This window comes from Pituophis catenifer, unplaced genomic scaffold (genome assembly GCF_029215685.1).
Source record: "Pituophis catenifer annectens isolate HBS135680 unplaced genomic scaffold, rPitCat1.0.hap2 SCAF_7, whole genome shotgun sequence".
Taxonomy (NCBI): Eukaryota; Metazoa; Chordata; class Lepidosauria; order Squamata; family Colubridae; genus Pituophis; species Pituophis catenifer.
This window is the reverse complement of record NW_027256887.1, coordinates 37,429,138-37,573,316: the sequence shown is the minus strand read 5'-3', so window position 1 is coordinate 37,573,316 and position 144,179 is coordinate 37,429,138. Positions and strand designations below refer to the sequence as shown.

General features: G+C 40.7%; 1 protein-coding gene across 1 annotated transcript; it reads left to right on the top strand.

Annotated features, from left to right (window-relative positions):
- Positions 1 to 29,687: 29,687 nt before the first annotated feature.
- On the top strand, positions 29,688 to 130,905 carry SLC38A1 (solute carrier family 38 member 1). The gene is made up of 17 exons (XM_070946825.1): positions 29,688 to 29,761; positions 48,596 to 48,787; positions 68,308 to 68,383; positions 70,217 to 70,332; positions 88,207 to 88,280; positions 90,143 to 90,235; positions 97,635 to 97,716; positions 99,889 to 99,971; positions 100,680 to 100,738; positions 100,841 to 100,966; positions 101,309 to 101,388; positions 111,274 to 111,374; positions 114,818 to 114,936; positions 119,017 to 119,158; positions 123,670 to 123,767; positions 124,750 to 124,788; positions 130,891 to 130,905. The coding sequence occupies exons 2-17, from the start codon at positions 48,669 to 48,671 to the stop codon at positions 130,903 to 130,905; spliced, it is 1,422 nt and encodes a 473-aa protein (XP_070802926.1). The 5' UTR covers positions 29,688 to 29,761; positions 48,596 to 48,668.
- Positions 130,906 to 144,179: the final 13,274 nt, after the last annotated feature.

Genomic DNA, 144,179 nt, shown 5'->3' with positions numbered 1-144,179 from the left:
AGATGGACCGGGCCTCCTTCTATTTACGATTTCAGAATGTTGTCGAGGACAAAGAGGAAGACCTAGGTGAAAAGATGGCGGAGCTGATAGCCGAGGCACTCCACCAAGACAAACAGGCGATAATCAGGGAGCTGGACGACGTATATAGAGTCCAGACTAACTATGCAAGAAGGAACAAGCTTCCTAGAGAAGTACATATCCGCTTCGCACGGAAAAAAGTTAGAGATATTCTTTACAACATGGCAAGGGATGAACAGATTACATACCGAGGAAAAGAAATAATAATTTTAAAACAGATACCAAGAAGAGTCCAGGAGATGAGGAAGGGATATAGATTTTTGGCCATACAGTTGAATAAAAGAAAGATACTATTTAGGTGGCTTCTCCCAGAAGGGATGCTAATAACCTGGCAAGGAAGAAAAATAAAAATAGAAAGCCTGAGTACAGCACAAGACTTCCTTGACCAGTTAAAAGGTGTGGAAGAAGAGCAGGGGAGCAAGGAAGAACTAGAAACAGCAGTAGTGGAGGAGGAAGCCCTACACCAACAGAACACAAACGAAGCAACTGTAGAGGAGAAGACAGAAGAAGAAGAAGAAGAAGCCAAAGAGAAGAAAGCAAGACCAGTAAGGGCCGTAAGAAACAAACAAGAACCAATAATCAGATAGGGGTATAGAGATGAATGACTTGAAGCTAATATCTGTAAATGTTAATGGACTAAATGAATACAAAAAGAGGAAAAGAATATTAACAAAACTAGGTAAACAAAATGTTGATATAATGTGTTTACAAGAGGTACACATAAAAAAAGAAGAAAGTAAATGTCTAGAATATAAAAAATTTGGTCAAACATTTGATTCGCTGGCAGAGAAAAAGAAGAGGGGGGTGGCTATTTACGTAAAAAAAGGAATTGAAGCAGAACTGAAATTTAAAGATACAAAGGGTAGAATCCTTATGGTTGAAATTAAGAGAGGGAATTCCAAGGTATTATTAGTGGGCATTTATGCCCCGAATAAAAAACAGGGAGAATTTTTTAAGAAACTTCACGAACAATTAGTGAAAATGGCATATAATGAAATCTGTATGATAGGGGATTTTAATGGCATTGTGGATCCGGAGAAGGACCACAAGAGCAATAAAGTAAAAAAAAATAAAAGGACAAATTTACCGAGAGCCTTTTTTGAGTTAGTTGATGAATTGGATCTAATTGACATCTGGCATACCTTGCACCCAAATGACAGACAATATACCTTCTTTTCAAACCCACAAAAGTCGTGGTCTAGAATTGACATGGCATGGGTCAGTAGGAGTTTGGGGTTAGAAATTGGAACAGCTGTAATTAACCCAAATGATTGGGCAGACCATAATCCATTGGAGATTAGATGGAAGTCTGTTCAGAGAAAATACCAACGGAGGTGGAGGTTCAATGCTAAATTACTGGGCGACAAGGACTGTATACAAAAATTCAAAGAAGAAATAAATTTCTTTTTCAAGGAAAATGAAAATAAAGGCACATCCCGTGCAATAGTTTGGGATACAATGAAGGCCTACCTGAGAGGAGTTGTGATTTCATACACTGCTCATAAAAATAAACAAGAAAGGAAGACCCTGGAAGACTATTTAAATCATATAGGAGAAGCAGAAAGAAAACTCCAAGATGATCCAGAAGATGAAGCAGCCAAAGAAAATTGGATGATGTGGAAGCATAAAGTAAATATCATGGAGCAAGAAGAATTAGCACAAAGAATGAAAAGAACGAAACAATATCTTTTTGAGAACACTAACAAATCGGGGAGGTGGCTGGCCTATAAATTAAAAAAGGAAAATGAAAGGGGAATAATCCATACCTTAGAGGACTCTAAGGGCAAATTATTGACTAACGAGGAAGAAAAACGAGATAGGGTGAGAGAATATTACGAATCTCTATATAAAGAAGGGGAGACATCAGATGACAAAATAGAAAAGTATTTGATAAAAGCAGAACTCCCACAAATAACTGATGAAGAGAAAGAAATGCTTAATAGAAAGATTACAATTGAAGAATTAAAAATAGCCCTCTCCAAATTGAAAAACAATAAAGCCCCAGGACCTGACGGATTTCCAGGGGAAATATATAAAAAATTAGAAGAAATACTCCAACCGAAATTAGTAGAAATTTTTAATGACGCACTGTTGGACCATAAAATTCCAGAGTCATGGAAAGAGGCGCATGTCACACTCGTGCCGAAAGAAGGTGCCGACCTAAAACAAATTCAAAATTACAGACCAATTTCGCTTCTAAATACGGACTACAAACTATTCATGGGCATAATTGCGGAAAGAATGAAAAAGATTTTAAATAATTGGATATATAAAGACCAGAACGGATTTTTACCGGGGAGACAAATTAGGGATAACATGAGAATTGTGCTAGATGCGCTAGAGTACTATGAGGAACACCCCGGAAAACAGATGGCTCTGATTTTTGTCGATGCTCAAAAGGCATTTGACAACCTAAATTGGAAATTTATGATTAAACAAATTGAGATTATGAAATTCGGAACAAATTTTGAAATGATGATCAAATCCATCTATAACAACCAAAAGGCGAGTATCCTGGTGAATGGGGATAGGACTAAAACATTCCAAATTAGTAAGGGAGTAAGGCAAGGCTGTCCCCTATCCCCTCTATTGTTCATTCTGGCCCTAGAAGTCCTTCTACGGAAAATTAGAGCTAACGATGAAATAAAAGGAATGAAGATTAGGAAGGAGACTTATAAGACACAAGCATTTGCAGATGACGTTGCCCTAATCCTTGAAGACCCTATAGAGTCGGGACCTAAAGTATTGGAGGAATTAAGTAAATATGGAGAGGTGGCAGGCTTCATATTGAACAAAACTAAAACTAAAGTATTGATTAAGAACATAACTGAGAGTCAGCAAAACGAGATAGAAGAAGTATTAGGACTACAGGTTGCTAAAAAAATTAAATACTTAGGAATTTGGATTACATCAAGATGTTCGACTCTGAAAGACGATAACTATATTCCCCTAATTAGAAAAATAAAACAAGACCTAGATAACTGGAAAAAAATAAGACTATCACTTTTGGGCAAGATAGCCACAATTAAGATGAACATCCTCCCCAGAATATTATTCCTATTCCAAAATATACCAATAAATTTAGATAAAAAATTCTTTCTAGAATTAGACAAAATCATTAGAGAATTTATATGGGAGGGGAAAAAACCGAGATTTTCCATTAAAATTTTAAGAGGCAAAAGAGATATAGGTGGATTTGGACTCCCGGATTGGGAAACATATTATAGGTCAGCCAAGCTAGTTTGGATAAGAGATTGGATCACCCTGGAAAATGCGAGAATTCTTACTCTAGAAGGCCATGACTTGCAAAAAGGCTGGCACGCCCACATTTGGGAAATGGAGAGGAAAAAGAAGACATATTTCTATAGACATAAAATTAGAGATTCCTTGATACAAACATGGACCCAGATCAGACAAAAACATTACAAGAAAATCCCAAATTGGCTCTCAACGATGGAGGCCCTGACTCACCCAAACAGGTGGGAGAGGGAGAAAATGGCCAGATATAAAGATATTCTAGACGAAGGAGGGAGGCTTAAACCAAATGATACCTTACGAGAGCAAGGAATAACCTTAGATTGGTGGACCTACTCACAAGTAAAATCCAGATATCAGAGGGACAAAGAACAATATGGTCTAGAACCGGGACCAAATGGATTGGATAAAGTTCTGATGGGAACAAATAAAAAGATTCTGGCAAAATTATACAATTATCTGTTAAGCGATGAGAAGTTTGAAGATGTTACAAAGAATCAAATAATTGCATGGGAGAAAAATATAGGGTGCAATATAAATTTCGGGGAATGGGAGGAGGCATGGAATAGAAATCTTAAATTGACCAGAGCGGTGGCATATAAGGAAAATCATTACAAAATGTTTCATAGGTGGTACCTAGCCCCGGCCAGACTAGCGAAGATATATCCTAATATACATCCCAATTGTTGGAAATGCGGCCATGGCCAAGGCACCTTCTTTCACATGTGGTGGACATGCCCGGAAGCGAAAGGATATTGGAGTAAGATCAGGAGATGGTTACACGAAATAATTGGGGAAGATATTGAACTAACACCAGAGATTTTCCTCCTGGGAATAATAAAGAAGCCATATAGAAAGGAAATGACACATTTAATGATCCACATAATCACAGCCGCTAGATTGGCATACGCACAGTTTTGGAAAGAGAAAATTCAACCACCAGAAGAGCTTACAATTAAGAAAATACTCGAGTGCGCAGAGATGACTAAATTAACTTATGAATTAAATGATGAAAAGTCAGTATACTATATGGTGTGGGAAAGGTGGTACAAGTGGTTGCATGACAAAATGGAAGAAAGATCAAAGGTGTGTTAAATATTGGTAAAAAGTGAGTCAAAATATCAACAAGTATTATTTATGTAAATAGTTTAAACACTGCATATCCGATACAAATTGAAAATGTTTATTATATTTATGTGTTCTATGTTATTGTTTGAATGATTGTTTTGTTTGTTTGTTTGTTTGTTTGTTTTTCTCATTTATTTTTGTTCTGTAAAAAATCTCAATAAAGTCTATTAAAAAAAAAAAAAGTGAGGAGAGAAATAAGAGCAACCAATAAGTAATAAGATGGAAGAAGAGGTGAATTTGTTTCCAGTTAACATAAATGGATTAAATTAAATAAAGATAAAAAGAAGTCAGACAATAACTAAGTTACAATATGGATATGGTTAAATATGGATATCATATGCCTTCAGGAAGTGCACATACAAAAGGGAAAAAGTCATATTTTGGAAGCCCCTAAACTAGGAAAATTATTTACATCATTAGCTGAATTGAAAAAACGGGGAATAGCAGCATATATAAAGGAATGGCTACAACCTAAACAATTATTTGCAGATAAAGAGAGAAAGACACTATTGATAGAAATTTATATAAAACAAAAAAGAGTGGTCATTGCAATTATATATGCACCAAACATAAGGCAGAAAAAATATTATAGCAAATTCATGTTAAAACTTTTTTTTTCTTCTCTTCATGTTTTGATTTTTATGTTTAAAAGATGTAATGGAAAATGGGAATGGAGCTTGTTAAAAGAATGTAAGCGTTGTACCTATCTATGACCGGATCGAGACTTTGTTCTTGAAAGTTATATTTTATGTTTATGATTGAGATAATAATAAAAAAAATTACAAAAAAAATATAGCAAATTATATAAACAATTAATAACACTAGAATTAGATAACATTTGTATATTAGGAGATTTTAATGGAGTCATAGATCTAAAAAAAGACTATAAAACAGGGACAAAAAAAAATTACGATAGGAAAAGCTTACCAACGATATTTTTTGACATGGCCCAAGAACTAAATTTAAAAGATACATGGAGAGAAAATAATCTACAAAAGGCTCAGTATACCTTCTTCTCCAATCCCCATCAAGCATGGTCCAGAATAGATATAGCGTAGATGGATCCAGAAACAGCAAAAGGAATATCAGAAATAGAAATTACGATGAAAATCGCAGTGGACCACAGTCCAATAATTAAATGGAAAGGAGAAGTAAAGAAGAAAGGGAGGTGGACCATAAACCAGAGGATGATAAAAGAAAAAAAAACTATATTCAATATGCAAAAAAAGAATTAGAATTATTTTTAAAAGAAAATTGGAATGAACAAATGACCATGAAAACCTATGGGATACACTAAGAGCATATGTGATGGTATATCCACTGCATACACAGCTCGAAGAAATAAAAGCAAAAAGAAACAATATATAGACCTGCAGGAAAAACTGGAAAAATTAGAACTTAAATTACAATAACAACCTTTAAATCAGGAAATTAAAGAACAGAAAGAAATAACCAAACACAAATTAAATTTAATTACACAGGAAGAAGTGGCACAAAAGATTAGAGCAGTCAGACAAAATTACTTCAAAAACACTAACAAACTGGGTAGATGGCTGGCTCATAAATTGAAAAAAGGAAAGGAAAAAAAATTAATACAAATTTTAGAAGATGAAGAAGGGACAGTACATTTCCAGAAAGACAAAATAAAAACCATAGCAATAAACTACTTCCAAGCCCTGTACAGACAAGAAAAGTAGAGGAGAGTGACATCAAGAGATATTTGAGAGAAAGGAGCCATCCAATCATATCAGATTTAACTAAAGAAATATTAAATTACTGTTGTGAGCCGCCCTGAGTCCGGCTGGAGATAGGGCGGCATATAAATCTCATAAATAAATAAATAAATAAATAAATAATAAATGGGAAGATAATGACATCTGAGTTGAAAAGGGCAATACAAAAACAAAAAAATAATAAAACGCCAGGCCCAGACGGAATCCCGGCTGAATTTTATAAGGAATTCCAACAATTATTAGATAATTTGTTATTGCAAACATACAATGAAGTATTAGAGAATGCGAAGATAGCAAAATCCTGGACAGAAGCTCTAATAACACTCATCCCCAAAAGCAACACCAAAAAACAGAAGATTCAGAACTATAGGCCAATCTCGTTAAATGCCAATTATAAGATATTTATGGCCATAATAGCAGAGAGGATTAAAATTATACTAAATGAAATTATTAAATCAGATCAAAATGGTTTCTTGCCCAACAGATTCATCAAAACAACATGAGTACTATAATAAACACACTTGAATATTATGAAGCCCACCCAGACAAGCAAATAGCTCTGATATTCTTAGACGTGCAGAAAGCTTCCGATAACCTGAATTGGGACTTTATGATTAACCAACTAATAGAAATGAATTGGGGGAAAAACTTTATAGAAATGATCAGAACGATTTATTCGACCCAGAGAGCAAAGATAATTATAAATGGTGAATATACGGAAAGCTTCAATATAGGGATGCCCTCTGTCCCCCCTATTATTCATTCTATCCACAGAAATATTAATGTCACAAATTAGAGAAAATTCAGACATAAAAGGATTAAAAATTAAATTACAGGAATATAAAGTCCAAGCATTTGCCGATGACCTGTATTCATTATTGAAGAACCCTTAGAATCTGGACAATTACTATTCGAAGATATAAACCAATTTGAGCAGGGCTCAAAATAAATAAGGACAAAACTAAAATGTTGACCAAAAACTTAACAAATAAACAAGAATGAGAAATTAGAGGAGAAACTGGGGATTTCAAGAGTTAAAAAAAATAAATATCTAGGAATACAGATTTTTTTTTTTTTAAATTTGATTTATATGCCGCCCTTCTCCGAAGACTCAGGGCGGCTTACAATGTGCTCAGCAATTGGCAAAATGCACCACGATAAAAAAAGATAATTATGATACATTGCTACAAAAAATCCAAAAGAGTCTAGAAATTTGGTCTAAATTGCAAATATTGTTGATTGGTAGAATTTCAACAATAAAGATGAATATACTACCCAAACTGCTATACTTGTTTCAAACTATACCGATCAAATTAGAGAAAAATTTCTTCGAACAATTAAATAAAATTATATCAAAATTCATCTGGTCAGAGAAGAAACTTCACATTAAATTTAAAATATTGCAAAATAGTAGAAGTAGAGGCAGCTTTAGTCTCCCAATTGGGAGCTCTATTATCAGGCCGCAGCACTAACATGGCTTAAAGAATGGATTCAGCTACAAAACAAACGAGTTCTAACGATAGAAGGTCATGTTCTCCAGATTGGCTGGCACAGTTTTCTCTGGGATGGGAAAAATAAATATTTATTTATTTTAAATAAATAAAAATTTCCAAAGACATTTATTAAGAAATGCCCTTTTACAAGTCTGGGAGCAAGTTAAGAAGGATCATTATACAAAAGTCCCAATCTGACTATCAACTATGGAAGCAATATTACACCCAAACACCACGGACTTGAGCAAAATGATAAGATATGCAGACCTACTTGATGAGAAAGGGGAATTAAAATCAATTCAAGATTTGAAACAACAAGAATTAAATATGGAATGGTGGCCTTATTTACAAAAAAAAAAACAGATTCAAAAAGGATCAGGAGCAATATGGAATATACAGAGAACAATTGGATATAGACAAAATTTTATTAGGATTGTGGGGAAAAATGATCACAAAAATCTACAATTTCTTTGTATTTTAATAATACAAAATGGAAGATGAAACAGTAAAAGAAACAATGATCTGTTGGGCAAAAAACCTTGGGCACAATATAGAATTAGAAAAGTGGGACAAATTGTGGGATAGAAACTATAAATTAACAATGGCAGTAGCCTATAAAGAAAATTTGTATAACATGTTCCATAGACGGCACTTGGCACCAGAAAGATTGGCCAAAATGTTCCCAAATCTATCACCTAATTGTTGGAGATGTGGTTACAAATTAGGCAAATATGTGGTGAGCCTAATTTGTGGTGGATGTGCCCCAAGATAAAAAAATTTTAGCGTAAAATTAAAAATTGGCTGGAGGAAATTACCAAATTAAAAATGGAATTTAAACCAGAACTCTATTTATTAGGAATAATTAACCCCAAAATAGACAAATCTTTACAATATCTAATACTTAATATATGCTGCCAACGGCAGCAAGGGATGGAAACAAAATAATGTACCGGAGAGGAAACAGTAATTCGAAAAATTCTACAATGTGCAGAAATGGATAAAATGATGCTGGAAATTAAGGAGAGGGAAGAGTCGGAATATTATAGAGTGTGGAATAAACTATATGATTAGTTAGAAAAAAGAAATCAAAATAACAATTCGGAATGTTAATTTAACCGGGTTAAAACCAGGAAGTGGAAATTGCTGAACAGTGTCAACCGGATAATGATGGTTTTGTAAATATATACTAATGTAAATATAAGTACGTAGATGAAAGATTGAATAAGAATAGAGAATACATATCCATGTCAATACAGTAAGCTGTAAAATAATATATGATATAATGCTATGTTTGTTATGTGTTTTTAATGTATTTTTTTTGTTGTATTTTTCTTTACTTTGTTTTTAAAACTTAAAAACTCAATAAAAATATTTTTTAAAAAAAGAATAGAATTCTTTATTGGCCAAGTGTGATTGGACACACAAGGAATTTTTCTTGGTGCATATGCTCTCAGTGTACATAAAAGAAAAGACACATTCATCAAGAATCATAAGGTACAACACTTAATGATAGTCATAGGAAACAAATAAGCAATCAAATCATATTAGGAAACAGTCAATATAAATCATAAGGATACCAGCAACAGCAAAAACTGACATATGATGTCACAGTATCTGTGAGTTCATCCGAGTCTGCAGAGGTATCTTCGAAAACATTCCTATCAGTGCAGTGAAGGCAAGCCTGTAGCTTTTGCTTTGCCTCCTCAGTCCAAGACCTCACTGATTTTTTTTTTTTAATTTGATTTATATGCCGCCCTTCTCCGGAGACTCAGGGCGGCTTACAATGCGTTAAGCAATAGCCTTCATACTTTTGTATATTTATACAAAGTCAGCTTATTGCCCCCACAAACTGGGTCCTCATTTAACCTACCTTTAATTGTTGGTTTCATGATTTTAAGTCTTTGTCTATAAGCAGGTACAAGGTGAATCATGCAATGATCAGTGTCCCACAGCTGCTTGTGGTAAAGACCAATAAGCATCTTTTAATGTTGCGTAGCAAAGGTGTAAAGTATTCTTGCTCTGGTGAGAATATTTTCAGCAATTGACATGCTGAAAATATTTTGATAGCTCTTTGCTTAAATTAGCACTGTTGAAATCTCCTAATGTAATGAGGAGTGAATATGGATATTTAAATTCGGCCCACATAATCTGGTCAGATAGAGTTTGTAATGCATTGTTTACCCAAGCTTGTGGAGAAACATACACAGTAATTAGGAGAAATGAGGAAATCTCTCGTGAAGAATAAAATTGTTTGCAATTGATAATTAATGTCTAAGTCCACGTCACAGAATTTCTTTAGTATAGTTATATTTTGGCACCAATGGCTGTTGATATAAAAACACAGTCCCTCTCCCTTCTTTTTACCTGATGTTTCTGCAAGTCTGTCTGTTCTTTGTATCTGAAACCCTGGGATATACAAGCTGCTATCATCAATTGACTCATTTAGCCAAGTTTAAGTGAAGCAGAGAGCTGCTGAGTTGTAAAAATCAGAGTTGCATCTATTTAAAAGAAGTATTTCATCCATCTTATTAGCGAGTGAATGTAAATTAGTCAGAAAGAGTGAAGGAAGAGGACTTTTTATTCCATGTTTCCTTAGTCTATTCAAAATCCCCGCTCATTTACTCCTTCTCCGCTTCTGAAAAATTTCTTTTATCTATGGGATTTATGAACCGAGATACTTAACACTTGGCTATTTTCTGGATACATTTTTATTACATGTGTTTGATTAGATTCAGTACACAAAAATCAATAAAGAGAAGTGGATGAAGGGAGACTTGTTATTATAGTCTAGAGCAGGGGTGTCAAACTCGATTTCATTGAGGGCCACATCAGGGTCGTGTTTGACCTCAGGAGGGGGGGCATGGCCAGGGTGGGCATGGCTAGCTCGATGTCACTTGTGTTCGAGGTACCTGTGATGGCCCAAGCATTCTGTCAGTGAGTGTTCTGTGATTGCTCTGCACACAGCCCTCCTGAGCTCCATTTTTGCTGGCAGGACCACAGGCTGGTCCTTCGCTGTTCCCAGGAGAGCCCTGCAAGCCAGATCTAAGCACCCTGTGAGCCTTGAGTTTGACACCCCATAGGCTTTGACATGGGCCTTAGATTCTTTCTTGAAAGAAAAGAAATAAGTCTTCATTTGCGGTTAATAGCTTATTAGAAGAATTCTGCTGAAAAAGCATAATCTCCAAATTTTGTTGAACACCAATTATGAAACTATATCCTCTGAAAAAATGACTCACATACGCTGTTTTAGTAACTGGTGTCTGAAGGAAAAGAGGAATGACAGGGGCAGAGACAGAAAACGAATAGTGTTGCTGGCCAGGAAGTGCCAAAAGGCATAATTGGTGGTTTGGATACTTGAGAAAGACAGACAGCGGTAATTACTTTTAACTAATGTTTAAAGCAGCAGAAACAAAGAGTAATTTAACTGAGACAAGCAAAGGTTGAGATCATACAAACAGATTATGCTAAGGTACAGTCAATTTGGTGTGGGAATCAGGTGGCCATAGTATATGTGTAGATCGGCCTAGCTGGTTGGACACGTGTATGGAGCTTGGCACCGAAATAATCTGAGTATAAAAGCGGATTCAGCTAGATGATTACTGAAGGGCCCTATTCGTTCTCTCTTTGTTCATAATATTGTAGAACATAAACTGTGTAGCGATCCCTTTGAACTAACATTCCTGACAACTGAGGTAACCTCTGATAATGGGGAGATGGGCCTCTCGGCTAGCAGAAGAATATGCTGGGAACGAAGCCAAATATGATAACATAGCAGAGTTAAGTTTTGTTTTTACCTTAGGTATCGCTTTCCTAGAAATCCACGTGATTTACTGTAATATTGTAGAATGTGAAACCTATATGGAGAATATATGGATGCTTTCCTTTTTCATGTAATATGAGATGTGTAGCCATAATAACGCCTTTTGATGACGCTGTACTTTGATTACTAATAAAAGAGAGGTCTGGAGTTAGCTCGAGGCTCTCTCATCCCGAGAAACATTTGTGCCTGTGTTTTCTCTAATCTGGACTACTCATGAGGAGCCCGCCAAGATGATCGCAACAATTTGGATTTCATAATCACACTCCATTAGGAGCCGAGACTCTCTTGATTTCTTCATTAATATTTGCTGAAATGTCAGAAGCTTGTCATTTTGTACTACAAATACTGAAGTTGCAAAAACTTGTGAATGTTGCAATACAAAGACCTATAATCTTACTACACATGACATGAGCATGCTCTATGCACCATTTTTAAAAGAGATGTTTTCACAATGATGTCTTTGTTTTATTCCAAACCCACTGTTCCAATTTTACAACCGTGTTTCCTTCTTCTTCTGACATAAATTTCATAATTTCACTTTTATTCAGGCAACTAGTCTGGGGGTAAATTTACTTGCCTATGCTTATGCGGCCCCGTTCAACTACTTCTTAATAAGAATAATGGAAGTTTGCTTTTCATGCAGTACTGTAGACATAGTGACTAAATTAGTGTACCAGCGAAATACTGTGGACATAGTATACTTAGACTTCAGCAAGGCATTTGACAAAGTAACCACAAGCTACTTCTTGGTAAGCTAAAAAAAGTGGGATAGATAGCATCACCATGAGATGGATTTGTAAGTCATGTACTCAATGAGTAGTCCTTAATGGTACTACATCTACATGGAGGGAAGTAAGCAGTGGAGTCCCACAAGGCTCTGTCTTAGGCCCAGTACTCTTAAATATCTTCATAGATAACTTAGATGAGGGAATAGAAGGGGAACTTACCAAATTTGCAGATGATATTAAGCTGGCAAGAATAGTCAACACCCTAGATCAGTGATGGCTAACCTTTTTGCCATCACATGCCAGGAGAGGGGGGGTGGGGGAGGGTCAAGTGCACAGGTGCTCACACCGATAATTCTATGCGCCCTGCCCTGCACATGCGCGCACACACCCCTCCCCCCCGCTACTGGCACGCAATGACCTGGTAGGCCCATTTTTCTTTCTTACCTGGTTCCAGATCCTCTCTATTTATCTGGGAAGGGCGAAAACAGCCTTTCCCACTCCCTCCAAAGGCCCTCCAAAGATTTGAAATGGCCCATTTCCCAATTCAAAACTTGTACAACTTATAATATCCCTAAAACAATTTACATATTTCCATTTCTGCCATAACATTCTTTCTCTCTGCTTTTTTATTTTATTTTCTTTCTGCTTATCTAATATATAAACATTAACATTTGCCCTAACCCCAAACCTTACATTATTATCAATTTATTTTCTCTTATTCCCTTTTTCAATTTACAACCCTTTAATTTAAAAACAGTCCTTTCCAACCTTAATTCCTAATTTCCTATTATGATTTAATATATCAAATGGACCAAGTTACTTTTTTTTATTTCCTTATTTATCATTTTACCATTTTGTTGCAAAAAAAATCTTTCTTTAAATTTGTTTTTTAAATCTCCTTCAACAATCAAAATTAGTTATAATATCAAGTTTACAATCTCTCCTCTCTTCCATAAATTTCCCTTCTTAATAGATAATTCCAAATACTCTATTAATCAAAAACAAAATATTTTTTAAATTCATTTTTCGCAGCTCCTTTTTTCAAATACAAAACACTATCCAATTTATTATTCATCATCTTTTCCATTTACTTCAAAGACAAAATTCTTTAAATTTGTTTTTCACATCTCCTTTAAATATCATCTTAATTTCTTCCTAATAAATTATAATTCAAAAAACACTATCTTATCTCTTCGTAAGAAAAAATAATCAAGACCAATATTACACTCATCAATATTAGTCCTAATAGAAATCACTTATGCCTATAAGTATTACTTTCGCTAAAATCAATTATTACAATCATAAATATTGATATTCAATCATAATAAAATTCACATATAATTATCTTATTTCCCAACCTACTTTCCATTAATTTTTCCTTTTACCCATTTTCTTTTGGTCCCCCCTGCACTCCATCTCTTAAGATTTTTCTGTCTTCATCCCATTCTCTTATTTTCCTTTTTTCTTTTAAAATTGTTGTTTCTTCTGTTTCTTTTCTCTAAATTTTGAATCTCTTAGTTGACTAGTTTGCCCTTACTTCCTTTCTGATCTTTTCCCTTTTACCCTTTTCCTCTTTTTTATTTCCCCAGTGTTAATCCCAGTGTCATCATTTTATTCTTTTGTGCCTAGGCTCTTCCCCTTTTCCTCCCTTGTTTCTTTCCAACCTCTCTATTTTTCACCCGAATAGGTTGTAAAAAAATGCTTTTAAAAAGTAAAAAAAAAAAGGGGTCTGACGATCACAGCTGAGCTGCATGATCGTCAGAGCCTTTTTTTTACTTTTAAAAGCAATTTTTTTACAACCTATTCGCCCAAATAGTTTGTAAAAATTGCTTTTAAAAGTAAAAAAAAAGATCGTGCCCCACAGCTGATCACCCCCCCCCACGTGCGTGCTGTTCTACTTACCCCATGTATCCTTTTGATGTGCAGTGCACACGCGCACCTCACATTTGGTGTGTGGTGCACACTGTACATGCACGCGCACAGCACGTGTTTGTATGTGTTCAAATTTCACCACTGGATTGTATGGCAATTTGTCAGTGGAGGAATGGTTTCCAGCAATGGGAAGGGTTGAGTCAGATGATCTCCAAGTTCCTTTCCAATTCTATGAAATAAAGTAGTGTCTGAAGAAAGTACATATAAAGAAAACAGGGCAGAGAAAGTAGACAGAGCATGATTTCTGAACTCTTTCTAACATCTTTACCAATAATGATCATGGGAAGCATCTTCTCTAACCTTCTTTATAACAAAATAACATGCTGTCTAGATGCCTAGGTGTATGTGAGTACTGAGTAGATGTGGATCACATGACCAGGAGAGAGAAGAAAGGGGCTTAAAGGGGGAACAATTAGAAACATTCAGAGCTACTGCCCATAACGATGCACTGGGATAATTTTTCAGAACTCCCCTCACCCCCCACCCCATAAATAAGCTCATATTTAAAGTTTGATCTTTATGGTCTAACAAACTGTAGCCACCATGAATAACTCAGGAAAGATAACAAAGTTGTGCAAGGCAGTGCTTTGGAAAAAAATCTAATCAACCCAGATCCACTGGCTTCCTCCATGCACTTGTGACATGGTAAATTGCTGTTCCTTCAACCCACTTTCTCAACCAACTTTAAAACATGTGAACTTCACCTCTCAGAATTTCCCAGCCAGCATCTTCTTTTGTTGTGATTTTATAATAGATATTTATGTCCCTGACTCAGGAGACATATGATATAGAAACTACTGCATTGGCAAGGACATATAATTTCCATAGTCTTAATGTTATATCGTACCCAGTTTGCATTTTAAAAAGCAACTTGCTCTTCAGCACATTTCTATATTCACATACACAAAAAGATAGAAACTGTTCTATTCTTATAGAATTTGACACAGTATTGGAATCTGTTAAAGAACCTTCTCCCCCTTTTAAAGATGTTGTTGTACCAGCTCTGTCCCCTATTTCTTAGAGTGATATGCCTTTAGGACAGCAGTCCTCAAACTATGGCCCGCAGGCCAGATACGGCCCGCCAACACAATATATCCAGTTTGCGCAGTGGTGGGATTAAGCCCCGTCTCACGCATTCCAGCCACTCCTTGTATGGCTGGCTTTTCCCACCACCCTCATTGCCCCTCCTCCAGTTGTTGGCCTTATATATACCTTGCAGAATCTAGCTAACCACACTTCTGCATACTTCTGCTCATTGCTGCTTGCAAAGATAAGGTTGAAGGGCATGGGCTGGCGGGTAAGTCGGGGAGGGTGAGCTGGCAGAGGGGTGATACTGGCGGCAGGTGAACTGATGTGCACGGAGAGGGAGGAGAGTATGCGGGAGACCATGGCATCAGAGCCTTCCCGGATGTTTCCCAAAGCCAGCCTGGCCTGCAAGGGGAGTGTGCAGGAGATCACAACATCGTAGCCCTTCCCAGCTGATTCCCTAAGCTGGTGTGGCCTGCAAGGGGAGCACATGGAAGATTGCAGCATTGGAGTCCTTCCCAGGTGTTTCCAAAAGTCAGCATGGCCTACGAGGGGAGCATGCGGGAGATTGCCGGCAGGACTAGTCCGGAAGTGGTGCGTCCCCTGGTTATGGGCTGGATGTGGGGCCCAAGGTGGAGAGGAGGGTGGCCTGGCCTGCAAGGAGAGCACATGGGAGATCGGGGCATCGGAGCCCTTCCTGTCTGCTTTCCAAAGCCGGTCTGGTTTATGAGGGGAGCTTGCGGGAGATGGCGGCATCGGAGCCCTTCCCGGGTGTTTCCCAAAGCCGGCCTGGCCTGCAACTGGAGTGTGCAGGACATCACAACATCGTAGCTCTTCTCGGCTGATTCCCGAAGCTGGTGTGGCCTGCGAGGGGAGCACACGGAAGATTGCAGCATTGGAGCCCTTCCCAGGTGTTTCCAGAAGACAGCATGGCCTACGAGGGGAGCATGTGGGAGATCGCTGGCAGGACTAGTCCGGAAGTGGTGCATCCCCTGGTTATGGGCTGGATGTGGGGCCCAAGGTGGAGGGGAGAGTGGCAGGCCCTCAGGAGAACGCTGCACTCGGGCGCTGTGTGCGTTCAGGCCTCCCACCCATCTCTGTTTCTGGAAGGCAGAAAGAAAGTCTTATCCCACGCCCTCCTGGGGCCCTGGTCTCAGTGCTGATTCAAGGGCATCCCCCACGGATCACTAAGAACCTGAGGCTGGTGGTGCCAAGGCAGCGCGCACCTCCCTCTGCTTTGAGCTCGGAGCTGTAAGCCACATCAATTCATAGCTCCACTTTACTCCTGAGCACCGTTGGCCAGGAGAGGTGGGGAGAAAGGCGAGGGGGCAGCATGGTCGATGGCACTTGGAGCTGGGTGCGAGCAAGCAGATTAGAGGCAGCCAGTAGATCACTGGCTTGCTCACTCAGTTGCTCGCCCCCTGGAGGGCGCAGGCAGCAAACAAAACCTGTGTTGTGGCCACCACTGCTGCCACCTGCCTCCACACATCGAGGAGGCTGAGCAGCAGTGGGGAGAGCGCAGACCTCTTTAGCCACTGGAAGCGGCTTCACCTCAGGTGAAGATGTTGTAAGCAGGGAGGCTTGACCGCCTTCTGGAGCTGCAAAGCATACGCCAACCCTCTGACACCCGCTGAGCCTCCTCCCACCATGAGCGCCTCTCTTCCTCCTCCTCGGCATAAGCGCTTGCACACCCAGCAGGAAGGGGGAGGCTGGTGACTGGCTGGGCCTGCTTTAATGAAGAGGCGTCCTCGCTAATCCGGCGTGGCAGGGAGGTCCAGTTGGTTGATTCCTAGCTGCAAATGGACAGAAAAGCTAGGGCTGATCCCAGCTGCTTCGCTCCATCACAATGATTTCTGGATGTGGCTTACAGCTGCGAGCCTGAGTGATGGCTGCCTTGAGTCTTCAAATTTCAAGTGACAAGAGATGTGTTACTTTTGGGTAGACTGCAGAATTGCCCCGCCTGCCCTCTGGCCAGCTGGTCTTCAGCGCGCGGTTCGTTGGCCTTTGGACATCAGATTCCCACCACTCAGCACCAGTTCAGGAGGTCCTTCCCCCACAGGGGACAGAGAGAGGGAGGGAGGAGGGAAAGATAGAGAGACGAGAGAGGAGGGAAGGGGGAGGGGGGGAGAGAGAGACACAGAGAGAGAGAGACTTGTTAATTGTAAGCTCCTTGTGGCTGAGAATTGCTGCAAAACAGAATTACCTGAAGTGAACCACTAGATTCCTAAACAACTTAAAAAATGATCTACCATGTTTCCTCGAAAATAAGGCCATCTTATATTTTTTTGAACCCTGAAATAAGAGTTTGGCCTTATTGCCATGCGCTCAAAAGCCCAATTGGGGATGTCTTATTTTGGGGAAAACATGGTACTAAAAAGAAAAGTCATCCAAAATAGCAACATGCCAGTAAAAGCAAATAAAACACACCCAGGAGCAAAGCAAATTAAAGTTTAATTTGTGTGTATTGCTTATTGGACTGCAATGCCCACCCAGTCACATGACCACCTAGCCACGCCCACCCAGCTGATACAGTCTCCCCAACAGTCTGAGGGATCGTGAATTGGCCCATTTAAAAAGTTTGAGGACCTCTGACATAGACAAAGGCATTCTTTAATCATCCAATCCAATTCTTCTTTATCTCTTACATCATTGTTTGATCCCTTAGATTAATTATAGCTGCACTGAGAGAAATATTCTTTTTCACATAAATTAATCATTCTTTTTCTTAAAAGTGCAATGTGTTCTTATGGGATTTTTGCTCAAAAAAAAAGAGAAAAATGAACTTTTTAGATTTGAAACTTAGAAAGATGATTCAAGATTGCAAAAATTACAACAGGTTTATTCCATTCTTTAAATTGTCTCAGTTCCATTTAGATACCGCATGCTTCACAGACTTCAGGAGGTAAATGTTCATGCCACCATTTCCTACCAGATGAAAGTCTGAAAGTTTTGTCTGGTAACATACAGCTGTGGCCACAGTCATTGCTACAATTTTAAGAAAACTGTAGGAGGTTAGCACCCACCCCTTTCCTAGAAGAATGGAATATTTTGGGAAATATTAAAAAGGCAGAATATTATGTTTCCCAAGATGAGAAATGGAGAAGTATGTTTTAAAGCAGCTCCCACCTTCCTGCCCCCACCCTTTTGTTAATGGGCCAGAGGCAGAAACTCAATCTTTGTCAATGGACCTCATCTGCAAGACAATGAGACCCATCTAGGACGAAACTCACCACATGGCACCTGGGAAGATTACATCAGCCAGCAAGGCTAGCTAAGACCCCCACCCCCACCCCCTGGAAGTCTGACAATCAGGATACTCTTTCTGGGCCCCAGGAAGTTCAAAGCCAGAGAGAGCATAAAACCAGAAAACTCACTGTATCTGCCCCTTTTCTGTTCAGGAACTCAAGCCATGTGATCCTGTCCACCATTAAACCATCTTTCCAAGCAGTCTCCATATTTCCAGTGTCTTTTTCCCCACTTGGAGCAGAACCCAGAAGGATGTTTCTTCCTACAATTTGGCAACCCAGATGGGACTCCAAGCTAACCTAACCAATGGACCAGGCCCAGGTAAGCCTCCCTTGCTAGCATCAGACCCATTGAGTCTGTGGGTAAGTTTTCCTGGACCTTGGCCATTTGGAACTAGGTTTTAAAGGGGTTTTGAGTGTTGAGTTCAAAGGCTGCTTGGAAAGAAGGTGAGTACCTCTAAATTTTAATTTTAAAGCATGGAAAAAAGCATGGGAAATGTGTGTATGCTTGCATGTATGTGTGTGAGGATCATTCTCCCAATCACAGCTGGATCTTGCTTGCTCTGTACATTTTCTAACCGCAGAAAGACCAACAGTCTGGAGAGCATGGGGGTTTTGCCAGAGTGCAGGACCTTCTGTTAGGGAAGCAGGAAGTGTGTGTGGGGGATTCCATCCGGAAAACAGTCTGATTTCACCTCTTTGAGTGACCTCTAGCCGTACCTCTGCCTACTGCTAGCTCCATCGAGCTGTGACTGATAGGTTAGAGAAAGCAAGGTGGGGTCACCGAACGTGGAACTTTGTGTTTAAAGGGAACGGAAGCCGAGTGAATGTCAAGTGAAAGTGAAAAGGGTAATAAAAATGTAGAAGGGAATCCCGGTGTGTCTAGCCCAGATGCGGAGATAGTGTGAGGAGGTGCCAGTACTCACTGCTGGGGGCAGCAGGTCCTCCTGGATCCCCTTTTTGGATCTGAAAATCTATGGCGAGTTCCCTAAGGAAGGGTCCCATACTTCGTAAGGGAATTGAAGTCCTTCCCAGAGCCTTTTCTCTGAAAATTGATGGCGGGCCATCCGGCTAAGTCGAAGTGATCCTTCTACCAAAAGGATCATGGATAGCAGTAGTTCGCGGGTGGCAGGAACCCCATGGGAGAATTGCTCGAGGCCTGGGACACCAGGTGGATGCCCATTTTGAGTGGCATGAATAGGAAACGAGTGGGAAGATTGTGTCAAAAATGGGCTTTGCTAAGAGATAACACCGGGAGACAAATTTGGCTAAATAAAGGTACTTAAAAGAAAAGGGAAATATATAAATAGGAATGTTGGGGGTTTTGTTTGGTTTGTTTGTTTGTCTCTCTATCTTCTATGTAACCACGTGGTATGTTTGTTAAGATTTGTGCCTTCCGTAATTTAACTGAGATTTATGGCGGGAATGATCAGTGTGTGTGTAGATCTCAGAGTTCTGCTTTCTTCTCTTTATCTTCCTTGTTTTATGTGTGTGTGTCTAAGTCTTTGTGCGCCCTCGAGGTAATTGTAATTGTAAAATGTATCTGATCTCTAGAGACAAGAACTTTAAATTGTTAGAAAAGAAAAAAAAAGGTTGAAGCAATGAAAAATGGGAGAGAGAGAGAAAAAAAGAAAGAGCCTTTGCCCTGTATTTGTCTGGCCAACAAGAACAGAGTAAGGAGACATTTTATTTCTGATTTTTTTCCCTCCTTCCCTCTCTGTATCTTAAAGTAACAACTCAAGTTTATGAGGAAACGTTTTAAATTCATTTACAAGAAAAGAAAAAAAATCCAGTCTTGCATTTACTGTATGTGTTTAAATGGTTTTACCTGTTCATCTCTTTCCCGAAGTATGTGAATCCAGTTTTTTTCTTTCTCATCTGTTGTGTCTCCATTTTGTTGAAACTGCATTATCTGTTTAGTAACTGCAATACTGTTGTGTTGTTTCTTTTCAAACTCTGCCTGCAAGCTATCTACCCCCCCATCTCTAATCCTGCCTTTCCTGTGAAGATTACCCACAAAAGAGGGAAGGAGGCCCTGTTCTAATGTCTTTCAGCCCTGCACAAAGGACTCTGCAACCTGTGGAAGCAGAGCACATGGATCCAGATGCTGCCTCCAGAGGAGACCTTCCATCTGTTTGAATCAGGAATTGGGTTTGAATCCAGTCTTTACTGAAAGTCATCACAGCAACCAGAGTGGAACAGATCTTCCCAAGCCTGACTGACCAAGCCTTACCACCAAGCATGCTACCCAGCAGACATGAAAGAAAAGATCCTGAGATGGATAAGTAAAGACTAAAAGACTCTTTTCAATCCTCAGAAGACAGCTGGAAAGACTATGGGGAAGGTGGAAATTCATTGTAAGATTTTCTTTCTTGTCTCATTTATATTGTAATCAGTTTATTGTAAGAATTGTATTCGGGAGTGGTTGCGACAGCAAGTTATGTACACCTTAGATTTCTGCCTGGTGGGGAGGAGAAATATGTCCAAAATGTTTGTATTGCCTGTATTGTAAAAGTAGCTGCATACACATGCACACAGAGAGAGACACACCATTCAGAATTAGACTGAAACTATTCCCTTCACTTACCTCCACACAAAGCTTCTCCTAGGTTGATTTTGCTCTGTAGCACTAAAAGCCCAAGGAGTCATATCTACCTGCTAATTCCATGGGGGAGGGGACAATCCCCCTCAGGCAATTCCCTCACTTGAAGAGATAGCAGAAAAAGTGATATCCAAAACCCAAGCCCTGACTGTGACTTATAAATGATGCTGCCCAGTTGCCCAGTAAAGATAAATATGTTGTGCTGGTGATCTCATGAGTAGAAGTCCCAGGGCTCATTATGTGTAATAATACCCCCCCCCCAAAAAAAGCCTGGATTGTACACTGACTAACCTCAATTTGGACTCACAAATCCTGGATGCACTAAAGTAAAAACTAGGGCAGGTTCAGTAACCAACCCTTGGAAATGGGCAGCCTGTAATTTAAAGGAAAATCATGGCTGTGAAAAATTTTGGGACATGTGCTTGCTTGAAACCTGACTGGAAGCTCACAGAAAGTGATATCTGAAATCTGAAATTAATTGGCATAGAAATTAGATACTGTAAATTTCTTTTCAGAATTTTTGCCCTGACTGCTAGACCTTCATGGTTGAAAGCTTTTGGAAGCCCCTGAAGTAATCCTTTTCTGTTGCCCCTATCAATGCCTTCCCCTTTGCATTAGAACAATTAAAAGCACCTATTAAGTCTACCTGAACTGATCAATTTTAATCTTTTGCCAAGAACTTGTTTCAAAACTCATGTTTTGAAAAAAAAAGTAGGGATTGTAGGAGGTTAGCACCCACCCCTTTCCTAGAAGAATGGAATATTTTGGGAAATATTAAAAAGGCAGAATATTATGTTTCCCAAGATGAGAAATGGAGAAGCATGTTTTAAAGTAGTGGTTCTCAACCTTCCTAATGCTGGGACCCTTTAATACAGTTCCTCATGCTGTGGTGACCCTCAACAATAAAATTATTCCTAAAACCATTGAAAATATGTGTTTTCCAATGGTCTTAGGCGACCCCTGTGAAAGGGTCATTTGACCCCCAAAGGGGTCCCGACCCACAGGTTGACAACCACTGTTTTAAAGCAGCTCCCACCTTCCTGCCCCCACCCTTTTGTTAATGGGCCAGAGGCAGAAACTCAATCTTTGTCAATGGACCTCATCTGCAAGACAATGGGATCCATCTAGGATGAAACTCACCACATGGCACCTGGGAAGATTACATCAGTCAGCAAGGCTAGCTAAAACCCCCCACCCCCTGGAAGTCTGACAACCAATCAGGATACTCTTTCTGGGCCCCAGGAAGTTCAAAGCCAGAGAGAGCATAAAACCCGAAAACTCACTGTATCTGCCCCTTTTCTGTTCAGGAACTCAAGCCATGTGGTCCTGTCCACCATTAAACCATCTTTCCAAGCAGTCTCCATGTTTCCAGTGTCTTTTTCCCCACTTGGAGCAGACCCCAGAAGGATGTTTCTTCCTACAAAACCAAGGGACCTCCTTCCAGTAAATATACTTTAAAGCTGTTACCGAGAAAAATGTGAATAGTGTGTCATGGATACTATTTGGCAAATATTACACAACTAGTATACAAGGAAGTATCTCACCAAGATATACTGAAATGTCACATATTTATCTCAATGCTTTGCTTGGACTGGCATACAAAGCTTCAATTATGGCACAAAGAGGAAATGTTAACTCTCTTAAGTACTCCTTTATGTCATTCCTTTGCTCCTGCAAGGAAGACGTGTTTTAGCAAAAAGGCAAGTGCTGGAAGAAATATCCCTCTTGTTCAGTTCCAAGCCAAGAGAAAGACACTGGAAAGAGGGAGGCTGATTGGAAAGATAGTTTAATGATGAAGCAGAATCACATGAGTTCTGGTGCAGCTGACAAAATGGAGTTGAGAATGAGGGGTTTTTATACCTTCTTTGGGCTTTGCACTTGAACTTCCTGTTCCTGTGCAAGAATATTCTATTGGCTGTTGTCAGATTCCTATGGGGTCCTAGATGTTTGTCTGAACTTCAGGGTTTGGTTGAAGTTTGGACTGCTCTGAGATGTTGCAATGAAGAGGTTTATGTTCTGAAAGGGTGTTGGGCAATTCCTATTGTGGCTTAATGGCTTTCTCCTGTGTTGGATTTTGAATGAGGGCTAAACCTACCATTCTGCCTTTGTTTCAAAACATCCTGTCTTGAAAGGATTACCAAATCTGAATTTCTAAAAACTGGCCTTAGTATCTGCTGGGAGCAGGGAGATTGAGTCTGCTTTCTGTCTTTTAAGAGCATGTTTCTCCATTTCTCCTTTAGGGAAATATAATATCTTGCCATTTAATATTTCCCAAAATATTTCATTCTTCTAGAAGGGAGGATTCTCACACAAGGGAGCCATGGATTTTTACAGAGATCATCATGGATTCACTCAGAACAGCAAAATCTACAAACAGCCAATTCTTCAAGGCCTATAATTGCAGATTTCAGACAGGCATAGTTAAGATCAACCTAATAAGAAAAAGTTGCAGGTAACTAAACCCTGTAGTTGTGGTAAAGTAGGAAAAGCGGGTCCAGCTAAATGATCACTGAAGGACCCTCTTTGTTCATAGTATTGTAGAAGAGAAATTGTGCTTGCAAATGTATCCAGTTGAAATAAAAGGGAAATACATTCCTTTCAAGTAGGATTTGTACACCAAGGCCCCTCAGTTGTCACAGATAAAGACAGTCTGGTGATTTACATTTTGAAGGTCAGAGAAACGGAGATGTCCATATTATTGTTTCAACAAGAAGATAATTTGAATCTATGCTTCAGTAACTTCTAAGAAGAATTATAACTGTTTGGCAAAGACAGTAACAAACTCAGTAATTAAGGTATGTCATTTTGTGTAACATATGTCTGTGATAATAAGAAAATGCTGACTTCACAGAATCCTTTGTTTGAAACTGTATAAAGGCTTTGAGCTGAAAATCATAGATCATTCAGACTTCCTTTTTGGTAACGATACCAGGTCTGATCCTTTATTGCAATAAATAAATAAACTGATTCTGTCTGCCTTGAAGGGATGTTTCTGAATTCCTTCTTCCACAACAATTTTGGCACCCGGCAGATGGAACTTTGAGAAGCAGAGATTTTTTTCTTCCTAGGCGAACTGCCCCAGCAAGAGCGGCCTTTCCCACCAAGGATTCGACAGCCGGTACCAAGACTCCTTTGAAGTCAACAGAATCCTTTGTTGAGAGATTGCCGTATGCTCGCTGGCGAAGCAGCTTAAGCCAAGGACCCACAAGGGGGGCAGACAAGACCCAGTAACTCCGCGGACGGCCGAGGAAACGACGCTTGCCAGGCAAGTAAACGGGGAATAGAAAGGTCCTGTTCATTTTGGAACAGACGAGGAGATTTGATCAATCTCCTGAGAGGGGAAAATGGCATTTTTCAACCCTCTAGATTAATAAGTGGCCAGCCTTAGGCGTAAGGTGGCCAGAAAGGGAAAAAAAAGAGACCCCCCTTGGTTAATTAAGTATCAGGCAGAGTTTGCTAGGGTCTGTTTGATGAAATCTAAAGGAGAGAGGAGAAAGAAAATCTTTGTGCCAAAGATTTTTAATCAGGCTGAAAGAAGAAATTGTTTATTGTTCTTCCCACCCGGGGTTTAGCAGGTAATAAAAACATAAAGCCTGTCTAAATAGGAAGGCTCCGATGATTTGAATTGATCAACTTGATGTGATTTGTTTGACAATATTTTGTTGATGTGCATCTATAATGATAGTGTGTAGAATTGAATGTGATTGAATTAATTATGATATGTTTGGCTGGCCAGCAAATTGACTAGGCTTGGACTTGAAGCTGTGGAAAACGGGCAGTGGTTCGGGCCCAAAATCACCATTGTGATTAAAACTGCTGCCTGACTTTTCCGCTGCTTTGAGAGTAAGCTAGTTCATTGAAATAATTTTAATGACTGGTTTGTATGGAGGACGCATTAAATGAAATTTTTTTATGTGAAAGTGGGTTATACAAAAGGTCTGATTGCAGTACAAATGTGAAGCCTGTGTGTTAATAAGGTGAGAAATTAGAGAAATACTGAACGTGTTGCTTTGTTGTAAGAATGCTGAATGGAGGAGGGAAGGGCGGCTTGGTTGTGTGCTGTAAAACATTTTTTCCCTCCCCCCCCCCGTTCCTTTGGAGGGGAGAAACAGGAAAAGGGATGCTTTTTGTTCCTTTAAAAAATTTTTCTCCTTTCTCTCACCCCCACCCCTCCTCCTCTTTCTGCGAACCCTAAAGGAGTGAAAGGTGGAATCTCATCAAGAAGATCCATTGAAGTTGATGATCCAAAGGATCCAAGGGACTGGTAGGCAGTCACCAGTGGGAATAGCGTTCTTCATCATCTGGACTATTTTTGTATTTTTTCTTTCTTAGGATTCAGTGGTTGCCTATGCTGTTTCCCAACTGAAAAGGACTACAACTGCTCAGATTCTTTTGCGCACTCGCCCAGATGTATTGGTTTTGTAATTGTGCTTTTAAGATCTTAGGAGGATGATCCTGGATCCACTGGATGAGACTGATACCAGGTAACAAAAAACTGACAGGCCATTGGCGCGGAAGTTTAAGAAGAATACACCCTGCTGAGTCCTACCGGCAACGGACTCTCAACGCACGGTGGTGATCATCAGCTTTGCTGGGCCACACCGGAAGCTGGTCCCCTGCACACAGCGGAAGATTTGTAAAGAGGACAACTGCCTTCACATTGTACATATACATATTATTAGCTGTAATATAACATTTTCTTACACATACTAATGTTAGAGGGAGTTTGGGTGTGGGTTCTGTGGGTAGTTGCTTTTCTAGCCTTACTAATACTCTTGTTTTACATAGATAAGGAACAGTTTTGTGGTAGACCTAGGATTTTTATTGCTACTCCTGTTTCCCAAACCACACACACCACTAACCCTTTCCCTGACATAGTGAGCTTCACACCATAGTTGATTATGATTTGTTTATGGCTTTGGACATTATTCGCACTAGGACTCTCAAGTGAACATAACATGAACATTGATTCCCCAAGTAGAGACACTTTAGGTCAAGTTCGCTCCCGCCAAAAACGCATTGTCTATGTGCAGGATTGTTACTTTAGACCTAAGTCTTCCACCTAAGGTTGCACTATTGACATTCCCAGCTGAGGGGGGAATATATAAGGAAAATGAGCCTCTGCAACAATTACATAAAGGAAACTATATATCACGGATTTTGGAATAAAGTCAAGATCTTGTTAAACAGTATGACCCTACCCTAGGTCAGAAATGCTGCTTATGTTTATCTGCTAGCCCTGCATCTTATCATGCTGTTCCTGTCAAACCACAACTCTGGGTTAGAACAAAGGCTACCAGAAATAAACTTTAAGAAGGGAAAGTGGGGTGGATGGAATCTGTCCAAGACCATTTCAACCTCCAGGATTTCCGCTCTGGTTCAACTTAAAGTCCAAATCAGGTTTGTGTATCCTTTTTCCACCTGGAAATACTACCTCTCAATATGTTTTTGAAGGACCAATTCTCAGAGATAAACAGAAGGACCCCTCACTGGAAGTCCCATTGCAACCACTGGCAGGAATGTTTGTGGCAGGGACTTTGGGGTCTGGACTAATGCAAGGAACTACTGAGCGCATGCCTTTTCCATAAATCTTCTTATGTGGAAAGGATGCATATTTGTGTTTACCAACAAACTGGACAGGAACATGTAACAAATCAGGTGTGGTCAGAAAAATTGCCAAGGAATTGCAGGATAGGGCATCCAAAATAAGTCAGAGGTTATAAACAACTGACATGTGGTTTTCTTGGTTGCCTGGATCCGGGTGGATTAATATGGCTGTGGCAGGCCTAGCTTTTATTCCTTGTGCAATCCCTATGCTGAAACATCTATCAATAAAGGCAGTAAAGGAGATACAAATTGAAAAGGAACTAGCTTTGACAGAACATTTTCTTAATCAACTTGGTCCCTATCCTGTGGAAGAACATAAAGATTCTGAGGCAGACCCATATGAGGAAATGGAACCTGTAGAAAGAGGGAGAGAATCTCCCCAAGAATCAAGAGAGTAAAAAAACAATCAAGAACTATCTATCCTTTACTTTTATTAATTATATTTTGTTAGATCCTATATATTGTAGATTTGTTTATTGGAACTTTATATACTCAGTAGTTACACTTATAAGAAAGTAGTGAAAGTTTCTGCATTGAAAAACTTTCAGAGGGAGGAATAAAGTAGGAAAAGCGGGTCCAGCTAGATGATCACTGAAGAACCCTCTTTGTTCATAGTATTGTAGAAGAGAAATTGTGCTTGCAAATGTATCCAGTTGAAATAAAAGGGAATACATTCCTTTCAAGTAGGATTTGTACACCAAGGCCCCTCAGTTGTCACAGATAAAGACAGTCTGGTGATTTACATTTTGAAGGTCAGAGAAACGGAGATGTCCATATTATTGTTTCAACAAGAAGATAATTTGAATCTATGCTTCAGTAACTTCTAAGAAGAATTATAACTGTTTGGCAAAGACAGTAACAAACTCAGTAATTAAGGTATGTCATTTTGTGTAACATATGTCTGTGATAATAAGAAAATGCTGACTTCACAGAATCCTTTGTTTGAAACTGTATAAAGGCTTTGAGCTGAAAATCATAGATCATTCAGACTTCCTTTTTGGTAACGATACCAGGTCTGATCCTTTATTGCAATAAATAAATAAACTGATTCTGTCTGCCTTGAAGGGATGTTTCTGAATTCCTTCTTCCACAACAGTGGCAGTAAAATAATTAGTACTGCTTAAGTACATTTTCAAGTGAAGATGGGGAGATAGATGTATACCGTATTTTTCAGTCCTATAAAATAGCAGTCACATGTTGTTTTTCTGGGTTAATAAAATGGTACAGATGCAAGCAAACCTGTTCAGCAGAGTGCAATGCTATTGCTTCTTTTCCCCCTTTTCTTTAACAAAAAAAGGACAGCAAGTGTTACCACTTCAGCAGCATTTTTCATAGTGAGGTAGAAATGAGGTAAATATAGCAAATAAGGTGAATAAAAGAAATAATCATACCAAGTCAGATACATAAAGTCAGATCAAATATATGAACTCTGAATAACCTTCTCTATTGAACTTTGAGAGAACCTCTCTATTCACATTATTATAAGAGAAACGTCCTTATTAAAGGCAGCTGAACCCCATTATTGGTAAATATATCTTCTGATGAGGCCCAGCTGTCATCCATCAGGAGAGCTAAGAATGGCGTTCTGGTAAATGACTGACTCGGATAAAGAAAAGAAGCTAAGCAATTAGTTCATGGATTTCCTCATAATTACTTGACCTATGACACTGTGTCAAACACACTGATTCTATACATCTTCTTAATAGAATCAAAAACTACGGAAATTCAGATATATGTGAACATCTGAACGGATATACATGGGAGACAGAAAGTCACTTATTGTTTAAAGTATAGCCATAATTTCTGCATTTCAACATTACAGCACTTAAAGGAAAGTTGTAAACTATAAAGTGATGGGTTAAGTAAAGTTGTAATAGTTTAATAATTAGTAAATGATGGAGAGTAAAAATGTGTAGCCAAAATAATTTTATTAACTAGTATGTAATGGTTTTGTAATTAGTAAAGTGTAATGTAAGCATAATGTATTTTAATGTAACCATATATGGTAAAGTGTAATGTAAGTATAATGTATTTTTAATGTAACCATATATGGAAGCCGGAAGGGTTCATAGAACTCTTTGTCTTGAAAACATATATAAATCGTGAAATCATAACTCATCCTTGTTCAGTTTTGCAACAACCAAAAACTGCACTGAACCTTTGTGCAAATAAATGCATCTGTCTGACCCAGGAATGTGTTCCAGCCTTTCATTTCTATAACAATAGTCTTGCCATATGAAGCAGGATTACAACTAGCCAGCAGTTTTTAGGGTTGATACTCCCAACCCACCTGGAACAATAGACTCCTAGAGCAGTAAGTTACACTCTTGATTATAATAAACCCTTTTAAACTCTTGGGATTAAGCAATTAACCCGATCAGAAAATCCGTGAACTCTGCCTGGGATCAACACCACTCCTATATCCACCAAACGAGAGGAAGTAGCCCTTTAGCTGTTCTCAGCTGGATCAGAAGCGCCCATCGCGCCGACTGTTCACTCATGCCGGGGAAAAAGCAAAACCTCAGGTCAGTGTCCGAGTGCCTTTCTTCCTAACCGACCGGGCGGATGCGGCGGCTATACATGCCCGGAATCCGTCCTACCTATTTCGGGCAAATGTGTTCCACTCAAAACACCTAGGACTGTCCTCCTGGAGGAGGCGGGGAGGAAGCAGCCGCGAGGAAAAGCGACCGACCGAGCAAGCGCTCCCCAGCCTTAAACAAATGAAATCATAAATTCGGAACATCATGGCCACGCACGGCAGGCAGCGGGGCTCGCCAGGTGCAGTTGTCAGTGAATCGCTTTACTGGTTCTGCTGAGCCCCTACGTAGGTTGATGTCGAGAAGGGGGAGGAAGGGATGCTGATCGCTGTGCAGCCGCATGAAATTGCCGCCGACCATTCATTCATTTATTCATTTATTCATAGCGCGCTCTGCCACGTTTTTCCTGGAAGGATTTTAATGTAGCCGTGGACCTTTACATCAGCGTGTAGTGACGACTGAGAAAATATTTACACACGTTCCGGTAAAACCCAGCCTAATAGGAGCTCCCGGCGCCCGAGCGAGGTATTTTACAGGAGCTGCAAGAAAAAAAGCGCAAGGCGGAGATACAGCCGAGGTACCGTGGTTTGGATTCTTGCCTGAGAGAAAGGCGTCGCTCGCCTTTACAGGTAGACTGGGTGGGCAAGGGAAGGCCTCTTCCCCACCTCGCTCTAGACACGAGTCTAGACACAAGAAAGCTTGGGGGCTGCCGGGGCAGATGGCTCGAAAGGCGGCTTAGTGTGCCGGGCCTTTTTTCTCCAGCCACCTAGCAGGCGGACGTCAGAGAAGCAAAACTGGCGGTGATGCCTTGTCCCGGGCAACCTTGCTTGGAGGAGAAAGCCGCGTGGCGGGCGAGGAATATTCACGCTCCTAATGCGCAAGTTGGCCTAGTCTCCCCCAGCACTGTAGTGGTTTCACTAGACTTTCGGACGGGGCGAGCCACGTTTTTATTCCCACCCGCCTTGCTTCCTTCATTATTTAAAAGAAAAAGGCGCGGAACAGTATTGTGGGTGACTGACGACTCATTTCCGTTAGAGAGAGAGAAAGATATCCTATAGAAAAAATCGTGACATAATTAAGAGGAACAGTTTAGGATAGGACTCGAGCGGTGCTTCTATGCAGAGCTTTTAATGTATCTTGGAAAATAAATGAAACTCCCAGCCTTATAGCGTTTGGAGGCGGGGAGAAGAGGGATCGCAGGATGAAATTCTTTGTCCTCTTTTTACAAAAGATTTCTACTTGAAATGCCGCTGTCCTTCTGCGAACTCTCCTCTTCTTTTTTAGAAAATTGTGCCTTACTGTATTCTGGGCGCCTTTTAATGAAGTTAGTGCGGGATTTAATTAAAAGAAAAAAACAATCTATTGACTAAAAACCGCATGCATTTTGAATAAATTTCTTTATTCATTTAAGCTTTGTTTTAACCTTGGCCACATCCATTCCCATTGAAAGGAAGAAATCTGCTGAAATCTGAATTTAAAAAAAAATCATTAAACCCAATGCTGTTTTGTCTTTTTTAAGCCCTGCTGATAGTCTGTTGTCTATTGAAATATAACTGATGCTTTACAGATTCTGTAAAGTTTTTTTTTCCCAATTTAGGTATTGGTTAATAGATATAATTGACATTTATTCTTTGTTCTTTTCCCTCAAGTTACTTCACAGGGAGTGTGGTATGCTAGGAATGCAGGCCTAGCCCCAGCATGGATAAGATACTTGGCATCTTTTCTTATCTTTGTTTCAGAAAGAATCTATTCTTTTATTTCATGGTTTTTACAGACCACTGTATTTCAGAATATTTGTTTCATTTGTGTGCAAAGCAGAATTAGAACCTGTTGCTTTCATTTATTGTCATCAGATTACAAGGAAAAAGAAAATTGCAAGTGAAAATTTATTAATAGCACAATCATCATGACCTTTATAGCTAATGTATATATAGACTGTTTAATCAGGCCAGATATTATTAGAGTTTCCTCTACCTTTTTCATGTTTCAGCTTACTCTTTATTTTGTTTTGCCATTGCCTTTAATTGGACTGAAATGTAAATTACCTTTGTGGATGGTAATTACATTTTGCTTTTTGATAAAACATTTTGCTTCTTGATAAAGTGTTTTTGAAATACAAGAATATTTTGAGCCTCAACAAGTTTGCTTGTTGAAGTTATTTTTAAAGTACCGTGTTTCCCCGAAAATACGACATGTCCTGAAAATAAGGCCAAGCCTGATTTTTGGGGTGGGCGTAAATATATGCCCTCCCCCCAAAATAAGCCCTAGTGAATGGGTGAGCGTGGGCAGCACAGGAGGCAGCCCTTCCCTTCCCTGGTCACCTTATGGAAGTTTGGCACCTTAATTGCGGCCCACGGATCAGTTGGGCACCTGGAGGTGTTGCCAGCCCCAGCCCTGCCTGCAGCACGTTGGGATTGCCTTCTTCCCCCACTCCCCCACTTCTGCCCAGCTGTACCTATTGCTGCTGGCCTTGTGAGAGGGCTCTTGATCGGATTGCTGCCTTTGCCTGCTGCTGATGCCGTCCCAGCATGTTTTGAAAAGGAGAAGGCACAGCTGCTGTTGTCCATGCTGGGGTTTGCATGGTGGCAGCCAGAGACTGCAGGACTTTTTTTTATCTCCCTTCTAAAACATGCCAGAACAGTACTCTTCAGGCCTTGGCCCTGGTGGGCGCTAGCTCTCGTGCTGGCTGTGTGCTTATGCAGGCTGCTGCTACAAGGGAGAAAGCAGTGTGGCGCATTGGGATTGCCTGCTGCCTCCCCTGCTTCTGCCTGGCTGCACCCGCTGTTGTTGGCCTTGCAAGGGCTCTTTGCCCTCCTGGCCACGCTGCTCTTGGCCATCCTGCAGCTTCAGCTGGCAGGAGCTCTATGGTAGCCCTGCAGCGGGATGAAGGAGGGAGGGGGAAATCGCCCCTTCCTCCAGCTGTCTGCTCTTGTCTGGTGTGGGGCAATTTTTGGAGTGCAAAGATGAAGGGGTGATCTCCCTTCCCTCCTCCATCTGTCTATCCCGCTGCAGGGCTGCCAAGGAGCTGCTGTCTGCCGAAACAGTAGCTCACCCAACCCAATTCTGCCCCCCTGCCCCACCTTACTCATCTAAACCAGATCCCCCCGCTCATCAGGTCCGCCAACCCTGTACACACGTACATCCATGGTTTGGGCATAAATCATCCCCAAGGAAATGGGGGGAGGGTGGATTTTTCTGCCGATCCTCCTTTCCTTGGGGATGATTTATGCCGAAACCATGGATGTGCATGTGTACAGGGAACCCCAAGGAAAGGAGATTCCCTGCACACATGAAAGAGTTCCTACCATACCAAGTGAGCAAGCAACACCTCAATCAAAACAAAATGCTGTGAGTTCGGGCACCCTTCCTGTTTGTTACCTCCCTTTCAGGAAGCATTTCACTGCTGCCGGTGTTATTCAGATTATATCCTGGCATGTTTTGGAAGGAAGAAGGCGTAGCTGCTGTTGCCCGTGCTGGGGTTTGCATGGCTGCTGTGAGAGACTGCAGGATTTAGTTTTATCTCCCTTCCAAAACATGCTGGGAAGGAACCAGCAAAAGGCAGAAGCAGCGGGTGATCCGATCAAACCTCTCTGTGTGTGTTTGTGCATGTGCGACGTGTGCTTACGTGCATGTGCGAGAAGTCCTATCTAATGTCAGAGAGCAGGCGGAGGCCGGGGTGTGCCAACTTGGGGCATTGCAGCCGATTGAAGTAAGACTGTGTTTTTGAAGGGGGCGTGAGGCTTGTGGGGCCTTCTGCTTTTTTCAATCCCTAATCCCCACCCCCACCCCTCCCAAGGCAGCCACATCCCTCCACTAACCTGCTTTCCAGCTCCATTCTCCACTGCCACATGCACGGGAAGAAAAGTAGTCTGTGGGACTACAATAAAAAAAACCTTCCAACTTTGCGAGATTTTTTTTTTTTTTTTTTTTTGTGAGAAGTTGGAAGGTCTGAATTTCTGGCATTTTTTTTTCTACCATAGTCGCACAGACTACTTTGTCCTGCAGGTGCAGTAGAGAACGGAGCTGGAAAGCAGGTTAGTGAAGGGATGTGGCTGCCTTGGGAGGGGGGATGGGGGGTTTAGGGACCTGTGTGTGTGTGTGTGTGTGTGTGTGTGTGTGTGTGTGTGTGTGCATCCTTTCCTCCACAGCTAGGACAATGTGCAGAAAAATCTCCCCCCCCAAACACACACACCTGCAGATCGTTTTTTCAGAGATGTGTCCTGCACAGATGCACATCCAAAAACACTCCCTCCATGGCTTTGGGGCCTCCAGTCTTGCAATCCTGTGCAGGTGAATGCAGAGGTTTGCTCCAAAGCTGCAGCAGAGCATTGCACAGGGAGACCTCCTCAGCTATGGTAGTGTTTCTGAAATGTTAACTTTTAACACCATATTGGGCTATGTGGGTTGGGATGAAATAACAGTAAAAAAAATGTGGATACTGGTAGCTGCTCCTACAGTACCCGTTGGAAGGCCAGACAAAAGGTCTGTGGGGCACGTCACTTGGCCTCCTGCTGCTTTTGCGGCCGTAATCGGCTGCAAAAACAGCCACGCGTGCTGGAGGCTGCGGCCTGAGTGGCATCTGAAAATCAGCTGTTTCGTGGATGGTGGGATGGCCTGCTGCGACCCTTCAAAAGGCTGGCATGAGGGGCCACTTGCCCCACTCCCCTGCCTCATACCAGTAGATGGGGGGTGGGAAATAAGACCCCACCAAAAATAGACTCAATCTCCCTGCTCCCAGCAGATACTAAGGCCAGCTTTTAGAAATGCAGATTTGGTAATCCTTTCAAGGCAGGATGTTTTGAAACAAAGGCAAAGGTAGGATTAGCCCTCATTCAAAATCCAACACAGGACAAAGCCTTTAAGTCACAATAGGAATTGCCCAACACCCTTTCAGAACATAAACCTCTTCATTGCAACATCTCAGAGCAGTCCAAACTTCAACCAAACCCTGAAGTTCAGACAAACATCTAGGACCCGATAGGAATCTGACAACAGCCAATAGAATATTCTTGCACAGGAACAGGAAGTTCAAGTGCAAAGCCCAAAGAAGGTATAAAAACCCCTCATTCTCAACTCCATTTTGTCAGCTGCACCAGAACTCATGTGATTCTGCTTCATCATTAAACTATCTTTCCAATCAGCCTCCCTCTTTCCAGTGTCTTTCTCTTGGCTTGGAACTGAACAAGAGGGATATTTCTTCCAGCACTTGCCTTTTTGCTAAAACACGTCTTCCTTGCAGGAGCAAAGGAATGACATAAAGGAGTACTTAAGAGAGTTAAGTTTCCTCTTTGTGCCATAATTGAAGCTTTGTATGCCAGTCCAAGCAAAGCATTGAGATAAACCAGTGACATTTCATTATATCTTGGTGAGATACTTCCTTGTATACCAGTTGTGTAATATTTGCCAAATAGCATCCATGACACACTATTCACATTTTTCTCGGTAACAGCTTTAAAGTATATTTACTGGAAGGAGGTCCCTTGGTTTTCTTAAAATTGTAGCAAATTGTGGCCACAGTTGTATGTTACCAGACAAAACTTTCAGACTTTCATCTGGTAGGAAATGGTGGCATGAACATTTACCTCCTGAAGTCTGTGAAGTATGCAGTATCTAAACGGAACTGAGACAATTTAAAGTATGGAATAAATCTGTTGTAATTTTTGCAATCTTGAATCATCTTTCTAAGTTTCAAATCTAAAAAGTTCATTTTTCTCTTTTTTTTGAGCAAAAATCCCATAAGAACACCTTGCACTTTTAAGAAAAAGAATGATTAATTTATGTGAAAATGAATAGTTTCTCTCAGTGCAGCTATAATTAATCTAAGGGATCAAACAATGATGTAAGAGATAAAGAAGAATTGGATTGGATGATTAAAGAATGCCTTTGTCTATGTCAGAGGTCCTCAAACTTTTTAAATGGGCCAATTCACGATCCCTCAGACTGTTGGGGAGACTGTATCAGCTGGGTGGGCGTGGCTAGGTGGTCATGTGACTGGGTGGGCGTTGCAGTCCATTAAGCAATACACACAAATTAAACTTTAATTTGCTTTGCTCCTGGGTGTGTTATTTGCTTTTGCTGGCATGTTGCTGTTTTGGATGACTTTTCTTTTTACTACCCTGTTTTCCCCAAAATAAGACATCCCCAATTGGAGCGCATGGCAATAAGGCCAAACGCTTATTTCAGGGTTCAAAAAAATATAAGACGGCCTTATTTTTGGGGAAACACGGTAGATCATTTTTTTAAGTTGTTTAGGAGTCTACTGGTCCACTTCAGGAAACTCTGTTTTGCAGCAATTCTCAGCCACAAGGAGCTTACAATCAGTAAGTTTATCTCTCTCTCTCTCCCTCCCCCTCCCCCCCTCACGTCCCTCTAACTTTCCCTCCTCCCTCCCTCTCTCTGTCCCCTGTGGGGGAAGGACCTCCTGAACTGGTGCTGGGTGGTGGGAATCTGATGTCCAAAGGCCAACGAGCCGTGCGCTGAAGACCAGCTGGCCAGAGGGCAGGTGGGGCAATCCTGCAGTCTACCCAAAAGTAACACATCTCTTGTCACTTGAAATTTGAAGACTCAAGGCAGCCGCCACTCAGGCTCGCAGCTGTAAGCTGCATCCAGAAATCATTGTGATGGAGAGAAGCAGCTGGGGTCAACCCTAGCTTTGCTGTCCATTGGAGCTAGAAATTGGCCAGCTGGACCTCTCTGCCATTCTGGATGGTGAGGACGCCTCTCTGTTAAAGCAGGCCCAGCCAGTCGCCAGCCTCTCCCTTCCCGGTGGGCATGCAAGCACTTCTGGGAAGGAGGAAGAAGAGAGGTACTCGCAGTTGGAGGACACTTGGTGGGTGTCAGAGGGGTGGCAAGCGCTTTGCGGCTCCTGAGGTGGGTTGAGCCTCCCTGCTTGCAACATCTTCACCTGAGGGCATCACTGGCAGCCGCTTCCTGCGGCTCAGGAGGTCCGCGCTCTCCATGCTGCTGCTCGGCCTTGAAGCACAGAGGCAGCGGCAGCGGCCATGACACGGGTTTCGTTCGCTGCCTGCATGCTCTGGGGGGCGAGTAGTTGAGTGAGCAAGTCAGCAATCTACTGGCTGCCTCTAATCTGCCTGCCCATTCCTGGCTCCGGTGCCCTCAACGGTGCTGCCCCCTCGCCTTTCTCCCTACCACCTTTGGCCAACAGTGCTCGGGAGTAAAGTGCAGCTACCAATGGATGCGGCTTACAGCTCCGAGCTCAAAGCAGTGGGAGGCATGGCCTGCCTTGGCACCACCAACCTTGGGCTGTTAGCGGTCCATGGAGGAAGCCCTTGAATCAGCACCAAGACCAGGACCCTGGGAGGGCATGGGATAAGACTTTCTTTCTGCTTCGCAGAAGCAGAGATGGACAGGAGGCCTGAGAGCACACAGCATCTAAGCACAGTGCTCTCCCGAGGGTTGCCAACTCGCCCTCCCCTCTACCTTGGGCCCACATCCAGCCCATAACTGGGGGACACGCCGCTTCTGGGCTAGTCCGGCTGGTGACCTCCTGCACACTCCAGTCGTAGGCCAGGCTGGCTTCGGGAAATACCCGGGAAGGGCTCTGAAGCCGCAATCTCCCACACGCTCCCTTTGCAGGCCAGGCCGGCTTTGGGAAGCAGCTGGGAAGGGCTCTGATGCTGTGATCTCCTGTGCGATCCCCTCTTAGGCCAGGCCAGCTTTGAGAAGCAACCAGGAAGGGCTCCGATGCTGCAATCTCCCGCGTGATTCTCTCTCAGGCCAGGCTGGCTTTGGGAAGCAGCCGGGAAGGGCTCCGATGCTGCGATATCCTCCATGCTCCCCTTTCAGGCCAGACCGGTTTCGGGAAACACGCGGCAAGGTTAAGGTTAAGGTTAAGGTTTATTAAATTTGTATACCGCCCTTCTCCCGAAGGACTCAGGGCCGTGAACAGCCAAGATTAAAATACATACAATATAAAAATTAAAATAAATTAAAACAGAATTAAATCAAATTGGCTTCCCAAAATTTAAAACCCTTTACCCATAAAATAACCCATTAAAATTTTAAGCCAGCCCGGCTTGCTGAAATAGAAAGGTCTTCAAAGCTTGATGGAAAGTACGGAGGTCCGGGATCAGTCATATTTCTGGGGGTAGCTCGTTCCAGAGGGCGGGTGCCCCCACAAAGAAGGCTCTCCCCCGGGGGTCGTCAGTCGACATTGCTTGACCGACGGCACCCTGAGGAGACCCTCTCTGTGGGTCAAGGGCTCTACTGCCGCAATCTTATGCATGATCCCCTTGCACGGGTGCCATAGGTTCACCATCATGACCCTATATATTCATAGGAACTTTAGAGTGCATTCTGTTGTGGCATAGTACTCATAACTACTTTGTATTAAACGGCAAAACACTTCTATTGTGTTTCATTCAAAGGGTTTTTTCAGAGGAAAGAACATTTAATTGAATCTTTGAATAATTATGATTGGTCAATACATTTTCCCAAGCTTGGCTAAAGCAATTTTAAAGTAAAGTGCATTTAAATCAATTTACAATTTTTCCTGTGATGATTCCTGGGATTTGCCTAAAGCGAAGTTATAGTGAGTGAGAAAGGTCAGAAGAATTTAATGATTCCTAATAATATACTAAGTTAATTCAAGAAAACTAGAGTTTCCTAATATCTTCAGAGGAATTATTCCTCCTTCAAATTAAAGACATATTGTTTGGAGTAGGTTAGTAAACTTCTATGTTCTGTAATTTAATGGTAAAACAGCTACAACATAATGTACCAGTAGCCAAGCTAGATTTATTGAACATGTACAGGTGGAAGAACAAGATATTTGTAATAACAGACTTTGTTCCTGATTTCCATATGTTCATATATCTGGTCATGTGAACATGGTTTCATTCAAAAAGAAGACAATCAGATATATGAGCAAAGCAAGAAAGGAAATCCTTTTTGAAAATAACCTGATACAGTTATCAAGTATTCCTCAATTTACAACAGTTCATTTAGTGATGGCTCAAAGTTGCAATGGCACTGAAAAAGTGACTTATGATCATTTTTCACACTTGCAATTGGCTCATATTTATGATTGTTGCAGTGTCCTGAGATCATGTGATCATCTTTTGTGATCTTCTGACAAACAAAGTCAGTGGGGAATCCAGATTCACTTTAATAACCATGTTATTAACTATAGTGATTCACTTAACCAATGTGGCAAGACACGTCATAAAATGGAGCAAATTCATTTAACAAATGTCTTGGTTAGCAACATAAATTTTGGGTTCGCTGTTGTAACCCGAGGACTACCTGCATATGGTTTATAATGTAAACATGAAATTTTAATTTAGGGTAAACTTATTTTGGGTGACTTAATTACAAAGAAAAAAGATGGCAAAAGTAACAATCGGACACTTCCAATGATCTAGAAGCCCTTCCCATTATAATCCATATTCCTTCAGAACAATTTCATATGTTGATTGGATTCACATGATTTTAAGATACCTTGTTCTTGTTTAGATTAGTATAACATATGAAACATATACTGGTTTATAAACCATGATTTTGATTTATTGTCATTTGCATACAAACCATAGGTAAAAGGTGTTTGTAATATAGGCTTGTCATGTGTCCTTGTTTAGTTCCAACACTTTAAACAAATTTCAGGATTAAATACTGCAAATATCAATTTTACAACAAATTTCTTGATTTGAATGACTATTTTACAGAATTTTTTTAAAGAGGTGACAACTTGGCATAAAAAGATACCTGAGTACAAAGCCTATCATATCGTCTGTCCTAGTTCTATTTCTAGAGTTACCTTTAACTGTTACTTCAAAATTTTTAATTGCTCAGTAATTTCTTCTTTTTTCTATCTTCTAAAGTTTCACTACAGCCTATCAAGAAAGTGTTTTTCCTGTTGAAGTAAAAGCCTATCTGAAAAATGAAAACAATAACAAATGTATAGAGATATGATCAATGTACTTTTTAGTGAAACTCCCTTAAACTCAGCAATGAAAATATGGTCTTGCCCAGTTTAAACCAATTTATGCCATTATATAAAAGGAACAGATTAAGAAATATTCTGTGTTTGAAAACATCAAGAAGTATTTAACGAGCTATGAATGCAGAATTGATCCCAATTTCAGTCTCTCAACAAAATATTCTGAAGCAAAAGCTAGCAAAAACAGCTTGAAAGCAAGCCAAATTGTACTGAAAAAAGAGTGTCTATGTATATTTTAATGAAGTATACAAAACCCCAGTTAACGTTCCCAAGTTGTTTTGGCTGGGTTAACACATTGTATTGAACTATGGTTTGCATTAAATATGATTGATTGAACAAATCAGTGGGTGTATTTACATATTGTAGTAAGTTGTAATGTGATTAATTTGATTTTGGCTTAGTATATTATATGAATCCAGCTACTGTGTTTTATAAACAAAGGTTTATGGCTAGCTTATGGTAGGAACTTGACAGTTGTAGTTTATTTAAACAAAGATTAGTTGAACAATCCATAGCTTAATGCAATATGTAAATTCAGTGTTGCTTGAATTAATTATTCCTTAGATTTGCTTCCTAACACCCCTTGCCCTTTGGAATGGTTGAGTGCAATGCAATTGCATTGGGAATCAGGGTGTGCTACACAAACACCCTACACTTCTTGAAATTCCCTTCTCTCCAAACCCCACTCTGTGAGAGAAGTGGAGAGAAAAAAGCAAGTGATTTATGTAGGTAGTCTCTCCTTTGTATGAACCCCTCTTGCAGAGCAGAGATATTGAAGAGGAATTTCAAGAGAGTAAGCTGTTTGCTCTTCTACACGTCAAAATGAATGCATTGGCAGTAGGACAGAATAACAGAGTTGGAAGGGACTTTGTAGGTCATCTAGTCCAGTGGTCACCAACTGGTGGTCCATGGACCGCTGGTGGTCCGCGAGAAAATTTTGGTGGTCTGCAGAAAAATTATTTGCATTTTTTATATTGCAATAAATCGGCGTCCTCAAAATATGGCCCCTGGGCCGGATATGTGCAATGAACGTTTGTGTTATTGGGACTTTTTGTGTGGGTCGGGGGGGGGGGAGAAATTCTGACTTGGGATCTTTTTCAGTCTCCTTGTGCGGGGCTTTGAGCAAAGGCTGGAGGGAAGTGCTGCTGGTGGCAAAGAGCCGGAGGGCCTTGTTCCAGTGGGACTGCATCATGGCCTGGAACTGGCTGAGCATCTCAGCCCGCTGGTACCTGGCCTTGCACTCCCGCAGGTCTTCCCTCTGCTTGGAAAGCCTATGCTCCTAGTCCTCAGTGAAGTGCTTCTGCTGAGCCTCCTCGGTCAGATCCAATTTGAACTGAGCCAGCTGTTTTGCCAACTCTTTCTTGTGGTGGCTGCTTAGCTTCAACAACTGCTTCCTGTTGGGGCCCTAAGGAGCCCAGGTGGGGAGGCGAGGAGTGGCTGGGAGGGGAGGGGCGAGTAGAGGCTGGCAAGGTGCCCCTCGATGTGAGTGACAATGAATTGGCCATACCCACCCAGTCACATGGTCACCTATCTACACCCACCCAGCCAGTCATTAGGCAGATCATATTGGTCTGCGGGATTTAAAATTATGAATTTAGTGGTCCCTGAGGTCTGAAAGACTGGTGACCCCTGATCTAGTCCGCCCTCCTGCCCAAGCAGCAGACCTACACCATTTCTGACAGATAGCAGTAAGGGGTGAAATCTAAATTTTTTTGCTACTGGTTCTGTGGGCGTGGCTTAGTGGGCAGAGCTTGGTGGTAAGGTAACTGGGTCAGCGTGGACAAGTCAATGTCACTTCTTTGCCCTTTTTTAACCTACAAAACACAACACAACACAACTGGCTCACCCACAATGTAAAAGCAGATGTGCTAGACCCAAAATGGCCCCTGCAACAAACAGGAACCTGTCAGGTGTGCTTCCTTCAAAGTCCAGGAAAGAATGAGCCAAACTCCATATTTTATAGAGTAATGTACTTTTACTGGAAGATGAAATGAACGCAACCAAAGGAAAGCTGAAACTAAAGCAATAGGTGCGAAAGTTGCATATAGAAAGCATCCCCTCCCACTGTCCATCATCAATCACCCAATCCAAAGGTCTCCCAGAGGTCAGGTGGAAGCACGTCTGGCATCGTCATCAATCAGGAACACGATGACGGTTGACCCAATAGCCACTTCGGTGCTTAGGTTTCGTTTCTTCAAAATCCACCAGCTTGCTTCCCTCCCCCCACTCGTCCCTTCCCCGTTTCTTATGGCAGCCAAAGCAGAAAGTCGGAGGCTGACATTCGGCCCCTCCAGAGAAAAGACGTTAGTCCAAAATAGGGAAAAGAGAAGGAAGGGAAAAGAAAAAAAAAGATTGCAATATAGACATTAAGGCTTATCAGGATATTTGTTGTGAAACAACTGTACTTTCTTTGGCGCCCGGACATCACGTTTATTCACCCACTCAGCTTGAGACAAAGGGAAATGTTTCCAAGCCACCAAATATTGCACCCTACCATAGTGCTTCCTAGAGTCTAAAATTTCTTTGACTTCGAAATGTTGCTCCCCTTCTATCAGTATGGGAACAGGAGGAGAATCTTGGTTGGGTCGTAAAGGGGACAAGTGTTCTGGTTTCAACAAACTAACATGAAACACAGGGTGTATCCGTCTCAATGTTTTTGGCAATTCCAATTCAACTGTGACTGGATTAATAAGTCTAGTGACCAGGAAAGGACCCACATACTTGGGTCCAAGCTTTTTTGATTTCTGTGAAGTCTGTAAGTATTTGGTGGAAAGATAAACCCTGTCACCCACTTTATACACCTGTGCCGTGGACCGTTTTTTATCTGCTTGTGTCTTATGCGCTTGGTGTGCATCATCTAGGGCTTTTCGAGCTACAGCCCAAGTGCTCCGTAACTGTTCGATCCACTCAACCAAAGATGGGTTTTGTGGGGTATCTTGTGGTAACTCAGGAATTGGCACAAAATCCTGACCAGACGCTACCTTAAATAGAGTGAACCCGGTGCTGCTATGGATAGAATTGTTGTATGCCACCTCCGCAAATGGCAATAAGTCCACCCAGTTGTCTTGCTGGTAATTTACATAACATCTCAGATACTGTTCTAACACAGCATTGGTTCTCTCACAGGCCCCATTGGTCTGGGGGTGGTGGGCGGAGCTTAGTCCTTGGGCAGAGCCTATTAACTTTAAAAACTCCTTCCAAAATTTGGAAGTAAATTGTACACCCCTGTCTGAAATTATACGTTTTGGAGCTCCATGTAATCTGTAAATATGACGAATAAACAGTTTTGCAAGAGTTTTGCTGAAGGGATTTTAGAGCAGGGGATGAAATGTACTTGTTTGGAAAACAAATCCGTTACTGCCCAAATGACTGTGCACCCTTCACTTTCTGGTAGGTCAACAATAAAATCCATGGATATTTCCTTCCAAGGTGCATCCGGTCTTGCCACACTCTACAGCAACCCAGGTGGTTTCCCCGGAGGTCTTTTAGCTGAGGCACACACCAGACAACTAGCCACATATGCTTCTATGTCTTTTTTGAGGGCAGGCCACCAAAACTGCCTTTTAACAAAATGTAGAGTTTTAACAAATCCAAAGTGTCCGGCTGCCTTGGCATCATGAGCGTGTTGTAATACTGTTAGTCTAAATTCTCAGGGATATACAATTTAGCCCCTATCCAAGCTAGACCATCACGGAGGGTACATTCATTTGAATGGGTTTTAAACCATTCGTCAGTTTTTAAGGCTTCTTGTAATTTCTGTAGTAGGTCGCCTGAAAAAGCTGGATCGGCCCTCGCCTGCGCTCTGGTAGTCATGGGCACTGCCAGTTGTGTGGAAGGGATGATGGGTTGAACCACTTCTTTCTTGGTACTGTTGTATTGAGGCATTCTGGAGAGTGCATCCGCCATGAAATTCTTTCCACCAGGAATGTAGCGTAGGGTGAAATTAAAACGGTTGAAATGCTGGGCCCAACGAGCTTGCTTTGGTGACAGTTTACGTGGTGTTTTTAACGCCTCCAGATTTTTGTGATCAGTCCAAACTTCAAATGGGTGCTTTGCTCCTTCCAGAAATTGTCTCTACGTTAACAATGCCCATCGCACCACAAAAGCCTCTTTTTCCCATATGGCCCATCTCCTCTCGGTTTCTGATAATTTACGGGACGTGTAAGCACAGGGTTGTAATTCCCCTTCTGCGTTCTTTTGCAAAAGTACTGCTCCCACAGCCACGTCGCTCGCGTCTGCTTGTACTACAAAAGGCTCTTCCATGTCTGGATGTTTGAGGACCGGCTCAGCAGTAAACAGTCGTTTCAACTTTTCAAAAGCTGCTTGACAGTCCATAGTCCATTCAAGAGGTCGTGAGGGCCTTGGTTTTTCCTCACCCTTAGTTTTCAGAAGATTTGTTATAGGCAGAGCTATTTTGGCAAATGAAGGGATAAACTGTCTATAGAAATTCGCAAAACCGAATTTTGGGTGCGTGGGGCGGCCCATTCCAATACGGCCCGAACCTTCCCAGGGTTCATCTTTATCCCCTCATGTGATATGCGATATCCAAGATAGTCAATTTTACTTTGATGGAACTCGCACTTAGAAAGTTTGGCATATAGTTCAGCGGCCCTGAGTTTTTTCAGAACCGTTCGCACCAATTTCACATGATTGTCCATGTTCTCTGAGTAGATAAGAATGTCGTCCAAGTAGACCAGAACCCCCTTAAATAGCTGCTCATGCAGTACTTCGTTAATCAATTGCATGAATACAGCAGGGGCTCCCTGTAGTCCAAATGGGAGTACTTTAAACTGGAAACATCCAAGTGGGCAGCTAAATGCTGTTTTCCACTCATCTCCCTTTTTAATTCTCACTCGGTAATAAGCTTCCTGTAAGTCAAGTTTGGTGAAGATTTTTCCCTTTCCTAAGTGAGATAGCATGTCCTTCATGAGTGGTAGGGGGTAAACGTTCTCCACACAAATCTCATTTAGGTTCCTATAATCAACTACCAAGCGAAAGGAACCATCCTTCTTTTCTCGGAAAAACAGCTTAATGTCAGGTGTGCTTCCTTCAAAGTCCAGGAAAGAATGAGCCAAACTCCATATTTTATAGAGTAATGTATTTTTACTGGAAGATGAAATGAACACAACCAAAGGAAAGCTGAAACTAAAGCAATAGGTGTGAAAGTTGCATATAGAAAGCATCCCCTCCCACTGTCCATCATCAATCACCTAATCCAAAGGTCTCCCAGAGGTCAGGTGGAAGCACGTCTGGCATTGTCATCAATCAGGAACGCGATGACGGTTGACCCGATAGCCACTTCGGTGCTTAGGTTTCGTTTCTTCAAAATCCACCAGCTTGCTTCCCTCCCCCCGCTCTTCCCTCCCCCGTTTCTTATGGCAGCCAAAGCAGAAAGTTGGAGGCTGACAGAACCTCACACAGCCACAAAAAGCCTAAAAAATAAACTTTCACACTTTACACACACAAAATTCCACATACAGTTTTGTGAGATTTTGTGTGTTTGTGTAGTTAGAGTGAAACACTACAGAAACACACTAAATCTCAGAAAGCTACACAAATATCAAGCTACCAAGGAGCCTTGGTAGTACAGTGGTTTAATGCACCCTGTTATTAACACAGCTGCCTGCAATTTCTGCAGGTTCGAATCTTACCAGGCTCAAGGTTGACTCAGCCTTCCATCCTTTCTAAGGTAGGTTAAATGAGGACCCAGTTTGTGGGGGCAATAAGCTGACTTTGTATAAATATACAAAAGTATGAAGGCTATTGCTTAATGCACTGTAAGCAGCCCTGAGTCTCTGGAGAAGGGCGGCATATAAATCAAATTAAAAAAAAATATTTTATTTTTATTTTTATATAAAAGCAGCTAAATTTAAAACTTCTTAAACTTTAAATGGCTATGTCTAAAAAAAGAACAACTAAAAAAACCCCAATTAACTATTTCTTTTAAAGCTCCCAAAGGGGGAAAAAACTTACCCAATAGAACAGGGGTCTCCAACCTTGGCAACTTTAAGACTTGTGGACTTCAACTCCCAGAATTCCTCAGCCAGCTTTGCTGGGAGTTGAAGTCCACAAGTCTTAAAGTTGCAGACAGAGCTGCTCATCGATGAGCTTGATTCCAGGCAGGGAGATTCAGTTGCTTGCTGATGCAATGGATTGCAGGTATTACAGCAAGCGAAGCAAGGCAGGCGTTGCGACCAGCAGCTAAGTAAGGTAAGCAAGCTGGAGGCTGGGGGGGAGAAAAAAAAGAAACTTTTTTTCTTTAAAATGGGTCTGACAATCCAAGCTGAGTTGCCTGATTAGCAGGCAACTCAGCTGGGATCGTTAGAGCTTGGGTCGTCAGAGCCATTTAAAAGGAAAAAAAGGCTCTGATGATCACGCGGCTCAGCTGGGCATGGGGGGCAGGGGCAGGGATTTTTGCTACTGGTTCTCCGAATTGCCTGCTGCCATCGCTACCTACTCGCCCGAGCCGGTCCGAACCGGGAGCATTTCACCCCTGATAGCAGTCCAGTCTCTTCTTAAAACCTTTCAGTGGTGAAGCTCCTTCTGAAGGCAAGCTGTTCCATTGGTTGATTGTTCTCACTGTCAGAAAATTTCTCCTTATTTCTGAGTTGAATCTCTCTTTGATCAGTTTCCAACCATTATTCCTTGTCTGGCCTTCAGGTTCTTTGGAAAATAGGTTGACCCACTCCTCTCTGTGACAGCCCTTCAAATATTGGAACACTGCTATCATGTCTCCCTGGTCCTTCTCTTCACTGGACTTGCCATGCCCAGTTCCTATAACTTCTTCATATGTTTTAGCCTCCAGTCCCCTAATCATCTTTGTTGCTCTTCTCTGCTCTCTTTCTAGAATCTTAATATCTTTTTTTATAGTGTGGTGACCAAAACTGGATGCCGTATTCTAGGCATGGTCTTAATAAGGCATTATAGAGTGATATTAGTACGTCACTTGATCTTGGTTGAATCCCTCTGTTAATGCAATTTAGGATTGCATTGGATTTTTTGGCTGCCGCTGCACATTGTTGGCTCATAATTAATTGGTTGTCCACTAAGACTCTAAGATCTCTTCACAGTTATTGCTATTGAGCCTGGTTTCTCCTAATCTATATGTGTACTTTTGGTTGTTCTTATCTAAGTGTAAGAGTTTACTTTTCTCTACATTGAATTTCATTTTGTTCGTTAGGACCCAATGTTCAAATCTGTCAAGATCCATCTGGATCTTGAACCTATCATCTAGGGCAGTGATGGTGAACCTTTTAAGCACAGAGTGCCCAAACTGGAAGTTGTGCACGCGTGCGCCAGAGCACCGGAAACCCGACGACCAGCTGACTGATGCGCATGCGCGCCTTGGAAACCTGATGACGAGCTAGCTGAGCTGGGGCGACAGCACACATGCCTACAGAGAGGGCTCTGCGTGCCACCTCTGGCATGCGTGCCATAGGTTCGCCATCACAGATCTAGGGTGTTGACTATTCCTGCCAGCTTAGTATCATCTGCAAATTTGGTGAGTTCCTCTTCTATTCCCTCATCTTCTTTATGAAGATATTAAAGAGTACTGGGCACTATTGAGTATTACTGAGCCTGAGTGGCGCAGCAGACTAATGCTACTAAAGGTAGTATTTAGCTTCCAGCTGCCTGCAATTACTGCGAGTTCAATTCTTACCAGGCTCAAGGTTGACTCAGCCTTCCATCCTTTCTAAGGTAGGTAAAATGGAATCCGATTTGTGGGGGCAATAAACTGACTTTGTATAAAATATACAAAAGTATGAAGGCTATTGCTTAACGCCTTGTAAGCCGCCCTGAGTCTTCAGAGAAGGACGGCATATAAATAAAAAAAACAAAAACAAAAACAAAAAAAAACCCAGTACCATTAAGGACTACTCGTTGAGTATGGTTTGTCAGCCAGTTACAAATCCATCTGGTGGTGATGCTATCTATCTCACTTTTTGCTAGCTTACCAAGAAGTAGGTTGTGGTCTACTTTGTCGAATGCCTTGCTGAAGTCTAAGTATACTGTGCCCACACTATTTTGCTGGTACACTAATTTAGTCACTATGTCAAAGAATGAAATAAGATTGGTTTGGCATGCTCTGTTTTTAACAAACCCATGCTGACTTCTAGTTATTACTTTACTTGTTTCTAGATGTTTGCAGGTCTGTTTTTTTATTATTTTTTCCAGTATCTTCCCGGGTATTGATGTTAGGCTGATTGGTCTGTAGTTTCCTGGGTCTGTTTTTTTCCCTTTTTTGAAGATGAGAACTGCATCAGCTCTTTTCCAGTCTTCTGATAGTTCCCCTGTGCATCAGGATTTTTGAAAGATATGGTACAGTGGTTCTGAGATGACAACTGCCAGCTCCTTTAGAGCTCTGGAATGTAATCCGTCAGATTCCGGTGATTTATATTAATCAAGATCAGACAGGTGTTCTCTTACTATTTTTTTTTTTTTTTGCTTATTTTAACTTTCATTTCTAGTCTGTATTTTACAGTTATGTTTTTGGTAGGTTGGGCTATAGTTTCTTTTTGCATGAAGACTGATGCAAAGAATGAGTTAAGCAGTGCTGCTTTTTCCCTGCTGAAGAGTCAGGCAAAGGAAATATTTTCTACATAAATCACCTTTCTTTTCCTCCCTCTCTGCCCCACAAAGCTGAGAGATTGGAGAGGAAGAGATTTCAACAGAGTATTGTAAGTTATTTGTGTAGAGGCTCCCAGCCCTGGCTTCTGATATGATTGCATTGCCTTTGATGTATAGAAGAGCAAACAGCTTACTTTTTTGCAATCCCTATCTGTCCAATCTTTTTGCTTTGGGTGTGGGGAAGAGAAAAATGCAGATCAGGCACAGAACAAGGTGTAGAAGTGACTACAGTGGCGATTGATTGTATACCTGGGATGCTGCAAAGATTGTAAATGGGCCATAAAATTATTTTTTCAGCAGTGTTATAACTTCAAATGGTTGCTGAACAAATGGTTGCTACTGAGACCCTCATGTAAAATATGCTCAGGATTAGCAATAAGTATACAGAAAGTTAAAAAAAAATCCCATTTTCAGGTGTCATAGGAGACTTAATTCAGAAGTACCATTACGAGTTGGTTGGTATAACCAGAGTTGATTTTTTTCCAATACTGCAGGAAGTGTTGCCTGTGATATATTTCTATAACACTTTGGATAATATTTTAGGATTCTTGTTTATTAGTTTATGTAAATTACCTAAACATTTTAAATGCTTCTCTCCTTTACTCAGTTTTCCCCTTTCACCTAAACACAAAGGAAAAAGTCAATTTGTATCTTAAGCTGTTATCAAAGTTCTCAGATTGATGTATTTACAGAAAGCAGAGTTAAATGAGTGTCAATTCAGACAATAATTGTCTCAATTGAAAAATATTGCATAGTGTTTTGGGAGATAATTGCTGATCTTCTTATCAGTGGTCTTGCTATTTTTTAATTACTCCTTTTTTTCAGGTTGTCCAACGCATTGTGTAGCTGGTCACTTCGTTCCAAAATTCAAACTCCAGTATAAGTTCTCTAAATCAAGATGCCTTTCAGAATAACACTAGAATTAACGGAGATGCAAAATATGAAGGTTCCTGAGGATGACAACATAAGCAATGATTCTAATGATTTTACAGAAGTAGAAAACGGACAAATGAATAGGTGAGTAGTTTTCTGTTACCCTAAACTGACCATTTGAAAACATTTGTTAAAAATAGTATTTAAAAAAGTAACCCAACTTGAAATACAATTGATGAATGCTGAGTCACATCCTGTGCAAAGAGGCAGTTTGAACATTATCAATCCTTTATTGGTGTTCATGTTAAAACCAAGGGAAAAAAATCAGAATATAAATGTATTTGTTGTTGTTGTTGTTAGTTGCAAAGTCATGTCCGACCCATCGCGACCCCATGAACAAAGTTCCTCCAGGCCTTCCTGTCCTCTACCATCTTCTGGAGTCCATTTAAGTTCATGCCGACTGCTTCAGTGACTCCATCCAGCCACCTCATTCTCCATAGTGTAGAAATGGGAGGTGCCAGGCTGGGATATTCTATGCTCTAGCTCTATGTCCTGAGTTGAAACTTCTGAAGATCCACCTCCCTGGTGACGCCTCTTCAGTTTGTTTCAACTCAGCCTAACTCATGGTTGCAATTCTTTCAGCTCCTGAGCTGTGAGTTTAGCCTAGTAATATTTCCCTGGAATTTTTATTATTTTTCCTTTTATTTTACCATTTTTTTTTCTCTGTGAGTGTGTCTGTACCTTTAAGGCTCTGTGTTGAAAGAGGACTGCTTATCTATGAGGTACTGGCTGGGGACGGCTCTCTGCCTGCCGTTTTTGGATGTGGGGGATTGCTGAAGTTCCCCCCCCCTTTCTCCCCTGCCTGGATTGTGGCTGTGAGGCTTAGCTGGCTGGCTTTCACCCCGGTTTGCCTCAGACACCTCCGGAGCACACAGGATCTTCTGTGGAAGCCGCGGGAGCCGCGCAGCCATTTTAACGCTGCCGCAGCGTCCCTTTGATCACCGCCTCTCAGCTGTGAGGCGGAGCAGCTTTTTTTGTACTTTTAAAGCCTTCTGAAGCCACTGCAGCCGCGCCAGCGTTGTTTAGCCTGGGCGCGGGCTGCTTTGCCTCAATTCTTCGAGAGCAGCCTGGATTCGAGGAAAGGCTGCTCTAGCTGCCTGGCCACACTTGGATTTTGCCCTATAAGTCGCGGCGACCATTGTTCCCACACAATTTGGGGGCCTTTAAGTCCGGGCAGCTTTGCTCCCCCGGCATTTTCTGAGGCAAGCCATTTTTTTTTTTTGAGGCATAGACTGGTAGGCTCTCCGCGGCTGCGGATGGGAGCCTGGACTGCTGACCAGTCTCTTTGAGGTCTGCGGGCTTGCTTTGCAGCCTGAACGGACTTGGCAGAGCTCTCTATTTCCTGGGGCTGATTTGAATCCTGACAGTTGCGAGCGGCCATTTTGAAGAAGACAGCGGCCATTTTGTCTCCATTCAGGCCAGTATACCTACCTTTATTGACTCAGGCCTTTCATTTAAATTTGGACTCTTTCATTTAAATCAGGCCTCTCTCTTTAAATTTGGACTGGAAAGCTTATTTTCAATATGGGGGATGTGGATGGACGGGCCTCCTTTTCGGCTGAGGGCTCTTGGTCTCCTCCTCTGGACAGAGGTAGAGCTACTTCTAGGCCCCACACTGCAAGTATTGCAGCAGCCAACAAGATTAAGGCCAGGCCCAGGGCTCGCACTGGGCTTTCCAAGGCCGATGAAAAGACAGCTCAAGTCAGGCAAAGGGCCTTGGACAGAGAATTTACAAAGGCCCTTTGCAAATCTGCCACTAATGCACCTCCAGAATCCTCTTAGGTGCCTGTGACTGTACATCATCTACCTGTTCAGAATACAGAATCAGCAGTTCCACACCCTTTACCTGCTCCTGCTGTGGCTGGTCATGAGAGGCAATGGTCTCCGGAGATACAGGCCGAACCTCAGCCCCCCCCCCCCCAGGGCCTTCTGTGGCTCCCAGTAAGATTCCTGAGGCCACTTTTACTCCCACTGCAGCTGGCCTCCGTCAGGGCGAAGTGGGGGAGCAGGATGTCCCCAATTTTATGAAGTCCTGGGTGGAACAGGCAATTAGACGGGGCATTGCAGAGGGTATGCAGTTACAATCGCAGGCCTTTGCCCAAATGTATGCATTCAGACCAGAAGTGGAGCCTCAGGGATATGTTGCAGCTCCTGAGGACTACCAATATTCTCCTTCTCCTTCTGATTTGGGAGATTATGACGCAGACTATCAAGGGGAGGGGGAGTTTCTGATGTTGACCAGGACTGCCCCCCCCCCAGGCCTGCCTTTAAGGGCTTATTTAATCCGGCCCTGTTGAAGCCTTTATTGTCAAAAGCCAGGGCTACCGCTCGCTTGGGGCCTGATCCATCGCTCTCCGGTGATAACCTGGGTAGTGGAGAGCAGGATGATTATTTGTTCACAGAACAAGCAGTGGAGGCTGACACCGTTCCCATTCCGGGGATGTTTTTGGACATGATACGTAGGCAGTGGACGGCCCCTGCCGCAGGCCCCAGACCCTCGGGGTTGGATAATCAATTGTTTACAGTGGATTCTGCTATGATTAACCTGTTGGAGGTTCCCAAGGTAGATGCTCCAGTAGCAGCACTCACCTCTTCTTCCGTGTTGCCACCTGACACTGAGGATGCCTTGAAGGCTGAGGATCGCCGGGAGGAGATGGCACTTCGTCTTGCGCATCAGGCGGATGCGTGGGCCGTGAGAGCATCTTCTGCAGCTTCCTTCCTCACCAGGGCGTCGGTTCGATGGCTTCATCAGCTGCAGGGCCACTTGGCACCAGATGATGTTCGGGCCCATCAAAACCTTTCTAAAATCATAGCGGCTGCTGAGTATACGGCAGATGCAACCTTGGTGGCTGCCAGGTTCTCTGTCAGGGCCATGGCTTCATCAGTCACTGCTAGGCGCATGCTTTGGCTGCGTCATTGGCGCATGGATGGGAAGAACAAGTGGAAGCTAGCTTCTGCCCCATTTGAGGGAGGTTTCCTGTTTGGGCAGGCATTAGATCCCTTGCTTATAGCGACGAGAGATAAGAGGAAGGTACTCCCATCTCAGAGCAGGCGAACGGATTTCCGTTCCTCCCCTTACTTCAGGCGGCCCTCCTTTCGCCAGGGGGGAGCTGGGCCAAGCTTCCCCAGTCAACAGCGGCCCTTCCATTACTCTTGGCCTAGTTTCCAGGCCGATAGACCTTCCTACTCCCGGGGTAGACAGCAGCAGCCCACCAAGCCCTTCGGGGCGCTGGAGGCAGAGGGGCTAGAAGATCGAAATGACTGCCTGCCTGCCTCAGGCCCCTATTGGATGCAGGCTCGCCCTGTTTGCAGACCGCTGAGACGACCTGACAACGGACAATTGGGTGAGGGAGACTGTAAGAGCAGGGCTCTCCCTCAAATTCCTTTCACCTCCTCCGAGGCGTTTCCTCCGTTGCCCTGTTTCTGGAGACCCGTTCAGGCGGGGGCTCATGGAATCGGCCATTCAGCATTTGCTGGATATCCGGGCCATCCAGCCGGTTCCATTGGGGCAAAGGGGGCGCGGATTCTATTCTATCCTGTTTGTAATCCCAAAGGCCTCGGGGGGGTGGAGGGCAATTCTAAATTTGAAGGGACTCAATCAGTATTTAGTTTACAGGAGGTTCAAGATGCACTCCCTGCATTCCATCTTAGCGGGGATCAGGGAGGGAGATTTTCTAGCCTCGATAGATTTGACCGAAGCTTACCTCCACGTCCCTATTCGGCCGGAGCATCGTCAGTACCTGAGATTTTGTTATTCAGGCTGCCACTACCAATATCTTGCCCTGCCGTTCGAGCTGGCCTCGGCCCCCCGGACGTTTACCAAGATCCTCACTGTCTTGACGGTGTATCTCAGGTCTCTTCCCATCAGAATACAGTGCTACCTCGACGATCTGCTCCTACAGGCGTCCTCTCAGCAGCGGGCGGAACAGGACTTGGCCACGACAATAGGTGCGCTGAGGGACCATGGGTTCCCGGTGAATTTGGCAAAGTGCCAACTTGTTCCTTCAACAAGGTTAGTTCACTTAGGGGCCCTGATAGGCACGCAGACGGGGCAGGTTTTCTTGTCCCAGGACAGACAGGACAACATACGGGCGCTAATCCTACAGATTCAGAGGAGCCAGATTGTGCAGATAGACCACCTGTCCCAAATATTGGGGAAAATTATTTCTTGTCTGAATATCGTTCCCTGGGCCCGGTTCCATGCGAGGCCACTACAGTGGTTCTTGCTCCCATGTCAGAAGGCGGGCACGAGCTCGTCCAAGGTCAGGGTTCAGGTGCCCCCACGGGTCTGGCGCTCCTTGGCCTGGTGGACGTCAGAGGCCATACAGAGGGGCTGCTACCTCAGGGACCCCCACAAGGTGGTTGTGACATCAGATGCCAGTCTGTGGGGCTGGGGAGGTCATTGCGGCTCTCAGGTGGCCCAGGGCTGTTGGTCACACCTAGAACTCTCCCAGCAGATCAATTGGTTGGAGCTCCGAGCAGCCCGTCTGTCCCTGCAGGCCTTTCTTCCTCAGGTGAGGGAGCAGCATGTGCTCTTTCTCACAGACAATACAACAACAAAAGCCCATATAAACAGGCAGGGGGGGACTCGTTCCCGGCCTCTGATGAGGGAAGCAGAGACGCTTTGCGACTGGGCAGAGACTCACCTTTTGTCCCTGACAGTGGACCACATCGCCGGGACGGACAACGTTGAAGCTGACTGGCTGAGTCGGGCTACTGTGGACCCCTCGGAGTGGAGGTTACACCCCAGCCTGTTTGCGGACATTGTCAACCGGTTCAGTCGTCCGGTGATGGACCTCTTCACCTCGCCAACGAACACCCAGCTTCCCCGCTTTCTCTCCCGTTTCCCTGCCCCAGGAGCAGAGGGAGTGGACGCTCTACAGACTCCGTGGCCCAGGGGCCTCTTATACGCCTTCCCTCCCCTACCCCTGATCCCAGCTGTAATTCGGAAGGTGTTGTTGGAGGGGGCGGAGATAGTGTTAGTGGCCCCTCACTGGCCCCGACGGCCGTGGTTCGCCGACCTGGTCGACCTGTTGATTGCCAGGCCCTGGCGGATCCCCCCGGACCGAGTCTCCCTCAGTCAGGGCCCAGTGCAACACCCGGACCCTCAAAGAGTGCAGTTAGCCGCTTGGAGGTTTAGCGGGGGCTCTTGAGGGAGAACTTTCCGGCCAGGGTCATCTGGACTATGCAGGCAGCCAGGCGGCCCTCCACCACACACATTTACAAGGCCACGTGGAACAGGTTTGCAGTGTGGTATGCCTCGAGACATTTGAGTCCAACTTCGGCATCGGTGGTGGAGGTGCTGGAATTTTTACAGGAAGGGTTGGACATGGGACTTTCCACTAACACTTTGAGGCAACAGATTGCTGCGCTGAGGTCTGTATTGACAATTGGGGACGGGGGTTCCCTTGCTAACCATCCGAGGGTGAGGACCTTCCTACGAGGAGCAGCTAATTTAAAACCCCCTCCTCTTCACCTTTATCCCACATGGGACCTTTCCAAGGTCCTACAAGCTTTGACTAAGGCACTGTTTGAATAATTGAGGGAGGCTAGTCTGCGTCTCCTCTCGTGTAAAGTAGCTTTCCTTGTGGCCATCACGTCTGCCCGACGGATCTCGGAGTTGGCGGCATTATCGGTGCGGAAAGAGCTGTGTATTTTTCACTCCAACAGGGTGGTCCTACGGCTGGACCCTGCCTTTCTTCCTAAGGTCAACTCTTTGTTCCACCGAGCACAGGAGTTGGTCCTGCCAGACTTCTGTCCTCGGCCTAGGCACACCTTGGAGCAGACCTGGCACACCTTGGATGTGAGGAGGGCCCTCCGTATTTACATTTTTCGGACCTCTTCTTTCCGGAAGACGGAGGCTCTCTTTGTCTCCTTTCAGCCGTCGACTCTTGGCCACAGGGTGACCTCTTCCACGGTGGGGAGGTGGCTTCGTACGTGCATTTCATCCGCATATGAGCTTCAGGCTCTCCCGGTGCCTCAAGGGATAATGGCTCACTCCACCCGCAGTGCTGCCACAACTGCGGCCTGGGCTACTCAAGCGTCTGTCGAGGACATTTGTAGGGCAGCTACGTGGACTTCTCCCACTCCCTTCATCCGCCACTATAGACTGGATTCCTTTGCATTGGCAGAGGCTGGCTGCCTGGACCGGCTCCCTTCGTGGAGCGTGTTGTTTCTGTCTTTCAGACTGCGTACCATTCACCTGGACTGTGTACCATTCGCATTGGTTTCGTTGGCAAAACTGAAGAGACGTCACCAGGAGGCGGATCTTCAGAAGTTTCAACTCAGGACATAGAATTAGAGCATAGACTATCCCAGCCTGGCACCTCCCATTTTACACTACGAGAAGGAACGTATCATGGTAAGACCAACGTCCGTTCTCTGTGGTCCCCTTCTTCTTTTGCCCTCAATCTTTCCCAGCATTAGGCAGTTCTACAGTGAGTCCTTCCTTATCATTAGGTGGCCAAAGTATTTTGAGTTTCATCTTCAGGATCTGGCTTTCTAAAGAGCAGTCAGGGTTGATCTCCTCTAGGACTGACCGGTTTGTTCGCCTTGCAGTCCAAGGGACTCGGAGGAGTCTTCTCTAGCACCATAGTTCAAAGGCCTCAATTCTTTGGTGCTCAGCCTTTCTTATGGTCCAACTTTCACAGCCATAAATTGCAACTGAGAAAACCATAGCCTTGACTATATGCACTTTTGTTGGCAGGGTGATGTCTCTGCTTTTTAGTATGCTGTCTAGATTTCCCATAGCTTTCCTCCCCAAGAGCAAGCGTCTTTTAATTTATTGGCTGCAGTCCCCATCTGCGGTGATCTTGGAGCCCAGGAAAATAAAATACCATTAGAGTGGTATCATCTGCATATCTGAGGTTGTTGATATTTCTCCTGGCAATCTTAACTCCAACTTTTGATTCATCTAGCCCCGCCTTTCTCATGATGTGCTCTACATATAAGTTAAATAGGCAGGGTGATAGTATACAGCCTTGCCGGACTCCTTTCCCAATTTTGAACCAATCAGTGGTTCCGTGTCCAGTTCTCACTGTTGTTTCTTGACCCTCATATAGGTTTCTCAAGAGACAAATAAGATGGTCTGGTACTCCCATCTCTTTAAGAACTTGCCACAATTTGTTGTGATCCACACAATCAAAGGCTTTAGCATAGTCAATGAAGCAGTAGATGTTTTTCTGGAACTCCCTAGCTTTCGCCATGATCCAGCTTACATTGGCAATTTGATTTCTAGTTCCTCTGCCTCTTCGAAATCCTGCCTGTACTTCTGGTAGTTCTCGATCCACATACTGCTGGAGCCTAGCTTGTAGGATTTTAAGAATAACTTTACTAGCATGTGAAATGAGTGCAATGGTGTGGTAGTTTGAACATTCTTTGGCATTGCCTTTCTTTGGAATTGGAATGTAAACTGACCTTTTCCAATCCTGTGGCCACTGTTTGAGTTTTCCAGATTTGTTGGCAAATTGAGTGTAGCACTTCTACTGCATCGTCTTTTAAGATTTTGAGTAGCTCAGCTGGAATACTGTCACCTCCACTAACTTTGTTGTTGCTCAGATTTCCTATGGCTCATTTGACTTCACATTCTAGAATGTCTGTCTCAAGGTCAATGACCACTCTGTGAGAAGAGAAATATATCCATTGGAAAGTTGCAGGTAGTAAGGCCTAGGAGTGGGCTTGCAGGCCTCACTGAGCCAAAGTTTTAAACTAACATAATTGCAAAATGTACCAGACATATTTCAAATATGTTGACTTGTGTGCCGCATTTTCTGCAAAGTATGTAGTTTTGAAATATATTTGGAATCAGAGCAATGAAAGTCAATGGCTTATTCCTGTAGTCTAATTCCTGCGTTCTTTTTCTTGACACCATTGTTGTTGTTAGTCGTGAAGTCGTGTCCGACCCATCGCGACCCCATGGACAAAATTCCTCCAGGCCTTTCTGTCCTCTACCATCCCCCCCTGCTTCAGTGACTCCATCCAGCCACCTCTTTTTCTGCTGTCCTCTTCTTCTTGGAAATAGTGTACAACCTGTGTACTGTTCTTAAATGGCTAGTTGATGCAATATAGTTTGCCAAAGTGCCTTTTGAACAAGAGAAACTTAAAATTCAACAACACAGAGAAAGTTTAGGGTTCAAGGATATCAAGGGCATTTTTTGCCTTTGACTAAAGAACCATCAGTAGACATTTCTAACCTACTGACTTTGACTGTTGGGTATTGGGTGTTGAATTTTTCATGGCATAGGGTTTTGTTGTTGTTGTTGATTCTACTTTGTTGCTTTTCTTTTTATACTCAGTGACTTTAATTCTGAGATGCAGTTCATTTTAATATATCCATTCTTTTTCTCATGCAAGAAGACTGGGTAATTTCATGATAATTTTGTGAATTTGTGTGTTTTGATGCACACACACATGTTTTAGGCAAAGCTTGCCTTCTGCTTCTGCTTCTTAGAATATGGCTAGATTTTGGAAGATTTCATAAATGTTGATGAAAATGTATAAACCTCACTAGTACCATGCACTGTATTAGATGTAGATGTTTTCGGAGTTCTTAAGGTAAGTGTTAATTGTGGTGGCTTTCTGGCTAAATAGTTAATTAAATTCATTCTCATTTTTACTTTATGTTCAAGAGGGATTCCTATAGTTATTAGGATGCTTTTTAGAAATTATTTGGCAAAATAATTTACCATTGCTTTGTTATACTAAAAAAATATGTATGATTTTCTTAGCAGTTCTAGACTGCTGATTTGTTTTCTCTAACATAGAGGAACCTTCAAGTGCCAGGCAGCACCAGGAAGCATTTAGAAACTAAATATGCATCTTTGTTCCATTGTAATTCTCCTAATTACATGGTCCATTCAGGCATGTTTTCCACATCACACTAACAGTACAGAATTGAGTTAAACATTTTTCTCACATGAAAAAGAAAGAAGGAAAAATTTATATACCATCATAACATAATATTCTAAGTCAATGTAAGTGTCAGTGTCAGATGTAAATGCCTTATTCTCCAATGTGTAAATAGTATATGAACGGGGTATCAGGGGTTAATTTATTCTTCACTCCTTAATGTATTCATAATTCACCACTCCCACATCTAGCTCCTCCCATTGTATATATAAGGAGCTGTCTACATCTTTTTCATTGCTTCTATCTGAGAATATTCAGTGAATATAGAATGCCTGCTGTAAATAAAAGAAAATATATTCAAACCTCTAACTCTCACTAATCTTATTGAGTCTGATCCTGAAAATATTGCAACAAGCTGGTAGCAGAGGATGGTTAATTGACTCAATAAAAACTTAAAAATGTCTAAGAAAGATAGGCCCAACACCAGGGCATACAGCAAAGAAATGGAAACAGAACAAGAAATATTCAACGAATCCACAAACGCAATTTCGAGAGAATCCGAAGAATACACCACTGAAGACGAAGAAATTATAGATGAAAATGATGACCAGGAGGAAATCGAAATAGAGAATAACGAACTCAGGTCAGAAATATTAAAACTATTAAAGAGCCAGAAGAATGATGAAAGCCTCATCGCGAACCTCCAAGATATGCTGAAGAACAGCGGAGCAGCGAGAGAGAAAAACATCACTAATGAAAAGTCTAAAGACTCAAAAACAGTGAGTGATATGACTGAAGAAAAAAATATTGTGAAGAAGAAAAACGGTGATCCAGCGCGAAATTTTGAATGGCAGCCATCTTGGTTTCAACAGGCCTCCAAGGTGAGCGAAGCAGAGCCAATCAAAAAGCTCAATTCAAAATTTCTGGCGCGAAAAACGTTATCAGACAAAGAAAATGAAAAAGAAGATTCAAACTCCTCAGAAGAATCAGAATCAGAAAGTGAAGGTGATTCAACAAACTACCAAATAAAATCAGCAATGAAAACGCTTTTTGCTGCATTTGGGCCAAAACTAAAAATTACTAAAAAGCTAACGAAGAAACGAGCGAGCAAGCCAATGCCTCAAGACCTGCCCGCTCCCATCCTGACTACGAGAGCGCCGACGCCCGAACCCAGAGAGCCCTGCCGATACCGCCCCACGCCACAGACCGAAGCAAGCACCAACGCCATCAGAAGAAAAGGAAGAACAGCCGCCGCCGTCAGGACTCCCAAAATCGAACCAGAGACCGATTCATCTGAGGAGGAGCAGAACGAGCGAGCCGCGGTGAGGAGAACCTTTCACGACGACTTCAAGGAAGAAATGGACAACGCGCATGCGCAAGACTACGCAGACGGCCCGGGAAGACATGAACTGGCGAGGAGACCGTGCAGGCTCGTTGCGAGCATCCCCATGCCGTTTTGTAACTTTCTGCATTTACGAGACCACGGACTGCCTCAGGTTGTAAGTAATGGACCTAATAATGTCGGAAATTTACCCAGTGACTTCCCAAAGCTAAGGGTAGATGGCATTAATTTGCAAGAATGGTATCAACAGCTCCAGGTTGTCTTTATGAAGGAAAACTTACTATTTTTTATCACTAGTCCCCCAAAAAGACCTTGGACTCTAAAAATAGATTGTTTACACCATAGAGCATTTTTCTTATTAATATCTAGTGTGTCTCCTGCAATGTATCACAGCATTAAGCCAAATCTGACTGTTTCAGAAATTATTCAATGCATGTTTAATTTGTTTCACAGTGACAGTGTAGCTACCACCACAAGGATGTCTAAAGATTTCTTTTCATCTAGGATAAAACCAGGGGTTTCCATAAGTGAGCACTTAATATCTTTAAACAAAATAAGAGCTGAGCTGCATTTGAGGGGGGAGGTGATTTCAGACCAAACAATGAAAAGTGTTATTATCAACTCACTTGATCCATCATGGGACAATTATATAACACATTTAGACACAATCAATCTAGGATACTTATCCATAGAAAGTCTATCCAATAAATTAATAGCAGAAGACAATTCAAGAAGGAATCGTTCCAACAATCACATAGAACACAAACCATATAGGAAAGTAGCTTTCCAAGAAAAATATAATGAAACATTTAAATGTCATAACTGTGGATCCAGGGAACACAATAGGAGAGATTGCCCCAAAATTTCAAAGGAAAGACATAGGTCAGAATATAGAAACAAATACAATTATAGACAGTCTTCCATAGATAGACATAGATATAGAAGCCCACCAAATTACAAAGAGAATAGAGGGGGCAGAGATAATTCAAAGGATAGAAAATCTGGTTCACTAAATGGATTAAATAAACAAGACAACACTAACATACAGCAAAATGAGAACAATAATTGGCTTATTGATTCTGGAGCAACTAATCACACCACTAATAACAAAAATATATTGTCTTCATTTATAGAAGATAAATTTGTAATAAAGGTAGCTAACCAAGAAAAGGTTCAAGTATTAGGTAGAGGGAATGTAACCCTGCCTGGTCTAGGAAAAATAGAGGGGGTATTGTTAATACCTGAAATACCTCATAACATACTAAGTGCCATAAAACTAAGTAGAGATTCTGACATTAACATTGTTTTTTCTAAAGGAAAAGCGACTTTGGAGAAGAATAAAATAAATATAGGCACTGTGATGATTAAAGGAGGCCTACCTTATCTGATAACAAAGGAAAAATGGTTGCATAACATTGATTCAAATATGGAAGATTGTATTGAAGTAGATAATGAAAATATTAGCAACAGTGACAATGATGAATGTAAAATATCTCATGATCACGTAGATACACACAATGAAAAAAAACCAAAAATAGGTAAGCCAATTCATGATGAATGTGCTCACATCTTACATAGGAAGTTAGGACATGCCAGTTTTCCTGTAGTACAAAAAATGACTGAACACACAGAAGGTGTTAAAATAAAAAATTGTGAAAACTATTTGGAATGCTCAGTATGTAAATCTACAAAACTAAAAACTAGTCCCAGACCAAGAAAATCTACTAGATCAACCAACAAAATTTTTGATTTAGTACACATGGACTTAGTTGGTCCATTAACTCCATCAATCACCTATAGAAAACGTTACTTCTTGACAATAGTAGACGATTATAGCCGCTATGGATTTGTTTATACATTAAAACACAAAGATGAAACCTTTCAAAAATTTAAAGAATTTTATAAACGCATAGAAACACAACACAATATCAAAATAAAACAAATTATGACAGATAGGGGATGTGAATTCATGTCTAAAGAATTCTCCCAATGGTTAAAAGACAAAGGAATGTTACATTACACATCCAGCCCATTTTCTGCGTTCCAGAACGGGATTGCGGAGAGGAAGAACTCAACATTACAAACCATGATTAGATGCACATTGGAAGATGCTGGCTTAAGCAAACAATTCTGGTCAGAAGCCTTACATTATTCAAATTACACACAGAATAGAACCTGGTCCAGCATTGTAAATAAGACACCATATGAAGTGATGTATAATAGGAAACCAAAATTAGCACACATGCACATATTTGGAGTCACTGCAGACGTACACATACCTAAGCAATTAAGAAGAAAGGGAGAAAACGTATCCAGAAGACTCAGATTTATGGGTTACGAGACAGGCACTAAAGGATACAGATTCATTGATAATAATAACAAATTTATAGTCTCCAGAACAGCTGTGTTCCACGAACAGGCCAACTGGTCTAAAATACATCTTAATGAAATATTTCCAAATAACAACAAAGATACAAAATCTCATGAGAAAGAGACTATAGAAAAGCAAGATATCAGCAAATATAAAAACAAAACCAAAACATGGACAAATAGCCAACACAAAATAAAAACTGATACACTAACAAAAAAGGAAGCAAGATATTTGCATGATAACGATAGTAAACATAAAAGAACTATTAGAAACACCAGAAATCAAATACCAAATAAATACAAGGATTACATAATGCATATGGATGGTGAGCCAACAACACCTAATACATATGAGGAAGTGTTAAAACTCCCTAGTAAAGAAAAGGAAAAATGGGAATTAGCGATGAAAAAAGAGATGGAAAGTTTACAAGGACTAAATGTATTTACACCTGCAGTTGCACCTAAAGATAAAACAATTATTGGTACCAGGTGGATATATAAAATTAAGAACTTAGAGGGAGGTAATACCCTATACAAAGCTAGACTAGTTGCACAAGGTTATGCACAGAAATATCCAGAGGACTATACTGACACGTATTCCCCCACAGTAAGAACAGAGAGTGTCAAAACAGCTCTAGTGGTAGCATCAGCACTCAATCTTGATGTATTCCAATATGACATACAGACTGCGTATCTACACGCAAAACTAGATAAGGAAATATATGTAAGAGCACCTCACAGTCAATACACAAACAAAAATGAGATTTGGTTGTTAAACAAGAGTTTATACGGATTAAAACAATCTGGTAAACAATGGTATGATTGTTTAGTAAAAGTACTTAAAACCATGGACTTCAATGCTACCACTGCTGATAACTGTTTCTTTGTAAAAAAGGGTGATGATTACATAGAATTTGTATTGATTTATGTGGATGACATTTTATACATAGGAAAACATAAAGAGAGAAGAGAAACTTTTGTATCTAAGCTAAATGAACATTTCTCGTTAAAATCTCTAGGCAAAGTAAACAAATATCTTGGTGTTCAAATTAATAAGACTAAAAGAGGATTCAAACTTACTCAGAGAGATAAGATCATAGAACTTTTAAATAAATGCAATCTAAATAACGCCAAACCTTGTGATACTCCTATGCAAACTGACTTTCTAAGAAACACTGATGAATCTTCTCCCGAATTCAAAGATAACACATTTTATAGATCAATCATAGGTTCACTTCTTTATATATCTAATTGGACAAGACCAGATATCGCTTTACCACTCAATTTGTTATCCAGACATGTCAGCAAGCCAACAATGTATCACTGGGAAGCTGTTAAAAGAATTTTAAGATATCTGAAAAGTACACTAGACTTTTGTTTAATGTTAGAACCTAACAATAATAAAGAACCAAAGCTTACATGTTACGCAGATGCGGACTGGGCTGGAGACACCTCATGTAGAAAAAGCACATCTGGCTATATATTCCTCTTAAATGACTGTCCAGTTTACTGGTACACTGGTAAACAAGAACTAGTGGCCACTTCAACGACAGAAGCAGAATATGTTTGTTTATCCAAAGCTGCAAATAACCTTGTATGGTTTAATGATTTAATTTCAGATGTTTGGAAAAAACCTGCTTTGCCTTTTGTTATGCATGAAGACAACAAAGCAGCCATTGAAATATCTAGATCTGACGCCATTGGACAAAGGTCCAGACACATAGATATAAAATTTAAACATGTGAGACAATTATCTCAGGATGGATTTATTAAAGCAGTGCATTGTGATACTTCAGAACAATTAGCTGACATATTGACAAAACCTTTACCTTCTAAGCAGCACAAATATTTAACTTCTAAATTGTATGTTTTGTATTGTCCTGAATCTGAATGTAATTGGTGTTGCATAACGAATCGGCATTTAGAGGGGGATTTGTCAGATGTAAATGCCTTATTCTCCAATGTGTAAATAGTATATGAACGGGGTATCAGGGGTTAATTTATTCTTCACTCCTTAATGTATTCATAATTCACCACTCCCACATCTAGCTCCTCCCATTGTATATATAAGGAGCTGTCTACATCTTTTTCATTGCTTCTATCTGAGAATATTCAGTGAATATAGAATGCCTGCTGTAAATAAAAGAAAATATATTCAAACCTCTAACTCTCACTAATCTTATTGAGTCTGATCCTGAAAATATTGCAACAGTCAGGTTCCAGAACGGCGCAGAGGTAAAAAAACCTCCAAACCATAATGAGCTTTGATGTGAGAGTTCTTTATCCTGTGCTCCAGCATGCTCTGACAAACACCAGTGAAAAGTGAATCATTGTCAGTGGTGTTCGTGCTGTGCTCCCCACCACCTTTTGAAGTCTCCCGCTGTTGTGGCCCGCCAGCGGCCTGTGCGGCTTGTGGCTGATCCTGACAAGGAGGAGGCTGGTATGGTGTCGCGCCAGCAGCCTGTGTAGCCGGCGCTCACGTCGGACAGCTAGGAGGCTGAAGAGGATGTGGTGCCAGAGGCAGAGACTCCGCCAGGGCCTTGAGAACTTCCAGAGGCTCCTTCAAGTGCAGAGAGTGAAGTGGAGGAGCTCTCCTCAATGCTCGAGCACGCAGGGCTGCCAAAAAGGCAGGAGTGGCTACTCAGGAGGAGGAGGTCTCCTCGAGAGTAGGGCTTGGGGTTAATTGGCCACTTCCTTAGCCTATTTAAGTCGCACGCAGTTAGCAATTGTTGCTGGAAACAACATTTAATTATTACACAGAGCATTTTGGAGAGTGAGTTTCTTATCACATCTTGGTTTCTGGGCTGGTTGCCAACCTTTGTCGGACTTTGTTTATTCTTTGTACTTTATAGCAGGCTGATAAGGACATTTGTACTGAAAGCCTGCATTTTGAAAGGGGTCTGTTTGTAATAAACGGAGTTTTTGGAGCTTGGTGTGTGCCACACTCCTTGGGATCCGGAGCTGGGGCAGAACACCCACATCCCTCCCTGTCTTCACCCTGTGGCTCCACCCACAGCCCAACTTCTGCCTTCCACCCCCACTCCAGCCAACAATCAGTCCTGGTTTGTCCTGCAAGCGAAAGGCCCCAAACATCAGTTGGTCCCAAGGCCGCCTCTCAGCTGTGAGGCAGCAGCAAAAATGGTGGTGCCCATTGCAGTGGCCGCAGTGCCAGTCCCTGGAGGCTGCAGCGGCGAGGACGAGGATGGTGAGGGCAAACAGGAAGGTAACAGGGCCCCGGGGACTGCGGCGATTGCAACGGCCAGGACAGCAGCGGGTGTGATGGCGGTTGCCATGGTGGTGGGCTCCAAGTGGCTAGGCTGGCGGGCTGGTGGTCTCCCCCTTCTAGAATGGCAGCCCCGGTGCTTTGGGGCTGACAATAAGATGCCAATGCAATCTTTCTCAAAGTGGTTCCTGCAAATGTGTGGGACTACAATTCTCACAATTCCCTATACCTTCAATCTATTGTTCTGTAAATGATTTGTATTACAACCTCCATGATTCCCAGACACACTAATTGGAGATTACAATGTATTGCATCCAGAAGGTTTCAGGTTAAGTAAAGCTTGTGACTTATATATTCTCTTTTTACCTCTGCAAAAAGTCCCTAAGGAACGTGACATCTGAATGTCAATTAAAAGGGAAGTAGGGAGAAAGAATAATATCAGTGAGAATAGGGGCCGTGGTGGCTACGTGTTAAGATGCTAGGTCTGTGCGCCGCTAAGGTTGACAGCTCGGCGGCTTGATTCCCATGAGTGAATAAACTGCAGAGGGACAAGAAAGGAGCCTCCCGTGATTGCCTACCGGCATTCAGGCGTCCTGTAGGTAAAGATAATACTGCCTGAAAAAATTCCTTTCACAGAGGTAACTAGCCATCTCGGTGGTCCCTGGCTAACATGTGCCATATGCTAAATAAATAAGTGAGAACAAATATATGCCAAAAACTCTTACAGAGCTTTAGGTTCAAATTTAGAAGTAGACCAGACAACTTGTGAGCCATTATGTCATCATTTCATTTCATTTCATCTTTATCTAAAGAGAGAAACAGAATGACCGCAGGCAGACAGAGTGGGAGCAGGAGTACCAAAGTCAGTTTACCTATTGACTTTGCTTGGCAGAGAGCTCCAGAAATCACTCTTCCTCCTTCTCTTCAGTTGACCCACAGGACTGCCTGCAGGGAGAAGGAAACCATGGACTGCAAGAAAAACTGCACCTTCACTCTGCCATCCCAACATGTTCCTTAGGGCCCCAAAGAGGAAAGGGGCTCAGCCATCAATCAGTGATACCACCCAACTATCTTACCTCGCCAGCAGGCATCCAAGTCAAGCCCTCATCCTTCCCCCACTGCTTTCTTCTGTTAAGAGATTTCAAATTTCAGCCTCAATTCCAAATCAGCCAATTGCTGCTCACTGTTGGGCCTTGCCACCAGCCATTGGGTGCCAGGTTCAAAGGAGGTGGGGAAAAGGGTGGGGATATGCCTCTCCCATCTTCCCTTGAGTTGTGCAACCTATGGTTTCTGGAAAGTGCAGTCAGAAGGCATGGTAGCACTGAAGTGGCCCCAACTTCTCCAAATTTCAATCCCACAGAAGTAATAGGTCTGGGGTGTGAATGAATGGTAGCCCTACGGATGCACCATTTCACCCAATTGAATGTTACAAGCAGACACATGAGTTTCAGTAGTGTATGGGTATTAGAGCCGTTATGGATGAGATAACTTTTGGGGTTCTAGTCACATATCTCAAACTCATCCATTTCTCCAGAGAGAGGATATCGTATAAAATAAAGTCATGAGAACAGACAAGCCCAATCAACCCTTTTGCAGCAAGCAATTAAGAACAGAGAAATTAAACCAGGTGTGTTGAGTAAGTTGAAGGCTTAATGTATATATGCTATTTTTTGCTTTTGATGAAAGGAAAATAATGTATTAATACATGCATTAATTCAATTTGCTACTAGTTTTAGGCAGCATGAGTTTGGGATTGTATCCTGTTTCCTGTTGTTCTTTACAAGTCTTTATTTTGTGAAACTGAGCAGTAATTATGTATCTGCATATTTACTTTATTTCTTGTTCTTTTATACAATTTCTTTTTTGTCCTAAGGGCACCTGGGACAACTAAAACACAAAACTAAAACATAGACACATAGATAAAGTATTTAGTTGTTAGTCGTGAAGTTGTGTCTGACCCATCATGACCCCATGGACAACGTTCCTCCAGGCCTTCCTGTCCTCTACCATCCCCTGGAGTCCATTTAAGCTCACGCCGACTGCTTCAGTGACTCCATCCAGCCACCTCATTTTCTAAAATATAATTAAAACAATTAAAGTAAATTAATTTAACTAATTATATTTAAATTAAATACCTGATTAAATTAAAATGCCAGGTTAAAAAAAAGAATATTTCCTTTCCTAAAAGCTGGGGTGGGCTGGAGGTGGGAATTGAGCACAAACAAAACAGACCATACCCCACAGCTTGAATAGACCAAATAGAAGCCTTGGTCTCATCCACTGGATAGGATTATACTGAAATTGGGAATCTTTCAGACAATCAGGCCCCCTGCCATTTATTGGTCTGAAGTATTGTGTTTTCTGCTTAGAAAACAGTGATAACAAATGTATGTTCACGGTGATCTTAAGGTGCTTCAGATGTGCTGAACTGGTTAGCAGCCTAATTGCCTTGTTTTCCACCATCAGAACTCTCTGATATTTCTTCTTCCCATGTAGAATGTATTGCTGTAGTAAAATTGACAGTATGTATGTATGTAATATGTATGTATAATAAGTACACATACAATAAAGATTACAAATAAAGGAGAAAACTTAAATTTGATTTACTAATAAAGAATGGAGCAAAATACAATGGACATATTGAATGATATTTATGAATAATGGATCAGAAGTTACCTTTAAGATTGTTTGGCATTAAAAATACACTGTATTTGGAAGATGATTTGGAAGAGGAGCAATTTTTACCTCATAGGCCTTAATCTGATTTGAAAATGGATTTAAAAATGTCAGGCGAAAGGGGATGCTAAAGTGGATATAGAAATAAAACCAGCTGATGTCTTAACAAGTGACCTGAATTACTTTCTTACATTGGATTCACAAAAGAGACTTGTTTAACATTTTGAAGAGTTCTGTGAGAAATAATAAAACAAGTGAAAAGAAATCAATCTCTAGGACTTTATTTGAGAGCATCAAGATTGTGAAAGTAAAGGGAAGAAATATAAAAACAAGATTGTTAACAGCAAAAGGAAAGCACACGAAGTTGGTTTATTAGATATATTGTTTTTTCTGGTAAACCTTAATGGATATCAAGTCTGAAATGACAAAATTTTATGGATTTGTATATGGATAAGAGATGAGATTTTAGAAGAAGGAAACATTTGTTGTATTATAAGAGAAGGTGACTAAAATTGTTCCTAATTATTGTTATGAAGGGAGAAATCATTTCTTTATATATTTATTATTTTTTCTACATTTGTTTTTTTTTAATTTTTGAACTATTTTTTCCTTTCTATTTTTTTAAAAAATTATTTAGTTTAGTTTAATTACTGTTAAAATGCATTGGATTCTCTGCATTAACAAAGTCATTCCTGTCAAGAAATTTGTGAAAATGGAGCAATGTTGACTCTGCAGTCTTCAGCCCAATACTGGCAAATTCATACTCCTCCGACATTCTGGACTTGTTTTTTATTTCACGATTTGCATTTCCAAGTCATACTAAAGAAAAAAAAGACTAAGAAAACTACTTCTGTTGCAAAGTAGCCATGTCAGGGGATTATTTCTAAGCAGTGTATTAGAGAACAGAACCATACATGAATGTCTTTTCAGGTCTTTGATAGTCTCTTATTATATCCTCCATCTGTAATATTTGTTTACCTATGCCCTGTCTTCTCAAATGTCAGTGTACAATGTGGTTTAATGAAAAAAAATCAAAATCCACATTGAAATGTCACAGCATTCTACAGCAATAACAGGTGATAAAGTACATTCATGCCATGCCTCATGATTTTTTTAAAAAAATCCTGCTTTCTTGTGTCCTTTCAGCAAGTTCATCGCAGACCGTGAGAGCAGAAGAAGCCTAACTAACAGCCATTTGGAAAAGAAGAAGTGTGATGAATACGTAGGTTCCTCTCCTCACTTTATAGAGGTTTATTCTTCAACGTTGCAGGTGTACATAAACTGAAACTTACCAGGATGTCCTATGCAAGAAGAAGCTTTGCCATTAGCTACCCTTTCCAGGACTATTCATCTGTGTTTCATTTATGTTTCATTTATATTTATGTTCTTGCCTTCCTTCAATGAAAGTTGCATAATTCTCTGCAGCCCACGGTTAATCTTCCTAATGATCAGTGAATGCACTGTGGATAAGGTAGGAAGCAGGGGATTTTTCTTCCAGAATTCCAAATTTATCTACTGGAGACAAATGGTGAAGGCAGTTAAACAATTGTATTTGTTCAAACAGTTAAATTATAAGATTTTACTGTCTTAACATTTTCAAGGGCTTGAAAAGGAAATTAGTTATTAATAGGTAAGGTTCTCAATGGCTGCTAGATATGGTGGTCATATTTAAATTCCATTATTGCCTTCTAAAACTTATGATTACACTCTCCAATGAGTTGTAGTGAGAGCTTCTGGATTTAAATGACATGATGTACCCTAAACTAATAAAAGGCTTTGTGTGAGTCCTGCTGGTAGAATCAACATATTTGGTACAACTGAGCATGTTCCACTCTTAACAAGTCCAGGCAAGACATGGATGAACAGAAATAGGAAGCTGTGCCATCCTACTTTTAGTATTCCACCTCTTTTAACACTTTCACCATATTAATTTCTACCAATCCTTTTAGAGTCAATTACTATGATCCTACTTGTAAAAGACAGCTTCATAACCATGAAGCTTTGAGATGTGTTCTGTAAAAATAAAGAAATGCATGAATTTGGCTTTTAAACAATTGAGGTGAACCTTAATTGACAAAGGTTGAGGTGATAATGAAATTTAACAGGATACAATGGGACCCAGTTGATAAGTACTAAATAGCTATATATTACTAGGGATTGCATTAAAAATAATGAATATGTGGATATAGCACGTAGGAAAATGGATTGGCCACATGGATGTGGTCTCTTTGTTTTATTATGCAGTTAACATATACCGTGTTTCCCTGAAAATAAGACCCTGTCTTATTTTTTTTGAATCCTGAAATAAGCTCTTGGCCTTATTGCTATGCACTCAAAAGCCCAATTGGGCTTATTATCAGGGGATGTCTTATTTTGGGGGAAACAGGGTAGGTAGTCTTCAACTTACAATTGATAGTTTAACCACCACTCAAAGCTACAAAAAACCCCCAAAAGTTATTTTCTATTAGGTTCAAACTTTGAATAGATGTCTCACTCCCCCTCCTGAGGTCATGTGACCGCATTTCAAGTGTTCAGCAACTGGCTTGTGTTTACCTTTTTGCAGTCCTGTAGTCATATGACTATGATTTATGACATTTTTGTCCCAAATTGGCTTTTAGTTTCACTTTTTGGAAATAAAACACCTTAGCAAACAATGGGTTTGCTTCATGACCATGGCATTTGTTTAATGATTTGATTGACTTAATTATGGTGATTCATTTAATGACTGGTGCAAAAATCATAAAATCAGAAGGTTCACATGATGATCCACTTTATGACCAGTATGATATATGGCTGTAATGAATAGATGTATGTCAAGATCCACAGATAAAGATGACCCATAAAGATGTTATCCTTACTGATTTACTTGTCATTTTTTTTCTATTACTGAACACTGGGCAGATAACTGAATGTTAGATTCAGCATACAAGTGACTAATGTAATGTCGAAGTGACTTCTCAAAATGAACATTGAATAGAACGCTTACAGTTGCCAAGCTTTGAAATTAAGTTGCCTTCTTCCTTTATTTCCTTTCTTCCCTCATTCTCTCTTACAGAGTCCAGGCACAACATCTTTGGGAATGTCTGTCTTCAACCTTAGTAATGCTATCATGGGCAGTGGAATATTGGGTCTTGCCTTTGCTTTGGCCAACACAGGAATTGTACTCTTTATGTAAGTAATTCATATACCAAATTTCTTTAGCAGTTTGACACATTCAAGGATTGAATGAAAAATAACACCACTCATAGTTTCAGTTTAAATAGGGATGTTTTAATAGATGAAGTAAATTATCCTTAAAAGAATTATTTTATTGTTAGTATTGATGTCTCCAAGCAATCAACTCCATTTACTACATATGTCTGCCAATGCTGGACAACTTTTAAAGCTATCATGAAAGAACTCCACATTTTGTTTCTTCAATGAGGTCCTAACAGTTCTTTCCACTAATTTGAAAAAAAAAATCTTTTTTTTTAACATAGTTTATTTTCATTTTTAAAAATACAATACTTTACATATACATACATACAAGGTTATTGCAACTAATGTATACAAATCTGCGCCTATACCACTAATACAATCCATTTCATTTCCCTCTCTTTTCTTTCACCCAATTATACCATAAATTCCAACATTTGTAATAATCAGAATCTTTTTGATTCCTAAGTAATTTTGTTAACCGGTTTGCCTCTGCACATTTTGTAATTTTCCAAATCAATTTATTTTCTGTGGGTATTAATTCATTTTTCCATTCTTGCGCATATAGTATCCTAGCTGCAATAGTGATGTGGAGGATCAAGTACCATTTTTCCTTAGTTATTTTGTCTGGTTTCATTCCTAATAAAAAAATCTCTGGTTTCAGCTCTATATTATATCCTGTAATTTCCACTATCCAGTTCCGAACCTTGGACCAATATTTGCCTACTTTGGGGCACGTCCATCATTGGTGGTAGTACGTCCCACAACCATTCCCACACTTCCAGCATGCCGGAGAAACTCCCGGGAATATTCTTGCGATTCTTGCCGGGGGGATATGTCAACGATAGACCATTTTATAAATATTTTCCTTGTAGGAGGTTGACAAAGTAAGTTTCATATTCTATTCCATATCTCATCCCATTTATCCAAATTTGGAAAAAATCCGAAGTTCCTCCCCCAGGCAATCATAGTGTCCTTAATCACCTCCTCACCAATCCATCGTGATACCAAAAACTGGTAGCACCTTGAAAGTAATTTCTTTTCGATTCCCAATAAGATTTTATCTAACTCCTGTAATGACCTATATATTCCCTCCTTTCCTTTGTCCCTTCTGACTCTTGATTGTATTTGGGCATATGCCCACCAGTCTACCTTTTTGCCCTGTTTTGTAAGCTCCTCTCGGGTCTTCAATTCCCCTTGAGGGTCAAGCAAATCGTGATAAGTCAATGGTATTTCCTTATTGTATAGTGTCGCATGTGTTACTGCCTCTAATGGGGCAAACCAAATCGGAATCATTGAATAATGCCTGTTCCTAACCCCTTCCCAAGATTGTAATAATATTCTCCGAAGGTAGTGTCTCTTAAACTGTCCACATTTCTTGCCCCTCTCACTCCATAGAAAATGGTGCCAACCTTGACACAAATCATAACCCTCCAATGTAAGAGTCCTCTTCCTATTTAAAAGCATCCAGTCTCTGATCCAAGTTAAATTAGTTGCTTGGTAGTAAAACTCCCATTTCAGTAGACCAAATCCCCCTCTACATGGAGCCTCTTGGAGCATTTTAAGTTTTATCTGGTGCTTCTTCTTCTGCCACACAAATTTCCTCACATAACTATCTAGCAGTTTAAAAAAACCACTATCCAGTCTCGCGGGGGCAGTCTGAAATAAATAGTTCCATTTCAGAAGTACATGGGTTTTAATCGTAGCTATCCTACCAAGTAAGGAGAGTTGCAGGTGCTCCCACTTTTCTAGGTCTGTCTTTGTTTGGCCTAACAACTTTGTGTAATTATCTGCCATAATAGACGTATTTTTAGAAGACATCCAAATACCCAAGTATATTATTCTTTTAGTCACTTAAAGGCCCAATTATCTCTCCAATTCACTCCAACGATTTCGTGTCATATTCTTTATAATCTTCGTCTTGTCTTTGTTGATTCAGAGACCTGCAACTCTACCATACTTCTCTCTCTCCTGAAGCAAGTTTTACCTGATTCTAATGGATCCTCTACGATAAAAACCAAGTCATCCGTGAATGCCTGAGTTTTATATTCTTCAGATCTCACCTTCAGCCCCTTTATTCCCTGATTCTTCCTGATTTCCCGTAGCAGAGGTTCTAGTGTAAATATAAATAGAAGTGGGAACAGTGGGCATCCTTGTCTTGTGCCTTTTCCAATTTCAATCCTACCCGTTTCTTCCCCATTAATTAAAGCTCTAGCTATTTGAGTTGAGTAGATCGATCTTATCGCCCGTATATAATTATCTCCAAATTCCATCTTATCTAACAAGGCAAACATAAATTTCCACCTAACCCTATCGAAGGCCTTCTGAGCATCTACAAAAATAAATGCTACTTCCTTATCCGAAATGGTCTCATAGTACTCCATTGCATCTATTATCGTCCTCACATTATCCCTTATTTATCTATGTGGCAAGAACCCATTCTGGTCTCTATGTATGTAGTGGTTTAAAAAAATTTTCATTCTCCCTGCTAAAATTGAATTGAAGATCTTATAATCGGTATTCAAAAGGGATATAGACCTGTAATTGTGGATCACTGATGAATCTGTTTCTGCCTTGGGGATCAAGGAAATATATGCCTCCGTCCAGGAATTTGGGATCCGACCCTCCACGATGATTCCATTAAAGACTTCAGTCATATATTGTCCCACTATATCAAGAGTTTCCTTATAGAATTCCATAGGAATCCCATCTGTCCCTGGAGTTTTCCCTAATTTCTGCCTCCCAATTGTCTCTTCCAACTCCTTCTCTGAAATTTCCCTGTTAAGTATTTGTCTTACCTGTTCCGGCACTTTTGGAAGATCCAGCCCCTCTATATATTTCTCCATCTCTTGTTCTGACCCTTCCTCTCTCTTGTATAAATCCGTAAAGAACTTCTGTACGATTCCTTTCATACCTTCCCCGTCAGTTACCCATCTTTCATTCGCATCCTTCAAACCACCTACTTTACTTCTTTCCTTTAACTTTTTAATTCTATAGGTTAGCCATCTTCCCGGCTTGTTAGCGTTTTCAAAATAACCTTGTTTGACCCACCTGCATTTTTCAGCTACTTCTTCTTCGTCCATTAAATTTATTTTATGGCAAATTGAATTTTTTTCCTCTAATAATGCCTGATCCATCGGTTTGTTTCGTAATCCTTTTTCCACCTGTTCTAAACCATCCATTAAATTTGATTGTTCCTTCCTTTCCAGTCTTCGCTTCCTTATTGTATATTTTATTACCAATCCCCTAATTAGCTCCTTATACGTATCCCAATTATTTTGCAGGCTCATATCCTCTTTCTTATTCTCTTTAAAGAAATATTCTGTTTCTCTCTTAATCTAGGTCACAACTTCCTCATCCTTCAGCACCCTCACATCCATCTTCCATCTTTTCCTTTTCTGTTGGCCCCTCCGTGTTACAAGCAAGGGGCTGTGATCAGCCCAATCATTAACCCCAATTTCTGTCTCAGAAACTTATTCCCTTAATTGTAGTGTCATCCAGGCCATGTCAATCCACGACCATGACTTATGCCTGCAAGAGTGAAATGTATATTGTCTCGTCTCTGGGTGTCGCTCTCTCCATATATTCTTTTTGAGTATATCACCTTTACATTTTTTTGGACTAGCAATGTACAGTACTCACTTCAGCGTCATCATAAACAACCTGAATTTGATGTTGAATTTCAAGGATCCCTTGGCAATCAAAATTTAATCATGTCACATCACCTAAAATGCACTTACTGCAGGCTTTCACTTCACAAACAAGAGCAATAGAACCTTTTCTCATAGCAACTTCCTGCCAATTGAAGTCAAAGAACAGAGGCTAAGAAATACTACAGTAAGAGCTTCTAGCATATCAGTACGTCTACCTGTCAGTGACTTACAACTTTGGAAGCAACATTTTTCATTCAATCCTTGTAAATATTCAGCTGAAGGAAAGACACAGGTAAAATTCTGTTTTTTATACTTTAATGCAGAGGTTTACCTGATCTGTATTTTCCTAACCAGTGCATAAACAAAATACACAGGTGTATTCACTTGTAGTTTCTTAGGTTTTGCAGTGTAATTCATAAATAAAACGTATGCAGAATTATTAAGTAAAAATAAAGGAGTCCCTGCGGATTTTACTCTGCTAGTCATTACCAACTATAGGAGGCAATGCTCATCTCTGTTTCAAGGCCATTGAATCAGCACTGTCATGTGGCCAGCATAACTTCATGGAACGCTGTTATCTGGTACCTGTTTATCTACTTGCATTTGCATGCTTTCAAACTGTTAGGTTGGTAGGAGCTGGAGCGAGGACAGGAGCTCACCCCTTCACGTGGTGCTCAGGCCTCAAACCTGGGCTTCCAGCTGACAAACCGCTGAGCCACCACACTACTCCTTAAGTAAAGATACTAGATATAAATATGCACACATAAAAGAAAATAACAAACAACACATTTTACATTTGAAAAAAGTGTTTTGCAAAATTGCATTAGAAAACCACAGTGAGTGGTATAAATTTTCATGTAAATACTTTTTTAAAAAATACAACCTGAAATGAAGCTGGAAAAAATGATTTTTAAGGTGGGTAAGCTGAAAAAGTGGATGAAACTAGAATGGACAGATAAATTCATTCTTAATTTGAAATGTATGTTTAAATTCTATTCTGTTTAAAACAGAATGAGTATTTGTTTAGCATGAACTTCACACATATGTAGAAACTTTTTAATAGGTGGTCAAACATTGCTGCTTAGCTTCTTATTTAACTTCTAAAGAAATTTTAAGTTTGATTCTTAAGATATAATCTCATGCAAAATATTCTAAACAATGAGGTATGTGCTTTTTGGGGCTTCTTTCTAATCAAATAACTATTGTTAACAGTTTTGGTTTTTTTAATGTTGAATAAGCTATCCCAGCTGGGTGCCATGGATGCATTAGGACAAGTCACTTCCTGAACTTTAATCAACATTGCTGAATGGATTAAGTCAGCATGGAAAGGACAATATCACATTATTGTCTTAAACAATACAATGAAGGTGGTACCTAATCACCAATAAGGTTAAAAAAATATTGGTTTTTTAAGAGCAAAGATAGTATGAAATGCCATGCTATCTTTGCATGACATTTATCAGGTCTGGATTCTTGCTACTTATTACTAGAAAATAAAAATACTAGCAAATGTAGTATTGCTAATATAAATTATCACAGCTTTTTTTAAAAAAATTGTAAACATTTTGTTACCACTGGCTCTCCTGCATTTAACCAGGATAGTTCAGAGTGATAACAGCAAATGGTATTTCTTATCAGATTTCAACCCTCAGAAAAAAAAATTGGCATAAAAGGATGTTTAAAATAATATATTGGATTCATGATATAGACAACAAACAAAAAAGCTCAGGTTGGTATTAAATTTAAGGAAAAGGATTATGTTTCAAAGAAATATCAACAAAGATACAATAAGAAGGATTATATAATACACAGATAAGAATTCTGAGAAAAGCTATCTTGAAGGAAGTCATACAAAACTTCATTTGTGCTCTACCAAAGAAAAAATAGATGTTCTTTTTGCTAACCAACTAACAAATATATGTAGGAAACATACTACAATAGTAATGGGGGACTTCAATTACCCTGACATCAATTGGAAGACTAATTCCGCACTAAGTGAGAAATTGAATAGGTTCCTAACCAACCTAGCTGACAACCTTATTGTCCAAAAGGCAGAGAGGGAACTAGAGGGACAGCCATACTGGACTTAATTCTTACAAACAGAGAATAAGTGATAGAGGGAGTTGAAATCACAAGAACCTTGGGTGAGAGTGACCATGTCATACTAGAATTCAACATAACACAAACACAAGCAATTGCCTTCAGAAGTTGTGGGAGCTTCATCTCTGGAGGCTTTTAAGAAGAGTTTGGACTGCCATTTGTCAGAAGTGGTGTAGTACAGGGCTATCAGACTCTTGGCCCGGATGCATCACACGCTGGCCATGCCCATGCCCAGTTTAGTGAAGGGAGAAAAATTGCAATGTCACATGATGTCGCGAGTTTGACAACCCTGGTGTAGGGTCTCCTGCTTGAGCGAGGGGTTGGACTAGATGACCTACAGTACAAGGACTCTTCCAACTCTGTTAATCTGTTAAAGCTTTTAGCAACTGGCTCAAAATTTATAACCAATTGCAATATCTCAGGGTCACATGATTACAATTTGCTAGGGTTTTTGCTGGTTTCTGATAAACACGGCAAAAATGCCATTGGAAAAAGTTGATTCACATTTACAATCATGTGATTTTCTGATCATAATGAGTCACTTTATGGATATTGAAAAAAATGGATGTAAAATTGGGTTCAGTCATGTGCTTATTCAACTTAAAACCGTAACAACTTATGACCAAAATTCCCAGCCCAATTATGGTTGTAAACCAAGGACTACCTGGAAAAGTCATTCACTTTTTAAATATTTTTCCAATCTAATGCATCTTATAGCAATTACTAAGGAATAAGTGATCTTGAACTGCTACAATGTACTTCTCAAACATTTGTGAAACTGTATTGCAGGTTCATTTAAGCAGGCATTTATTCCTCTTCAAAAAAAAGAATATTAAGAAAGTATTAAAATAGAAAAGGGACAGCCTTACATGCTGTTATTATTTGGCATTGTTTTAGATTCAGTGTAGTGTTTATTAATCAGCTGAGTAACCAAACAAAGAAATGAAGTTAAATATTCAAATATAATGGGATTTGTCACCTTATTTAATTAGTTAGATGTCTTTGAGTCCTATTTGACTTCTACTGATAATTGTATGGCAAACACTCAATCACACCTATTTTAAGTAATAACTCAATTTTTTCAAAGACATTCCAGTAATCTCTTTGATCCTGTCTGTTTTATTTTTTCCGCTTCCCTCAAATCATTTTCCCTCTAATTCATCATTCATTTGCATCACACTTTCAAAGTGTGTGTGACTTTCTTTTACTGATCAAAAGGAGCAGTCAATTATTATATCATCCATGATTGATTGGTTTATTTGACCTTGGATTGGTTGATTTGTTCTTTCTTATGGTCCTTGAGCATAACTGTCCTCAAATCCATTGTCCCCAAATCCATTGTTCATAAATGTAGTACTTTCTTTAGCATTTCTTGAGGCTACCAGTTCTGCAAAAATTCATATCGCCACTGAATAGCACCAGAGAGTTTTCTGTAACATTTTCCTGTCATCTATTGATGATCTGGTTTTTTGTAGCTTAGATCTGATGCTCAATTCTTCTTGGCTTTCCAGCTTTTTACAGCCTTGTATTACCACTGGAAATAACAGTGCTTTTATCTATTTTTAATTTTATTTATTTATTTATTTATTTATTTATTTATTAAATTTTTATACCGCCCCCTCTCCCGAAGGACTCGGGGCGGTGAACAGCCAAAATTAAAAACACACAATACAAATATTAAAATACATTAAAACAAAATTAAATTATCTTAGGCTTCTCCAATTTAAAACCCCGTTACCCATAAAATTCACCAATTAAAAATTTTTTTTAACCCAGCCCGGCTTGCTGAAATAAAAAAGTCTTCAGGGCCTGGCGGAAGGTCCGGAGGTCCGGGATTAGTCGTATCCCTGGGGGCAGCTCATTCCAGAGGGCGGGTGCCCCCACAGAGAAGGCTCTTCCCCGGGGGGTCGCCAGCCGACATTGCCTGACAGACGGCACCCTGAGGAGACCCTCTCTGTGGGAGCGTGTTGGCCGGTGGGAGGTTATCGGAGGCAGAAGGTGGTCTCGTAAATAACTGGGTCCTAAGCCATGGAGCGCTTTGAAGATGAGAACCAACACCTTGAAGCGCACTCGGAAGACCACTGGAAGCCAATGCAGCTCGCGCAGGAGAGGTGTCACGTGGGAGCGCCATGCCGCCCCCATAAGTACCCGCGCGGCCGCATTCTGCACCAGTTGGAGCCTCCGAGTGCTCCTCAAGGGGAGCCCCATGTAGAGAGCATTACAGTAGTCAAGGCGGGAAGTAACGAGGGCATGAGTGACCGTGCATAGGGAGTCCCGATCCAGAAAGGGGCGCAACTGGCGTATCAGGCGAACCTGATAGAAAGCCCCCCTGGCCACGGCCGTCAAATGCTCTTCTAAGGACAGCCGTGCGTCCAGGAGGACACCCAAGTTACGCGCCCTCTCCGTGGGGGCCAATGTCTCGCCCCCAATAGTCAGCGATGGCACCAGCTGACTATATCGGGACGCCGGCAGCCACAGCCACTCAGTCTTGGAGGGATTGAGTCGGAGCCTCTTCCTCCCCATCCAGACCCGCACCGCCTCCAGGCACCGGGACATCACTTCAAGGGCATCGTTGGGGTGGTCTGGGGTGGAGATGTACAGCTGAGTGTCATCAGCGTACAGATGGCACTGCACCCCGAAACCACGGATGATCTCGCCCAGCGGCTTCACATAAATGTTGAACAGGAGAGGCGAGAGGACCGACCCTTGTGGCACCCCACAAACCAAGTGCCTTGAGGTCGACCTCTGCCCTCCAGCCAACACAGACTGCGACCTGTCGGAGAGATAGGAGGAGAACCACCGTAAAACAGTGCCTCCCACTCCCAACCCCTCCAACCGGCGCAGCATGATACCATGGTCGATGGTATCAAAAGCCGCTGAGAGGTCTAATAGGACCAGAACAGAGGAGCAACCTCTGTCCCGAGCCCTCCAGAGATCATCAACCAACGCGACCAATGCCGTTTCCGTGCTGTACCCGGGCCTGAAGCCGGACTGGAACGGATCTAGATAGACGGTTTCCTCCAGGTACTGCGGGAGCTGTCGCGCAACCACACTCTCAACAACCTTCGCCAGGAAGCGAAGGTTGGAAACTGGACGATAGTTTGCTAAAACAGCTGGGCCCAGAGAGGGCTTCTTGAGGAGGGGCCTCACCACCGCCTCTTTCAAGGCGGGAGGCAAGAACCCCTCACTCAAGGAAGCATTTATAATCCTCTGGAGCCAGCCTCGTGTAACCTCCCGGGTAGCCAGCACCAACCAGGAGGGACACGGGTCCAATAAACATGTGGTTGCGTTCAACCTCCCCAGCATCCTGTCCACGTCCTCGGGAGTCACAGGGTCAAACTCATCCCAGATAACCGTCTCAAGACAGACCTCGGACAACCCGCCTGTACCTACCCAGTCGGAGTCCAAGCCTTCCCGAATTTGAGCGACTTTATCGTGCAGATAATGCGCAAAATCCTCAGCACGACCTTGCAAGGGGTCTTCCCGCGCTCCCAGATGGAGAAGGGAGCGAGTCACCCTAAACAAGGCAGCTGGGCGATTTTCTGCCGACGCGATAAGAGCGGAAAAGTAATTACACTTTGCCGCCTTTATCGCCACTAAGTAGGTCTTGATATAAGACCTCACTAGTGTACGGTCAGATTCGGAGCGACTGGCCCTCCAACTACTCTCTAGGCGTCTTTTCCGGCGTTTCATCCCCCTCAGCTCCTCGGAGAACCAAGGAGCTGGGCAGATTCGGCGCCGGGTCAGAGGCCGCAAAGGCACGACCCGATCTAAAGCACCAGCGGCCGCCCTATCCCAGGCGGCCACCAGGTCCTCAGTCGAGTCGCGTGCCCGAGTCTCAGGAAATGGCCCAAGCTCCATTCGGAACCTATCAGGATCCATCAGGCGCCTGGGGCGGAACCACCTAATTGGTTCCGCCTCCCTGCGGTGGGGCATAGCGGTCAGGAAGTCAAGTCTAAGGAGAGAATGGTCTGACCATGACAAGGGTTCAATAACTATATCCCCTGTATCTAAGCCATTCAACCACTGACCAGAGACGAAAACCAAGTCCAGCGTGTTTCCTCCTATGTGAGTGGGGCCCTGAATTAACTGGGTCAGGTCCATGGCCGTCATGGAAGCCATGAACTCCCGAGCCACCTCAGATGCTTCACCGATGGACGGCAGGTTGAAATCCCCCATGACTAAAAGCCTGGGGGTATCAACCACCACCCCGGCTATAAATTTAGTTGTCATTGAAATATCCTTAGCCTTTTTTAGCGTATTATATCGACTGTAAGTTTTTCATTGCTCTTTTCTGTAAGATTTATTTCCTCTTTATTTCTCCAGCACATAGTGCATCTTTGTATATTCTTGAGCCCAAGAAAACAAATCTATCAGCCATTTTCACTTCTTCAGTTGTAAGTTCACTACGCTTGTAAGTTGACAGTAAATTTCTCATCTTAATGTTAAGGTGATTTACTAAGTATTAACTTATATTTCTCATTTTTCATCTTTACTTTTATAACACACTTTTATAATTTAGATAAAACTCCTATATGAGTCTGTGTTGTTTTATTGGCAACAGTACTGATGAAGTTAATTGCCATTTTCTTATTCCTGAATGGTTTTTTTAAAAAATTATTTATTTTACAGTCTTATTTTAAGCTTTGGGATTTCTTACTGGCCTTCTACTCAATTCTAAATTGCCTACCCAACTTAACTTTTAAAAAAAATCAACTGAAGTCTACTGAAGATAATTACTACTTGATGTATCTAGTCTTTTTTATGTACAGGTAACGTATGGTTTTCTGCACATCTCAAATAGTTAATTCTTGAACTTCTGCTGTTCCAGCTATCATCTCTTTAAATCTCACTTCTGACATTTTCATCATACATTTATTATCCAAATTAAACTGAAATGGAGAGTGTATGTATTATTGCTCATTCCCTTCTTTATTTTGAACTACTTTGTTTCTCCAGATTCAATCTTACAAGTCCCTTATTTGTTGAAAGAATTCTTTAGAAAAATAATCCAGTGTTTTGCCAATTAGTCTTAATATATTTTATATTTTGACAAGTCCTACACATTCAAAGACCTTGAATATAGTCAAGGTAAACCACCTTGTATTTTCTTATTCTCTTCATTAAATGTCATGTAGTTTTCTAATCCCTCTGACTTTTCTGAAACCTGCATATCCTGGTATGGTTCCGTGTATGCTTGTCAAAACTTAGTCAAGGAATTTGTTGAGTGGTCTGGCAATTTGCAAATGTTTCTTAAGTATAATTTAGGCACTAATATTTTCCAATCTCTAGACTACAGAGTCTTGTTCTATATTTGTAGATATGGAGTGAACAGCACTTTATCTGCTCCTCCTGCAATTAAACAGAAATAGAAGAAAGACCCCTTTATACATGAATTCATATTTTGTCATTCCCTTGACTTTTCTGACAGTACTTGAATGAGGGAAAAGAGAAGAGATTGAAGCAAGGGAAAAGGTGGAATTAGAGAAATGGGGTGAGGATTTCTTCTTTGTCTTGCACTTTGTTTGCTTATCCCTGGAATTCTAGGAATAAAGAGTTGGCACGAACTCTTACTAGTGCCTCTCATCAGGGTAGCCTACATAATCATTGACAAATGTACCCAAATGTTGCTGTAAACTATAGAACTGAGAAATCCAAATGACTCATATAACTGAGTAATGTTTTATTCTACAGGAAAAACATATTTGAGTGTTATAAACTAGAGTTGCAAGAAACTTCAGTACTGTAAATATTTCATCTAAATAAGTTTTTAAAAACCCACAAAACCCAATAACCCCAAACTCATTCTTAGTTCAGTATTCCCCATCTACAGTACCTACCTAAAACAATGCCAGGGGAATAAAATAACTGAACATTTTTTGTATTGAGAGTTTTCTCACATCACAGCCTTTGCCATCCATTGAGCTGTCTTTCAGCTAGCCTATGGATCTTCCATCAGAGGCAAAGGAAACATAAAAATTAGCCTCCAGCCTGCTCTCTGGAATAAAGAGAGAGAGGCAATAAAACAAGATTTACCACCAGTGAGAACCAATCCACTCTATAGTCAGGAATTAAATGCTTTAGAATCACTCCTACGGCATTTCTTGTTATAGCTGGGGTGGGTGTTAATTGATGATGATAGAATATGGAGCCTTTCCATTATCTTAGGGGCACTGGATACAGCACACAAGGATTCTGTGTAGTGCACAGGGTACAACTTTCAGTGCTATATTTGTCTCATTTTAAACAAAATAGTCAAATGTTGCCATCTTACTAACTTTTTATACTTTTCAGTAATATTATGAGTTGTACAACTTAATAGATATGCATGCATACTACATGGAGGTATTTATTATCTACTGATATCCATGCAACAAGCAGTAATAATAGCTAGCTAAAATATCTCCAGGTCTTATGAATGGGATTGTAAAATTTGTATAAATTTACAGACTTATGACCCATTCGCAAATACCTTGCAGAATGCCACCGAACTCTTTAACACCTCACAGGACAGAAGCAGTACCTTTGTACCTCTTGCAGAACATGACTTATTTGTCTGTAAACATGCAGCATCTTTCAAAAATATAGCAAGGAGCCACTTTTCCCTGTTCAATGCACTAATGCTGAAAATTTACACAAATTATGACTCAATTCAGTGGCCTTGTTTGCTCAGATTTATATTTATGAAGTTTAAAATTATCAACTACAGATAATGCTCTCTACATTCTTGGTACAAATATTTCTGCAGTTGTTTTGACATACATGCTGCCTTGATCTAGTTTAATATAAGAAATCTAAGGACTCTTGAGACACTGCAGAATTTTCTAGGTCTTGTACATATGTTTTGAATCTGTTGAAAGCCAGCACTGTTTGTACTTTCATGCCATTCCATGGGATGGTATTTGCAATAGTCTGTCTGTCTCAACCACATGCAATACAACAAACATCCTTTTCATGGTGTCTCCTGGGAAGACATGGAAAAAAACACAGACAACCTGTGAGAAAACCTGTAAGGACAGAAGAGCCAAATACAAGTTAGAACTCTTCCAGTTTAACAAGATCATCAGGATTTTAACACTAGGAACTTTGATTTTTTTTATTTTTGCTGAAAGTATTTGTGTTAGGCTTTTTAATAAACTACTATGAACAGTAGTTTATATGAACATTTCTTCTTCTTTGAGTCAAACAATGGAGCAAAATCAAGTTTAATAATACTTTTATTATTTTTATTATTTTTATTATTTATTACTTTTATTATATTATGTATCTTACCACTAGGTAATATAATGCAATGTAAATGTAATTTCTCTGAGGACATATTTCAGGCAGTTCCATTTCTGAGACTCACTTCTCACTGAACTGGTTAACATTTTATTTATACACACAAGTTTCAGGGCTTAGGCTTCCTTCATAAATCTACTCCTGTTACAGTCAGAGCCAATGATTATTATTTGCACTGTATGAATCTAGACTGTTGGGTTCAGCTATGCTATAAAGAAAGAAGCAAGTTCGAAAGCATTGGAACTTCTTAAGTGATAAAGATTAATTACATTTATTCTGTGAGAAAAAAGCAAATAATTTTAATAGAAAGTTGAAATGAACTAACCTTGAAGCTAGGATGGAACAGAGAAGGAAGAAAGAAATGTAGAAGCCAAAGGTTCACATGGGCAGGTAGAGATAAAATGTACCTTATAATTCAGATGCAAGTGATTTCACTATCACACAAATTATCTTTTAGCAATAGCAATAAGACTTATATACCGCTTCATAGTGTTTACTAAACAGTTTACAGAGTCAGCATAAAGCCCTCAACAATCTGGGTTCTTATTTTATTGACCTTGGAAGGATGGAAAGTTGAGTCAATCTTGAGCTGATCAACATTGAACTCCTGGCACCGGACAGAGTCAATACTGCATTCTAACCACTGTAATACTGCATTCTAACCACTGTGCCACCACAATGGTTCTCTTTTAGAAAAATAGAAAAGGACTTTTAAAGAAAAATATTGCAGGAATTATATTTCTTCAAAGTGACTTACAAAACAACAAACATTTATTCATTGAAAATAAGAGTAGTAAATATAGTGGAGATCATTAGAGGAATTATGCACACTAGTCATACTGTAATGCATTAAGGACAAAATATTGCCTTATAAAACTGCTTATGTTAACAATAAAAAGTTGCATTGTAATTGACTGTGTACTATATTAAATAATGATTTTAAGAGCTTGACTTCACTTGCCCCAGAGTGATGTGACTAATTCACATCACATCAAGTAAGCATATTTTGAAAGTCTGGCTCAGGGCATCTGGTATGGGCTCAACAGTTCTTGAGTAAATCTTATTCATACAAGCATTAACAGAGGATCTGAAACTTAAGATGTGCATAGCGTCATGCTATAATTGGTATGCTGTGTAGAAGGTGGCAAATGTTTACTGGTTGAAATTGTTTATATTCAGTCCACTCCATATAGATATTAATAAGATTTTTGCCTACCCCAAAATTGTTAGGGACATGAAACCACTACAGTTACCATGTTTGTTATTTAGAACTTCATGAACAATTCCCCTCCCCACAAATGCTAGTTGATGCAGTCTGATACCATTCAAGAAAGGTACACAAACTCCCATGCTATTTGATGGGGGAAAGAACACATAAATGTAATTTTTTGTATAAAAGTTGTGCTTGAGTTGATTTCTTACCAGGTAATACAAATACAGATTACTGTAGCAAAATGTAGGGTTTTTTTAAAGAATTAAACATCTTGGTTTAATCAATAAATATCTTGACCAAATCTGAATAATTAGGATAGAAAACAATTGGCAACAAAATTGAAATTACTGGCATGTAAAACATGGTTGTTGAAGAGCAGAATCTAGACATTTTGCTTGTTCGGATGTATTAGTAAATAATCTAAAGCAGGGGTGTCAAACTCAATTTCATTGAGGGCTGCATCAGGGTTGTGTTTGACCTGGGGAGCGGAGGGACAAGTTGTGTGACCAGCTCAATGTGAATCGTGTCTGGGGCGTCTGTGGGGGCCTGAGTGCTCTGCCAGCGAAAACGGAGCTTGGAAGGGCCGTGTGTGGCCCTCCCAAGCTCTATTTTTGCTGGTAGAGGGTTGCAGGAGGCTGTGGCAGTTGAAAACAGAACTTGAGTGTGCCATGTGCAGCCCTCCCAAGCTCCATTTTTGCTGGCAGAGGCACGGGCTGGTTCTTCGCTGTTTCCAGGGCAGCCCTGCAGGCCAGATCTAACCATCCCATGGGCCAGGGTGAGTTTGAGTTTGACACCTCTGATCTAAAGGCATCCTTATTAATTCTGCTGGTATATACTATTAAGCACGCCTGAATATTCAAGTCTCTGAAACACATCTTCAGTAAGATGGATATAAGGGTCTTTTTCCATTAGATCAACTATGGTAATTATTTTAATAAATCTATATATCTTGACTCATCTCATTTTAAAAAAAAGTTATTAAAGGAGAAGAAAAGTAACCACTTTATACTAAAATACCCAGAGAGGCAATTTCTAATCTTCCAATTCTAAAAAGTTAAAAAAAGCATATATTTGAGAAATAAATTGAAGTCTAACAGAACATTTTTAGATTTGCTGTGCTATCTTAGAAAAATAATTCATTTTCACTATTTAGTCTTTAGTCTTTCATATTTAGAAACTAAAAATGTTTTTGAAAGATTTTACTTTCAAATAAGTAGTAATGGAATAGAAGTTTCTGATAATAAATTTTCGTAGTTATATCTTATATAGTTTAGTCAGATTACGATTTATATTGGTATCGATTGTTTCCTGATTGCTTATTTGTACCCTATGATTATCATTAAGTGTTGTACCTTATGATTCTTGATGAACGTATCTTTTCTTTTATGTACACTGAGAGCATATACACCAAGACAAATTCCTTGAGTGTCCAATCTCACTTGGCCAATAAAAAATTCTATTCTATTCTATTCTATTCTATTCTATTCTATTCTATTCTATTCTATTCTATTCTATTCTATTCTATTCTATTCTATTCTATGATACTAAATGACAGAATATCTTGTCCATAGTTGTTGTGGGCATGATATTGGATACTTCCTAATCCAGAAATCGTTGGTCTCTGGTATCAATATTTTACAGAAAAATACCGGTAATATGAAGCTGAATTAAAGAAAAAGACATTTGTGACATTCTATACTAAATCACTCCAGATTTAGTCAGGTAATTTAATCTATGTAGGATCTATGAGGCATAGGTCTTTCTTTGTTATTCTTGTTTTCAAGTTTGAATTGCCAATTTTCAGCTGTTACTTTGATCTAGTAATGGCCAACCATACCATTAAGCTTCTTTCCAACTGTTTTTAATGGGTATGATAAGGTGAATTATATTTATTAAAGTACATTTCATTTTTGAGTAATCCTAAATAAGCTGGTTGTCAAAAATTTAAGACTAAATTTTTCTAAATTTAGATTTGGAAATGAAATAGTTTTAGCAAATAGTAATCTCACAGATGTTATTTGGACTCTTAAAATAGCATCTTTTAAATAAATGACCCTAAAATGCCCCGTTCTAGAATGGGATTTATGCCTATTCTCCGTGGTCCAAAATGTCTGGTTATTATAATATTTATGGTCTTGCTCCACCTAAGCCACTCTCCGTAATGTTAATTTTTGTCACACAAACCAATCTGCTGTCAGGTAAACCAGGCAGGAAACATTGAACTAATTCTATTTTATTGTAAGGTTATGTTAACAGAATCTTGCAAATCTAAAGGCACAAACTTCATACACATCACTTGCTTCATTAGGGCAGATCTTTCTTAAATTTCTTACTCTGAATATTAAGTCACTGGGAACTGTTGCCTCTTTTGTCTGTTTGTGTTCTAGGCAGTATCTCTTACTCTCCTTTCTCATTCCATTACATCTATATAGTGTGCAAACGATGATGAGAAGCCACAGAGGTGGCAATTTTCCTGAGGGTGTTTCTCAGCAGCAGAATTTCACAAAGCTCCCCTTGTAATCCTCATATGAATTTCACAATCCTGACTTCTATTACTCAGTGCTCTTGCTCTTACATTATCCCAATAAACTGAATCTGCAAATCAGATTTATACTGTAGTTAACTGCATGACAATTTGAAACCATAAAACCTCTAATTTTACAACTCTGCCCACATATTTAGAGTAAGACCTTTTGAATGCACAGACAGCCCTGGGCTAAGAACATCCAACCTGAAGACAACCCCTAGTTATGAACAGGGCTGCCTGTTACAAAATACCAGATGGCTGCCTTGTTACGGTACTTAAAATGGTGGACCGCTGATTGGCAACATGATCCAACTCAAAATGGTGGATGAACCACTGAAGCTGTGCAGTGCTTTCATAAGTGTCACAAAGTAGAATGTTTGCTTTTAAATAGTGTACAGCCTGTTTTCAGTAACTCATGAAAACATTGCACAGCTTCAGTGCTTTACTTTTTTTGTCATCGTAAAGAGTTATAGATAGAGGGCAACAACTTGATCTTAACCTATGGAGTGTCTGTACTGAGAATTAGTGTGTACAATTCAATTGCAATTCATGTTTTGCTAAGAGCACATTACTCCTGCAGAAATAGAATTATGATTAAATACCTATTATAATTTTGGCACAAATTCTAGATAAACATGAAGTAAGATTGAGATAATTCTAATGGAAAAGTTCTTCAGCAAGTATTCTTAAAATTGATTTTCTGAGTATTTCAGTGCAAAGAATTTAAGCCAAATATCTAGAATTCGCAAAACAAATTACTTGTTTAGTATTAATAGCTAAATTTAAAGTTGCTACACTCAGAAGTGTGTGAGCTCCAGTGTCCTCAAAATGCTTGGTCCAAAATTCCTTAGGACCAAATGACAAATTTCATACAGAGCAATTATTTTAATATATGATTTGTCATTTGTCACTGTGTTATTCAGAAGGCAGCCAACCTGCCCCAAGTAATTATGTTAACCTAAGGGAGGCCCTCATGGTTTAAATTAAAGTTATATTCATATTACTGCTATACATCCATGCTTACTCAAGTTTTATATTATAGTGCTAAAAAGTATTTTTCTTGTTTTTTCTTATAGGTTGCTTTTGATTTCAGTGACACTGCTCTCCATTTATTCAATAAATCTCTTGTTAGCTTGTGCAAAGGAAACAGGTATTTCATAAAACTTTATATTATTTCGTTTCCAAGGAATAACATATAAATAATGAATATGGTATATAAAAGCCTAAATCTTCCACCCTATTTTGTTTTGCTTTATTCTAAAAAAAATTAAATATGCTTTGTTAAACCTAGAAAAATATAGAGCCATTGTTTAGTTTTGCTTTATAAAACTAAAAAAGTATATAATGCCATAGTTCAAATATGATCTTAATAAGATAATGAGGTTAAAGAGTATATGAAAATGTATGTTTTAAAAGTGAAGGGAAAATAAACTGGGTGAAAACCACGGGAACTTTCAGAGTCGGTTTTCACCAGTTGTGCCAATATGATATATCCAATAAATTATTCTTTGAGGAATCTACCTGCCTCAGAGTTCTGCTATCTATGGGTGCATTACCGTATTTTTCAGACTATAAGACGCATCTGACTATAAGACGCACCTAAATTTAGAAGAGGAAATCAACAAAAAAAGTTTTTGGTCTCAGCACACCTCATTTTCGGGCCTTTTTCTGGGCCTTTTCCAGCCTTTTTTGGACCATTTTTAGGCTTTTTTTGGACCATTTTTTAGGCTTTTTTTGGCCCGTCTTTGAGGCTTATTTTGGCCTGTTTTTGAGGCTTTTTCATCCCATTTGTTCGCCTTTTTTCGGCCCATTTTTGAGGCTTTCTTCAGCCCGTATTTGAGGCTTTTTTTTGGCCTGTTTTTTCGGCTTTCTTCAGCTCGTTTTTGAGGCTTTTTTTAGGCCGTTTTTTTTCTTTAAAAAGCGGCCAAAAAAGCCTTGAAAATGGGCCAAAAACTTCAAAAATTTTCAACTGGAAGGAATAAGGAGCCTTGGTGGCACAGCTATTAAGTAGCACTTAGCTGCCAGCTGCCTGCAATTACTGCGAGTTCAAATCTCACCAGGCTCAAGGTTGACTCAGCCTTCCATCCTTCCGAGGTAGGTAAAATGAGGACCCAGATTGTGAGGGCAGTAAGCTGACTTTGTATATAAAAGAGCACTGCTTCGGGGGGCCGAAAGCCCTACTAAGCAGGTATATACAAAAAGTATGAAGGCTATTGCTTAACGCATTGTAAGCCGCCCTGAGTCTCTGGAGAAGGGCGGCATATAAATCGAACCAATAAATAAATAAATTAAATAAATAAATAAAAATGGGCCAAAAAAGCCTCAAAAATGGGCCAAAAAAAGCCTTGAAAAGGGCCAAAAAAAGCCGTGAAAATGGGCTGAAAAAAGGCCCCAAAATGGGGCGTGTTGAGGCAAAAAAATGGCTAGCAATTGGGCGGGGCTTTGGCAATATTCGGTCTATAAGATGCACAGACATTTTCACCCAGTTTTGGGAGATAAAAAAGTGCGTCCTATAGTCCGAAAAATATGGTACTTGGAACACTGACATTCCCATCACTACAACCTCACAATATTTATTGTAAACCACCACCACAAATATTCCCTTGCAATTTATTTTATTTTAATTTTGACTAAGGGTAAAAGAACTTTTGTTAGTTCATGATCAGAGAGTTGGACAAAGACACCAATTTAACAACATTATTTTCACTCTCCTACTGTTCAGCCGGAAGGAAAGTGGGCAGCAATATTGGTTCACAAGTGTTCTCTACTTTTCAAGGTTATGAGAAGTGAAGATAATAGCTTTAGACTTTTTTTTGCAAAGAACTGGAGAGAACAAATGCTATGATGCAGAGGTGCTTTCTGCTTCTTATGCTTTACATCTCATTTGTCAGTTAAAAGATAAAAAAATAGAATATGATATACATAGGTATGCAACAAATGTACAGTATATGATTAGAGATACTGTTCCTTGTTGTGATTAATTGCCATCTCTCTTCATCTTGGTTTAACTAGGCTGCATGGTTTATGAAAAACTCGGAGAACAAGTTTTTGGCACTCCAGGAAAGATTATTGTTTTTGGATCTACGTCTCTTCAGAACACTGGAGGTAATAAAGTCTAAAGAAGCAGGAAAAATAAATAATTCATTCAGTAGGTCTACTTAAGCATTTCATACTGGGAAGCTGCACTGGCTGCTTTGAATCATTTGGAGAACTGCAGAAGGAGCCCAATGAGTCATACCTATTCACATATGTACCCATTTACTATCATCCACATGTATACCATTCCTTTTCTCGCACATACACATAAAAATGCATATGGGATCAGGGCAGAAGTGAATATGACTAAAATGTACTATTCTCAGCAGTCAATGGGAAAGTCCATAGGAAGAAAGGATAGTTTTTTTATTTTCTAATTTTACTTAAAGCAAACTACATGTGGAGCAGAAACATTTGCAGGCACACTAAGCCATAAGTTGCTTTAGCTATTGATTAATAGCTGATTTTAAAACAACTGGTGAAACTATGATATTAAATTATAGTTTGAAATGGCTTTAATATTATATATTTTTCTGCGGGTAATTAACTGTAGATGTACTATTGGGATATACTACTGTGAAACAAAAATATTTGTTTTCATTTGATTTTCCCTTTCTACCATTTTATTTCATTTTATTTCATTTCATTTCATTATTATTATTATTTTATTTATTGACTCTATTATCTGCACCTCTATAACTGTCTGGGTTGGTTCTGCAACCCAACAAGACAGACACAGACTTCAGAGGATAATTAGAACATAGCAAAAAAAAAAACAAAAAAAACCCAATTGCTACCAACCTGCCTTCCATTGAGGACCTGTATACTGCACAAGTCAAAAAGAGGGCTGTGAAAATATTTACAGACACCTCACATCCTGGACATAAACTGTTTCAATTCTTACCCTCAAAACGACGCTATAGAGCACTGCACACCAAAACAACTCGACACAAGAACAGTTTTTCCCCGAACGCCATCACTCTGCTAAACAAATAATTCCCTCAACACTGTCAAACTTTTTACTAAATCTGCACTACTATTAACCTTCTCATCGTTCCCATCACCCATCTCCTTCCAGTTATGACTGTATGACTAACTTTGTTGCTTGTATCCTTACGATTTATATTGATATTGATTGTTTCCTGATTGCTTATTTGTACCCTATGACTATCATTAAGTGTTGTACGTTATGATTCTTGACAAATGTATCTTTTTTTTTATTGAAAAGTTTTATAAGAAATACAAACATTTTCTCCCCCCCACCCTTCCCCCCCTCCCCCCCCTCCCCTCCCTAGACTTCCCAGAACAAGCACAGGGTATAGACATTCACAAACGTAAAACTAAAATATGCTAACAAATTATTGCATTCATATTTTCCCTAGATCTTTAACTCCTTATAAGTCAAAAAACTATAAACATAAACTACTTAAAAATATTTCATTCATAAGCTATATGAACCTTCTTATTCGGATACTTCTTTTGTATATAGTCAATCCATCTTCTCCATTCTGATATGTATCTTTCATTTGAATGGTCTTTAAGATATGATGAAATTTTTGCCATCTCAGCCAAATGCACAACTTTTAGTGTCCATTCCTCAATGGTGGGTGGATCTTCCTTCTTCCAGTACTGTGCCACCAGTAACCTGGCAGCTGTTATTAAATTCAAAACCAATTTCGTCTCTATTACAGTACAATCAGTAACTATTCCCAGCAAAAAGAACTGTGGTGTAAATTTAATTTTTTTCCTTAAAATATTTTGAATAATCCACCATATTTTTATCCAAAAAGCCTTAATTTTTTTACATGTCCACCATATATGAAAATATGTAGCATCTTCACACTCACATCGCCAGCACTTAGGTTGTAAATTTGGATACATATAGGCTAGTTTTTTGGGGTCTAAATGCCATCTATAAAACATTTTATAAAAATTCTCTCTTAAATTTTGAGCTTGTGTAAATCTTACATTTCTGACCCATATCTTTTCCCATGTTTCCATCATTATTGGTTCACCTATATTCTGTGCCCATTTTATCTTACAATCCTTAACTAGCTCTGTTTCTGAATCTATTTCCACTAATACATTATACAACCTTTTTATATGCATTTGACCTTTATCTCTTGTTTGCTTTATCAAATTCTCATCCTGTTGCAAAATACCAGTTTTTTGATCTTCTCTCCATCTGGCCTGCAGCTGTCCATACTGAAACCAAGTCCTAATAATTCCTTCTTCTCTTAATTGCTCCATAGATTTTAATTGTAATCTGACTCCTTCCTTATAAAGGAGTTCCTTATATGTAATCTTATCTTGCTTTTGCTCCAAATTTATGTTCTCTATCGCGTGTCTGGGTACTGTCCATATTGGTAACTTATCATTTAATTTGTATTTATACTTTTTCCAGACACGCAATAGAGCATTTCTTAATATATGGCTTTTAAAAGTCTTATCTACTTTTTTATCATACAATAAATAAGCATGCCAGCCGTAGACCAGACCATTTCCTTCAATATTCAATATCTTTTCCTCCGTTAAATTTATCCAGTCTGTAATTGCTGAGAGGGCCGCGGCTTCATAATACAATCTTAAATTAGGCATTTTAAGACCACCTCTTTCTCGATTGTCTTGCATTATCTTATGATTAACTCGCGGTTTCTTCCCTGCCCACACAAACTTGTTTATGCCCTTCTGCCATTCCTTCAAATTTTCATCTTTCTTAAGTATAGGTATCATTTGAAAAAGAAATAAAAATTTTGGTAAAATATGCATTTTTATAGCAGCTATCCTTCCCAGCAAAGACAGTTGTAATTTTTTCCAATTTTCCATCTCTTTCTGTATTTTTTGCCATAACGGTTCATAGTTATACTGATACAATTTCATATTTGCAGTCAAAATATAAACCCCTAAATATTTAACCTTCTTAACTATTTCAAATCCTGTTAACCTTTCTATCTCTTCTTTCTGGCTTCTAACCATATTTTTAGCTATTATCTTTGTTTTAGCTGTATTTATTTTAAAACCGGATACATATCCATATGAGCAGATTCTATCTGGGCTAAGGTAACAACCAGGTCATCCGCAAATGCTCGTAGCTTGTACTCATGCTGTCTAATTTTAATTCCCTTTATTGTATCCGTCCCACGTATTTTACTTAATAAAATTTCCAGCGTCAAAATAAACAATAACGGAGACAAGGGAAAACCTTGCCTTGTTCCTTTTTCTATATTAAAAATATCTGTTAAAACACCATTAATTATTATTTGCACTGTTTGTTTTTGATATATTGCCTTAATAGATTGTACAAAATGTTCTCCAAGTTGCATCCTTTCTATTAATTTTAATAAAAATTGCCAATTCAATCTATCAAAGGCTTTTTCAGCATCCAAAAAAACTAGCACTGCGGGGACCTGGTTGTTCCTTCCCAAATACTCTAATAAGTTAACAATTTGCCTTACATTACTCTTCATTTGTCTACCATTTATAAAACCAGTTTGATCATGATGAACCATTTGCTGCATAACTGTCATTAATCTATTTGCTAAAATTTTAGCAAAAATCTTATAGTCTGTATTTAAAAGTGAAATTGGCCTATAGTTTTTAGGATCTGTATTGTCTTGCCCATCTTTTGGAATCAACGAAATAAATGCTGTCTTCCAAGTTGGAGGTACCCCTCCTCCCTGTTGTATATTATTAAATAATTCCTTCAATGGTTCCACCATTTCTTCCTGTAAGCTTTTATAATAAATGGCTGTCAAACCATCCATTCCAGGAGCTTTACCCACTTTCAACTGCTTAATTGCAAACAAAATTTCCTCGGAGGTTATCAATTGATTTAAACTATTCCTCTGCTCTTTTGAAATTGTATAAATGTTCTCTTTCTGCAGATATCTATCTATATCTATATCTTTAATTTTATCATCAGTATACAGCCTTGAATAAAACTCTAAAAAAGATTTTTTAATCAATTCTTGCTCATAAACCTCTTTACCCTTATATTTTATTTTCTCTATTGTCCTTGATTTCTGCTTTTTCCTTAACAAATATGCTAACCACCTGCCTGGTTTATTAGCGTTACAAAAAGTATTATGTTTTGCATATTGTAAATTAGTTGCCACTTGATCTGCTATTAACATATTAAATTGACCCTTCAATAAATTAATTGCCTCTTTAATTTTCTTATCTGTTGGGTTGGCTATTAAAGCCCATTCCTGTTTACTAATCTCATCTTCTAATTCTTTTCTTTTTTCCCCCTGTTTCTTTCTATATTTATTGTTCAAATATATCAAAATTCCTCGCATATATGCTTTACTTGCATCCCATACCATTTCCATAGATGTACCCTTTTGCATGTTCATAGCAAAAAATTCTTTCATAAATTTTTTATACTCTTTTACATTTTCTTCATACCTAAACAAGTTATCATTTAACCTCCAGGACCTCCTAGGCCCTTTTTCATACTCCAATTCCAGCCAAACTGGACTATGGTCTGTCAATGTTTTTGAGCAAATCTTCGTATTCTTCACCCTAGATAAGAGATCATTGGTAATTAATATAAAATCGATCCTTGAAAAAGATTGGTGTCTATCCGAAAAAAAGGTAAAATCTTTTTCTTCTGGGTTTCTTTCACGCCAAATATCCCTCAACTCCCAGTCATCCATCATCTCCCAAAATGGTTTGGGCAATTTTGCTCTTGTTAAAACATTTTGTTTGGGTCCCTTCTTGTCTTTCTTTACGTCCAAAACACCATTCCAGTCCCCCAATAGGATGCAAGTTTTATATCCCCATTGTGTCAACTTTGAATGTAGTAAATTATAAAATTTTTCTTGTTGTTGGTTCGGGCCATAAACTTCAATTACAAGTATTTTTTCTCCTTTTATTAAAAGTTCAATCGCTAAAAATCTTCCTTGATCATCCGCTTCAACTAATTTAGCAATTAAGTCTCTTTTCAAATATATAACTATACCGTTTTTCTTCTCTGGTGCTGCTGCTACATAATGTGTACCTAATTTTGAATTTATCAGATATTTTTGATCTTGTATCCTGATATGAGTCTCTTGTAAACAAATTACTTCATTTTTAAATTGTTTAAGATAGTGAAATATTTTCCTTCTCTTCTGTGGAGAATTCAAACCATTGACATTCCAGGTCAAAAATCTAGTTCCCATCTCTGGGCCTCTGAAGCATCTGGAGCAATTTCTGATGGTCTTGCCTCAGTTGACCTTTAGGTGTTGTTCCCCCCATAGCTTCTGTTTTGGTAGTTTCTTGGGTTGCCATCTGAAGTTGTTGCTGTCTTAATTCTTCCTTGCGCTTAGCTGTTGCTGCTCAAGTTTGTCTTTGATCCTTTGGTTCTTCTAATATGTCAATTAAGTCCAAATCTTGAACAGCCATCTGGATTTGTAACGGTTCTTCTTGACCAGTCGAAGCTCCCCGCTGAACTATTGTCAGTAGCTCTTCTCTCTCTCCTTCCATTACTTCCTTCTTTCTTTTTCCTTCTGGTGATTTGGGTGTCCCAGCCTTTAATACATTGGTATAAAAATCTCTTGCTTTCCATATTGTGTTAAGCCGATATCTCTCTCCCGAATAAGTCACCACTAGGCCGGCTGGCACCTCCCATCTATACTGTAATTGGCATTTTTTCAATTCATCCACCAGAAAAGCATACTCCCTTCTGGCTCTCAAGATCTTGGGGGGGGATTTCTTTCATTGTCATCACCTCCTGGCCTTCAACCTGAAGCTTGTTTTTAAAAGTAGCCTGTAAAATTTCATTACGTAGTCTCCTTGTGGTAAAATATATTACAATGTCTCTTGGTAAATGTTTCTGTCTGGCCACCCAAGAGTTAACACGATATGCCTTGTCAATCTGCCAGCCCAGCTCATTTTTTGTCTCCCCCAGCAGCTGTGCTAATGCCTCTGACATCATTTCTTTCAAATTCTCTTGTTTATTCTCCTTCACCCCTCTAAATCTTAAAGCAAATTCCATATCTCTGTATTATATCATCGTTACATCAGCTTCAGCCCTTTCAATTCTGTTCTGAGTTTCTCCTAATTTATTGTCCAAAATTTCCGTGGATTGCTTAATTTCTTGAACTTTGTCATCCATCATTTCAATATCACCTGCCAAACATTTGAATGCCAGTAATATATCTTCCCTAATTTCCTGATTCCGAATTGAGATTTCATCTGAAACAGCCTGTATTTTTTCATTGGTTTCATTAATTTTTTCATTGGTTTCATTAATTTTTACATTAATCACAATAGCAATTTTATCTTGTGTGGCTTGTAGGGCTGCTTGTATCATCTCAAACATTAGAGTCTGTGGGCCTGTTGGGGGGGCAGAGGCTTGCAATCTAGAAGTGTGAGCTGGGGAGCTTCCAGCGCTCCCAGTTCCTTTAATAGGAACAGTCTTTACAGATTTTGAGGCCATTTCAGTTTAAATTAGTCTTTATATTTTAGTCAGAAGCCAAAAAAGAAAAGTTCCTCAAAGTCAAAGGATTTCACCAATCATAAATTAATGTATTAAAGTCCTCCTTCTCTCAGTACAAAAGTTCTTATCAGGCAGGAGGCTGCCAGCGAAACTAAACTTCCCTGTAACTTTCACTATCCACGCCTCTTCAAGCCTCGATCGACATTTTGTTGCAAATTGCTTAATTGCTTAATTGTTACTTCCGAAGGAGGCTATAAACACTGGAGTTAAGTGCAGTCTGACTTCTCCTGGCTTGTTCTGCCTGCAGCAATTCAAGATATAAATCCCTCATTTGTATTCAGCAGAAATTGGTCGCGGCTTCTAGCTCCACTAATTAGCGGAGTCGTCCCAGGTCCAGAGCAGATTGACAGGCTTCTAGGGAGCTCTCACCCTTCGCGCCCCAGGATTTCTCCTAGGGCACTTGGGGGGCTCTACCTCCACCTGTCGGCTCTCCTCTCTCCACTTTGCCCGGGGAGAGGTTTCCAAGCTGCCAGACAGCTGTTTTTCGGCTGTTCTGGCAGCTTTTACGGTGCCGGGGATCGGACACCCACAGAGGCGTGACAGCAAAGCTCGCGGAGCCAACCGGAAGTCAAATGTATCTTTTCTTTTATGTACACTGAGAGCATATGCACCAAGACAAATTCCTTGTGTGTCCAATCACACTTGGCCAATAAAAAATTCTATTCTATTCTATTCTATTCTATTCTATTCTATTCTATTCTATTCTATTCTATTCTATTCTTCTATTCTATTCTATTCTATTCTATTCTATTCTATTCTATTCTATTCTATTCTATTCTATTCTATTCTATTCGTTTATTTTATTATTGGTGCAAGTTCTACACATGTAAGAAAAAAAGCACATACCCCATTTCACTTACTACCCATGTTAGGAATTTTGCCAAATATTCTCTTTTGACTTGCTTTGAAAATTATACAGAAATGTACATTACTGTATGCTTAAGGCACAATTTCTTGTTTTCTTTTCACCATACTTTCCTCCAGCTATGTTGAGCTACCTCTTTATAGTTAAAAATGAGCTGCCTGCTGCCATAAAGTTCCTTATGGGAGAAGGTGACACATTTGTGTAAGTTGAATTTATGTTTTTTTCTAATTTGATTATTTTGATGGTTGGATGAAGGATTTATATAAAGTGGTCGATGCCAGGAGGAAATGCAGGCAGTCCTTGAGTTACAAATGTAATGGAGCCTGCCCATTCCATTCGTAACTCGAGGATTCGTAGGAGTGAATTGCGTAACTTGAACATGGTCACTTCCTGCTTTCAACCACGCATTCAGTAATCGAATGCGTGGTTTGTTAAATGCACATGAGGTGTCTCGGGGTGGGGAAGGCCATGGGGGGGGGGCCTAGTGATGGAACAGGCCACCTGCTTCAGACCACCCAAGGCCTCCCCCGATCCATTGAGATACCTCATTCTCCCTCCTCTGGTGTCCCCACAATTTCTCCCCCCCATCCTGCTGCACTGGGTCCTCTCTATCCTCTCTATGCATCTGGGAAGGGCGAAAACAGCCCTTCCCACTCCCTTGGAGGCCCTATGGAGGCTGAAAGGGCCCATTTCCTGACTCCCGGTGAGACAGGAAGTGACTTTTTTCTTGTCCCCAGCCTCCAGAGGCTCCTAGAGAGGCTCCTAGAGACTCCTAGAGAGGTTCTGGAGGCTGGGGATAGCAAAAAATGTCACTTCCTGTCCCACCGAGAGTTGGGAAATGAGCCCTTTCAGCCTACATAGGGCTTCCAAGGAAGTGGGAAAGGCTGTTTTCGCCCTTCCCAGATGCATAGAGAGGATCTGGAACCAGGTAAGAAAGAAAAATGGGCCTACCAGGCCATCATGTGCCAGGAGTGGGGGTGGGTGGGGTTGCGTGCGCATGCACGTGGGCACGTGCGTGCGTGACCCCCCCTCCCCCCTCCCTCCTGGCATGCGATGGCAAAAAGGTTAGCCATCATTGCTGTAGGCTGTAGGCTTTGGTAGCCCTTTGCAAAAAGCCTTTGTTGCTAGGAACAGAACTTCGGAGGGATGCGCCTACCTCTCCAAAGCTCCACTGCTGCCAATACAGGCTTTTTGCAAAGAGCTGCTGAAGCCTATAGGGACAGAATCTCCCTGCAGGCTTCGGCAAGGAAACGGCAAATGGAGGGAATGCCTGAAGGACTGAAGCCTTCCCTCAGTTTGCAAAATGAAGGCCTCAATTTGCAGAGAATAGAGGCCTAAAATGCGAGATCAGTAGCATGAGATTTTGTGTTAATGATCTCACGTGAGATCGCGTATATTAGTCCTCTGTTCTCTGTAAATGTACCGAAAGCCTGAAGCAACGAAACAGGCAAAGAAACTGTGACAGAGGGGAGCTCTTCGCAAGGTAGTTGACTCTTCACAGGTTGAGTGCCTCTAAAGATCCGGGGGTTGGGGGGGAGAATAGGCAGGGTGAATGTTACAGAACTTCTGCGGCCCTTCATAAGGGCGAACAACTACTGCAGTGCTGCAACATTCGTAATTTCAGGACTTGTTCATAAACGCTAGGGGGTGCTTACTGTGTAACTTTGAATGTTTGCTAAGGGACATGTATATGGTGCTACTTTCCTACTTTTAATGGAATGATTTAAAAGAAGTGAAAAAGTTATCATTTCCGTCTTTCCCAATATGGAATCTCTGGAATTGTTTGAAACTATAACCTCTTAAGAATTTCCAGCATATTTGTAACTCCTGGAAAATAATAGTTCCAAGATATCCAGAAGGCCAATCCAGAAGAAAGTATGGAAAAAATGCCCACTGTGAACAAAAAACCAAAGATTTTGCAGTTAAATGCAATGATGTGCCTTACTGACATGGACAATTATGGTAATCATTGGGTTCTTGGCGAGAACATTCAGATGTAATTGAGGCACTTCATGAGCATCATATACAGAGAAACTACAAGTTTCATTGCAGGTAATTATTTGGAATGATCTGGCTGAAGCAAGCAGTGGATGAGTCTAGAGACCAGAGTGGGTTGGGATACTTTCTGTCTCTAGCACTTCCAGTCTTCTCTTTCAGGATCCCTTTTCTCCCTATCTCAAATAGTAAGCTGAAGTAGAGAAACTAGATAGCTTTTATCATAGATATAAATTGAAATTTTACACATGGGGATTGGGATAAGGATTAAAATTAAGCCAAATTTTGCAGATTTCCATCCCTGATTTTAAATTTAACTACTTTAAACAAATAGGAGTTCAGTAAAAGTTATCTTTTGTTTTCAAAAATGTTTTATAGAGCCTGGTATGTGGATGGGCGAGTTCTGGTTGTAGCTGTGACCTTTTTAATAATTCTTCCTCTATGCCTTCTGAAAAATTTGGGTAAGAATAAATTACCTTTTTTAGACTAAAAGATTGTTGAAACTTAATCTTAAACATGTCTTTCCATCCATTCCTCCTAGGAATGGAGACTTGAAAGTACAGTTGGGTACAGGTTGAATATATTTGGTTGTTTAAGACACTAAATAATGTCTTTGTTTCATTTTTCTATTTCTGAGATTGCTTATGTCCCTAAAAAACCAGGAAGTAATAACTTCTGGGCGGGTGGGAGGAGCCTCCAGCTGCCATTGCTACCGGTTCTCCGAACTACCGGCCATCATTGCTACCGGATCAGCTGATCCGGTCCGATCCGGGAGCATTTCACCCCTGGTGCTAAACCTATAAAACTATATTATATAAAAATATATTTCTATTTATAGAGAATTTTTAATCAATAAATCTGTAAATCTCTGAGGGAGATGGGCTATTTAGAAGATAGATAGATAGATAGATAGATAGATAGATAGATAGATAGATAGATAGATAGATAGATAGATGATAGATAGATGATAGATAGATAGATAAGTAAAAATATTGAATATTACTAGCACAATTAAGAATCACTGCCTTTAAGTTTCATTATATTTATATGATAATTTAAAAAGGTGAACAATGTCAAATGCATATAAGGGATGGAATAATGAGCCATTAAGTACACAAATGAAAGTAATAATAAATTACTGAATATGTTGTCCTTTGAATTTCCATCAGGCTATCTTGGCTATACTAGTGGATTTTCTCTGACATGCATGATATTTTTTCTCATAGTGGTAAGTTGGACTTAATGTTTCAATTTGGTCTAAGTGATTTAACTTTTAAATTTAAATTTAAAACTATTTGCTGAATCTTTCAACTTTGATCCTTTATTGTAGGTCATATACAAGAAATTTCAGCTTTCTTGTCCTTTTCTGGACAGAAATGCAACAGATGCTACCTTTTCCAATTTTAGTTTTGGCACGGAGGCATGCAGACCAAAGTATGTTACATTTAATTCTAAGGTATGTTTTTTTCTACAGTATTTGCCATTTCTTTCTACTATAGCTATAGGTGTTATAGGAACATACAAGTTCAATTGTAGAATGTGCTTTTTAAAAAATTTAATAAGAAATCTCAGGGTGTATATGTTGTCCTGGTAATGGAGAGTAAAATTAAACGGTCCTTAAGAACTCTGTGTTCCATTGACATATTCCACTAAGCACATTCACTGAAATTTATCTTTCAAACATTCATTTTACTACAGATGCAAAAGTATAGAAAATTCCAATTCTGATATTTGAAACAATAAAGACTTTATAACAACTTTAGGAAAAGTATCCTGATTCTTACTTTTTTTTTAACAGAGTGTGTATGCTTTGCCTACCATTGCATTTGCATTTGTGTGCCATCCATCAGTCCTTCCAATCTACAGTGAACTTAAAGAGTAAGAGAATATTTATTACTGATTATTAAAAAGAACATTTTCATCTGAATGATAGGAATATTGAGTTATATACTTGCAGTGCTGTCATTATCCAAAGGAGAGGGAATATTTGACACTGACCCCTCCCCCCAGCATTCCAGAAAGATTTGATTCACTTGAGGGGGGAATTGAAGGGACATTGTTACTCACTGGGCATTTTCTTTAGATCTGCACAGCTACTTGTAGAAACACCAATAGTGCTAACAATCAGTCTAAAGGGATCTTGAGCTATAGCACCATTATTCACATCTGGCTCAAAGGCAGCTTAACCTAGCAGAGATGTAAATGTGGGTTTTTTTCCCCTTCTCCCTTTTATCCTTACTCTTTCAATCTGGTGTTAAAAAGTTAAGAACTACTGTGTTTTCCCGAAAAGAAGACTCGATCTTATTTTCTTTTGACCCCCTGAAAAAACAGCTAGGGCTTCTTTTCAGGTGGGTCTAATTATTGACTTACCATGGCACCGACAGCCCCGCCCAGCCCAGCAGGAACCCATTGCCGGCCCACTTCTGTAGCTGTTTGCCGCTCCTCGCACGCGTCACCCCCAGCCTCCATTTCGCCGTCAGAGCCTTCCTTGAAAGCCCTCTGCAGCTGAGAAACGGGCTTCAGAGTGATGCACGTGACACTCCCCGGCTTCCATTTCGCCATCAGAGATCTTCCGGAAAGCCTTCTGCAATCAAAAAACAGGCTCCGGATTGATGCATGTAGCGCTCCTGGCCTCCATTTTGCCGTCAGAGCCTTCTGGAAAGCCCTCTGCAGGTGATAACAGAGGGCTTTCCGGAAGGCTTAGACAGTAAAAGGATCAATCTGGAGCTCTTTTATTGACTACAAAGAACTAAGGCATCTGTAGCCGATAAAAGAGCTCTGGATCGATCCGGAGCGCTGTTGTTGGCTGCAGAGGGCTTTCCGGAAGAGACTAACGGCAAAATGGAGGCCAGTGGCAATGTGCGCATCAATCTGGACCTCATCTCTTGGTTGCAGAGGGCTTTCCAGAAGGCCTCTGATGGCAAAATGGAGGCTGGGGGTGCCATACATGTCAATCTGGAGCCCGTTTCTCAGCTGCAGAAGGCTTTCCGGAAGGCTCTGACGGCGAAACCGAGCTGGGGGTGACGCATGTGAGCGGCTACAAGCAGCCACAGAAGAAGTGGGCCGCAGAAGAAGCGGCTGCAGAAGAAGGCGAGGCAGGTGTTGGGGTGTGTGAGGCCTGGTAAGTAGGGAAGCTCCACCCCCCACCCTCACCCTAGCTTAATTTTTACCTCGCCCCAGCCCCTGCACTCCGGGGTGGGCCATTTCCTGAGACTCTGACACACGACTCGACTGAAGAGCTGGTGGCTGCCTGGGAGAGTGCGGCCGCCGGAGCTTTGGATCGTGTCGTGCCTTTGCGGCCTCTGACCCGATGCCGATCTCAATTGGCTCCTTGGTTCTCTGAGGAGCTGAGAGAGATGAAGCATCGGAAAAGACGCCTAGAGAGCATTTGGAGGACTAGTCATTCTGATTCCGACCGGACACAGGTGAGGTCTTATATTAAGACCTACCTAGTGGCGATAAAAGCGGCGAAATCTAACCATTTTTCCGCTCTTATCGCATCTGCAGAGAACCGCCCAGCTGCCCTGTTTAGGGTGACCCACTCCCTTCTTCGGGGGGGGAGTGCGGGAGGATCCCTTGCAGGGTCGAGCTGAGGATTTTGTGCAATTCCTGCACGATAAAGTCGCTCAGATTCGGGAAGGCTTGGACTCCGACTGGGTGAGTCCGGGGGAGGAGACGAGGGTAGGTTTTGAGAATATTATCTGGGAGGAGTTTGATCCTTTGGCTCCCGAGGATGTGGACAGGGTTCTGGGTAGGATTAGTGCCGCCACATGTTTATTGGACCCGTGTCCCTCCTGGTTGGTACTGGCCTCCCGGGAGGTTACACGAGGCTGGCTCCAGGGGATTATAACTACTTCTCTGAGTGAGGGTGCCTTTCCCACCGCCTTGAAAGAGGTGGTGGTGAGGCCCCTCCTCAAGAAGCCTTCCCTGGACCTGGCTGAATTAGTTAACTACCGTCCGGTCTCCAACCTTCGTTTTGTGGCGAAGGTTGTTGAGAGTGTGGTGGCACGACAACTGCCCAGGCACTTGGATGAAGCTATCTATCTAGACCCGTACAAGTCGGGCTTCAGGCAGGGGCACAGCACAGAAACGGCATTGGTCGCGTTGGTGGATGATCTCTGGAGGGCTCGGGACAGGGGTTGCTCCTCTGTCCTAGTCCTATTAGATCTCTCAGCGGTTTTTGATACCATCGACCATGGTATCATGCTGCAGCGGTTGAAGGGGTTAGGAGTAGGGGGCACCGTTTTGCGGTGGTTCTCTTCCTTCTTCTCCGGCCGCTCGCAGTTCGTGTTGGCAGGGGGGCAGAGGTCGACCTCGAGGCATCTCGCATGGGGAGTGCCACAAGGGTCGGTCCTCTCGCCTCTTCTGTTCAACATTTATGTGAAGCCACTGGGTGAGATCATCCGTGGTTTTGGGGTGAAGTGTCACCTGTATGCTGATGATACTCAGCTGTACATCTCCACCCCAGACCACCCCAACGATGCCCTTGATGTGATGTCTCTCTGCCTGGAGGCCGTGCGGGTCTGGATGGGGAGGAACAGGCTCAGACTCAACCCATCCAAGACCGAGTGGCTGTGGCTGCCGGCGTCCCGATATAGTCAGCAGGTGCCATCGCTGACTATTGGGGGTGAATCTTTGCCCCCCACAGAGAGGGCTCACAATCTGGGTGTCCTCCTGGACGCACGGCTGTCTTTAGAAGAGCATATGACGGCCGTGGCTAGGGGGGCCTTTTATCAGGTTCGCCTGATCCGCCAGTTGCAGCCCTTTCTGGACCGGGACGCCTTGCGCACAGTCACTCATGCCCTTGTCACCTCCCGGCTGGACTATTGTAATGCTCTCTACATGGGGCTCCCCTTGAAGAGCACTCGGAGGCTCCAGCTGGTCTAGAATGCGGCCGTGCGGGTGGTTATGGGCGCAACTCGTTGTGCCCGCGCGACACCCCTCCTGCGCGAGCTGCACTGGCTCCCAGTGGTCTTCCGGGTGCGATTCAAGGTGTTGATTACCACCTTTAAAGCGCTCCATGGCATAGGACCCGGGTACCTTCGAGACCGTCTTCTGCCACCAATAGCCTCCCACCGACCAGTCCGTTCCCACAGAGAAGGTCTCCTCAGGGTGCCGTCAGCCAAGTTATGTTGGCTGGCGACACCCAGGGGGAGGGCCTTCTCTGTGGGAGCCCCAGCCCTGTGGAATGAACTGCCCCCGGAAATACGTAAGATCTCCAATCTCCGGGTGCTCCGCTGCGCACTGAAGACCCTGTTGTTCCGCCAGGCAGGGCTGTCAATATAATAATTTTAAATTGGGGTATTTTAATTTTTAGGGTTTTAAATCGGCCAAATTATTTAATTATTTTAATTTTTAATTATTGTTGTGTCTTGTGTTTTTAAATTGGCTGTACACCGCCCTGAGTTCTTCGGGAGAAGGGCGGTATAGAAATAAAATAATAATAATAATAATAATAATAATAATAATAATAATAATAATAATAATAATAATAATAATAATAATGGCTAAATTTGGGGTAGGGCTTAATTTGAGTGAATGTGTTCAAAAAACATAGGGCTTCTTTTTGGGGTGGGTCTTATTTGGGGGGAAACACGGTATACCATTAAAATCTGGAAGGCAGAGTATATTGAATTCTCAGGTCTTCTAAGGATCTTTGTTTTAAATATATATATATAAGCCTAATTAAAAATCTGAAAGCACAGATATTTCTGTATCCTGTAAAGTTTACATGCTTTAAGGCAGAATCACAATCCCAGAAATTGTATAGGGGTTTTAGATATATAAGTAAAGTAAATACCTTGGTATTCTCCAAGTGTTTGGACTACCATTGCATAATTCCTAACCATAAACTATTCTAGCAAGAGTTAAGAATTTTATTGTTGCAGCCTAAACTATCTGTGAAAAGTCAGGTTGTCAGTGTTTAATTAATTGATTGATTTATATGGCCACCCATTTCACACTGGCAACTCTGGAAAGATAACAGATGATTAAAAACCCAAGAAGAAACAATGAAAACTTTTTTGTGAATAGAACTTCAGCTTTAGTTGTGCGCATTAAATTTAGCACGTATGAAATTGGCTAATATCCGTATATCTATCCAAATAGAATGATGTCTAAAAGGGACTACTCAATTCTTAAACAAATAATGAAACAAAATCAAACAAAATTAATCTGTCTTCTTTAGCATTGTTTTCTAGATCTATTTGAGAACTTTAATCTTTATAGTTTTTAATACAAACTCATCTGATCCATAATTCCTGAAATAATTGCCAGATTAAATTATATTTTTCATTTCTTTAGATTTTGCACTGCAGCGCTGTATTCAGAACATGTAACAAATTAAATATTTTAGCATAAATGTGCTTGAGTTAAAATATTTTGTAAATAAAAATGCACTCATACAAATGCATTTGTAATTATTTAAACACAAAACCTATATATTTTAGGGTTTATTAACCCTAAAATTAAGGTCATTAAGTAATCTTATTACTTAATGACCGTTCAAAGATACAATGGACTTGAAAAAAGTTACTTATGACTTATCCTTAAAGTTATGACTGCCACACCACCACTGAGATCACATTGCATTTTGGGTGGTTGCATTTCCAACATTTTTACCACTTTCTGGCAAAAATGCCCATTGGAAAAGCTGGATTTGGACTTGCAATCCTATGATTTATTTAACAACTTTATAAAACAGTGGTAAAATTGCATCATAATGTTTTACGACTAAAATTGCACCCAATTGTGGGCATAAGTTGAAGACTACCTGTATGAAAAATTATTAATTAGTGTGGAAGAAAAAACACATTTATTGATGAGTGCATGGACTGAAAAGAGCCTGCTTCATCTAGCCCAAGGGTGTCAACCCACGGCCCGCGGGCCAGATGCATCACGTGCTGCCCCACCCCTGCCCAGTTTAGCAAAGGGGGGAAAGTCCCGATACATCACATGACAATGCAAGTTTGACACCGCTGATCTAGCCTGTTTCCTGTTAGTTGAGGTCCTTAAATTAGGGATTCATGTTATTAAGCTTAACAGTTTATATAAGCACAGTATATGCTGCTATAATGAGCTACTACTGCTTAATAGCCTATTTTGACCTACCATGGTTTTTTTGATGATTCAATGATTGCTTAGTGCTAACACAATGAGGAAACTATTATTTATATATTAGACTCAAAGGATTTAAAACTTTTCATTTCTTAGTTTGCCATTTTGTTTCTTCTTTCTTTAACCAGATTAAAATATTCTTTGTAAATCAGATTCCTGTTGTTGCTTAAATCATCCTTAAAACTGTTGGTTAAGAGTTTTTTTTCTTCCAAGTCAGTATTACATTCTTAGAACAATCTCAGAATCCTAGACAGTGCATTACTGCTTTTATCCCTATAGATCAGGGGTGTCAAACTCGCAGCCTGTGGGCCAGATGCGTCACATGCTGGCCACTCTCACCCCTGTTTTATCGAAAGGGAAAAAAGTTGCGATACATCACATGATGACGTGTCGTCATGAGTTTGACATCCCTGCTATAGATCATACATTTATATTTCTCTTGTCCTAGATTTTTGGCTGCTGGATATTCGATTCCATTTGGTATCAGATTTAGATACTATAAGCTTGAATGATGATACTACATGATATTATATGTATTTTGTTGATTTATTTATTTAAAAATGTCTTATCCCATTTTAATGCATAGATGTTAGTTTGGATGGTTGAAAGTTAAAATGAGATCAAAATTAGAACATAAAATAATAAAATAAAATAATATCAAATAACAGCAAGCACAGTCTTGAAATAAAGTTTTCTGTCTGTAACATAAAGACTTTCTAAAAATCTTGCTGAAAATCCACCAGAGAAGGGCTAGCCTGTTCTACCAAGGCCAGCTATTAAATGGTTTAGATTCAGCTATTGTGAAAGATTTTTTCTGTTGTCCTTAAGATACTTGCTTCCATTACTTTCAGCACACAGAGAATGAACTTTACATCAAAATGTACATGCAGCCAAACTATCTCTAAGTGGTCTTGGATAAGCCATTTATAAGTCTTCACTAATGCTTTGAATAGACACAGTAACAAACTCTATTCTAAATAGTAATAGGTAGGGAGCTTGCACACATTCAGAATCTAAAGGAAGGATTACTGTGAAGGCATAATCATCATCTTTCCCAGCATATGGGGATGGATTCTTTCTTTCATGTCATAATCACAACAGAATCCTTCTCTTCCACTTCAAGAACTACTGTAACTTTCCTATGAAACTAGATAGGAATGTGGGGCATTACCAAAACATCCAATTTGGCTTATTGCGATCATTCTAGCAGCTGTTGTTTGCAGTGGGAGAAAAATACACATGTTAATCCACATGTTTAATCACATATATTACTATACTTACAGTAAGTTCATTCATTTGCTTCCACTATAGATAGATCTTTGTAGGGCCCCACTTGCATTGCTCTGACACTGTTACTAAGAACCTTGCAAAAAGAAACGAGGTAGGATGCTGGCAAGGAAGCTTTTCAGTTGTGCTGCCCAATCTTGGAACCTAATTCCCATGGAGACTCTTTAGGACTTTTCCCCAGGATTGCAATTTTTAATATGCAAGGAGCCCCAGGTTCTAGTTTTAGTGAATGTTTTTTTCAATTTTGTGGTACATACATTATTTTTTAATTCTGTACTAGCAATGCAAGCTGTTTTGAGATTATACATACTATCTGAAGAATGACCTCCTAAGAAACATGTACACATTCATGTGAAATAAGATGAGGTTTGGATGGAAATTAGAAAGTGAACTTTTTAATAATTAATTCTTAAATTTGGGGGATGTTTCATGTGTTATAAATACGTTCCTTCGTGACAGTGAATGAGGAATGCATTTGAGAATTTATATATTAGCCCTTGTTGTTAGGGCAAAGTTGTGCTTAACCCATCGGGACCCAATGGACAACTTTCCTCCAGGCCTTCCTGTCCTCTAACATCCCCCGGAGACCATTTAAGCTCACGCCGACTGCTTCAGTGACTCCATCCAGCCACTCATTCTCTGCTGTCCCTTTCTTCTTTTGCCCTCAATCGTTCCCAGCATTAGGCTCTTCTCCAGTGAGTCCTTCCTTCTCATTAAGTGGCCAAAGTATTTCAGTTTCATCTTCAGGATCTGGCCTTCTAAAGAGCAGTCAGGGTTGATCTGCTCTAGGACTGGCTGGTTTGATCGCCTTGCAGTCCAAGGCAATCAAACTCCTTTCCCAATTTTGAACCAATCAGTGGTTCCGTGTCCAGTTCTCACTGTTGCTTCTTGACCCGCATATAGGTTTCTCAAGAGACAAATAAGATGGTCTGGTACTCCCATCTCTTCAAGAACTTGCCACAGTTTGTTGTGGCCCACACAATCAAAGGCTTTAGCATAGTCAATGAAGCAGAAGTAGATGTTTTTCTGGAACTCCCTAGCTTTCTCCATGATCCAGCGTATGTTGACAATTTGATCTCTAGTTCCTCTGCCTCTTCGAAATCTTGCCTGTACTTCTGGTAGTTCTCAGTTCACATACTGCTGGAGCCTAGCTTGCAGGATTTTGAGCATAACTTTGCTAGCATGTGAAATGAGTGCAATGGTGTGGTAGTTTGAGCATTCTTTAGCATTGCCTTTCTTTGGAATTGGAATGTAAACTGACCTTTTCCAATCCTGTGGCCACTGTTGAGTTTTCCAAGTTTGCTGGGATATTGAGTGTAGCACTTTCAGTGCATCGTCTTTTAAGATTCTGAATAGCTCAGCTGGAATACTGTCCCCTCCACTAGCTTTGTTGTTCCTCAGATCTCGCATTCCAGGATATCTGGCTTGAGGTCAGTGGCCACCCCATCATGGTTATCAGTGACGTACACAGTTCTTCTGTGTAATTTTGCCACCTCTTCTTAATCTCTTCTGCCTCTGTTACGTCCCTGCCATTTTGGTCCTTTATCATGTCCATCTTTGCATGAAACGTTCCCTTCATATCTCCAATTTTCTTGAAGAGATCTCTGGTCCTCCCTATTCTATTGTTTTCTTCTATTTCTTTGCACTGTTCATTTAAGAAGGCATTCTTATCTCTTCTAGCTATTCTCTGGAATTCTGCATTCAATTGGGTGTATCTTTCTCTTTCTCCCTTGCCTTTCACTTCCCTTCTTTCCTCAGCTATTTGTAAGGCTTCCTCAGACAGCCATTTTCCTTTCTTGCATTTCTTTTTCTTTGGGATGGTTGTAGTTGCTACCTCTTGTACAATGTTGCAAACCTCTGTCCATAGTTCTTCAGGCTCTGCCTATCAGATCTAATTCCTTAAATCTATTTGTCACCTCTACTGTATATTCATCATTTAGTTCATACCTGAGTGGCCTAGTGCTTTTCCCTGCTTTCTTCAATTTAAGCCTAAATTTTGCAACGAGAAGCTCATGATCTGAGCCACAGTCAGCTCCTGGTCTGGTTTTTACTGACTATATAGAGCTTCTCTATCTTTGGCTGCAGAGCACATAGTCAGTCTGATTTCTGTGTTGACCGTCTGGTGATGTCCATGTGTAGAAAGACGTCTCTTGGGTTGTTGGAAAAGAGTGTTTGCTATGACCATTGTATTCTCTTGACAAAATTCTATCAGCCCATGCCCTGCCTCATTTTGTACTCCAAGACCAAATTTGCCTATTATTCTGGTTATCTTTTGACTTCCTACTTTAGCATTACAATGCCACATGATGATAAGGACATCATTTTTTGGTGTTAATTCTAGAAGGTGTTGTAGATCTTCATAGAACCGATCAACTTCAGTCTCTTCAGCACCAGTGGTTGGGGCATAGACTTGGACTACTGTGTTATGGAATGGTTTGCCTTGGATTCGAACAGAGATCATTCTGTCATTTTGGGGATTGTATCCCAGTACTGCTTTTCCTATTCTTTTATTGACTATGACGACTACTCCAATTCTTCTGAGAGATTCTTGCCCGCAGTAGTATACGTAATGTTCATCTGAATTAAATTCACCCATTCCTGTCCATTTTAGTTCACTAATTCCTAAGATGTCGATGTTCAGTCTTGTCATCTCTTATTTGACCACATCCAGCTTGCCTTGATTCATGGATCTTACATTCCAGGTTCCTATGGAGTATAGATCTTTACAGCATTGGACTTTCCTTTGACCACCAGATGCATCCACAGCTGAGCGTCCTTTTGGCCCAGTCACTTCACTCTTTCTGGCACTACTAGTATTAGCCCTCTGCTCTTCCCTAGTAGCATATTGGACACCTTCCGACCTGAGGAGCTCATCTTCCAGCGTCATATCTTTTTTCCTTTTGGTACTGTCCATGGGGTTTTCATGGCAAAGATACTGGAGTGAGTTGCCATTTCCTTCTCCAGTGGATCACGTTTTGTCAGAGCTCTCTGCTACAACCTGTCCATCTTGGGTGGCCCTGCACGGCATAACTCATAGCTTCATTGCGCTGCACAAGCCCCTTTGCCACGACAAGGCAGTGATCCATGAAAGGAATATTAGCCCTTACTCATTGTTAAAAGAGTTGGATTAAGAATGAAGTATCGGTTTTTACTATTTGCCTTCGTAACTAAGCTTCACATTATTACTCATTTTATCTATAAATGAGTATAGTAAATGGTATAGTGTTTGTGAGCATGTATTAAAGTTTAATAAATGTTGCTGAGGAGTTAGGCAGCCTCTGAATGAAAAAATAATGGAATAATAATACCACCAATCTTCATTTATCTTCATTCCTCTCCCCCTCCCCCTTTTTTTTACAGTCATTCACAGAAAAGAATGCAGATGGTTACAAAAATCTCTTTCTTTGCCATGTTTGTCATGTACTTTTTAACTGCTATTTTTGGCTACTTGACATTTTATGGTATGTATGTATCTTCCCTAACATGCATGATATTTTAGGTTACTTGATTCATAATACTTTTTAAAGCAAGCAACTGAGGCCAATAATGATTACCCTATAATTCAAACATTATCACAGTCAAACATGAATTTTATAAAATGCGTATGTTGCCACTTTCTTCCTTTTTTGTACAGAAAGTAACATCCAAATGAAGAGGCCTCATGCTTAATTTGAAAAGGATATTTTCTTATCTGATGATGCTGTTCTGCTGCTGGACTGGACTGTGGTCACATGATCTTTATTTTCAATATTCCATGACATTTCTCAGCCAGTCTAGCAGGCTTTTGCCCCCACCTCCCCAAACAGCCACTTTAAGGGAAGGGGAAAAGCCTTAGCCACCCAGTGTCACCTCAAACCGCAAGATGAGTGGTATATAAATTTGAGAAATGAAATTTCATGAAGGAAGGAAAGAAGAAAGGAAGGCAGGAAAAGGAAGAGGAACAGGATCCCTGTAAGCCCTTCCCAGTCCATGCCACTCCCTTCTGTGCTCCCCCAACCTGTGCCACATCCCTGTACACCTTCCCTGACCAATGTTGCGCCCTCCATGTCACACTTTTTGTAATCTGCACCATCCCTTGTTAGCACCTTGTCTGACCAATGTAGCACCTTTTGTACAATTACACGCACCTTCTCCAACCCACGTCCTTTCATGCGCATTGTCCAACCCATGCAGCACCTCTTGGGCACCCTTATACACCCTTCATGTAACCCCACTCACCATCTCTTGACCTGCATATCACACTCTATACACTCCCAAGCACCTTCAAGCACTACCCACATCCTCTCATGTGCAATCCCTGACTGGTGCAGTACCTCTTACACAACTCTGTGACCCTATGCACTTGCTTCACCCACACACCCCTCCACTCCCTATCCAATCCACACAACACCTCACATACACTCCAGGAACCCTCCTGACTACCCATCTGTATACCATCCCTGATGGCATCTCTAGTAAACATCCACATCCTCTTCCCAACCCACAGTATTTCTCACACACCTCCATGTATCGTTTCTGACCTGCACCACCTCACTTTCACCCCCAACCAATGGCAGTCACATACCTGCCTGCTGGCCTTGGACTTGAAACTTCCTGTTGGCTTCTCCACTGACTTTCTCCCTAGCAAAGAGATGGGAGGGAGGGAGGGAGGGAGGGAGGGAGGGAAGGAAGGAAGGAAGGAAGGAAGGAAGGAAGGAAGGAAGGAAGGAAGGAAGGAAGGAAGGAAGGAAGGATTTCTGATGCTCCCTGCCAACTTCCCACAAGGTAATTCTACAGGAAAACTGGCAGGAAGTCAGAACTCACTCCCACTCCTTTTTTGCCCACCCATGGTCATTCTTTTTCTCTCTTTAAGTAAGGAAATATCTCTAAAACAATGACCCAATGGGCATGGGTTGTCCAGTTATTAGCATACATTTCTATGTCTGCAATACATATTTATTATCTTTGCATTTGTTTCAGGATTCTGGAAAGTAACATATAGAACAGGGGTGTAAAACTTAAAGCCTGCGGGGCAGATCCGGCCCACAGTGTTATTAGAACTGGCTCACAAGGCCACCCTGAAAACAGCGAAGGACTGGCCCGTGGTGCCTCAGCCTGGCCCAGGCCAACTGGGCGCTGATCTACAACCTGGTGGCGGTCATCCAGGCAAGAACGTGGTCAGCCTTAGATCTGCAGAGCCACCCTGGAGCCAGCGATGGGCCGCCACCACCCCGTACCTTGAGCGCATTCTCAAGAGGTGGTGAGCATGTGGGAACTGGCATCCTTTCACCCAGGATGCCAGTGCTTGCTGCCTCCTATGTGTGTGCCCAGGGGGCAGGGCTAAGGTGGCAGGGGCTGCCCCAAGCTGGCTCCAAAGCAGCACTGCGGATCTAAGGCTGACTGCGTTCTGGCCAAGATGGCCGCCACCACATTGTAGATCAGCACCACATCTGCACTAATACCTCCATACCCCTCTCACTGGCCTGGCCTCACAGCCCTCGAGGCTTCCCTTTCGCCGAGACAGCAGGGCGGTCCCTCGCTGGTTCCAGGGTAGCCGTGTGGATCAGATCTAAGGCTGGCCACATTCTGGCCTAGATGGCTCCAAAAGTTGTAGATCAGCACCACACCAACCACCAGCACCTCCATGTCTTGCTCGCCAGCCTGGCCTTGCAGCACATGAGGGTTCTGTTTCACTGGGACTGCCCCGCCCCTGCATGGGAAAGCTGCCCTCGTGCCTTCCTGAGTGCGGAGGAAGGAAGGAGGAGAGGGAGGGAGGGAGGAAGGAAGGAAGAAAAAGGGTAGGGATAGGAGAAGTAAGAGTGGGAAAGGAGAAGGAGGAGGAGGGAAAGAGGAAGGAGAAGGGGAAGGAAGGAAGTTGAAAATGAGAAGGAGGGAAGGGAAGGAAGGAAGATGGGAATAAGAAGGAGGAAAGGAAGGAAGATGGCAATGAGAAGAAAAGAAGGAAGATGGCAATGAGAAGGAAGGAGAGAGATTATGAGAGAGGGGGTCTGAGGAAAGTCCTGCCTTAGCATTTGGCCTTTCGCCATCCCCTTGTCCACTCCTCTCCCTGTGGTCTCCCATCCTATAGCTAAGGATGCTTTGGTTACAAAGCCGGGTCCTCTCTCAAGAACCCACACACTTTGCCTGCCCGCACACACCATGAGCAACGTGGCCAAGGAGAGCAAGCACAGCAGCAGCAGTCTCAAGGAGGAGTAAGTGCAGCTGGGCGCCCCCTTGGGGAAGTGTGGCTGGGCTGGGCTGTGGGGTCCTGGTGCCCTGGGAGCTTGAGACAGGCTGGGTGCTTTCCCTCCACTGCTCAGAGCTCCAGGCAGCCAATGGGGCTGTCCAGGGGTCCTCCGCATGGCCTGAGAGGGACAGCGAGGCTCCTCTGGTGGACAAGGGTTTGGCGCTTGCCCTGGTCTTGCCTTCCTCTTCTGAAGACAACGGATCCCCCCAGCCCCCCAATATGAGCGACATTCAGCTGGCCACGCCTACCACCCAGCCCCCTGAGATCAACCACAACCCTGATGTGGCCCTCAATGAAATCGAATTTGACACCCCTGATATAGAAGATTATAATGCTAATCAACTTTGATTTAAATTTGAAATTCGGATCAGAAAATTGATTTGAGTTAGAAAATCATATAGATTCTCACTTCTGAATCAATTAAGAAAAAGCACATAACCACAAATATTCATTGAATATTGAATTACTGAGTCTAAGTCTCTGTTAGCAGATACAAATGGATCCTACAGAGTTTGATGCGATGAACCATTCTGACAATTCGATTTGAAAGGGTGATTCACCAGCCTCATTTCAAAAGATTAAATCACAAGTTGTTTGAGATGTTTTTTTACTAAATGGCAGCTTGTATTAATTAATTATCTGACTGCTAGAACAGCTCTATCATTGTTTTCCCTGCAGAATCTGTACAATCAGATTTGCTTCACAAATACCAGAATAAAGATGACATCCTTGTCTTAACTGTTCGTGTTGCCGTCATTGTTGCAGTGATACTTACAGTCCCTGTGTTATTTTTCACTGTAAGTTGGAATTTTCTGTCCATTTGTTAATAGATTGGTAGTTCCTGAATACAAGAATTGAATGTTTGATTCAGTTTTTGTTTTAGCAGGAATAGATTGCAAGTTAACATCAATCCCCAGCCTCCTAAATTCCAAATATTTGCAAAACTGAAAATATTTTTTTCTCAAAAAAAAAGTATGATTAAGAACTGTCCATTTCTGCTTTCATTAAACCAATAGACATGTAGTTCTCAATTGTGTCTAATAAATAATATACTTATTGATCATGCTGCAAAAACAACATTTCCTTTCTGAGCCATCCTATTTTCCCATTTACTCCATGAAGTTCTATTGATGGGCTGTTTTGGTTCATGAATTATGATTTGATACGCAGCTGACTCAGTCTGCATTACAGTTGTTTGTATCTTTCATTTTCCTCCTTCTGCTCCTTGTTGTTCTCTGATAGGTAGATACTCTGAAGGCTAGAATGTTTAAAGGGATTTGGAATGTTGAAGTGTTCTATTTGTCTTTACTATGACATAAATAATTGCTGATGCTACTTGTCAATGCTTAAATATTAAAACAAGAACATTGATGTTCAGTGATATTGTTCAGCCTTCGACAAATCCAGACTATATTAGGACATAAATCCCATCATTCCAGGATATTGCTCATTGATGACCAGTATAAAAGTAATGGAAATTATACAGGTAATCCCCGGGTTATGAATGTTCCCTTAGTGGACGTTCAAAATTATGTGATAAGCACCCCATAGCGTTTACGAATAAGTCCTGAAATTATGAATATTGCAGCAACACGGCAAAAAAAAGGGATCCTGAAAGAGAAGACTGGAAGTGCCAGAGACAGAAAGTATCCCAACCCACTCTGGTCTCTAGACTCACCCACTGCTTGCTTCAGCCAGATCATTCCAAATAATTACCTGCAATGAAACTTTTAGTTTCTCAGGATATGATGCTCATAAAGTGTCTTAATTTAATTACCTCTGAATGTTCTGGCCAAGAACCCAATGATTACTGTAATTGTCCATGTCAGTAAGACACTTCATTGCATTTAATTCCAAAATTTTTGTTTTTTGTTCAGTGGGCCTTTTTTCCACACTTTCTTCTGGATTGGCCTTTTGGATATCTTGGAACTATATTTTCCGGGACTTACAAATATGCTGGGAATTCTTAGAGATCATAGTTTCAAACAATTCCAGAGATTCCATATTGGGAAAGACGGAAATGATTTTCACTTCTTTTAAATCATTCCATTAAAAAGTAGGAAAGTAGCACCAAGTTATGAATGTTCCCTTAGTGAATGTTCAAAGTTACACGATAAGTACCCACTAGCGTTTATGAAGAAGTCCTGAAATTACAAATGTTGCAGCACTACAGCAGTTGTTCGCCCTTACGAATGACTGCAAAGGCTCTGCAACATTCACCCTGCCTATTCTTCACAAGCACTCCACCTGTGGAGACACGCTTACCTTGCGAAGATATCTCTATTGCTCTTTCTTTGCCTGCTTCATTGCTTTAGCATTTCGGTGCATTGGCAGAAAACAGGCCTACCGTACTGAAAGATCATGCGACATTAATAGTGCGAGATCTCGTGCTACTGATCTTGTGTGATCTCGCACTTTAGGCCTCTGTGTGAATTGAGGCCTGGATATTTGCAAACTGTGGAAAGGCTTTGGTCCTTCAGACCTTCCTTCTGTTTGCAGTTTCTTTTCCAAAGCCCGCAGGGAGATTGCATTCCTGTAGGCTTTGGCAGTCCTTTGCAAAAAGGTTGGCTGGCACCAGCAGAGCTTGGGAGGAGCGGGCGCATCCCTACAAAGCTCTGTTCCTACCAGCAAAGCCTTTTTGAAAAGGGCTGCCGAAGCCTAAAGAGATACAATCCTCAAGTGCTTTGCCAACGAGAAAGGAGGGCTTGACGAGGCCTCCGATGATGAAAAACGAGGACCGGAAGGACGGCGCAGCCCTCCAGGCCTCCTTTTTCGTCACCAGAGGCCTCGTCAAGCCCTTTGATGACGGGAGGAAGCAGGCAAAGAAACTGGCTGGAGAAGAGACAGATCTTCATACGGTAAATCACCTGATGTGGCAGGATGAGGGAGGAAGCAATTTTGGGGACCACAGGGGAGGAGAATGAGGTATCTGTGGTCAGGGGAGGCCTTGACTGGTCTGAAGTAGCTCAATTTTGGCCGGCAAAGTGCTGGGCAAGGCCTACGCACATCAAAACGGAGCTGCAGAGGGGTGTGCACAGCTGAGAGGCTGGAGAGGAGGCAATTGCTAGATCTTTGCATTGTAAGTGACCTGGCGCAGCAGATTGGGTGGGAGGTAAAACAATTGTGGGGAGCATGAGTTCAGTGGGTTGGGGAGGCCTTGGATGGTCTTAAGCAGGTGGCCTGTCCCATCACTAGGCCCCCCCGGCCTTCCCCATCCCGAGATACCTCACGTGCACTTAAAGAGCCATACATTCGATGTATGTATCGATGTAATACATTCGATTATCAAATTTGTGGGCAAAAGTAGGGAGTGATCCTGTTCAAGGTACAAGATTCATTCCCACAAATCCTCGGTTACGAATGGAATGGGCAGGCTCCATTATATTCATAACTCCAGGACTATCTGTGTTCAGTATGGCTGATTTAGAAAACCTGATATAGTGCAGAAGATCAAACTAGCTTTCTATGCATTTATTTTAAACATTAAAATTGAGAAGTACAGGTAGCAATCGACTTAAAACGATTGATTTTGTGACCATTCAAAGTTACAACAGCACTGAAAAAAATGTTTTATGAGCATTTTTTATACTTAAAATGGTTGCAGCATCCTCATGGTCACATAATCAAAACTGATGCTTGGCAACTGGTTCATATTTATGACAGTTGCATTATCCTGGATCATGTGATCAGCTTTTTATGATCTAACAAGCAAAGTCAATAGGGAAGCCAAATTCACTTAACAACCAATGTTATTAACAACTGCAATGATTCCCTTAACAACTGTGGCAAGAAAGGTCATAAAATGGGCAAAACTCACTTAACAAATGTCTCTTAACAACATAAATTTTGGGTTCAATTGTAGTCATATGTCAAGGACTACCCATATCACTTCCCCCCCCCCAAAAAAAATCCTTGTAGATGTTTATAATCAAAGCAATTCATAAAACATGTAAAAGAATTTTATAAAATACAGAATGAAATAAAAAGTAAATATTAAAGGAACTCCAAGCAACAATAAAAAGTTTAAAATCACTGTTACAGCAAATAAAAACATTAGCCATACTTTGTTGGGGAAGGCATTCCAAATTTGGGTAATCAACCAATGTAAAGGCTTGTTCCTGGGTAACTTTCTGTCATATCTCAGCATAAGAAGTCATCCCAAGCAGGCCTTTGAGGCTGACCATGGCACAAATAGGAACATTCAGAAAAATTCCTTCAGGTCCCACAAATGGAAGAGTTTTATAGATTAAAACTATCCCTTGAGTTGGGACTAGAAACAAACTGGGATTCAGGAAAGGTAAGAGCTAATCTGATACGTTTATATTATCCAAGTCTAGGCAGCACCTTTACTGCAGTATTTTATAGAAGACTATGGAATTCCCCAGGTAGTCAAGTCAAGCCTCCTCTGAATTCCTGAACAATCAGTACTCAAAGGCAATCATACGCTCAATATCAGTTCAAATATTTATCAGAATGTAGAAAGTGCAGTTTTAAAAAATAAAAAAAAATTCAAAAAAAAAGTAGAAAGTGAAAATATTATATAATATAAATATGTGTTCATTGTTCTCCTTTCTTTAACAATTTCACATGAAAATTCTGCTTGGTAGAGAGATTAAGTATTTTAAATTTGGCAAAAAAGCAATTCAATTTTTAATTTGAAGCAAAATTTTAATGTTTTATTAGAACAAGTTATAATAGCATAAAAAAGCTCTAGCTGAAACAAATAGCAATAGAATTGAAAATGCTGATATTCACAAATATGATATATTAATTCCTCTAAATGAACACAGAATATAATACTGAAGGAGAATTAATAAAAGGATGTCTGTCCCATGTAACATTTTGCCTAACAGATTTATTTTTTTTTTCTTCCATAGGTTCGTTCATCTATATTTGAGCTTGCTAGAAAAACCAAATTTCATTTATGCCAACACATTGTGGTTACATTGATCCTTTTGATGATCATTAACCTGCTGGTTATTTTTATACCTTCCATGAAGGATATTTTTGGAGTTGTAGGTACAGTATGTTAAATATATTTTTTTATTTTATTTTATTTATTTTATTTTGAATTTGTATACCGCCCTTCTCCCTGAGGACTCAGGGTGGTGAACAGCCAAATAAAAACATCAAATACAAATATTAAAATACAGTTAAATATATATATATATAAATTTGGCCCCGTTAATTAAAAACGATAAACAAAACAATTAAAAAACACTTAAAAAATTAGGCCAGCCCGGCTTGCTGGAAAAAAAAGGTTTTAAGGGCACGGCGGAAGGCACTGAGGTCATGGATTCTCCTTATCTCTGGGGGCAACTGATTTCAGAGGGTAGATGCCCCCACAGATAGCTAGGCCCTATGCCATGGAGCGCTTTAACGGTGATAACCAACACCTTGAAGCGCACCTGGAAGACCACCGGGAGCCAGTGCAGCTCACGCAGGAGCGGTGTTACATGGGAGCGCCATGCTGCTCCCGTCACTACCTGCGCTGCTGCGTTCTGGACCAGTTGGAGCCTCCGGGTGCTCTTCAAGGGGAGCCCCATGTAGAGAGCATTGCAGTAGTCAAGGCGAGAGGTTACGAGGGCATGAGTGACTGTGCACAGGGAATCCCGATCAAGAAAGGGCCGCAACTGGTGAATCAGGCGAACCTGACAAAAGGTCCCCCTGGTTACAGCCGTCAGATGTTCCTCCAAGGACAGCTGCGTATCCAGGAGGACTCCCAGATTGCGAGCCCTCTCTGTGGGGGCCAAAGACTCGCCCCCAATAGTCAGTGATGGAGTCAACTGACTATATCAGGATGCCGGGAACCACAGCCACTCAGTCTTGGAAGGGTTGAGCTTGAGCCTGTTCCTCCCCATCCAGATCCGTACAGCCTCCAGGCACTGGGACATCACTTCAAGGGCATCGTTGGGGTGGTCTGGGGTGGAGATGTACAGCTGGGTGTCATCAGCGTACTGGTGGTATCTCACCCCAAAGCCACGGATGATCTCGCCCAGCGGCTTCACATAAATGTTGAACAGGAGGGGCGAGAGGACCGACCCCTGAGGCACTCCACATATAAGAGGCCTCGAGGTCGACCTCTGCCCCCCTGCCAACACGAACTGCGACCGGTTGGAGAGAAAGGAGGAGAACCACCGTAACACGGTGCCCCCCATCCCCAACTCTTCCAACCGGTGCAGCATGATACCATGGTGGATGGTATCAAAAGCCGCTGAGAGATCTAATAGGACAGAACAGAGGAACAACCCCTGTCCCGAGCCTTCCAGAGATCATCAACCAACGTGACCAATGCCGTTTCCGTGCTGTGCCCAGGCCTGAAACCCGACTGGAATGGATCCAGATAGGATGTTTCCTCCAGGAATTGTGGAAACTGTCACGCGACCACACTCTCAACAACCTTCGCCATGAAGCGAAGGTTGGAGACAGGACGGTAGTTGGCCAATATTGCCGGATCCAGGGACAGCTTCTTGAGGAGAGGCCTCACCACCGCCTCTTTCAAGGCCGCAGGGAAGTGACCCTCACTCAACGAAGCGTTGATAACACCCTGGAGCCAGCCTCGTGTAACCTCCCGGGAGGCCAGTACCAACCAGGAGGGACACGGATCCAGTAAACATGTGGCCGCACTAAGTCTCCCGAAAATCCTGTCCACATCATCGGGAGTCATAGCATCAAACTCCTCCCAGATAACATTCTCAAGACTATTCCTCGTCACCCTGCCCTGATCTACCCAGTCAGAGTCCAAGTCCCCCTGGATTTGAGCGATTTTGTCATACAGGTATTGTCCGAAATCCTCCGCCCTGCCTTCCAAGGGATCCTCCAGCGCTCCCGAATGGAGCAGGGAGCGGGTTACCCTGAATAGGGCGGCCGGACAATTCTCTGATGACGCAATAGAGGCGGAAAAGTAATTAAACTTTGCTGTCTTTATCGCCACTAGGTAGGTCTTAATATGCGACCTTACCAGTGTTCGGTCAGATTCAGCGCTACTGGCCCTCCAACCACTCTCTAGGCGTCTTTTCCGGCGTTTCATCTCCCTCAGCTCCTCGGTAAACCAAGGAGCCGCGAGGGATCGACACCGGGTCAGAGGCCACAAAGGCACGACTCGATCCAAGGCCCCACCAGCCGCCCGATCCCAGGCAGCTACCAGGTCCTCGGCTGAGTTGTGTGCCAGATCATCAGGAATTGGCCCAAGCTCCGTCTGGAACCTATCAGGATCCATCAGGTGCCTGGGGCAGACCCATCTAATTGGGTCCGCCTCCCTGCGGCAGGGTGTAGCGGTTCGAAGGTCCAGACGAAGGAGTGAGTGATCTGACCATGACAAGGGTTCCATGTCTATATCCCCTATAACAAGATCACTCAACCACTGGCCAGAGACAAAAATCAAATCCAGAGTGTGTCCCCCCCCCCATGAGTGGGGTCATGGAAGCCATGAACTCCCAAGCCATCCCAGACGTTTCACCAATGGATGGCAAGTTGAAATCACCCATGACTAAAAGCCTGGGTGTATCAACTGCCACCATGGCTATCACGTCGAGTAGCTCAGGCAGGGCTGCTGCCACGCGGCAGGGAGCCAGGTACGCAAGCAGCAAGCCCATCTGAACCCCATGACCCCATCTCACAAAGAGGGACTCACATCCGGCAATCTGAGGCACAGTGGTCTCCCTCGGACCAAGACCTTCTTTAATAATAACCGCCACCCCCCCCGCCCCGCCCCTGGCTCTTGGCTGATGGTATGCTCTGAAACCTGATGGGCACATCTCGACCAGAGGGACTCCTCCCTCCGGTCCCAACCAGGTCTCCGTGATACCTGCCAGGTCCGCTCCCCCCTCCTGAATAAGATCGTGAATGAGGGGGGCCTTATTTACCACAGACCTGGCGTTGCACAGCATCAGCCGCAGGCCTAGGTCCTGAGTATCTAAGCCACCTAGTATCCGAGAGGAGCCTTGGGGGCCGGGGCGCGCAATTGCTCTCAAACAGCGAGTGCGCGTCCCCAACACATGATGTGGCCCCTGCTCCTGCCATATCTGCCCCTCCCAACCACCGTGCTGATGGTATTTCCCTCATTGGGATAGCCCTCCGCCCCCTCCCCATTCCCTCGTCCTGTACCCTCCAAACCGTTACCCCGTGCCGGGCTCGGCTCTGACCTTGGTGGATTACCCCCCCCATCCCCTCTGGTCGTCCTCCCGGTTCCCCTTAAAAAATTATTAAAAACCCTAATTAAAAAACCCCTTAATCCCCGCTTTGAAACATGCCACCTCTCAGGGCTCCAAAGCCCGTCTTTAAGGTAGGCCTTTGATAACATGGAAGGCCATCGCCGCGAGAGGGGGGCATCTCACAGCGCAAGCAGGTCTGCCGAGGTATAAGCCATACATAGATGAGAGGTAAAAAGTCTGGTCAGGAGTTTGATAAATAGTCTAAAGGTATTAGAGCAAGATAGATCTCAGAGCCGGTAAGCTGGACTCCACTGCCCTCTCACTGCAGTGGGAGGAGTCCCGTATCATTTCATCAAAATCGGAGGTAAGAATCCAAGCCACCCTCTCACGGTGGCTAGCCCAGATGGAAAGGGCTTAGGAAAGTCAGATGGTCTATTCCTCCGTTGGTGAAAGGCAGCAACTCCCTCAGCTCCCGCATGACAATTGCCCAGACACCCTCCAGCTTGGGGCTCAGATGAGAAAGGAAGCCAAACCATGGAGGCATGATGATATTAAACCCGAGGGAGAGAAGATGTTCAAAAGGGAGGGATAACATGCAGCTGGACATAATCTGGAGGCGGGAAGCCGAAGACCAAGTCATAGGCATGGGTGGGGGGGGAGACCAATCGAGGCGACCAGATGACCAGTTTTTTGGCCGCACTCCAGCCTCTCCAACCCCCAGGACTTCATAAATCCCCTGATCGTATTTCCCGCCTCCAGACTCCAGCCCCCAGGTCAGATGGTCTATTCCAGGTATAGATGGTAGGGCCAGAAACAAAACGGCCATATCTCCCCCCCTCCTTTGCTGCTAAGCACCAGGCCGCCGCCGCCATCGTCTCGCCATCGAGCCATTGCCGCCTCAGCTGCCACCGTCGACGGAACCCGGCCCCTCAGCATATCCCAGGACCACCGGGACAATATCCAGGGCCTGGGAGGGGCGGGCCTGCTCCATGCCGCCGCCGCCGCGCCCACAGCCGCCGCCGCTCCGGCCTCCGCAGCCTCCGGCGCAGAAGAAGGCTGCCGCACCCAGGCCACCATCACCATCCTCCCGCGGCGCCTCTCGCATCGGCTCCGCCCAGCCGTAGCGTTCCGGAGGGCGAAAAAGCCCTCAACAGGCTGGGTAGAGGCTCCCACAACTGGGGCTGGGGCCGCAGATGGTCAAGTCAGCTCCCCAGACCCCCAAATGACCAGAAACCATCCCATCATCGGGCATATCTCACACGGACAGCGCCATCTTGGGGCATGCGCAGAGGAATATTTAATTAAGATTTCCTCCTTTGTTAGGCTTAGATTTATAAATTGTTTATTATAACACCAAAATGTTTCTCATTGTCATAGGAACAACATCTGCCAATATGTTGATTTTTATTCTTCCATCTTCACTCTATTTGAAAATCACCCATCAAGATGGTTCAAAACTGATTCAGAGGATTTGGGTAAGTTAGTATGCTTTGTTATCCTTCATTAAACAAGATTAAAAGCTGTTCTGTGCAAGTGTAACAAAGGTAGAACATACTATTTCTCCAGAGTGAAGGGTCTTAGATCTTTCCAGTATGCAAACGGCTAAATGAGTCAGCATTCATGTCAGAAGGCAACAAAGATAAATACTTGTTTGCAAATGGAGTACCATTTGCAAACAAATACCAGTATCTTAAAATGATCTGCAGTAAATTGCTTGCACTGTTTATGAATAAGAATGAAGATTTAAAGAAGAGAACCTAATCATACAGGACTCTTAATCACAGATGGTGCTTTCAAACTTAGAACAGGTTTCTCATTTGATAGCCTTTCCCAATACAAGGCAACAGAAACCAAGGATATTGGGAATGCAGGAACAAAACTCAGAAATGCCTGACAAGGCTAAGATTATATATTCTGAAATAACTTCAAAGCCATTTCCAAAATATTTGAAGCATCTATTTTAAAAGCAAAATAATTGTTTTAAACTCAAAACAGGACTGCATTTAGAATGCAAGATGAAGCAAATTAGAAACATTTTGCACACCTCCGAATTAAATTTGTAAGATAGAATTATCCATGAATTGCTGACATAATTAGATATTGATTGTGCGTTGGCTTCCTTGCCTTCCCCATGAACATATTTCTTCTTATATTTAAAGCCCATTCTCAATTGGCTAATCATTACATAATAGAAGGGTGCAGCTTTTCCCAAATTGGAGACCACACTTTCCCTTTGAATCCCACACCTACGAATGTACTTCTAAATAGTTTACTTTTAAATAAAGTAAGAATAATTAATAGGATATTGCTCATGCATTTGATAATTTTCCCATTCTTCCAATGCAAAATTTGTGGTAGCAACTTTTCAATGTCTTTAAGAACTACACCCTGGATGCTCACATTGGAGCACACTTTTGCATGTAAATAAATGTAAATAATATCTCATTTTGGTTCTAGGCTTCCCTCTTTTTGGCATTAGGAATTTTATTTTCCATGGTGAGCATTCCTCTTGTTATCTATGATTGGGTGCATTAAGACATGCCACTGAAGGTTAGTGAGATACCAAGAAGAACGCATTATCTCCTTGCTGTTCACAAAAATCACTAATCACCTATTTTGCCAGTATGTCCTACTCATCAGAAATTTCCTCTATTAAACAAACAAACAAGAAATAATCATCACTGCATATTTTCCACAGGAAATAGTTGTTAATGTGTAATTTTTGCATCAGTATTATTGCAGTGGTCAGAACAATTTCACAGATCCCATTGGTCATAGGTCTTCTGTATGCAGTAAATGGTAATGAAATACCTGAAGAATATCTTCTACTGCTTCATACATTGCACAGGAATATTTCTTCTGATTTTCAGCTAAAATCCATTATCCATTATCCTGATCAAAGTAAATCACACTGGTGCAGTAATGTGGTTAATGATTAGATAGATAACTAGTATTTTGTCACATATAGATTCCATGGAGTCTTTTGGTATTAGTAAACAAAAACTAATTATTTAAGCTCAGTTATCCTTGTGGGAGATATGCATGCATGTGTACCCTTTTTCAAAGTAGTCTCCCAGGAAATTGCACCTTGTCTCCCTGTCCCGCTACAGTATTATTTGAATTAAAATACACCAAAATCAAAAGAAACAGATCCAGAGATAATGTGTGTGAGATATAAAATTTCTTGGGCCAGGATTACATTTGTAAATATATTTTGCTTTGCTTTGATGAAGTTATGATCTTCTGGTTGGGAGAATTTCAAACTCTCTTTTGCTGTTACAAGAACAATAACAATAAAAAAGCTGTTGCCAAGGAAAATACATACTGATCCATTATAAATTCTATTTTAGTATCATGTAGTAAAATAGATACTGACAATTATCTTGCCAAAATCATATAATTAATAAAAAGGAGAGACTTTGTTCTTTAGCAGTACAGTAGAAATTTCTTCTAGTATCAACGAAGACATCATTGCAATTGGCACCTGGTATAATCATAGACATCTTTACTGGTTGGTAAATATTTTACTGGCACTGTGCAGCCTAAAAATGCAAATGAGAATGCCATCTATTGACCTCTGATGTACAGAGATTGTCCGTAGTTCAAGAGTCTGCAGTTCATGAAAAGAAAGAATACAGGACATGCTGGCATTTATACACTTATCTTGATGCATTCTCTGGGTTGCATCCAGAGTTTTTTCAGAGCTTGCTATCAAGTACATAGAAGCTTATAATCCTTTTTATTATGATATTTGTATTTTCATTATGGGCATTTCTAGACCATCCGCTGGGTGAGATCATCCGTGGCTTCGGGGTGGAGTTCCATCAGTACGCTGATGACACCCAGCTGTACATCTCCACCCCGGGCCACCGCAACGATGCCCTTGAAGTGATGTCCCGGTGCCTGGAAGCCATGCGGGCCTGGATGGGGAGAAACAGGCTCCGACTCAACCCCTCCAAGACCGAGTGGCTGTGGCTTCCGGCGTCCCGATATAGCCAGCTGATGCCATCGCTGGCTATTGGGGGCGAATCACTCACCCCCACAGAGAGGGCTCATAACTTGGGTGTCCTCCTGGACGCACGGCTGTCTTTAGAAGATCATTTGATGGCCGTGGCCAGGGGGGCTTTTTATCAGGTCCGCCTGATACGCCAGTTACGCCCCTTTCTAGATCGGGACTCCCTACGCACAGTCACTCAGGCACTCGTCACTTCCCGCCTGGACTACTGCAACGCTCTCTACATGGGGCTCCCCCTGGGGTGCACCCGGAGGCTCCAGCTGGTCCAGAACGCGGCCGTGCGGGGGATTATGGGGGCGCCGAGGCGCTCCCATGTGACACCTCTCCTGCGCGAGCTGCACTGGCTCCTGGTGGTCTTCCGGGTGCGCTTCAAAGTGTTGGTGACCACCTTTAAAGCACTCCATGGCTTAGGGCCGGGGTACTTACGAGACCGCCTTCTGCCACCAATAGCCTCCCACCGGCCAGTATGCTCGCACAGAGTGGGCCTCCTCAGGGTGCCGTCCGCCAGACAATGTCGGCTGGCGACTCCCAGGGGGAGAGCCTTCTCTGTGGCGGCGCCCACCCTCTGGAACAACCTCCCCCCAGAGATACGTACAATAACAGACCTCCGAATTTTTCGTCGGGCCCTGAAAACCCATTTATTTCAACTAGCTGGGCTGGCTTGAGTTAAGTTTTAAATTGGTTTTTTAAATTGGGTTGTTTTAATTTACGGCCAAAATATTTAATTATTTTAAACTGCTTTTAAATTTTGTATGTTTTGTTTTTTACTTTGGCTGTTCACCGCCCTGAGTCCTATTTGGAGAAGGGCGGTATAGAAATAGGAACAAATAAAATAAATAAATAAAATAAATCTACATATAGCTGGTTCAGATTCTAGAACAGTGATGGTCCTGATAGTCTTTTTGTGGTTTTTGTCACTTTTAAGAATGTATATTAATTCAGAGGGTCTTATTGCTTATGACTTCTATAAAGCACTTTTCTTTACAGTCATATTGTGAAGTAGGTCAGTAATAGGTTTATTTTGCATAGATAATGCTGGGGCCAAAAAGATAATAGAATTAGGTTTCCTGTCCAGGCATTAGGCCATTTTGAAGGATAATACAAAAAAGCAAGCTGCTTCAGAGTTTGTACTACAGATGAGTCCTCAGAACTCAGTTTTTTTTTTCTTAAAATGGAACAAAAGTTTTTTTATATATATATATATATTTTTTTTTTATTTTTATATGCCACCCTTCTCCGGAGACTCAGGGCGGCTTACAATGCGTTAAGCAATAGCCTTCATACTTTTGTATATTTTATACAAAGTCAGCTTATTGCCCCCACAGACCGGGTCCTCATTTTACCCACCTTAGAAAGGATGGAAGGCTGAGTCGACCTTGAGCCTGGTGAGAATTGAACTCGCAGTAATTGCAGGCAGCTGGATGTTAAATGCTGCCTTAGTAGGAGGCATTAGCCTCTTACGCCACTCAGGCTCCTCAAGTTCTTAACATAAAATATCTTAGTGATTATCATAAAGATTTTGGGAATTTACAAATGTTCTGATTTGTTGGAAGGCAAATTACATACCATTTGCAATAAAGAGCAATAGTTCACAACACATTACAGTGGAGGTTCCCATCTAGATCATGGTGTGATGATGACAAACTCTTGTGCAAATTAAATATTAACTAGTTTAGGGGCAGCTAATTCCTTCAGTTATGTAATATACAATTCCAAAAGAAGAATGTATTATCAATGCTGACCAGCTCAAGTTTGACTCAGCCTTCCATCCTTCCGAAGTTCGTAATGAGGATCCAGATTCTTGGGGGGAATATGCTGACTCTAAACCACTTAGAGAGGGCTGTAAAAGCACTATGAAGCAGTATATAAGTCTAGTGCTATTGCTATTTCCAACTCGAAGGATTGCTGGGAAGAAATAAGGGAGTGGGTGGGATAATCAATCTATCTGTCTTTTATCCTTTCCATTGTGATGATTAGTACCTGAAACATGAATGAAACAGATATATATTAATTATAGGAAGGTTTAGCTGAAAAAGAAAGATCTAGTTAAAAAGGATTGAATCAGGCTTAAGGGTATGAAGAAAAATAAAACCCTAGGAAGTTTCCTCCAGGCATCCCAGCTCAAGATATTGACATTGCTCCATTCTCAGTTCTCAGTTCTCCTGATGACAAGCCCAGAATGGAATATGCACAGCCCACCCTCTCCACACAACACACAAAGATGCCACATGTGGGAAGTGCATAGCAGAAACACACAGACTTAACACATTAAATAAAAATGCCTTCTATGGCCACTGCTGATAAAGAGGTGGAAAAACTTTTTGGAAGCCATCCTTGGCTTTCTATACTTTATTTTTTTTTATTATAATATATGTTATAGAACATATGGGTGTAAGTGGGATCCTGCTGCTTTTGCTAGAATGATGAAAGCTGTGTTGAGCTGTAAGCTCTACCCATTTTGGATGTATGTGACACATGTAAGAAAGAAGCCGCACATACAGTACAGGTAGTCTTTGACTTGCAATCATTCATTTAATGGCTTTTGACTGTTTTTCATACTTATGACTATTGCAGCATCCTCATGGTGATAAAAGTTTGTATCACAGTTGCACTGTCCTGGGGCCATGTGATTATCATTTGTAACTCCTAACCAACTTCCAACAAGAGAAATCAATGGAGGAAGCCAGATTTGCTTAACAATCATGCTTCACTTAACTGCAGTGATTTACTTAACAACTGTGGCAAAAAGGTCATAAAATGAGGTATAACTCACTTAACTGCCTTGCTTAGCAACAGAAATTTTGAGTCCAATTGTGATCATAAGTCGAGGACTACCTGTTTGACATATCTTGCCCCATGGACGTCCTTGCATAAAGAAATTTCAAAAAAGAGAATTCAAACTCTTTCTTTGTCCTGCCTTTGTGTTTATAAAAAACTGAGCAGGAGCTATTTTTTCATTGCTTTACAATTAGAAGGCATTTAAAAATGTTTCTTGGAGGAACTTTTGGTTGTTATAAGTATATAGACAACTGTTTCCAAATTCCCTACCCAGAAAGGGAATTAATTCCATCCCAACCATGCCAATCCGATTACTACAAAAATGGAGCTCTTTTCATTGCATTCTCTTGGCTTTCCCACAGAAAAGGAATGGTGAACTACTAGGAATTTGGGCTTGACTATCCAGCAAAGAACTTAAATTATAAAATTATAAAAGTTTTTCCTAAGTATTAATTTAGTTTAGTTTTATTGAATTTCTATACCGCCCTACTCCCGGAGGACTCAGGGCGGTGAACAGCCACGAAATAAAACACATACATATAAAAATTTAAAATCGAATAAAATGAATTAAATAAATTTGGCTGAATTAATACCCATAATTTAAAATACCCATATTTTAAAACACATTAAAATTTAAAATTTACACTTAAAAGGGAAAAGATTTAGGTGAGGCCAGCTGGATGAAATAAAAGAGTCTTCAGCTCGCAGCGGAAGGTGCGCAGATCCGGGATCCTCCGTATCTCTGGGGGGAGCTTGTTCCAGATCGTCAGTGGTTATTAGCCAGTGGTTCTCAACCTCGAGAACTTTTAGAAGTCTAGACTTCAATTCCTAGAATTCTCCAGCCGACATACTGGATATTCATATATCTTGAAGTTCCTGAGACTGAGGAATAAGCTATTCCACTGTGGCAGAGCAGTATTTCTGCTTTTGGAGTGCTCCAACACTGGAGTGTTTAACAAGCACAACATCTTGCTGTAAACCTTTCAGCAAGGCAGAAATAAAGAAGAAGAAATATTTGAATTTTTCCATCTATTCCTACTCATGTTTGTTTTGAATAATAGGATTTCCCTGACATTTCTGTATATGAGCTTCAGGGTTGACATAGAATGTATGTTTCCATACCCTTCCTCCAACATGTTCTCCCAGCCTTAGAAGCCCAATGGGCATTGATTTGCCTAATTTCCAATGTCTTGTATCTCCTCCCAGGGGCTATAAAATTGCATCCTAACTGAGCAATTTTTGTAAAGATAATATTTCCTCCTCACCATTTCCATCTAACAGTTCTGGAAGAATCACTTTTACCAGATTTATAATGCTTGGTCTCTAGGATATTAGAGGATATTAAGAGTGGATAGCAAAAAGATAACTCTTAGGTATGATATTGCACTATTTATGTGAACACCAAAGAAACATGCAAAAGTGTGTCTTTGATGTCTGTATGACATCAAAGACACACTTTTGCATGTTTCTTTTCTTAGTATTAGTTCTGTTATTTTTTTTTCAAATAAGTTTATGCCATTACAATAGTCTGTATTAACTTAAATAGCTTTTAAAATGCCTCTTGATCAGGCAGTCTTTCCTTATTCATAAACAAACATTGCTGAGGATGCTATTTCGCATCTGGACAATGTTTTCATATGTCTTTCTTTTTAACTGAATGTGTCCATTGTTCCTCAGTTTAAGACCTTCAGTTATCAAAATGTGAAGATAAAAAATAAATGTTGCTAAATACTGAGAGCTGATAGGACCTTGATACTCACATACGTGCATATCGCTGAATCTGTTTCTTTTTTATTTAACAACAGCAGCAGCAGCAATGACCAAAATCTATGCAGTTGTGTTGTAAAAATGTTTAATTTGTGTGTGTGTGTGTGTGTGTGTGTGTGTGTGTGTATTTTCTTACTTCTTCGTAGGGTTTATGTGTGTTTTTCCTCTAGTCAGGTTTTCCCTACGTAACCAAGGTTTTTCTGCAGCCCCAGCTCAGTAGAATCACATCCACTCGATTCTGGGCTTTTTTCCTTTCTAGCAGCCAGCAAGCTCTTCCTGCTGGTGGGAGACCTATATAGATCTATTTCCAGCTCGTTTGCTTTCATCAGTAGGCCACACCCACATCTTATGTATCCTCCCTGTAAAGGTATAGTATCTATTTTCTTACTTCTTCGTAGGGTTTATGTGTGTTTTTCCTCTAGCCAGGTTTTCCCTACGTAACCAAGGTTTTTCTGCAGCCCCAGCTCAGTAGAATCACATCCACTCGATTCTGGGCTTTTTTCCTTTAGATACTATACCTTTATAGGGAGGATACATAAGATGTGGGTGTGGCCTACTGATGAAAGCAAACGAGCTGGAAATAGATCTATATAGACCTAGCAGGAAGAGCTTGCTGGCTGCTACAAAGGAAAAAAGCCCAGAATTGAATGGATGTGATTCTACTGAGCTGGGGCTGCAGAAAAACCTTCGTTACGTAGGGAAAACCTGGCTAGAGGAAACACACACACACACACACACACACACACATATTGTAAATAGGATGCTTCTATTTTTGCAGTTGTGTACTCTGTGAGATGAAAGTGTTGAAGTAGATAAATAACAAGAACAATGTGTTTGTAACCAATTCTGAAAAGGAGTGGCAATGGCCTAGCTTTTCACCCAAATACATATTCTTTCTCCATCTCTCACTTTTATCCTGTTCAGTTCTATCCGATCACAGACCTGAAGCTTACAAAATTACATTGCATACAGTAGCACATTTCTAACAGCATAACGCAACGGACTGCCATGATTTATTCCTCTGAGATACTTTTTGTATTATCCAGAAGTAGAATGGAATCCTTTGATAGTGCCACTTCATGTTCTTTGCTATCCTTTCCCCATGTCCTCTCCCCTGTGTTAGATCTACAGATTTTTTAATTCCCAGCCAGAAGGGCCAAAAGCCTGGTAAGTCTGACTGGCTATAATAAAATTGGTGTCAGTAGCATCAAAAATATTATTGTACTTAGGACCAAAGAAGGAAGCACCATGTGAAAGAGCATTGACAGGGCATTTGAACAAGTTTTGTTTGGTCTGTTTTGGGGGATCATAAGTAGAATGCTATATCCTCAGAACAAAGATTGGCCATTCTTGTTCAACTGGTTGCTTTTTTAGATATATATCGTTTATATATATTGTAACATTTTAAAATCTGTGGAATCTTCTGTTCAATATTTTAATGATGTTCTGTTAAAATTCATATATCACCAATTCTTATTTTATGAGTATAAATGTGTAGGACTTAATAGAATATTACTGTTAAAAAAGAGCACACATTTTTTGCAGAATAAAAAAAGGTGTCACTTTTTAAAATAGTCCATTATTAATTCTCTCGGGGGCTGCACTTAATAAATAAATATGTATGTATGTATGTATGTATGTATGTATGTATGTATGTATGTATGTATCTTTTCCAGGAGAACTAATTGTACACTGTTGACACTGAATCAGACTTCTAAATTCCTAAACTATGATTTAAGAGTAAGATCAGTAGTGTTTTGTTTTTGTTTAGAGAGGAGTTTTTTTCGGTTTGCTTTGCTCTGGCGTACATTACATCTTTGTCTGTATTGTTCATATTTACTGATACTCATGTAAATAAAATTGAGTGTAAATAAAACATGTCTGTTATTTATATAATTTTTAAAGTATGATTGGAAACAATTCTGATATGTTGATTCTGCAAAAAAAAGAAAAGAAACCCTAAGATGTGTTTGGGTGGTGGCCCAAGCAAATAGTAAAACTCCTGAATCTAGAAAATTCAGTGAAAGAAGAACAGAAGTCCTTTTCTGGTCTAGGCTTCTTTTAGGCAAGAAAAAGGAATTCTAGGAAGCAATAAAAAGAAAAAAGCTAATTGATAGCAAGTATTGCTATTGCCATTCTCTTCCAGTATTGTTTGTGCCTTTAAATGGAGAAGCTTTATCTGAATTCTTGCACCCAGCATTGAATTGAACTGATAATACACCAAAACACTTAAAGTTTACTGTTCACTTCCTTTCCTACAAAGAGATTATTACAGCAGTATCTATTATTCCAGCTCCTGCCATCCTAGCAGTTTGAAAACATGCAAATGTGAGTAGATAAAGAGGTACCACTCTGGTGGGAGGGTAACAGCACTCTGACATCATGCTGGCCACATGACTGCAGAAATGCCTTTGGACAGCACTGGCACAATGGCCATGAAATTTAGTGGAGCACTGCCCCCAATATTCTAGCGGAGTAAAATTTGCAGGGACTCCTTTACCTTTGCCTATTATTCTACTAGAATGGTACATATTGTCCACCTTACCTTAAGTTAAACCAAAATGTATGGGATTGTACATGGCTTATAATACACAGGTCATGATATAATGCAATATCTCTTCTCTGCTCTCAGAATTTACAGTAAGAGAAGGTAGACTAAATATACTATTCTGATAGAATTATTATATCTCTGCAACATTGAGTGTCAGGACCCAGCCTACTCTTAAAACTAAAGCACTGTATAGAGTCATCTACAGTAAAGATCCATGTATTCAATTCCTGGTAAAGGAACCCCAAAGTTATAACATCTTGCTATCCATGCCTTACAAATCACAGATAGGATAAAACTATAGTGTCTTTTGGTGGTCACCATAACTATTCTATGCCACATTTCAAAATAAATAATATTGTTTTCAGACCAATCTCTTTTGTTGTTGATTTAATGAGATGGGACCACACAGCATGCTACCAAATCTAATTGCTGGTAATATTTCTCAACAGCTATTACTATCTAAATGCCAAAAAGAGATCTTGACTTAATTGAGTATCTCTATAGGAAATGCTAGTTTGGTCTTCTTACAACTGATAAGTTTCAAATGCCTTAGACATAAAAATCCCTCCTCCCCCCACCCCATATTAACGCTCATATTGAATGTTGGACTATTTGGCCCACATGAACTGGGGTGCAAAATTTAGCAAGCTGTTTTAGACCACGGCACCATGGAATCTTCAATTCTTCTGGTTGCCAAATAATTTCTATGTATGTGAAAGATATTATTTTGACAGCATGGTGAATTAACCATGATATTAATGCTGACAGTGTGTCAGACGTGTTTATCCCATGGATTATTAATTTTGCTTTTTTAAAGAGGAAAATGATGGAGACAGCAGCTGCTGTTTAGCTGTAATAGCTTGAGTACGGAGTGTTCCCTACTGGAGACAAGCTCTGTCCTTGTACTTATTCATATCACTGGACAAATTCTACAGGCATCATCGCCTACGTCAGTCTATATCTTTCAATTTCCTTGAATAAAATAGCCCAAACAGTGGGGAATGTCTACTTCTCTAAAAAAGCAAGCTTTATTTTGCCAAAAATAAGGAATGTGTCAGATGTTTTTAATACTTGTTCCTCAAACTCCTTTGAAATGAGATTAGAATAGATGACATATTTTACTCTATTAAGTGTAAATAGAATTTTATTATAGAATATTAAAGAACCCAAGCCAGAAAATTCAGACATCAGTATAAAAATAATAAATGTGAAAGATAGATAGACAGACAATCAAACACCTATTTTCATGAATACTGGCCTTGTCTATACAGAGGAAAGGTACTATGTTATTTATGACTTTCCATCCAAAATAATGACATGCAATAATTTAGAATCCTTAAAAGTGCCAAATGTAGTTTACAATTTATTATGGTGGAAGAAAAGTCAATTATTGAAATTCATTATTGGATGCAGGAAAGAATGACTCTCCTCACAGAGTATATTTTTCTTTTTTCCCCTTTTTCTTATTTTTCTGTTACTGCCGATAGAAAAAAAGGTATGTAATAAGTTTGTATTCTAAAATAATATAATAATAATAGTGAGCTAATTTACCCAAATGGGTATTTCAAGAATCCTCAGCTGCATCTATCTTAGTTTAGAGTTATCTGAAGTTTGCAGTCTTACAATTGTTTGCTCTCCTATGTGTCGCGGACAAACTGGTAAATTGAAATACTGTGAGAGCAAGGATAACAAAGAAATGAGCATAGCTAACAAGATAGCTCTGCATGTCTGTTGATGAAACAGATGGAGGACTAGTTCTGTACTTTTTAATGAAACTCCCAGAATCACAATCAGCCCCAAGAAAAGGCAAAGAACATGTCAGTCAGGATGTCATTGAGAATATTCCACCCAAACATTTGTTTACATTACTAGATCTGAGCTTGAACTCTTATCACATACAAAACAATTCCTGTTACCAACACAGATTTTAATAATTAAAGCACCTGATTTATAAAAAAGCCATTTTGTTACTTGCACTTTTAAATAACTGAAAATCACCCAAAGGGTCCAACAAGAGATCCTAAATCACCTTATTTTGGATTAAATCACCTCCATTCATCTATAGCCGAGTCTTAAATAATTTTGTAGACACATTACCCACATCCACTTTGTTATAACTATACAGTCATGTAACTTGGTTTGGGCATTAAGCAGAAGTCCGAAGTCATATTTTGTACTTCTGAAACTACCTAATGGATGTCATGGGAATTTTAATATAGCCCCTTTGTTTCTATTTTCATTTTTATACATTGCAACCTGAAGAAAAGAATTATAAAAACTATTTTAATAATTTGGTTAATTCAAAGGAAAGTAGCCACTTGAATAGCCTGTATATGTGCACAGTTCATAAATAATTCAATTTTAAAAAGCAACAACTATTTTTCTGGCCCTTTACATGGCCTAGTTGCATCTATCTACTTTACTTTTATCTTGTAACTTAATATAGTTTTTAAAAATATTAATGCTGCCTAACTGAAACTTTTTCAGCAATCTACCCTGCCACTGGTAGTGTATAAAAAATACCTGGGTATTTCAATGAAATTTAAGTTTGTAAACTAAATATTTACTTTTATAAATTCTAGGCCTGTAAAACTTACCAATAAGAGTAAATTCAATTGTTTTTTTTTTCTTAGAGAAGTGTTGAGTTAACTACTTTCAGTTCAGTTCTGCTTTTTTGTTCTAATGCTGATTCTGATTGATTCTAGCAAATCTTACAAGATTTTATTCATTCATTCAATTTGTGTGGCCAACCATCTCAACAGGTGATGTGGGTGGTGTACAACATTGAAATAAAAAAACATTACAATAATACAAAAAATAAAATAGCTATCAAGAATGAGAAGATTAGTACAACAGAAATCAAAGAAGCAATATGTCACAAATATTCTCTTTAATTATACCATTTTTCTCCAAGATCAAGGAGTTGCAGCGAGGGCTTGGCCTCCCTGGATCTCCATGTGCTAATAAAGTGTGCCTCCTTTGATAAAGGAATCTTGCATTTGAGATGTTGTACTAGTTTTACTTTCAGCAATTTAGAATAAAGAAGTAATTTCTGAACATAATTTTGCTGATATATCTAGTTGAGAAGAAATACTGCAAAATGACTGTGGAATGTGTACAAGTGGTCCTTGACTTACGGCACAATTGGAACTTCATCACTAAACATTATCTAATGAGTCATACCTGATTTTGTGAGCTTTTTGCTGTGGTCATGAAGTGAATTATGTGGTCATTAAGTGAAAGTGGCTTTTGCTAATCAGAAGCCCTCTGGAATGGTTGCATATAGCAATCACAGGACCTAGGATGGTGCCACAATTATAAATACATGCCAGTTGCCAAGCACCTGAATTGGCAGATATACAGTATATATGTATACTTTAAAATTTTCAGTCTTTTTTAATTTTTAAGGGTGCCTTTTTACATTTTTATAATGGTTGTTTTCATGTATGGTTTTTATTGAATGTTGTATGCCACTGAGAATCACTTTTGCAAGATAAGCAGCCATATAAATGTGAAAAATAAATAAGTACATCCTATTCCCAGCTGCCTGGAAATTTGAGAACTTGTAATCCTAATACATCTGGAGGACACCAGATTGGGGAATGATATTGAAGTTTATGTGATTTATTTTATCAAAGTATTACACACTGCCATCTTGTGGCAGTTTCATTCTTTTTGGACAAAAACTGAATGCTATCTATTCAGGCTTCTGAGCTTGTCCTAAGGTCCTATAACCAAACTTTGATTTGTCAAAGTGTGTTAAAATGTACAGTGGGACAAAAAAATATTTAATCAGCCACCAATTGTGCAAGTTCTCCCACTAAAAAGATGAGAGAGGCCTGTAATTGTCATCATAGGTAGACCTCAACTATGAGAGACAAAATGAGAAAACAAATCCAGACAATCACATTGTCTGATTTGAAAAGAATTTATTTGCAAATTATGGTGGAAAATAAGTATTTGGTCACCTACAAACAAGCAAGATTTCTGGCTCTCACAGACCTGTAACTACTCTTAAAGGCTCCTCTGTCCTCCACTCATTACCTGTATTAATGGCACCTGTTTGAACTTGTTATCGGTATAAAAGACATCTGTCCACAACCTCAAACAGTCACACTCCAAACTCCACTATGGTGAAGACCAAAGAGCTGTCGAAGGACACCAGAAACAAAATTGTAGACCTGCACCAGGCTGGTAAGACTGAATCTGCAATAGGCAAGCAGCTTGGTGTGAAGAAATCAACTGTGGGAGCAATAATTAGAAAATGGAAGACATACAAGACCACTGATAATTTCCCTTGATCTGGGGCTCCACGCAAGATTTCACCCCGTGGGGTCAAAATGATCACACGAACGGTGAGCAAAAATCCCAGAACCACACGGGGGGACCTAGTGAATGACCTGCAGAGAGCTGGGACCAACGTAACAAAGGCTACCATCAGTAACACACTATGCCACCAGGGACTCAGATCCTGCAATGCCAGACGTGTCCCCTGCTTAAGCCAGTACATGTCCGGGCCTGTCTGAAGTTTGCTAGAGAGCATTTGGATGATCCAGAAGAGGATTTGGAGAATGTCATATGGTCAGATGAAACCAAAGTAGAACTGTTTGGTAGAAACACAACTCGTCGTGTTTGGAGGAGAGAGAATGCCGAGTTGCATCCAAAGAACACCATACCTACTGTGAAGCATGGGGGTGGCAACATCATGCTTTGGGGCTGTTTCTCTGCAAAGGGACCAGGACGACTGATCCATGTACAGGAAAGAATGAATGGGGCTATGTATCGTGAGATTTTGAGTGCCAACCTCCTTCCATCAGCAAGGGCATTGAAGATGAAACGTGGCTGGGTTTTTCAGCATGACAATGATCTCAAACACACCGCCCGGGCAACGAAGGGGTGGCTTCGTAAAAAGCATTTCAAGGTCCTGGAGTGGCCTAGCCAGTCTCCAGATCTCAATCCCATAGAAAACCTTTGGAGGGAGTTGAAAGTCCATGTTGCCCAGTGACAGCCCCCAAACATCACTGCTCTAAAGGAGATCTGCATGTAGGAATGGGCCAACATACCAGCAACAGTGTGTGCCAATCTTGTGAAGACTTACAGAAAACGTTTGACCTCTGTCATTGCCAACAAAGGATATATAACAAAGTATTGAGATGAACTTTTGATATTGACCAAATACTTATTTTCCACCATAATTTGCAAATAAATTCTTTCCAAATCAGACAATGTGATTGTCTGGATTTGTTTTCTCATTTTGTCTCTCATAGTTGAGGTCTACCTATGATGTCAATTACAGGCCTCTCTCATCTTTTTAAGTGGGAGAACTTGCACAATTGGTGGCTGACTAAATACTTTCTTGCCCCACTGTACAGTGATACAAAGAGAAGACTTTAATCCATTTTCTTTCTTTTTTATTGTTTGAAAGTAAAATCTTCACTTTTAAGAAGTATATCTTGCTTTCAAACATCAGCTGGATTTTTCTGTAATAATGCCACAATGAAATCTCATAGTATTGCTTTCATGAATTCTACAGGCAGAAGGAAAAAGTGGCTGCTCCCTTAGACTTATACAGTACTGACTTAAATCTCAACCTAAAGAATTGCCTGCATTACAGTGTCACATTGTTCAGGAGATTGGATCCTGTCAACATGAGTTCATTGGCTCCTTTTATGTTTTGATGACCTACAAGCCTTGCCTGCTCTGAATGGGCAGAGCTTCTACAATATGCTGGCAATATGGTTGCTGGGTTGCTATGTTCTGAATGGTGTGTACTCCTCTCTCTCCAACTGTATTCAGTGGGTGCATAAGGCAGAACAGTCACTGGACTGCAGTGCTTAACTGCTCCTCACCTCTCCTTGCTTAATTGGAATCTGGGGCTGTTCAGTTACTTTTTTTTCCTCTGAAGACACAGATTCAATACATTTAGGATGGTGTACATTAAGTGCCAAATTACAAAATGAAATCCTGATGTAGTAATTAGGCAGCAGTATCTGAAAAAGGGTTATTACACACCTCATTTTTCATAGTCAATCATCATGGATGCTTATTACATATATATTTTATTTCAGGTCTTTCTCTATTGCCCTAAAGACAAGAATGCCTTTCAAGTGAAATATCATGCTTCTTAATAACAGAGTGCTTTGTTTTCAAAGACTCATCTATTTAATAGTGTTTATTATACTGTTTATTTAATAGAATTTATAAATCTAGTGCAGGGGTCTGCAACCTTAAACACTCAAAGAGCCATTTGGATCCGTTTCCCACAGAAAACACCGGGAGCCAAAAAACCCTTTTGATAATCTAAAATGAAGATAACACTACATATATAATTTTTTACCTTTATGCTTATAGTCTATTTAACTTAGTACTATTTCTTCTGGGCCTTAGGTGGAAAAAGAGCTTTCCTATCACTTGCTGGAGATGTCATGGGTTAATCTTGGAATTTTTGTGAGCAAATTCTAATTTACTGGAATTACACCTTTGGCTTAATTGTAATGATATATTTAATTAAATTTGAAGCCTTTTATATAATTGTTTCTTCCTCTTCAGAAATAATTATAAAAATGATGATTTCTCAACATTTCTTTACTAGTAGTAGAAATAAAATAAGCAGCCATGTCAACTAAAGTTGGAATCCTGTATTTGGATTCTGATGAATATTTATTGTTGTGAATGCTTTTGCAAAACAGTAGCTGGGAAGACTTGCCAGATAATAATAATAATAATTTTATTTCTATACCGCCCTTCCCCTGAACGACTCAGGGCGGTGTACAGCCAATTTAAAAACACAAGACACAACAATAATTAAAATAATTAAATAGATTTGGCCGGTTTAAAACCCCAAAAATTTAAAATACCCCAATTTAAAATCATTATGTTGATAGCCCGGCCTGGCGGAACAACAGGGTCTTCAGTGCGCAACAAAACACCCGGAGGTCGGAGATCTTACGTATTTCCGGGGGCAGTTCATTCCACAGGGCTGGGGCTCCCACAGAGAAGGCACCTATTTCAAATAATATTTCTTAATTGTGTATTCTTACTTGCCCTCTTGTACTATACCACTGCATTTTGGATTCAAATGCAAAAATATATATTTTGGAGAGCACAGAAAAAGAAATGCTACACCCGCTTGCAATTCTTTTTTTAAAAAAAACATGAAATATAAAATACATCTTTTTAGAGCAAGGATTTGATCCGGTATAAAGTAAATACAATTACTCACATTTCCTCAACCAATTTTGTTCCAAATTTTATCCATTTACCTCTTTGAAAAAAAAGAAAAAGAAATTTTATTCTAAACATTTAGATTTTAAACATCCTACTATGTCACCCTAAATTCTAAACAATTATTTCCAAATAGACATCATTCCAAATCTTTGTCATTTTAACAATCAATATTTCATATATATTCCTCATTTCTAAGACCCATTACATCGAGTCTATATTGTACTTCTTTTAAATGGCAACTAGTATCCATAATCTTGACAAAGAATATTTTCCTCCTCTCTGGTTTCTAAATCAATCAACATTTCCGTCTAAAATTTGTCACTCCCAAAATACTTTATTTTAAAGTCTAATATTTAACTAATTCATAATTTAAATAGCTATTTCCCAACAGTGTTTTCCGCCACTTCTATCTCTATTTATTTAAGTGGTTCACAGTTTGGCTTAACTGTTCTCCAGTATTATCTCCTCCACTTCCTCTTGAGTTTATTTTTTGGCTGGTTCGCAACTTAATCAGTTGCTTTCCAGCGATGCTTTCCTCCACTCCTAACCTTACCTATTTGAGCTGGTTCATAGTGTAATTTTAACTGCATACCAACGTTATCTCCTTCAATCCTCCTAAATCTATTATGAAACTGGTTCGTAATTCAAATAGTTGCTTCCCAGCAATGTTTTCCTCTGCTCAAACCTCTATTTTTAACTGGTTCACAACTGTATTTCAGTTGGTCTCCAGGTGTATTTTCCTCCACTCCTAACTTTTTATTTTTTGGCTAGTTCACAGTTTTGCTTTAACTGTTACCTAGCGTATGTTTCCCTCCACTCCTAACTCTAATGGCTGGTTCACAGCTTTACTTTGGTTGTTTTCCAGCCCGTGCTTTCCTCCACTCCTAACTCTTATTTTTATTTTTAACTGGTTCCCAGTTTTACCTTAACTGTTCTCCAGTATGATGCTTTCCTCCACTCCTACCTTATTTGTAAGACTAGATCGCAGCTTTACTTTCACTGTTCTCCAGAATCATGCTTCCCTCCACTCCTAACTTCATTAGTTTAACTAATTCATAACATTTTATTTTAATTATTGTCCAGCTTTATGTTTTCCTCCATTTCTACATCTCTTATTCAATTATTTAACTTTAAATTAATTCACAATATATTACTCATATTCATTTTTAAATCCATTCTCCTCCATGTCTTTAACTGATTAAAAATAAAGTATATCGACAAATATCTTAGCTCCTATTCTCTCCTAGGCTTTCTCCCGTGCCATATTTATTTCCAGTGAATATCAACATTTTAAATCACTTTAAAATCAATTTTCTATAATTATTAAATATGCAATTAATTCTTCTTAATATCCAGCACCTTAGAGAACATTTTCTTCTAAATTATTAGGTCTGTAAATAGAGCTTAAAAATTCCAAGTTTAAAAAAGTGTTAAAACATCCAAATATCATAATTTTCAATCATTTATACTCATTTTTTCCAAGTCAAATTGTTGTATATTCATAAAATCAACTTAGATAAAAATAATAGTGAAAAGAGAGAGAATAGTAACAATATTAATAATAGTTAAAATAAAAACAAAAGAAAAACAAAAATAAAAATAAAAATAGGAAAGAGAATAGAAATATAACAAAAAAAATTGAAAAGAGAATTAGAAAAAATAGAGAGGGGGAAAAAGACAAAAGAAAAAAAAGAAAAAGGAAAGAAAAAAATAAAAATAAAGTAGAATTGAGAGAGAGCTCAGAGAAGAAGGAAGGTATCTCCTAAAATTATTCAAAGATCAAACTCCCAGACACCATTACACCCATTTAATTCAAACTGTGGTATTTTGTTATCCTTTATATTCCATTTTTTTCCCTCTCCAATCTATCTGAGTATATTTATTTTCCATTTCAATGTCCTCAGAGTTATAAGTTCTATAAAATTAATTCTGAATTGGCTATTCCATATATGGTATCATCATGTTCTTCTTTTGTTGCCATGCCCTTTTTTTTTCTTGTTGTCACGCTTAATAAATCAGTTTTCATTATTCAATTTAGTTTCTTCTTTCTGGTCTTCAATATCCTCCAATACACAGATTATATGTCCAAAGTCAAGCCTCTTGAAATTTATCTCAAAATAATCCACTTTAAGTACAAGCAACAAAGTTTCTCTTTCAAGTAACAAGCAGTCTGGAATTTACACTTTCATTTTTCAGCTGGCAGCCATCTTTTCCATCTCCGTTTGTCTTTTATCTTTACTTTTAAAAGCATATTTATTTCCTCTTCTCCTTCCTCTCTCTCAAACATAATCCAATCTCGTTTAGCCACAAAAAATAGCCAGAAAAATAAAAAAAGAAAACCAAATCTGTAATAAAATCATTTCCAAAAAGTCCATAATTAACGCTATCTATCAACAGGTCTTTTCTCCACCATTCATTTGAGTCTTTTTGCCCCAATATTTCTCAGCCGCTGTTAAGGCTGGGGCACACTTTTTGTAATCCAGCATTTATGGGCAGTTTTCGCCTGGGCAGAAGTCAACTCACCTGGCTTTCAACACCCTACTTCATTCTCCACTTCTCGCTTCTCCTCCTCTCCTCCAGCACGATCTTTGTACCCGGTTGCTGCGGTTTCGGGACAGCCACCGTGGCTGTCATTCCACTGCCGCCGGCATGAAGGGAAAGCCTCCGGCCCCGTGGAACCTGCCCATTCCTCTCGGCTGCCCAAGGGGTCCCTTCTTGTCCCCCTGTCCCTTCAAGACAGGGGAGGTCCGAAGACCTGTCGGTGGCAGCTTGGCAGATGGGGTTTTGGCAGAGCTCCGTGGAGCTCGCTATTTCCCCGTCTGTATCCCCGCGGCGCCAACCGTAAGTCCCACCCGCTTGCAATTCTTTAAGGCAGCTGCATTTTTTGCCTGGGATTATGCAGTTTTTACTGGGATTATGCAGTTGCCTTTCTTCCCCAAAACAGGCAATATTTAAACAATATTTTGTTTAAAGAATTACAGACAAGTGCATCCCTGTCCACCATAGCAATGCACAGCCCTATGCTTATAATTTTTCTGCTATTTCAAGACAGGTGGACACAGTTCTAAACAAAACACTGGCTTCAGATAGCTCTCTTTTTCATATTGCAGGAAAGTTCAGAATTGGCTCAGTGAGTTAACAACTGACTGGCTGATTTTGGGCCAGTCATTCCCTCTCTCAGCCGAGCCTACCTCACAAGACTGTGGTGGGGAAAATAGGGAGCCTGGTGGTGCAGTGGACTAAGTGCTGTTAAAGTAGCACTTAGTTGCCAGCTGCCTGCAATTACTGCAAGTTCAAATCTCACCAGGCTCAAGGTTGACTCAGCCTTCCATCCTTTCGAGGTAGGTAAAATGAAGACCCGGATTGTAGGGGCAATAAGCTGACTTTGTATAAAAAAGAACACCGCTTAGTGGGGGCCCGAAAGCCCTACTAAGCAAGTATATACAAAAGTATGAAGGCTATTGCTTAATGCATTGTAAGCCGCCCTGTGTTTCCGGAGAAGGGCGGCATATAAAATTGAACTAATAAATAAAAATAAATAATAAATAA

Bases quoted from the DNA above. Each gene is read 5' to 3' on its own strand.
- SLC38A1 (XM_070946825.1), top strand. From the start codon at position 48,669: ATGCCTTTCAGAATAACACTAGAATTAACGGAGATGCAAAATATGAAG. The intron at 97,717-99,888 runs GTAAGTTGAATT...AATGTTTTATAG, and splicing joins GGAGAAGGTGACACATTTGT to AGCCTGGTATGTGGATGGGC. The intron at 99,972-100,679 runs GTAAGAATAAAT...AATTTCCATCAG, and splicing joins ATGCCTTCTGAAAAATTTGG to GCTATCTTGGCTATACTAGT.